This window comes from Mobula hypostoma, chromosome 4 (genome assembly GCF_963921235.1).
Source record: "Mobula hypostoma chromosome 4, sMobHyp1.1, whole genome shotgun sequence".
In the NCBI taxonomy this organism is placed as follows: domain Eukaryota; kingdom Metazoa; phylum Chordata; class Chondrichthyes; order Myliobatiformes; family Myliobatidae; genus Mobula; species Mobula hypostoma.
This window is the reverse complement of record NC_086100.1, coordinates 94,665,402-94,809,580: the sequence shown is the minus strand read 5'-3', so window position 1 is coordinate 94,809,580 and position 144,179 is coordinate 94,665,402. Positions and strand designations below refer to the sequence as shown.

General features: G+C 41.7%; 2 protein-coding genes and 1 pseudogene across 2 annotated transcripts in view; 2 read left to right on the top strand and 1 right to left on the bottom strand.

Annotated features, from left to right (window-relative positions):
- Positions 1–9,967, top strand: part of LOC134344872 (transmembrane 4 L6 family member 1-like) — a 24,562-nt gene extending 14,595 nt beyond the window's left edge. Inside the window, exons 2-4 of the mRNA XM_063044992.1 lie at positions 2,992–3,072; positions 8,114–8,283; positions 8,567–9,967. Coding sequence (XP_062901062.1) covers positions 2,992–3,072; positions 8,114–8,283; positions 8,567–8,741 — 426 coding nt within the window. The 3' untranslated portion in view covers positions 8,742–9,967. The remainder of the gene's footprint in view (positions 1–2,991; positions 3,073–8,113; positions 8,284–8,566) is intronic.
- Positions 9,968–20,873: 10,906 nt separating this feature from the next.
- LOC134345971 (sialidase-4-like) lies at positions 20,874–21,720 on the top strand (annotated as a pseudogene).
- Positions 21,721–28,906: 7,186 nt separating this feature from the next.
- stk25b (serine/threonine kinase 25b) lies at positions 28,907–122,754 on the bottom strand. Its single transcript, XM_063046173.1, has 11 exons — positions 122,527–122,754; positions 83,051–83,281; positions 68,504–68,560; positions 66,178–66,286; positions 58,050–58,207; positions 55,100–55,285; positions 42,199–42,344; positions 40,621–40,732; positions 39,145–39,216; positions 37,441–37,577; positions 28,907–31,742 (listed from the first exon to the last, which is right to left on the bottom strand). The coding sequence occupies exons 1-11, from the start codon at positions 122,560–122,562 to the stop codon at positions 31,703–31,705; spliced, it is 1,284 nt and encodes a 427-aa protein (XP_062902243.1). The 5' UTR covers positions 122,563–122,754; the 3' UTR covers positions 28,907–31,702.
- Between the last annotated feature and the right edge of the window lie 21,425 nt (positions 122,755–144,179).

Below are 144,179 nucleotides of genomic sequence, written 5' to 3'. Positions count from 1 at the left end.
GAGGGTAATATTTGAAAGGTTAAAACACAGCAGCTGAAACAATAGCATTCTGCACTGGTCTGATTGTTTAGCAAGATGAGCGGTCGCCATAAATGGTCTGGAGGAGACCATATCCGCACAGAAAGTCCCAAACGGAGTACGGGGACAGAACCCAGGCTTACTGGGACCCTGCTGAAGCAACAGCCGGAGAGGACTGGACACGCGTTCAATTCAGTTCTGGCTTCCATAATCAGAAGGTTTTGTTTAAAGTATTACATTACCATGGTATAAGGTTTTTAATTAATTTCTACATTTGAAATGTGCATGTAGTTAACACAAAGGGAGTTAAGTTCACTGTTCCAAAGGGGTTGAGGGGTAGAGGGATTTGGATAATGGAGCACAAATCATTCAGGGTAGCCCCAGAAAGTGGTTCATAACGAACGCATACACATTGTGGACTTTATCGATGACGCTACCGATGGGCCGAGTGGCCTAATTCTGCCCCTACGTCTTATGGTCTTAACTAAATCTTTATAAAACACTAGTTCAGCCTCATCTGTGTTGTGTTGAATTATAGTCACCACATTATTGAAGAGATGTGAAGACGCTCGAGAGGACCCATAAAGTTTACGAGAATTGGTTCTTGAGCCTAAGGGGCAGCGATAGATCAGTACCGAGTTTACCTGGGATCCAAGACGACCGAGCCCGTCGGATCACGTTGCACAGGGGCCTAGAAAACGAGGGCAAAAACATACTCAACTCTGCCCGTGACCTGATGACCAGCTTCGTGTCGGGCGGCGTGTGAACCAAGAGTAGCAGGGCAGCACGCGCCAGGGTCGTACCTATCCCTGGTGTTGTGGAAGGTGGGTCTGGCCCCTTTACTGCAAAACGTCCCAGTGCTACCTCCAGTCCTTTACTGAAGAATTCATCCAATCAAACACCTTTGGCCACAAGTCCATTAGCCAGTATGGAACACAACGGGACAGGGGCACTATGCGTATGGTGGAGTGGTTCCCGGAGCAGACTGTCCACACTGTATGGTTAGATGCCTCTTCGCCAGATCTCAATAATAAAAAGCACGAAGGTCTAGTTTGATTGATGGTGAGTGGGGCCCTCTTGTCAGAGCTTTCCTGTACATATCACTAAGGACGGCTGCGGTGGGTGGGGAGAGACTTCCACCCACCTCTTTGCAAACCGGATTTGAAAAGAGGGCGTGGAGGCGAATGCAAGGGTTTGTGTCCAGCACCGTGAGTTTCAAAACCCCACCCTCAAGCTCGGAGGCCCTCTACCAGGAGGAGGAATCAATGGAAGAGGAATGGCAAGTGGTGAAAATGAAGAAGCCGCCCTAGAGACAATGGCAGGAAAAAAGCAATTCTACAGTCAGGTGCCAGCAACTTCTCCTCGTCGATGATAAAGATGTAAAGCTGTGCGACGTCTTCAGCTGTAGTACACCCGCACCACATCAGCAGCTCCAGCCGGTCCCGCATAGACCTCGTCTTTGTGTGCAAGGTAGGCGTCCAGCACAACGAGGTGTCTGTTAGGGAATGCTGTAGACTGGTGCATTCCAGGCTTCAAGACAACGCTGAGGAAACACTGAAACTTGCTGTAGTCAGCGCAGGAGTGTTGTGGGGAAGGACTACAGTCCCCCCGCTACGGGAAATGGAGGAGGTGAGTCGGGCAAAGAAACCCATCGAACAGTGAAAGGGTGAGGGATTACATGGTGCTTAGCATACACTACTGTGTGGGATGCCCATGAATGTACAAGTTTTGCAGTTTGTAAATACAGTATATGGTTATTATGAATAAAGGATTTTTTCAATAAGAGCTAAGGATACATTAGATGGTGCGGAGAAAGCTGAGCGTGAATTGACGAAGGGCTATTAAAGGAGAAATCTGGTTGGAGTTGACAGCGGGAAGCTCTTCCAGTTGGTGGAGCTGAGATCACAGGTGTATCGATCGTTGATATGTTCAAAGTTATTTTCCTCATTTAAAGTATTCACATCACTTTTAGAAGACTTCAGGCATCAGAAGTATTTCAGAAGCACATAAAGAGCCCAATGCAGTCTCAAACAGAGGCCTTCACTATATCTTCACGTGACCGGCTGCGTTCCTGTAGATTGTAGCATCAGGATTTTCTTGCGCCTCCACGTGAAGACTGCCCCCACCCACCCACCGCCCCCGGCATTTGACGGGCCCGAGGCTCCCTTCGCTCGGACTGGTCCGGGGTCCAGCGAGCAGCCGGAACCTTGGTTTTTTTAAACTATAAAAGTTTATTTACACGAGGTACATTCTGTATTTACAAGACAGTGAGTCCACTCAATTAAAACATGGTTCCTACCGTCTATTAGACAATCAATACCCGGGGGGGGGGGTGGCACCGCTCCCGGAAGTCTCCCCATGTACTCATTGCAACCGCATGCTCCCTCTCCAAGGACAGCTAGGCATGAACATTTCCTTGGAGAAGGGCCAGGCAGCCGGCCTTCCACTTCCCGCCGCCTCGACCCGTCAATGGCCAGTCCCGTGGGCAGCAGCAACCCGTACAAGAAACGCTTCGGAACGGCACGGTGAGCATCCCGGCGAGGCGGCTCACATTATGTGGGACCCTCCCCCGTGGTCTGGGTCCGAAGAGCACATCCGGTGGTGGTGCAGCCGGGACCCCGCGCCCTCCCGACACAAACCCACCGTAATGGGACCGGGACCGGGACCAGTCCCCCCAGCAGCCACAGCACCGTCCAACAGCGCAAGAGCACGCTGCCCGGACGAGGCCAGGCCCTATGCCCTCCACAGTACCCGGCCCGGCAGTAGCGGGGTAGTTCCCTCAGAGCGGCACGCCTGCAGGCAGTGTCCCCGGCGGAGAAAGTCCGTCCGCAGCGCAAACTGTGCTCGCTGTACAGGTATCTCACCGTTCAGCGAGAGGGTGCGGCGGCTCCTGGGCATGGGGCAGGGGCGGGTCGTTTCAAAGACATCTGACTCAATACTAAACTTTGTGTTCACCGTCTCTGGCGTTCGCAGATCATTGTCGTTTCTTGGCAGATCAACGCTGCTGCTGTTGGCGATGGCTGTTGCTGTTTCTGCGCCGCCTCCAGGCTGAAGGTAAGTCCGCCTTGACAGCGTCTCCTTTGCAAATGAACCACTGACCCACCACAGGTCAGAGTTTTGTGGAAAGTTCCAAGCGCTTTCTTCCATGATCTATTCCACTGTACAGCCCACTTTGGTCGTATCATCTGCAAACATGTAGATACGATTAGAGCAGAATCTGTCCGCGTAGTCGTAAGTGTACAGGGTGTAGAGTAGGGGCTGAAGACCTACCAAAATGAACCACCTCACACTTATCTGGGTTGAATTCCATCTGCCACTTCTCAGCCCAGTTTTGCATCCTATCGATGTCCTGCTGTAACCTCTGACAGCCCTCCACACTATCCACAACACCCCCAACCTTTGTGTCGACAGCAAATTTACTAATCCATCCCTCCACTTCTTCATCCAGGTCATTTATAAAAATCACAGAGTAGGGGTCCCAGAACAGATCCCTGAGGCACACCACTGGTCACCGGCCTCCATGCAGAATATGACCCATCTACAACCACACTTTGCCTTCTGTGGGTAAGCCAGTTCTGGATCCACAAATCAATGTCCCCTTGGATCCCATGCCCCCCAACCTTCTCAATAAGCCTTGCATGGGGTACCTTGTCAAATGCCTTGCTGAAATCCATATACACTACATCTACGGCTCTACCTTCATCAATCTGTTTAGTCACATCCTCAAAAAGTTTAATCAGGCTCGTAAGGCACTGACAAAGCCATGCTGACTATTCCTAATCATATTTTGCCTCTCCAAATGTTCTCCATCAACTTACCAACCACTGAAGTAAGACTCACTGGTCTATAATTTTCTGGGCTATCTCTACTCCCTTTCTTGACTAAGGGAACAACATTTGCAACCCTCCAATCCTCCGGAACCTCACCCATCCCCATTGATGATGCAAAGATCATTGCCAGAGGCTCAGCAATCGCCTCCCTCACCTCCCACAATAGCCTGTGGTACATATCGTCCGGTCCCAGTCGCTTATCCAACTTGATGCTTTCCAAAAGCTCCAGCACATCCTCTTTCTTAATGTCTATATGCTCAAACTTTTCAGTCCGTTGTGAGTCATCCCTACAATTGCCAAGATGCTTTTCCATAGTGAATACTGAAGTATTCATTCAGTACCTCAGCTATCTCCTCCAGTTCCATACACACTTTTCCACTGTCACACTTGATTGGTCCTATTATCTCACGTCTTATCCTCTTGCTCTTCACTTACTTGTAGAATGCCTTGGGGTTTTCCTTAATCCTGTCTGACAAGGCTTTCTCATGGCCCCTTCTGGCTCTCCTAATTTCATTCTTAAGCTCCTTCCTGCTAGCCTTATAATCTTCTAGATCTCTATAATTACCTGTTTTTTTTAACCTTTCATAAGTTTTTCTTTTTTTCTTGACTAGGTTTACGACAGCCTTTGTACATCACGGTTCCTGTACCCTACCATCCTTTCCCTGTCTCATTGGAACATGCCTACGCAGAACTCCATGCAAATATCCCCTGAACATTTGCCACATTTCTTCCGTGCATTTCCCTGAAAACAACTGTTTCCAATTTATGCTTCCAAGTTCCTGCCTGATAGCCTCATATTTCCCCTTACTCCAATTAATAGCTTTCCTAACTTGTCTGTTCCTATCCCTCTCCAATGCTATGGTAAAGGAGATAGAATTGTGATTACTATCTCCAAAATGCTCTCCCACTGAGAGACCTGACACCTGACCAGGTTCATTTCCCAATACCAATTCAAGTACAGCCTCTCCTGAAAACCTTCCTGAACACACCTAACAAACTCCACCCCATCTAAACCCCTCGCTCTAGGGAGATGCCAGTCGATATTTGGGAAATTAAAATCTCCCACCTCGACAACCCTGTTATTATTACACCTTTCCAGAATCTGTCTCCCAATCTGCTCCTTGATGTCCCTGTTACCATTGGGTAGTCTATAAAAAAATAGACCAGTAGATTCACTTAAATATTTTTTTATTATCGTTATTATTTGTCATTTTGTAATTGCACAGCTGGTCTTTTTAGCACATTGGTGGCGTGTCTGCCTTTGTGAGTAGTTTTTCAACAATTCTATTGTCTCTCTTTGTAATTACTGTGAATGTCCGCAAAAATTAAATCTCAAGTGTAGTATGTAGTGACATTTGTACTTTGAACTCTTGCTTACACTTCTATCACAGTTGGAGGGTTTGTATCTTGGAACATTGTGCTGCTAGTCCTGCCCATCTCATGGCCATATTTCTGTTATGGCTATAATATCCTAGTGCCCTGGGTCAGTTCACACCCTGAGATCATATGCCTTACCTGTTAACTCTCTGGCATTGAAATAATTGCAGTTTATGCCTGCGGTCTTTCCTGTTTCTTTGCTACGATTTTGACAGTCCTGTCTACCAAACTTGCTGTCATTGTCTATGGTATTTTCTCCCAAATTTCTATACAGCCTCATTTCTGCTCAGGGACCTCCCCTGTCAATCTCTAGGTTAAACCTTTCTGAGTAACACTAGCAAATTTCTCACCTGGATGCAGGTCCCCCTCCAGTTCAAGTCCAATGATCTAAGAACCTGAATCCCTGCCCCTTGAACTAGCTCCTCAGCAACAAATTACTAAAGATGAGGCATTAGCAATCCTAAAGTACATTAAAGTGGATAAATCCCCATGGCCTGGCCAGGTGCATCCTTAGACCTTGTGAAAAGGTAGTGAAGAAATTATGGGGCCTTTGCGAAAATATTTGCATATTCGTTCACCACAAGTGATGTTCAAGAAAACTGGAGAGCAGCTAATATTGTGTCATTATTTAAAAAGGGCAGTAAAATAGAAGGAGAAGGTGAGCCAGACATCAGTGGTGAATACATTACTGGAAAGGGTTCTGAGGGACAGGATCTACCAGCATTTGGATAGATATGTTCTGATTAGGAAGAGTCAGCAGAGCTTCGAGTATGGGAAATCATGTCTTACAAATTTATAGGACTTTGTTGAAAAGGTAACTAAGAGGATTGATGAGGGAAGGACAGTGAATGTTGTCTGTGTGAACCTTAGGAAGGCCTTTAACAAGGTCCTGCATGGAAGGGTAGTGTGGAAGATGATACCACAATGGATGAAGGGAGAGTCTTGATGGTAGGAAGCAGAGGTTGATGGTGGAAGGTTGTTTTTTGCACTGGAGTCCTATGATTAGTGATGTGCCCCAGAGTTTGGTGCTGGGCCCATTTTTCTTCATTTATCTAAATGATTTGAATGAAAATGTACAAGGCATGGTTAACATTTGCAAATGACATCAAAATAACACTGTAGATAATGAAGAAAGTTATCAAATGTTGATCAGCTAGATAATTGGACTGAAGAACAGCAAGTGGAATTGAACCTAGTTAAGTGTAAGGTAACAACCAATCTGCTGGAGGGACAGCAGGCCGAGCAGCAAGTGAAAGAAGTTGTCAATGTCTTTCTCTCACAGTTGCTTCTCAGTCTGCTGAGTTCCTCCAGCAGATTGTTTGTTGCTCCATTTTCCAGCATCTGCAGTCCCTCATGTCGTGAAGTGTGAGGTGTAGCATTTTGGAAAGTCAAAATAGGGTAGGGCTTTCATAGTGTAAACAAGTTTCATGTCTCTCTCACGATTCTGATGAAGGGCCTTTGACCTCAAGTGTTCGCTCCATTTCTCTTCCCACAGATGCAGCCTGATCTGCTGAGTGTTTCCTGTTCTTGTTTCATTTCGGAAAGTCATGTCTCTCTGTATTCCTTATCACTGGGCTCCCCAGGCTTAAATCTTAAATCTTAAATTTATGTAACTTCAACATTACAAACATGACAACCATATGTTAATGTAATGTACTGTGCTGCTGCAAAAAGCTAATTTCATGGCATTTACACTGTGGATGTATGTTTATGACAACAATAACCTTAAAATTGAATTTCAAACCCCTTTCTCCACAAAATTCCAGTAATCTGCTATTTGACCATTTGGGAATTCTCATCGTTCAGTGTCCAGCTGACTGAGTGTTGGCCCTCGTACTCCCTTTAACAAACTCTCCACATTCCCTTTAAACTATCAGGTTCTTTGGAAATTGTATTTTCCTACTGTGTGACGTATGTTAAACACGATGAATTATATGGTTATTGGAGTATTAACATACAACAGTTAATAATGCAGAAAATCAGCTGATGTGACACCTCCAGTTCCCAACATGCTGGTTACTGGAGTTCTGTATCTACCCGTAGAATTTGCTTGAATATTTTGTAAACTTTAACCAAATTAAGGTGCTAAATTCTACAGAACACAACTTTAAAGTTTCTAATGAAAACGGAGACACTCAGCAGGTCACGAGAAGTCAGAAAACAAGTTGGTTGTAATCATTCTCACTTTTCTGATAAAGGGCCTTAGATTAAATGTTCATTTCGTTTCTGTTCCATTGATGGTGCTTGACCTGCTGGGTGTTTCTGATTTTTCTGTTTTTATTTCTGAATTGTTCTACCTCCATCTACCATCCACCTGCTCTTGCGTCCCATCTTCAGCCATTCCCCTCCCCTACTAGTTTATCATCCAACCACCAGCCCTCAGTCTATCAGTCACCCTGGCTCCTGTCTCAACTCCTCCCCCCAACTATTATACTGGCCAACTTTGCCCTTCATTGTCGGCCCAGAAGCAGGATTTCAACCTGAATCATTAACAATTCCTTATCTCTCCTAGATGTTATTTGACCCACTGAGCTCCCCCAGCAGATAGTTTGTGCTGCAGATTCCGGCATCTGAAGTCTCTTGTGCCTGCACAATTGACCCTCATCTGAAACTTTCACATACAAGACCAAGACATTGCAAAGCATGTAGAGATATCATATTTTGCTCTGTGTGACTTAAAGGTATTTTGGCTAACTTTAGCACTCCAAACATTGTCACAGCCTGGGTAGTATCTTCAATGCAGGTTTGGGAGTCCCAGTCCAGTTATGATAAGGCACCAGCACATTGGGAGAAAATGGAGCTCACTAAAATAGAATTCAGGAGCAATATTAAGGGAAGTGGAAGGCATATTATGGGTTGAGTAACTGTCTTCTATTCCTTGTCTACAGATGTTTGCCTCCATCTTTTACTCCTTATTAGCAATTGTTGGCTCAGCACTTTGTTTTGGTATATCTATCATTGGACTTGCAGAGGGACCTCTTTGCTTATTCAGTGTCACCTTACCCAACAAGAGCCATGTTCAGCTGTGGGATTACCCATTCCAGGAGAGGAATGTCAGGTAACACTTGGTACTTAATCTCTAAAAACCTTTGCCCGTAATTAGTGTGACTTTTTTGTAATTCATAATTCAAAGAAAACTTAATTTTCTTTTATTGTAAATTAATTCAAGAAGTGTTGTAACATCTCCTTTCTCTTTAACCCAGAGCATTGGTATTCGGGTTAGTGTACTCTCAGTGTGGTCAGAACAGACCATGTTCTCATCTCTCTTGATGAGTTTCTGTTTCTTCCATGTGTGATATGAGATCTGACTGTGTGGTGTGTTTTGTATCTTTTGCCTGCAGTGCTGTAAACTACCTACATGACTCTTCACGCTGGAGAACTTGTGAGGAACCCGAGAACATTGTGGTCTGGAATATAACACTCTTCTCCATACTCCTTGTAGTCAGTAGCCTGGAGGCTCTTATATGTAGCTTTCAGATCATAAATGGATTTTTTGGTTGTATTTTTGGTAGATAGCAGCTTGTTGGTGACATATTGACCTCCTGAACATCACAGGCTTGTTTCATTGGTTGGAACCCTCATATAATTGAAACTAATCAGCTTGCTTGTTACTTGTTACATACACCTGTTAGGGTGCATTCTCCAGATACGTTATAAGGTAACCGTAGCCTTCAGCCAGGAGCAGATGTCATCAGGTGTTTCCCAACTTTCACCGAGTGTTTCGACCCTTAACCACGACACTCTCCAGTTGGTGGGCTGGCAGTGGTGGCCAAATCACTGCCCATCTGCTCCTGGCTTCCAGCTCCCCTCCTCTCGCCTACTCCAAATCCAACAAGAGGCTCGTTCTGCCTCTTCCCCCATCCTAAGAGCTGCTTGTTTTTTGCTCCTTTTGTCCAGGCCCAGATCTGACAACAACCGCCATGCTGATTTGACTGGGAAACCTCTGCAGCCGATCTCCACAGGGAACAACCATGCCTGCCATCCCTTGTCTTTACACTCCTGCAGTAAGGGCTGGTACTTCAAGGCCTTTCTCTCGTGGGCCTTTTCCCATCCCTCCTCCCACGGCACAGTCAGCTCAACCAGAATTATTTTCCTGTCTTCGGTTGACCACAGTACAATGTCCGGGCGTAGGGTTGTGTGCACCACATCCGGGAACTGCAATCTCCTTCCCACATTGACCCTCATCTCCCAAAACCTGGCTGTTAGCAGCAGATTGGTCTTTGGTTGTTTGGTTACGAAAGGCCTGACTCCCTCTTTGATGAAGGTGATGGCCTTCCTCAAATCTGTGCCAGCTGTCCTCTTCTTGCATCTCTCTCGCTCTAGTGTGTCGGCAAGAGCCAGAAGCACCTTATCATGGCGCCACCTATACCGTCCTTGAGTTAGAGCTGTTTTACACCCAGACAGTATATGAGCCAGTGTCCCCTTTTGACCACAGAGCTTACAGTTCGGGTCCTCTCTCATCCCCCATGTGTATAGATGTAATGGGGAAGGATGAGAGTCATACACCGATCGCAAGAGGAAGGAAATACGGAAGGGCTCCAGTCTCCATAACTCTGCCCATGAGATCTTGCGCTTGGGCAGATCTCATTTTGTCCAATTTTTATCCCACCCAATAGATTCGTGTAGCTTCTTCAATCCTCCACTAGACCAATGTTATTAAATTAAACACAAATAAACTGTGATATTCCTCTAAATGTTAATGTTTGTCTATTACTTCAGTCTTGATCTGGCCACACAACTAACAATAAGTTTAACTGGAACTCAAAAGAATGAATGCCAATACGGGTCGACCTGTACCTGTGGTATTCTTGTACACTGAATACAAATGCTCCATCATTACACAGGGTATAATGAAACTCTGAAGCTGCATTACTATCGTCAGCACCACTGTTTACAGTGTTACACAGTGCTTCACCTCACCCATCACAACAATTCATGTTCATTCAGTTTGCTGGGGGAAACCCACTGATATTCTACAACATTTCTAGCTTTATGATGTAGGAAAGATGGTGTAATATTGGACTTTAAAATTTACCACAATGTTCTGCTGAGACCAGAAGACATAGGAGCAGAATTAGGCCATTCAGCCCATTAAGTCTGCTCCACCATTCCATCATGGCTGACCTATTTTCCCTCTCAACCCTATTCTCCTGTCTTCTCCCTGTAACATTTGACCCCCTTCCTGATCAAGAGCCTATCAGCCAATGACTTGGCCTCACAGTTGTCTGTGGCTGATGAGATGAAATGATCAGTATGGATGGCATGCAAAATAAATTTTTTCACTGCCCCTTAGTATATGTGACAATAATAAACTAATTAACAATTTTCCAACTTGGCCACAGCACAGTCAATTCAGATGATTTTGCACCTTAATTAAGTCCAAGGACATGGGTGATGATAGTAATAGATTATGATCCATTTGAAGTTCAGCTCTCTCTTTGTAAAGCTCCTGATTAGGGGCTATAGAATATTTCTTGTCAATTTCTTTAATCTTGTCAACCAGTTTAAGTATTTCATTACCAGTTCACATTTTTAATCCAGCAGTAGATGAAATAATTTGTCCACAAATATATGCTTTAAAAGTATCCCATAGTGTCCCACTGGAAATATCTTCTGTAGAATTCATTGTGAAAAAAAAATTAATCTGTTCCTCAATAAACTTGACAAAATCCGAATCTTGAAGCAAAGTGGTATTAAATTGCCATTGTCTAGAACTAGAAGATGTATCCTTTGATTTAATAGATAGTTTCAACGGCGCATGATCAGAAACAGCAATGGAATCATATTTGCAACCAATAACAAGTGGAATTAATCGAGAATTGATAAGAAAATAATCAATTATTGAATAGTGATGATACACGTGAAAAAAATGAGAACTCTTTCTCATTTGGATGCGAGAATCTCCAAATTTCTGAGATTCCAGAGTCAGTCATAAAAGAGTTAATAAGACTAGCCAACAACAGGAATTCTGCAGATGCTGAAATTTCAAGCAACACACATCAAAGTTGCTGCTGAACGCAGCAGGCCAGGCAGCATCTCTAGGAAGAGTACAGTCGACGTTTCGGGCAAAGACCCTTCGTCAGGACTAACTGAAAGAAGAGCTAGTAAGAGATTTGAAAGTGGGAGGGGGAGGGGGAGATCCAAAATGATAGGAGAAGACAGGAGGGGGAGGGATGGAGCCAAGAGCTGGACAGCTGATTGGCAAAGGGGATGTGAGAGGATCATGGGACAGGAGGTCCTGGGAGAAAGACAAGGCGGGCGGGGGGGGGGAACCCAGAGGATGGGCAAGGGGTATAGTGAGAGAGACAGAGGGAGAAAAAGGGGAGAGAGAAAAAGAATGTTTGTATATAAATAAATAAATAACGGATGGGGTTCCAAACCTATTCTGGTATCTGTCCCCCACTTTTCCTTCGCTACATCGATGACTGCATTGGCGCTGCTTCCTGCACGCATGCTGAGCTCGTTGACTTCATTAACTTTGCCTCCAACTTTCACCCTGCCCTCAAGTTTACCTGGTCCATTTCCGACACCTCCCTCCCCTTTCTAGATCTTTCTGTCTCTATCTCTGGAGACAGCTTATTTACTGATGTCTACTATAAGCCTATGGACACTCACAGCTATCTGGACTATTCCTCTTCTCACCCTGTCTCTTGCAAAAATGCCATCCCCTTCTCACAATTCCTCCGTCTCCGTCGCATCTGCTCTCAGGATGAGGCTTTTCATTCCAGGACGAGGGAGATGTCCTTTTTTAAAGCAAGGGGCTTCCCTTCCTCCACCATCAACTCTGCTCTCAAACGTATCTCCCCCATTTCACGCACATCTGCTCTCACTCCATCCTCCCGCCACCCCACTAGGAATAGGGTTCCCCTGGTCCTCACCTACCACCCCACCAGCCTCCGGGTCCAACATATAATTCTTCATAATTTCCGCCACCTCCAATGGGATCTCACCACTAAGCACATCTTTCCCTCCCCCCGTCTCTCTGCTTTCCGCAGGGATCGCCCCCTACGCAACTCCCTTGTCCATTCGTTCCCCCCATCCCTCCCCACTGATCTCCCTCCTGGCACTTATCCTCGTAAGCGGAACAAGTGCTACACATGCCCTTACACTTCCTCCCTTGCCACCATTCAGGGCCCCAAACAGTCCTTCCAGGTGAGGCGACACTTCACCTGTGAGTCGGCTGGGGTGATATACTGCGTCAGGTGCTCCTGATGCAGCCCTCTGTATATTGGCGAGAACCAATGCAGACTGGGAGATCATTTCACTGAACACCTACACTCTGTCGCCAGAGAAAGCAGGATCTCCCAGTGGCCACACATTTTAATTCCACATCCCATTCCCATTCTGACATGTCTATCCACGGCCTCCTCTACTGTAAAGACGAAACCACACTCAGTTTGGAGAAACAACACCTTATATTCCGTCTGGGTAGCCTCCAACCTGATGGCATGAATATTGACTTCTCAAACTTCCACTAATGCTCCACCTCCCCCTCATACCCCATCCATTATTTATTTATTTATATACACACATTCTTTCTCTCTCTCTCTCTCCTTTTTCTCCCTCTGTCCCTCTGACTATACCCCTTGCCCATCCTCTGGGCTTCCGCCCCCCCCCCTTTTCTTTCTCCCTAGGCCTCCTGTCCCCTGATCCTCTCATATCCCTTTTGCCAATCAACTGTCCAGCTCTTGGCTCCATCCCTCCCCCTCCTGTCTTCTCCTATCATTTTGGATCTCCCCCTCCCCCCCCTACTTTCAAATCTCTTACTAGCTTTTCTTTCAGTTGGTCCTGACGAAGGGTCTCAGCCCAAAACGTCGACTGTACCTCTTCCTAGAGATGCTGCCTGGCCTAATAAGAGTAGCTGATTTATTTGGAAGTACTTGATTGGACATAGATCTATCTATCCATCAAAGGATTTAAAGAACAGTTAAAATCTCCACCCATAATCAACATAATCTATTACTATCATCTTCGATTGAAAGTCAATTAACCAAAACTAAGAGTCAATTCTATATACATGGTGATAAAACTGGGAAACTATTGGCTAATCAATTGAAATCGGCCTTGGTTAAGCAACAGATTGTTAAGATTCGTAAACAAGATGGCACTCTGATGGTTGACCATGACGAGATAAATAAATCCTTTCAAGAATTTTATACCTCCCTATAACAATCAGAATTTCCTGATGACTACGCTATAATGTATGAATTCTTAGAGAAATTGAATATTCCAAAATTATCGTCTAATGAACGTTTAAAACTAGACGTACCTACTACGTCTAGTAGGTACTAGAGGAAATAAAAAAATGCTATTTTTTTGATGAACTCAGGTAAAGCACTTGGCCCAGACGGATATACAGTAGAATTTAAAAAATTTTTCTCTACTACACTAACTCCTTGGCTATATAGTCTTTTTAGGGATGCAGTATCTATAGGTAAATTACCACAATCTTTCTATCGAGCTTCTATTTCCCTAATTCTTAGAAAAGATAAGGATCCTACTGAATGTGCATCTTATAGGCCTATATCTTTGTTGAATGTGGATTCTAAGATTTTTTCTAAAATATTAGCAATGAGATTGGAGAATGTATTACCTCAAGTTATTTCTGCTGATCAGACTGGATTTATTAAAAACCGTTACTCTTTTTTTAATATTAGGAGATTAATGAATATTGTTTATACGCCCCAGAATTCCAGAATGTGTCATTTCATTGGACACTGAGAAAGCCTTTGACAGAGTCGAATGGACATATTTAATACCCTTGAGAAATTTAATTTTAGTCCCATATTTATATCTTGGATTAAATGGATATATCTTACTCCTTTGGCTTCGGTATTTACTAACAATCAAAGATCTTCCTTCTTTCATTTATTCCGTGGTACTAGGCAGGGTTGCCCTCTTAGTCCACTACTATTCGATATTGCCTTGGAACCGCTAGCTATTGCTATTCGTGACTCCCCTAATATATTTGGCATTACCTGTGGAAATGAGACACATAAATTATCACTGTATGCAGATGATCTACTATTATATATTTCTAACCCGGGGAAATCCATTCCAACAGTATTAATGGCTCAGTTCAGTAGTTTTTCTGATTATAAATTGAATCTAGGTAAGAGTGAACTTTTTCCATTAAATATGCAGGTTCCTATTTATAGATTTTCTCCATTCAGCGTGATTACTGATTATTTTACTTATTTGGGAGTTAAAATTACTAAGAGACATAAGGACCTATTCAAGATCAATCTTTTACTGTTAATTAGTCAGGTTAAACAACTGATTACTAAGTGGTCCCCATTGTCTCTATCACTGATTGGCTGAATTCATGCTATTAAAATGATTATTTTACCTAAATTCTTATATTTATTTCAAGCAATACCAATTTTTATTCCTAAATCCTTTTTTTGATACTATTGATTCTAAAATTTCCTCTTGTATATGGCAGAACAAAAATCCCAGATTAAGTAAAAAATATTTACAGAAGTCCAAGAAAGATGGTGGTTTAGCACTGCCTAATCTAAGATTCTATTATTGGGCAATTAATATTTGATATTTAATATTTTGGTTGCAAGATTGCAATATAATTCCAAGTCCACATTGAGTAAACCTTGAAGGTTACTCTGTACAAGGGTTCTCTTTGGCTTCCATTTTAGGAACTTCACTTCTGTTTGTATTATCTAAATTGAATAAATAAATGGTTAATCCAATAATTAAACATACATTACGAATATGGTTTCAATTTTGAAAATTTTTTGGTTTGAACAAATTTATATTATCAAGCCCTATTATATCTCATTTTTTTTCAACCCTCGGTTATGGACCAAGCCTTTTTGATATGGAAAACGAAAGGTATAACATGTTTTCGTGACTTATTTCTAGATAACTGTTTCATGTCTTTTGAACAGTTATCTAAGAAATCTGATTTGCCTCGTTCCCATTTTTTTTTAGATATTTACAAATAAAAAATTTTTAAAATACCATGCTGCCTACCTTCCTGACCTCAAACCCTACAGATATCATCGATGAAATTTTAGGTTTAAATCCTCTTCAGAAGGGATTAATAGCATCTATCTTTGATATAGTTATGAAATTACAGGCAGGTATATCTGATCAAATTTAAAATGAATGGGAAAGGGAACTTCAACTTTGCCTACCTATAGAGAAATGGGATAAAATTTTTCAATTAGTCAGTACTTCCTCTATATGTGCTAAATATACATTAATACAATTTAAAGTAGTAAGTAGGGCCCATATATCTAAAGATAAATTAGCCCATTTTTATTCCCATATAAACCCTATTTGTGACAGATGTCATTCTGAGGTGGCTTCTTTAACTCATATGTTTAGGTCCTGTCCTCTTTTGGAAAAATACTGGAAAGATATTTTTGATATTATCTCAACAGTTCTGTGTTTTGATTTACAACCCCATCCTATTACGGCAATTTTTGGTTTGCCAATGGTAGAACATAGATTTTTTATCCTCCTCAGCCTGTTGGATGATTGCATTTGTTACTTTAGTAGCCAGAAGATCCATTTTATTGAACTGGAAGGAGACCAATCATCCAACTACATTCCAATGGTTTTCCCAAACTATATTATGTTTAAATTTAGAAAAAATTAGAAGTGACATTTTTGATCCTTCGGTTAAATTTGAAGAGACTTGGAAACCATTTATTCAACATTTTCATATGATGTAATTTGACCTTTCCGAATCCTTCTTATTAACTTAAAAATATGAATAGAGGAGTGGAGTTGACGACATTGTTGAACGTGTTCTATTTAAGATAATGGTCTAGCCTTGTTTTGTTCCGTTTGCTTTTTTGGGTTTAGTATTTAGTTCTTTTCTTTGTTTCTTTTTGGGGGTTTTCTTTGTATTTTTTTTTCTTTTTATTTCTTTTTTCTCTATGATTAATTACATCATGAGTTTGGAAGTCTATTATACTTGTATTATTTGAAATCTTTTTTGTATATGCTTATTAACAATAAGATTATTCCAGTCTGTGTATCAACATTGTTATTTTGTTTATAACTTTGGAAAATTAATAAAAAGATTTAAAAAGAAAGAAAGACATGGGTGATGGTAATATGGCTGGTTTTCAGTGCCTTATCTGTTTCCGCCCTTGATGGTGAGATGCCTTTCCCAGTAGGAGTGGTGGGTGCACAGGTCTGGTTGGCACCACTGCCTCATGGTTTCAGAGACCCAAGTTCAATCTTGACCTCCAGCACTGCTTTCTCCCTGCGACCATGTGGGATTCTGCTGGAGGCTCTGGTTTTCTGCCACATCCCAAAGATGTGCAGGCTGGTTGGTTAATTGATCATTGCGAGTCACTCCTTAGTGTAGGAGAGTGGATGGAGAATGGGAGAGGGGTCACATGTGAGAGTACAGGTCAGAGGGATTTATTCGGGAAGTGGGGCTGATGGCATTGCTCTGAAAGCTGGCAAAACCTCAGGGGACTGAATGACCTATAATTGATAACACCATGTGAAAACTGATTGCAGTGAATGGTCTGCTGGACACTCCTGGGATAGAAAGGAGAATGGGGAAGGTATGATAAGTAACCCTCTCTCACTGCTCCCCCTCTGTGATCTCTGTCCTTCAACTCTTCGACCATGTACTCACCCACACTTTTCCCACCCACCTGGTTCCATCTATCCTCTTTCCCCTCCACCCATCTTTTTATTCTGGCATCTTCCCCCTTCTTTCTCAGACCTGAAGAAGGGCCTCGGCCCAAAACATCGACTATCTATTCATTTCCACAGATGCTGCCTGACCTGAGTCCCTCCAGCACTTTGTGTGTGTGTGTTGCTAGGTATAGTAAGTAGCTCAGTTTATTGTCAAGGCCTTCATGGGCAAATAATTATTTGTTAAGCAGTTTTTGTTAAGCATTGCCATTCCGCAGTACTTCTTCATCTCCCCCTTCCTTCCTATGGAAGATCCAGTGGGATTTCTCCCTTTTTTGGCCATTTGTTCATCCCTTCATCACTGGGCATTAGCTGTCCAGGCCCTGAATCCTAACTGCAACCGTTCCTGTCCTTTCAAACCTATCTGAGGATTTTGTTACCTGTCCCAATATTAGCTTGTCTTATTTTAAATATTAAAGTACAAACAGATTTTGATCTTTTGACCACTGCCAGTTGGACCATCGATCTAAGTGTTGGCAATAAAATAGTGTTACAAAGGCTGGTGCGTTTTCAGGGAGAATTCTCAACCAAATATTTAGCCCAGGAATTGATTTGCACCAGAATCCCAGTCCTGGTTCAGGATGGTCAGCTGATGACACCTGTCCAAATGCCCGATGACAGATAATTGGTGTGACTATTCAGGGTGTAGCTTATATGTGAACCCAACCGGTTTAGCAGTCACGTATATGATTTGGTCATTTTGACCCACGTGTGGTCACTCACAGATCTGTTTCACAATTATTCTCAATGAGCTACCACAAGTCTGACTTTTCGCATACAGGAGATTCAATTCCTGCATTTTCCTCCCCGTAGCATCCCCCACCCTCTTCCCGTTGTATCTCCCCCAACCTCTCCCTCTGTATCTCCCATTCTATCTCCCCTCCCAACCTCTCCCATTGCATCTCGCCCCCCACACTCTCCCGTTCTATCTCCCCTCCAACCTCTCCCGTTGTATCCTTCACCACACCTCACCCCTCCGTGATCGCGCTATATCTTACGCCGGAAGCCTGCGGTGAGGAGGGAGTTAACCCGGTGGTAGCGCGGGTTTGCACCGTCTTGTGACCGATCGTTGTCTGTCGCGCTGATATTATGGCGGTTCTCTCCAGTTCCTATGACTTCCCACAGCCTGAGAGACCCTTCCCGCTTCCCCCTGGGCTTGCTCAAGATGCTCTCCCGCTACCTCCTGACGAGGATTATTCTGTTAGAGCAGGGGACGGGTGAAGCCGGATACTGGATCCCGGCTCCACTCACCTGCCTGCCTCGGGGATCCTCCTCACGTTCGCCGAGAAAGGACGCAGGCTGTCTGATTTGGGCGCTGACGTGATGGGCGTGTGACCTGGGGAAGTGTCCTGCAACCGCGTGGAGGTGAATAGACACCGGGGTGATGGTCTGGGTGAGTGCAGGTAGCTCCCCTCCACTCCTTTTTGTTAAATCATGTTTCTCTGTTTCTCACCGCCACCGCCCCCCCCCCCCCCCCTTTCTCTCTCTACTTCCATCTCCCACCCTTATGGGTTAAAAGAGACCCGATTAAAATTCTGACCGTGGCACAGGACGTGAGTGGGGTCGGAGGCGCGCGGTGCCCAGGTTTGTGGAGTTAAAGGTTTATCAAAAACGATGAGAAATGTTTTTATGCACACTTAGTGAAAAGTTAACAGTTGAGCCCAGCAGTGGTTAAAAAAAGATACACGGTACGCCAGCGTACCACTATTTGCGAAGGGTTCCGAGCTTAGAAATGACGAGGCTTTGTTAAGGCTACATTAATACTTGTTGAAGCAAGGACAGTAAGATTCCACTAACCTACTGCCGGTCAAATGAAAATCTTAATGATAATGTGGAGTGGGGGCACAATAAACTGGCCTGACACCAGCTCTTGGAATCTTTCAACTGTACTTAGTGCGAAGCTCGTGACTGAAAATTCGTTGGGGCTTCATTAACATGCAGTGGTTAGAGAATTTGCTGATTATGCAGCACTGGAGATCCGTGTGTGCCAGTTTCTTGGGGCTTGAGGTTTGGACTTCAGCAGAATGAGTGGGTGACCTTGTGAGCCAGGACCACCAGACTCTAAAAGTTACTTTCCCCAAGAAGTAAGATTGAATAACACCTCCCCCACTTTATTATTTCCCTCAGCCACCTTATGTACAGCCTTGCATCACTTTAAGATCATACAATCAATCTATGTATGTACGTTTCAAGTTTCAGAGTACGTTTATTATCAAAGAATGTATCAAGTGTACAACCTTGAGATTTGTTTGCTTACAGGTAGCCACAAAGCAAAAAAACCTGAAAGAACCCATTTTAAGAAAAAGACCAACCCCCGATGTGCAAAGAAGGGAAAAAAACACAAATCATGCAAACTATAGAAGCGAGCAACAACATTCTGAACCAACCTGAGTTCTCAAATCCGAACCCTGGAGCAGCCCAGAGTAGGCCCAAAGCATCAGTGTCAGCCCATCATATTAGCCGGCGCAGAGCCCAGCAGCCCAGCAGTCTTCATAGCCTCAGCACCATGGACAGAGCAGGAGAGCGAGTGAAATTGGCTCTTGCCTCCCATCCTGATACTCTGTCTTTCCAGTCTATCTCATGTATTTATATTTATTGTGTGTTTTATTATTATTGTGATCTTTATCTTTAGTGTTTCTTTGTGTCGGATTGGATCTGGAGTACAAATTATTTCATTCTTCTTACACTGTGTACAGGAACTGACATTAAACGATCTTGAGATATGATGGGATAGGTGTTGAGATATTATCAATAGTGACACAATCTTGAACAAGATACTTCTCAGAATGGGGAGTGAATTTCTGAATTCTCTCTGTGGAGATTGGATCACTGGGAATATTTAAAGGGAAAGTAGATGCATTTTATTTGAAATACCAGATGAGATGAGATCTGAGGGGATAAGCAGCCATTTCTTTGATGTTCTAGTGTTCAGTTCACTGCCTCTTGCAAAATAAGTGTGAAGTGTTGCATTATGGAAAGTCAATTCCAGGTAGGACTTCCACAGTAACATGGTCGAGCCCTGGGAGTATTATGGACCAGAGGGTCCTGGGAGTTCAGGTACATGGTTTCTTGAAAGTGGCATTAAAGGTAGACAGGGTGATGACAGGGTCTTTTGACCACTATCCTTCATCAGTCAAGGCACTGAGTATAGAGGAGGTGATGTTACTGTTGTACAAGCTGCTTAGGGGCTTGTGCATGGGCTGTTAGACAGTTTTGTTTGCATTGCTGTAGGAAAAATCTTATTAGACTGGAAAGATTGCAGAAAATATTTTCAAGGATGTTACCAGGACTTGGTAGAGTTAGTTAAAGGGAGCAGCTATTTCATTGGTGCATCAGAGACTGAGATGTTAGAAGTTTTAAAAAAATCAAGGGGCATAAATATACTCTAATAGACTCTATTCTTGGTGCAACTATAACGAAACCGTTTCCCTTGGGATCAATAAAGTATGTCTATCTATCTATCTATGAATGCACTCAGTCTTTTCCCCAGTTCAGGGGAATAGAGATCTAGATTTTAACAGAACTTGAAGGTTTTTTTTTAAACATAGGATGGTATGTATATTGAATGAGCTACCAAAGGAAGTGGCAAGGCTGGTACAATTACATATAAAAGACAGTTGGATAGGTACATGGGCAGGAAAGGTTTAGAGGGATATGGGCCATATAGGTGCAAATGGGACTGGCTTAGATGGGCACCTGGGGCTGCCTGGACCAGTTGGGCCGATTGGCTTATTTCGGTTCTCTATCCAAGTTTCTCTGATATTCGGAGGTGATGTTTCTGGGAGGACAGATGCTTGTTCTATTGGTCTTTTTGGAGAACTGTCAAGGCATTTTGGTGACACATTTAGGGTCACTGTTAGTTTCATCTGTGATATACCATGCCTGACTTTATGTTCCAGTGGAGGGAATGTGGAGGTGCTGGCCTTGGCACAGCAGCAAGACCACAGGGCCGTGAACCTGTGACCCATGTACAACAGGGTCAGCCATGCTCTCTTCCTCTTCTTCAGCACGGTCCCAGGCGGGATCTCAGTGACGCACCAGCTGCACACCGAACTCAGCATGATCCATCTCTGCATGAGCAGCTCCAACCAGGCAGATTTCACGCTGGGCCACCTTTGGACTCTGTCCTGGCCACAGAATCCAACTGTAGTGCAGGCTGTTCCTTGTGCCAGTCTACACATACCGGAGTGCTTCAGAAGGAGGTGTAGGAGCAGCCCACACTCTTTTGCCTTTTACAGTGACAATCAGGACAAGCATTGGGGTTTTGCAGAGTTCATTAGCAACCTGGAGACAGTGGAGTGCCAACTGGTGGTGCTGGATGGAGGTCATGGACACGGTGCCTAAACTTCAATGCCAGGACAACAGGCAACTGCTGAACCCAGGCGCCAAGCATGGACCCAGGGTCTGTTTTCCGGGAGGGAACCCTCATCAGCAAGCTGGTGGAACCACGCAATGGTCACAATGGCAGAGTGGCTGGTTTCCCAGTTCCCATTCTGGGGTGGGCTGAAGAATCCTGGGCTAGTGATTGTTCCTCTTTCCCGGACCTCCCCTCCACACCTCAGCACCAGAGCTGGGGACTTGCTGCCGGCTGCCCATGCCTACCTGGGTGCTTTAATGCCACCTGCCAGCCCCACGTCCCGGCTGCACCTCCCCACAGGGACCAGGCAGCTTGTCAGAGCCCAGGGTGATTCACCCTGGTCCCAGTGCCTACTCAGACCTGGTCCACATCCAGCCACAACACACCAGGGGACTTGCTCCACAATGTCTGTCTGCCTCTATGAATCTGGGTCCAAGATACTGTATGAGACCATAGCCTTCTATAAGTCCACGATGCAGGAGAAGCAACATCCTGCACTCCCCTGGGGAGACCGAGGATGAGTCCGGCACTGCATCTGGAGGTGTCTGTTGTGGCACTACCTGAAATGTATGTGTGAGCATGGAGCAATGATGGTTGCAAGTTGGTGATATACAGTTGGCTAAATAGTTTGTATAACCTGCAAAATATCGCAAGTCTTATTATCTGGAGGTGTAGGCACGGAATCTGGGCACACAAGTGTGACACAAAATACAGCATCTGTGGAGAGAAACAGTTGACATTTGAGGTCAGTGTTCTTTTTGGAAATAGGAACAAACTCAGATGAGATGTCTTCAACCTGAACTCTTAATTGTTTCTCCATCCATTGACACTGTGTTTCCAACATTTTTATTTCAGATTTTCATAAGACCATAAGATATAGGAGCAGAATTAGGCCATTTTGTCTATCACATCTTCTCTGTCAATTTCATCTTGGCTGATCTAATTTTCCTCTCAGCCCTAATCTCCTGCCTTCTTCCCATATCCCTTCATGCCCTGACCAATCATGAATTTATCAATCTTTGCCTTAAATATACATAAAGACTTGGCCTCCACAGCTGCCTGTGGCAAAGAATTCCACAGATTCACCACCCTCTGGCTAAAGAAATTCCTCCTCATCTCCGTTCCGAAAGGACACCCCTCTGTTCTGAGGCTGTGTCCTCTAGTCTTAGACTCTCCCATCATAGAAAACATCCTCTCCACTTCCACCTTATTAAGGCCTTTCACCATTCAATAGGTTTCAATGAGATCACCCCACTCCTTCTGAATTCTACTGAATACAGGCCCAGAGCCATCAAATGCTCTTCATATGACAAGCCATTCAATCTTGTAATCATTTTCGTAAACATCCTTTGAACCCTTTCCAGTTTCAGCACATCCTTTCTAAGATAAGGGGCCCAAACCTGCTCACAATACTCTGTGAGGCCTCACCAGTGCTTTATAAAGTTTCAACATTACATGTTTTCTTTTATATTCTCGTACTCTTGAAATGAATGCTAACATTGCATTTGCCTTCCTCACCACAGACTCAACCTGCAAATTAACCTTTAGGGAATCCTGCAGAAGGACTCCCAAGTCCCTTTGCACCTCATTTTTTTTGTATTTTTTTCTCCATTTAGAAAACGGGCAAACCTTTCATTTTTTCTACCAAAGTGCATGACCATACACTTCCTGACACTGTATTCCATCTGCCATTTCTTTGCCCATTCTTCTAATTTGTCTAAGTCCTTCTGTAGCCTCTCTACTTCCTCAAAAATACCTGCTCCTAGACCTATCTTCATATTATCTGCAAACTTTGCAACAAAGCCATCAATTCCATCATCCAAATCATTGATATATAATGTAAAAAGAATCAGTCCCAACACAGAATCCTGCGGAACCCCACTAGTCACCGGCAGCCAGCCAGAAAAGGCTCCCTTCATTCCCACTCTGCCTCCTGCCAATCAGCCAGTGCTTTATCCATGATAGAATCTTTCCTGTAATACCATGGGCTCATAACTTAAGCAGCTTCATGTGTAGTTTCTTGTCAAAAGCCTTCTGAAAGTCCAAGTACACAACATTAACTGATTCTCCTTTGTCTATCTTGCTTGTTATTTCTTCAAATAATTCCAACAGATTTGTCAGGCAAGATTTTCCCTTGGGAAAACTATGCTGACTACAGCCTATTTTATCAATTGCCTCCAAGTACCCTGAGACCTCATCCTTAATAATCGATTCCAACATCTTCCCAACCACTGAGGTCCGTCAAACTGGCCTGTAGTGTCCTTTCTTCTGCCTCTCTCCCTTCTTGAATAGTGGAGTGATATGTGTAATTTTCCAGTCTTCCAGAACCATTTAGGGATCTGATGATTCTTGAAAGATCATTCAGCAAGATCTTCAGCCACCTCTTTCAGAACCCTGAGGTGTACACCATCTGGTCCAGGTGACTTACCTGCCTTCAGACCTTTCAGTTTCCCAATAACCTTCTATCTAGTTGTGATAACTTCTCACACTTCATGCCCCCGACACCCAGAACTACCACCATATGGCTAGTGTCTTCCACTGTGAAGACTGATGCTCACAACACATTGTGTGGTCTGATGAATGCCTTATAAAGCCTCAGCATTACATCCTTGTTCTCTTGGAATGCACAATGGCATTGCATTTGCCTTCCTTACATTGACTCAGCCACCAAGTTATCCTTTACAGAATCCTGCACAAGAACTCCCAAGTCCTTGGATTCTGAGTTTTCTACTCATTGATAAATGTCTACACCTTTATTCCGTCGACTGAAGTACATGACAATACACCTCCGTACACTGCATTCCACCTGCCATTTTTTGTCCATTCTCCTAATCTAAGTTCTTCTGCAGACACTGCTTCGTCAACATTACTTGCCCCTCCACCTATCCTTATATCGTCCACCATTTTGACCACAAAGCCATCAATTCCATCATCCAGATCATTGACATATGACATGAAAAGAAGCAATCCCAACACTGACTCCTGTGAAACACCATTAGTTACTGGCAGGCAACCAGAAAAAGCCTCCTATATTCCCATTCTTTGCCTCCTGCCAGTCAGCTAATCTTCTTGAGAGGAGGTTTGGGCCCCATACCTAAGAAAAGATGTGTTAGCACTGGAGAGTGTCCAGAGGAGGTTCTCAAGAATGAAAGGTTTAACACGAGGAGTATTTGATGGCTCCGGGCGTGTGCCTGCTAAAGTTTAGAAGAAAGGTTGGGGGGGGGGTGGGGGTGGGAAGAGATCTCATTGAAACCTATTGAATATTTAAAGGGCTGGTTAGAGAATAGATGTGGAGAGGATTGGTGGGGGTGGTCAGTTTCTGAGACCAGAGGGCACAGTCTCAGAATAGGATGCTCCTTCAGAACTGATGAGAGGAATCTGTGGAATTCATCATCACAGATGGCTATGGAGGTCAAGTCACTGGGTATATTTAAAGTAAAGGTTAATAGGTTCTTGATTAGTCCGGGCATCAAAGATCATGGGGTAAAAGCGGGAGAATGGGGTTGAGAGGGATAATAAATCGGTCATAATGGAATGGCAGACCATACTCGGTGGTGAGCCTGTTTCTGGGCTGTATGACTCCATTGCCTTACAGGCAGAGTCTGGGACTTACTGGGTAGTGATGATCACCAAAATTCTTAGTCATAGTCATACTTTATTGATCCCGGGGGGAAATTGGTTTTCGTTACAGTTGCACCATAAATAATAAATAGTAATAGAACCATAAATAGTTAAATAGTAATATATAAATTATGCCAGTAAATTATGAAATAAGTCCAGGACCAGCCTATTGGCTCAGGGTGTCTGACCCTCCAAGGGAGGAGTTGTAAAGTTTGATGGCCACAGGCAGGAATGACTTCCTATGATGCTCTGTGTTGCATCTCGGTGGAATGAGTCTCTGGCTGAATGTACTCCTGTGCCCACCCAGTACATTATGTAGTGGATGGGAGACATTGACCAAGATGGCATGCAACTTAGACAACATCCTCTTTTCAGACACCACCGTGAGAGAGTCCAGTTCCATCCCCACAACATCACTGGCCTTACGAATGAGTTTGTTGTTCTATTGGTGTCTGCTACCCTCAGCCTGCTGCCCCAGCACACAACAGCAAACATGATAGCACTGGCCACCACAGACTCGTAGAACATCCTCAGCATCGTCCGGCAGATGTTAAAGGACCTCAGTCTCCTCAGGAAATAGAGACGCCTCTGTTCCTTCTTGTAGACAGCCTCAGTGTTCTTAGACCAGTCCAGTTTATTGTCAATTGGTACCCCCAGGTATTTGTAATCCTCCACCATGTCCACACTGACCCCCTGGATGGAAACGGGCCACCGGTACCTTAGCTCTTTTCAGGTCTACCACCAGCTCCTTAGTCTTTTTCACATTAAGTTGCAGATAATTCTGCTCACACTACGTGACAAAGTTTCCTACCGTAGCCCTGTACTCAGCCTCATCTCCCTTGCTGATGCATCCAACTATGGCAGAGTCATCAGAAAACTTCCTGAAGATGACAAGACAAGACAGTCCCCTGTGGAGCCGCAGTGCTGCTGATCACTCTGTCGGACACAGTGTTGCAAGCACACGTACTGTGGTCTTCCAGTCAGGTAATCAAGAATGGTGGAACTTGGTCATACAACTGGAAAATAACCCTTTAAGACCTCGCATCCATCAAAATTAGCCAAGTCCTGAAACCTTGGAATGTTATAGTCCATGTTATTTTTCATGGTTTTAACCATTTTTAATTGCTTGCTTCAAATTAGTAATGTTTCTCTGTCTGCATTTTGCTGGCCATAGGAGAAGAGAGGAGCCAGTGTCCAAGCTCTAATCATTGTTCAAATCTTCCAGCTCAGATTGTAGTTAACACAGCTGGCAGCTAGTATGTTACTGGAAGTGATAAAACTGCATTGTCTGGTTTAAGTAACATTATCACCTAACGATGTGTACTTGCGTTTCCCACTGGGTGCTTGGGTTTTATATTTTTGTGTGCAGGCAGATAATTCACTTGTGAACTTGAATGTCAATTTTGGGCTCAGGAAGAGAAATAAAGGTTGAACAATTAGTTTAAGAAGAGCACCAGCAAGAACATGCTTTGCACACTTGCATTTTAAAATCACTAACAACGGTTGAATATCCACATTTGCAATAATTGTTCCTACACTGTGTGCACTGGAGGCGGACAGATAGCAAACTAATAGAAAGATGGTATAAATTCTAGAGGTAAACAGAGATAATTACCAAGGAAATGGTCAATGAGGGAGAATAATTCGATATTGACACTTGCAATAATTGTTTCAGTGAGTGATTAACCATGAGTAACTAACAATTATCAAGTCATGGGTAAGTTGTAATCACCAGGGACAAAAAAACCCACCAACAGCCACCTGCTGGAGACATTCAGTGGGTCAGCAGCAGCTGTGGAGGCAAAAGAATAGTTCTTGCTTCCCTCTGTCTTCACAGAGGCTGCCTGACTTTGAATTCCTTTGGTAGTTTGCAGATGTTGCAATCTGGAGCAAAAGTCTTATGTATTCAGTCTCTGACAAATTTGGTTGCAGTCTTTGGTTGGTCATGCACATTTCTTTGGGTCATCACCACTACCAGCGCAAGTTCTGTAATTATGTTTGCTTTTCTTGTGAATGCTGCTTATGAGCCTGTAATGCTGCTGCAATTTTGCATTGCACTGGTGCCTACTTGTACATCTGTCATTTTTTACTTGCGAATTTATTCCATCATAACCTCAGAACCACAACACAGCCTGTCTTATTTACCATCACCGAGGATAAACGCTGGTTTATTGCAGAAAGGTACACCAGGAGCAGGTATGGGTGTTGCTAGAAGGAAAGGTGGTCTTGGGTAGAGCTACATAGCAACAGCTCATAGATTAGGCTAGGTGCTCCCCCTAACAATGGATCAAATCCCTGCTCTGTTGTTTGATAAGTTGAACATCAGTAAAGTTCATAGGAATCACTCTAAAATGTTTGCTTCCTTGAATGTGGATCATGCTGGCTCCCAGGTACCAATCCTATTTGTCATATTCATTTTCTCCTTTGTTGTCTCCCTTATATGCATATATCAGTATTTTTACCACTATATGTACAAACGGTCAAGTTAAAGCAACCAAGTAACCCACCAGCACAAATTCAGGATGTAGGAGGAAACCAGACATCTAGCACATGCTGGCGTGGTGGAAGTGTTTTCAAACTGCACCAACAGACTTGGGCTCAGATTCAAAGCCAGTCAGCTCGAGCCATGAGACATTTGTACTACTGTGCCGAAGGTTACAATCCTAATATTCTACCTACTAACTGTGGTTCAAAAAGGTGATTCACTAACGGATGCAACTTGCTAGATTTAATGCATCAAAAAGTGCTAATACAGATTTCATCATGGCTTCTGTAACACGCCACCTACTAGCATTTGCCATTTTGAAATATCCAACTAGCTTTCGGTTTAAAAAGCACCCAGAATTGGGGAAAGTAGTTTGACTATTTCCTCTAGCATATCTTAAACGTCCACTTATAAGGGCAGTGTATTGATTGGGTGGACGATTTTAGTAAATAGACAAATGACAACTTATCAAATGAGGACTGCAATAGGCAGAATATCAACAACACGTGTTGGTGCGTCACAAAGAAAAAATCCCTGGTCTCATAGATTAGGAAGTACAATCAGGTGGAAACAAGCAGCAATGCAGCCCAGCTCAAATGGATTACATTGCTAAACCGTAGTCAAAGTGAAGCGATCGAGTCCATGCCACCAAACACCCATTTATTCTCCCTACATTCAATCAACTACCCCCCCCCCCCCAAGTCCACCACTCACTTACACACTTGGGACAATTTGTAGCAGCACAGCAGCCCAGCACAACACATGTATTTAGGATATGAAAGGCAACTGGATCACCCAGAGGAAACTCATGTGGTCAGAGGGAAAACATGGAAGTGATCCACAATCCCACTCATCCCCTTCTCTCACTTTGTCCAAGGATGAGTAATCCATCATCACTCAACTCTATAAAAGGCATAAAAATACCTTTCCACACCTCTAAGATTGAATACTACTTCTCAACAATTTCCTTATTTCCAACTGCTCTCCAGTGAAAAGCTCCCTAACACCTGGGATTTGAACGATTATACACCAGAACAGTTATGGTAGATGACAAACACAGGAGTTTACCACCAGACTGAGCTGGAAAACATCAAATCATGTCCTTCAAGCTGAAGGGAGAACTTTGCCAGTGATTCTGTTTTGTTCTGATGCCTTTGAATCTGCTTATGAACACCTGATTTATTTTTATTTATAGCTCATAGGAACTTGGCTTGTGACTGCACTTATGAGCTGTATACTGTTTGGATTGTGAACAATTCAGAGGAACCAAACCCTGCCATAACCGGGGGAAGGGTTCTGTAAAATATTAATTATGACCCTTGTTGCTGTCTCTCAGCTGACTGAGGATAGCTAGGTGTTGTTGAGAGTGTTATAGCAGTTTTCTGGGTACCTTAGGCAGAATTCCTCCTCACTGAAAACAAATTAGCTGACCAATCATGCGAGTATCAACATTTCTTCCTTAAATACGCATGGGTGGAAACCTACCCACCTTGAAGTAGTTGTTGCAAATAAAGTCAGAAACAGCAGGTGGCCCATTCTTGATTTTTATTCTTGTTCATTACACTGTATATAAAACACGACCCAGTGCTCCAAGAGCATGGATACGTTCCTTCACCATAAATAACTACAACCAAACCTAAACTGGATTTTAAGATGAGTAATAACTGGATTTGCAGACCTAGTGTGCAGACGTACACTGCTGATGCATGCAGTATACAAATATAAGACAGACAGGAATACAATCCCCAGTTTTGCTGACAAGGTTGTGGAGTTACTGCTCATCTCCTCAATGGGATGCAGGTATCTAGAACTTCGAACTGCATACGGCTGTGTGTCAGACCTGGAATCACCAAGAGAATAGGCCCTTGATGAAAAGCAGAATCAATAATTTGTAAAGAAAAGTCAGATTTTGTGCCAGCAAACCATGATCCTGAGTCACATTAGGGTGGGTTTCTCCAGATCTCCAGCCACAGCCCTGGGGTAAAACTCTGCAAAATGAATCAACTAGTTCTTCCTGGGAATCTTGCAAAACTTACAGCTGTAACTCATGGTCAACTGCTACTCTCACACACTGAGTTCTTGCCTGGATGTTACCAACTGTATTTAAAAAACTCTTTCGCACATCTCATTTTCCTTTACATTTTGCTACAGTTTTTGTTACTCCCCAGCTTTACTACCAAATGTCCACCCTCAAGTTTTACTACAGTCTTTTAGATCAAGAACATTTAAGTTCTAAACACAGTTCCTCCACTCTTAAAAAAAACTCATTTGTTTACTTAGCTCACCCCTAATTATATCATGGCGTTTTTACCAGATTTGGGGCAAATGTTTTTATTGTATAAGTAGGACAATGTGGCTGGGCATATTTTATAGTGGTATTGTCACTCATTTTGTTTACCTTCTTAATGCATAGCGTAAAAGCAAAATAATCCAATCAGCTTGGCATCCCTTTTAAGGCCATACAGAGGATCCATTCAAAATTATCACTTATTCCAACTTATATAATAGAACCTAGAAGGAATGTGATCGTACTCGCACAATGGAACATTTATGTACTCGCAGAGGAAAACACAAACGTAATTGGGACACAATATTATGATAACTTTTTTGTGCTACATCGAGTGAGATAAAGAAAACAGAGGAATTAAAAACTGCTTTGCAAAACTCATTTGTCATGAGTCCTGCTAACACCAGGATTTCCCCAGTTTGTTCAGTAGGAAAGTCCATGTCAATGCCATTAAAGACATTGGCCAGCAGCGTTTCAGTTCAAGGACTGAACACAGTTCCACAGATCTCCAATGACCTGGTGATCCTTTGGCAACAGCAACTCCATTGCTGTACAAATGGTAATAGTAATACTTCTTCAATATGCCTACAAATTCTTGTTCACTGGAGCACTAACAATGCAAAATCAGTGTTGGGGTGGGGGTGCAGATTATGGTTATAACATCTGAGAATCGGTCCTTAAAACAAGAGAGAATATTCTTTTCCAGCTCCCCAAAGATCACTCATTGCCAACAATTTAGTTACAAGTTTGGAGTGTTAATCTGAAGAGAAACTGTTCCAGATGTGACTAGCCTCTGATTTAAGCCATTTGGTCTTCAACTTGTCTACCATCCAATCCAAGTAACGATCTATTTTGTTTGTTTCCTGCTCTTGTGTCACAACCCAGACTGGAGTACTTACTGAGATCTGGCCTAGGAAGGCAAAATGTTCCTCTCTCCTCCATCAAAAAAGTCTGCAGGGGAACAAGGTGTGAGCCCCAACAGGTGAGACTTGCATCCTTTCAACCAACTCTACAATTCAGCACTGTGGAACTGTCCTATGAAGAGACAGAATCACTTTTGCAGGTCATAGCAAAAATTAGAATATGGGTGATGTCACTGTAATTTGGGGTATTGGAAAGGTGGCAGAAAAGGGAGCTTTGTGCTGTCTTAGATGAGGGATTATTATATACTCAAGAGTAACATTCATGTTTCTATAACTTCACATTTAAATGCATATTTTTTTAATAAAATTGTTTTCAATCCTCCTTTAACCTTATCCTTCACGAATTCTCCCTTCCAGTTGCTAAGCTGGTCTTTTCAATGGCCAACCTCGATCTCCTCCTGCAATATGCAGGGTCCATCTCGAAGGCTGTTACTTAAGTAGTCTCCCTTGATCAGGTCAGCAGATTGGATTGACTGAAAAAATGCAGCCTCGGCAGTCGAGAGGTATTTTGCCCATACCATCAGACTCCTCCAATGGTAGTCCTGGCTGATTTGACTGATCTAAGGTCTGGATAAGCACATCCAACTCCCACATCCAACTAAAATCTTAGAAAGCATCGTAGCCCCCTCTTAAACAGAGTAGTTCAGTGAAAGTTGTCTCAGAGTCTCTACCCTGAATGTATATAATCCATGCTTGCGCACCCTTATAAATGGCATTATTTAATTTTAAAACCATTTTTAAAAAATTGACCATTGAAATCAGAAACAGAACCTAGACAGGCAAGCAAGAGATGCTGTCTCTCACACAGTACATTTCTACTAATACAGTTTGATATACACCATCAATTAACCTTCTCTGCATATAAAGAAACTGTAAAAATATTATAACTTCTAATTAAAACAACAAAAAAATCAACCCCTCATATTTGGTGCCACCCCTCATGGCAGCAGTGTTAAAAGTAAAACATCTTCAGTTCTGATCCAACAGTGTGATCGAGTCTCAGTGCCTTGGCCATGAAGCAGTGGCATCAGCAGTCACGGACTTTCCTAACTGCAGCAGGAAGGGTGTTGTTGGGTGCTGGGTCACGGGGCACATAGGAAGCCCCTGAAGGTGCCGAGATCCTCACCGTGCCGAGTTCTTGCTAGAACCGCTTAATGAAAACCTGAGAAAAGACAGAAATGCTTAAACGAGCAGCTTAAACCCACTGGTTCTACTGCACCCACTCAATTTCAGTTCTGTCCTGTCACCCTCCCACACCCATAAACACATACACGCAGTTTTCGTGATAATCAACTGCTTCAAGAGCACTGCATTTGGGAATGGAATAGGCAATTGACTGCAGGAGAAGGGTCTCATTTGTTCTTTGAAAATATTAAGTGTACAAAGGAACAGATTAGTAGGCCTTTGAGGTGGACTTTTCTGTGCAACCAGTGCCAAGATAATGAATCTAATCTGTCTGCATATGGTCCATATCCCTCTATTCCCTGCCTGTGAATATAGCTGTATGAGTGCCTTTTAAACATTGCTAACAAACCTGTGTCTACCAGCTCAACTGGCAGCACTGCCCATTGTCTATATAAAATAAAACTTGCCTTGCACGCCTCCTTTACACTTTGCCCCTCTCATCTTAAACCTATGCCTTCTACGATCTGATCTTTACACTTGTGGGGGGGGGGGGGAATAAAAACCTATCTACTCTATTTATGCCTCTCTCAATGTTTGCCCATCAGTATGAGACCTGATGAGAAAACGCTGCCTTGTCAAATGAGATGTTAAATCAAGTCTCTGTTTACCAGTAAAGGAATTATAGCCATTCCATGGCCTGTATTACTACCTCAATCTATGCAACTTGGGCAGATCATTCGTGGGTACCTACCATATATAAATTGGTTGTTCTGATTCTTACATTACAATTAGGATTACAAAAGAACTAATTCAGCAATTTGGGACACCTGTGTTGTAAAAGTTTATATATTTCTTGTATTCTTGTACTCATTCTGCATTGGTTTAAACTTGAATTTCTGCCTTTCCCCTTATCCACTTGAAATTTGTACTTGTGTTGGAAGGAATGGGCTAAAACAATCCTTTCAAAACATACTCATTTTTTCACATTTTTGTATCTTTCACTGTAGATAAAGTGTGCAATACCATCAATAGCAGCCAACCATCAGTTTAAATTTTGGAAAAGAAACAAGATCCCATATGTGACTATCCAACATTTTAACATTGAGTAAATGGCTAACATTTACAGCGAGAGCTACTGCTACACAACCCCAGAGGCTAGGTTCAATGCTGACCTTCAGTGCTGCGTGTGAAGTCTGTGAGGATGTGGGCTTTCTCCAACTGCTGTAGTTTCCTCCCACATTCCAAACACTGACCACTAAATTACCCCAGTGTGAGCTGAGTGAGTGGTAGAATCTAGGCACAGAGGACCGTAGCATTGGAATAAGCCCTTCAACCCATCTAGACCATGCTGACTGTTATTCTGGCCAGTCCCATCAACCTGCACCTGGACCACAGCTCTCTATACTCCTTCCATCCATGTACTTATCCAAACTTCTCTTAAATGCTGCAATTGAACCTGCACCCACAACCTTCCCTGGCAGCTTGTTCCATGCTTGCATCAGAGTGAAGTAGATCCTCCTCCGGTTCCCCTAAAATACATTCACCCTTAACCTATGACCTCTAAATCTAATCCCACCCAACCTCAGTGGAAAAATCTTGCTTTCATTTATCCTCATTTATACCCCTCCTAATTTTGTATACTTTTATCAAATGTCTTCTTATTCTCCTATGCTCCAGGGAATAAAGAGCTAACCTATTCAACTTTTCTAACCCTAAAGTCCCAACAATATCCTTGTAAATTTTCTCTGTACTCTTTCAATCTTATTGGTATCTTTCCTGCAGGTAGATGACCAGAATTGCACACAATACTCCAAATTAGGCCTCACCAATCCCTTATGCAACTTCAACATAACACCCCAACTCCTCTACTCAATACTCTGAGCTGAAGGCCAATGTGCCAGAAGCTCTCTTTACGCCCCTATCTATCTGTAATACCATTTTCAAGGAATTATGGATCTGTATTTCCAGATCCCTCTTTTCTACCGCACTTCTCAGGACCCTCCCGTTCATTGAACAAGCTTTACCCTCGTCTGTCCTCCCAAAAAGTGCAACACTTCACACTTGTCTACAATAAATTCCATCTGACATTTTTCAGCTGGTCCAGATCCTGCTGCAAGCACTTGACAGCCTTCTTCACTGTCCACTACACCCCAATCTTGGTGTCATTTGCAAACTTGCTGATCCAGTTTACCACATTACAATATCACCCAAATCATTAATATAGATGAAAAACAACAACAGACCAGCATCAAACCTTGTGCACACCACTAGGCCCTCCTGCTAAGCTAATACTGATTGCAATTGTGTACTTCCTGAGTGGTAAGCCACTGACCTTCTGAACAGCCTTCCATGTGGAACTTTGCCAAAGCCCTTGCTAAAGTCTATGTAGACATCGTCCACTGAATTTTCTGCATCAACTTTCCTAATAATCTCTTTGAAAAACTCTATAAACATGAGCTACCATACACAAGGCCATGATGACTATCTCTAATCAAGTCCTGTCTATCCAAATACTTAACAAAACAACAGGAATTCTGCAGATGCTGGAAATTCAAGCAACACACATCAAAGTTGCTGGTGAACGCAGCAGGCCAGGCAGCATCTCTAGGAAGAGTTAACTCTTCCTTCAGTTAGTCCTGACAAAGGGTCTCGGCCTGAAATGTCGACTGTACCTCTTCCTAGAGATGCTGCCTGGCCTGCTGCATTCACCAGCAACTCTGATGTGTGTTGTTATCCAAATACTTATATATTTTGCCCGCCAGAATTTCTTCCAATAATTTACCCACTACTGAACCCAGGCTCACTGGTCTATAATTTCCCAGCTGATTCTGAGAGCCTTTCTTGAACAAAGGAACAACATTAGTTATTCTCCAATCCTCCAGTACCTTACCTGTGACTAAGGATGTTTTAAATACCTCTGCCAAGGCCTCTGTATTTTCTGCACTAGAATCCCACAAGGTCAGAGGAAACACAGCATCATACCCTGGAAACTTAGCCGTTGTGTATTTAATATACAAGTAATATTTTAAATATATTGTTTGATTAAGCATTTTTTATTATGCTTTCATTATGGTTATATGTACGAAGTAAGTGAATGGCATACATCATCTCGCCACTGCGTCATTAATATGTGCCTTGATTAAGCTAAAAATGAAACTAAGGCTCTCATTTTGGACACTGTTTTTCTTTGAATTAGTTTAATGTTTTGGAGCCACAAAAGTTTTAAGTTTTAAGTGTAAGTTTTAAAACTAGTCCGAGAGACTACCTACCTGCCAAAGCGCAGCGAGATGTTCGAGTTTTAAAAAAAACACACCACACGCTCGAGTTAAGGAATTTAAACTGCGCACAAAGGTTGTCACCCTCTACCTTGTTGGCATGTTGCTGTAAGTATACTTCACGATTGTACACAATGACATTTCCGTTTCTGATGCAAATGGTATTGACAATGTGGAGTTTGCAATGATTTGTCTGCAGATTTTAGAACTAACTTATTTATACTATTTTTATTGAAGAAATTATTGATTCACTATGTCAAATTCCAAAGAAACAAAAGGGCATGAAGCGCAAAAGAACTAAGTTCACTGAAAGCGAAGTGGCTTAATGAAACAGTAGAAACTGCAACACCAAAACCGAGGTTAGGGACGTGCAGTTACGAGAAATGTTTATGTACAATACAGAAACTGGTGTTACCTTTGTGTATTGTTGCGATGTAAAAGTTGCTGGAGAATTTGCGAGTGGGAAGAAGTGGACTGATATTTGGAAACTTGACATTTGAAAGCATCATTTAGCAAGCAAATCACATATGGGTGGTGTGCAAAAGCTCCATGAGAAAATCCTTCATTACCCACAACGCATATCTTGAGAGAGTGCAGATGAACGAGAGTGAAAATGATCAGACTCAGAGGAGATCAAAGTTCTTACCGATAGTGTTTAGCTAGCTTTTAAAATGAATACCTCTATATATTCAGTTCAACACATTAATAAACATATGGAAAAGTATGCTCAAATCCTGGGCAGCCGAAGAAGCAAAAACCATGCGTTTGAATTTATTGATGTTATCAACAGTATTGTTCATTTTTGAAGAAATAGCATCAGCAGATTTTCACACTTTAACAGTGGATGAATCCAGATATAGCCGTCAACAAATATCTCATTCAAGTTCAGACCTGTAGAAAAGTTGTACTGTGTATAAAACTTTTTTTGGTGGAATAGTTCAGCTGAAGGCATGTGATGCTTCCTCCATCATAAAACCTTCCCAAAGAGTTTTATGAAAAGAACAAACTTGACCTCCATAAATTGATCAACTTCACTTCTGATGGAGCATCAGTGATGTTGGGCAAAGTCAATGATGTCACAGCATGACTGAAACAGGATATCACACACTTAGTTCAATAACACTGTAGCACACCATGAAATCTAGGAATTTGCAATGCATGGAAGGAGGACGAGTAGCACACCCCCAACCTTTGTGTCATCAGCAAATTTACTAACCCATCCCTCCACTTCCTCATTCAGGTCATTTATAAAAATCATGAAGAGAAGGGGTCCCAGAACAGGTCCTTGAGGCACACCACTGGTCACTAACCTCCATGCAGAAAATGACCCATCTACAACCACTCTTTGGATTCACAAATCAAGGTCCCCTTGGATCTCAAGCCTCCTTAATTTCTCAATAAGCCTTGCATCAAATCTTGCTGAACTCTATATACACATCTGCTGCTCTTCCTTCATGTGTTTAGTCACATCCTCAGAAAATTCAGTCAGGCTCTTAAGGCACGACCTAATAGCCATGCTGACTATTCCTAATCATATTATGCCTCTCCAAATGTTCTCCATCAACTTACCAACCACTGATCTAAGACTCACTGGTCTATAATTTCCTGGGCTATCTCTACCCCCTTTCTTGAATAAGGGAACAACATCAGCAACCCTCCAATCCTCCGGAACCCTTCCGTTCCCATTGATGATGCAAAGATCATTGCCAGAGGCTCAGCAATCTCCTTCTTCACCTCCCACAGTAGCGACGGTTCCAGTGACTTATCCAACTTGATGCTTTCCAAAAGCTCTAGCACATCCTCTTTCTTTATGTCTATATGCTCAAGCTTTTCAGTCCACTATAAGTCGTCCCTACAATCACTAAGGCCCTTTACCGTAGTGAATACTGAAGCAAAGTACTCATTAAGTACCTCTGCTACCTCCTCCAGTTCTATACACACTTTTCCACTGTCACATTTGATTGGTCCTATTCTCTCACGTCTTTTCCTCTTGCTCTTCACATACTTGTAGGTACTAAATGTGCACATATGACTGCTCAGTTGAACACAAAATACATCAAAAGTTTGATTTAATTTCTACTGCAATGCAAATGCAAGCAGTCGTGTCACTTGTTTTAAAAGTAAATTTGTTTTTTAGAATCACAGCACCTCTGGCAATTCAGTTCCCTTTTGGTAAGGTGCTAGCTTTGTTAGTGTTCAGCTCTATGGCATTTCTTAATCAACAGCCAAGGAAATTATCATATGAATTAAAAGTAGGTTTTGGATTTATCAGGAGTTGGTTCCTACTTGAATGCATTTGAAAGTTTAATGAACAGATCAGTCCTCAGTTTAATGTGTGCTTAATACAAAAACACTAACATATTCCAAATCATAAAAGGAAATGAGGATTTACTATTTATACAAGGAAACTCACTTAATTCTGTGACCACATTGCTGCACAATGCACAGTGGTTAACTCACCTTTGTACCCGCTCCACCATGTGTGCTACCAGTTTATCCGAAATGCCTGGACACGATTCCTCTGCCAGATTAAAAGCATTCTCCAGCTCTTCAATGGCACCCAGATTCCCACCACTTACTTTGTGCTTTTCTTGTAGCTTCACCAAAATAAAAAAAAACTGTTGATCAACATGCCAACATCAAAGAAAAACAACCAACTTCAAATAGTAAGGGATGGGACTTGCACTAAGGATCAGAACTAAAAGAGGATGATCAAAGGGAGGGATAAACTTCTTGACATTTTTAGGGAGTGAGTTACCTTAATATAAAAATTCACTATACTAAAGAGCCGACTTGACAAATGCAGTTTAACAAATGTTTCATTGTAACAAGTCTTTAACTAACTGGCATCTTACAATGATAACAACATCTCCAGAATACAACTGCAGACAGCTGGAATAAAATTATTTCAGATAATGAAGGAAAATATGTCAGATCTATGACATCTTAAAAATAAAAGAGATTTGGAATGATATTCTGGGCGCTATTATCAATAAAATAGATTTGTTAAAATGCTGCCAGGACTCAAGAACCTGGGAGAGGTTGAGCAAGCAAGGACTTTGGAATGTGGGAGATTGAGGAGGTATATGAAATCATGAGGAGCATTGCTAGGGTGAATGCATACAATGTGTTTTCGCCTGTGAAAGGAAATTAAAAATCAAACTGCATAGGTTTAATGTGAAGATTCCGCATGACATCTAAAACTTTGACAAACTTCTATAGATGTGTAGTGGAAAGCGTATTGATGGGCTATATCACAGCCTGGTATGGAAACACCAACACCTTAAAATGGAAAATCCTACAAAAAAATAGTTAATATGGCCCAGTCCATCACAGGTAAAGTCTTCCCCACCACTGAGCACATCTACATGAAACGTTGTTGCAGGAAATCAGCATCCATCATCAGGGACCCTCACCACGTAGGACAAGCTCTCTTCTCACTTCTGCCATCAGGGAAGGTGGTAACAGGAGCCTCAAGACTCACACCACCAGGCTCAAAAACAGTTATTGCCCCTCAACCAGCAGGTTCCCCACCAAAACGGAAAACTTCACTCAACTTCATCAGTGAAATGTTCCTACAACCTACGGACTCAATTTCAAGGACTCTACATCTCATGTTCTTGATATTTATTGCTTATTTATTAGCATAATTTCTTTCTTTTTGTATTTGCAGTCTGTGTCTTTTGCACAATGGGTGAATGCTCAAGTTGATGCCGTCTTTCATTCATTCTATTATGTATTTATTGAGTACGCCCGCAAGAAAATTAATCTCAGGGTTGTATCTGGTTACATATATGTACTTTAATAATATATTTACTTTAAACTTTGAAAGGGAACACGAAGAGTAACCTCTTCAAATAGAGGGTAGTGTGCCTACAGAATGAACTACCGGAGAATGTGATTGAGACAAGTATGTGGACAGCAGGGGTCTAGAGGGCTAAGGTCTCAAGCAGGACACTGGGATTAGCTTGGTCGACATCATGTTAGTTGGGAAAATAGTCACACTTAATAAAGACAGGAAAATTGGGCATTTGGCCAACCCATTCTTGTACTTAATTTCTCTTGGTATTAATCAATGGGAAAATAATTCATTGTGGTCCAAAGCAACTGGTGTAAGCACAAGTATATTCATAATTAGTAAATGGTCACATAGTGCTATATTACCTCTCTGAACATGGGATTGACCAGGGTCGTCAAGCACTTCGACTTTGGCAGTCGCTTCATTGGTTCCGAGGGCTTATTTTAAAATAACACAAAAGAACAGTAAGCAAACCAATGGTTCCATGCAATTGATCTCAACCACAATTGCCTCTACTTCATACCATACTCAATGCTTCTGAATTTTCCACAGGGCTCTGAATTTCCTTGCCTTACCAATGGAAACCAATAAAATTTCAGACCTCTGTTTTAGTCCTTTGACAAAATAGATAGATTGTCAGTTTGATGTCACATATCACTGTCACTTCCAGTCCTTGTACACTTCACATCTGTAAATCCATTTGTTTCCAGCTTGGTAACATCACTATATTATGCCTTGCCTTATTGGTTGTTCCAATTTATTTCTCTCATTATATTGACTTTCCTCAGATACAGCTGGCTTACCTCCACCCTCTAAACTTACAATTTAAAGCAGGACTGCCTGACATTTTCAAATTCCTTTATGGCCTTTCCCTTCTGCTGAGCGTGTAACTGTCTAGAGCTCCATAGTGGTAACTTTTTTGATATCCGGCCTGATTTTAACTGATGTCTGTGTCTTGTGCTCCTGAAGTTTTAACCTATGGTACCCCTTTGCTAAACTTGTCTGATTTTCAACCTCAGGTGCTGCATGTGCCTCCAAAGTATGCTTAATGGAAAAGTCAATCCTGGTGCAGACAAAACAATGGAATTGGTTTTCTGATCTTTGTGCCTCAACATCTTCTATGTAGTGTTTTTATGCAGATCGAGCATTCTTTGAATGCAGTCAAGATTCAGTATACAAAACATTAAAATGCTGATGTTTCTCCTCAGACATACATAGCAAGTCATCAGCCAATACTTGAGTGAAGAGATACACTTGAGATTTCAGGTTCAGGACCCTTTGTCAGAACTTTGAATACGAATATGAAGAGTCCCATATCTGAAACAACTATTTCCTTTCCACATGTACTGCCTGAACTGAATACTTTGAGCAGCTTTTGTTTTTATTTCACAGTTCTAGCAAATGAGATTTTTGATTTTTCAGCAAAGAATACAAGTTAGTTTCCAAAAGCAAATAACCCAACTTCTGTGCTATTGAAAAGTTACTTTCTCTTTCCCATTTCCAGAAAAAGGTCTTGGACCAATAACATTAATTATCTTTCTTTTCCCAAATGTTGCCTGAATGTATTCTCTTCTTGTTTTTAGTTCAATTTCATTTTGGTGCAACTAAAGAGATAGATTTTTGATTATCCTTGGTCAAACTATGGCTTGGGATGGCATGAGAAGAGAAGCAGAGAAGAAAAGAAGCCCAAAGACTAGAAAAATAGAACTGCCTATCTTTACAGCCATAGGATTAAAGGAGTGCTGCAACCATGCAAGTTCTCAGAGTATTTTTATGGAAATTGCCAAACCCACTTATTGCTATAACATCAGTGAGAAGGTGCTAGATGTATACAGACTTACCTTCTGAGAACTCTGTACAGGCATTCCGTTTTGCAGCTTGCTTAAGGTGCTGGGGCGTACAGTGGGGAAAGTCCAAACTGGACACTGATCTCTTTCATCGGCATCAGCTTCACTGTTTACAGATAGCAAGCTCCCATGAGAATACTTAACATCAGAACCACACAGGGAACTTCAGTTAATCTTTATTAAATAGCTTCAGTATTTCTAGTCATTCTCAGAGGCAGTCATATTCATAACAGCACCAAAAGGGACTTGATGTATGGCATCACCTCACCAAATAAAAACAGCTAGTTCCCAGATTCAACCGCAGTTCCTCTTTTTTGTGTTCTCTTTCTCAAGTATTTTGCTTTCATTTTCGTTAACCTACATTGCTAATCAAAGTGATTACTGTATATGCTGTTTTCTGATCTGTTCCTTCTGTCAAAAGGTGCCATCTCACACCAATAATTAAACTTATTCCACATTTACAAGTCCATTCTATAACATTATTGTCCGCGCCTGCATTTAACAGGAATAGGCTTGAGACTGAGATACAAACTTGGAGAGGAGAATCTTAAAATGTCTCAACAAATACTAAAACATGCTAACACACACAAAATGCCTAGGGAACTCAGCAAGTCAGGCAGCATCTATGGAGGGGAATAAACAGTTGATGCTTTGGGTTAAGACCCTTCATCACAACTGGAAAGGAAGGGGGCAGAAGCCAGAATAAGGTGGTGGGGAAGGGGAACGGGTACAAGTTGGCAGGTGATGGGTGAAACCAGGTGAGGGGGAAGGTGGGTGGGTGAGGGAGAATGGATGAAGAAGCTGGGTGGTGATAGGTGGAAGAGGTAAAGGGCTGAAGAAGAAGGAATCTAAGAGGGAGGACAGTGAACCATGGAAGAAAGGAAAGGAGGTGGAGAACCAGAGAGAGGTGATTGGTAGGTGAGAAGAAGAAAAGGGGTAAAAGGGTAAATTAGAAAAGAGGGGGGGGAGTAATTACCAAAGAGTCAGGGAACAGCAGTGAGAGAGGGTCTCAATGAATTCCCATTGAAGAAAGGATTTATACTTCTTAAGAGTATGCACATCTTAAGAGACTTCACAGTGGAGCAGCAAATCAAACACAAGAGATTATGCAAATGCTGTAAAACTTGAGCTCTTCTATTAATATCTTCCTTCTTTTGCCTATCACCTCCCAGCTTCTTACTTCATCCCTCTCTGCCCATCACCTGCCACCTTGTACTCTTTCTCCCCACCCCCACCATCTTATTCTGGCTTCTGCCTCCTTCCTTTCTAGTCCTAATGAAGGGACTTGTTTGATTGTTTATTCCTCTCCATAGATGCTGACTGGCTTGCGGAGTTTCCTCCAGCATTTGTTTGTGTTACTTAAGATTTTAAGCATTTGCAGTATCTCGTGACTGAAACAGGATAAACCGATTATTTGATTGCACAGAATATTCCTGACAAACCAATGAATAATAAAGTGTATTAAATGAAAGGAAAATACATTTTGAATAAAAACGTGTTCCTCAGAGTAAACTGAATGCAGGAACACACATTCAGTTATTGTGTACCCCCTCCTATCACATAGATACTTACAGGTCAGAGTCTTCGGAACTGGACTCCTCACCGTGACCTTCTGATTTCCAACGTTTGTAGCGGTCAATCAGTTCTGTTAGGTAAGAAGTTTTCTTTGTGTAGCGCTGGATGTACTTGTGTTTCAGAAGTTCTTTTGCTGTTGGTCTCTAGGATTTGAAACCAGAGGTTTTAGAGTTCCATGGATCTTTTGATCTCCCTTGCATCACCTACAGTATTTCCTGTTTCTCATTTTCCAGTCATGTGGTTTTTAGCCACCCTTTCAGTTTAATATTCAGACCATTCTTTTGTCATTACTTTAATATTTCTAGTTAACTTTCATACACTGGCTCAGTGCTACTGGTGATCTATAACTCACTTGAAACCTTGAATTGCATTCTCGTACAGACCTATTGATAACATTTTCCATACATCCAACTGAAGTTAATAGGTACAAATAGGCAAACCACAAAAACACACATCCAGCTTTTTGCAAAATGATAGAAGCTAGCCTGAAGTTTCAGCAAATTAGGTGAAGACATTTTTAACGTGGCCTGCCACCTGATTAGATACAACTCTGCACAGCAAGGGTAACTTCCATTTATGTAGTACCTTCGATGCAACAAGATCATCTCACTGTTAATCAACACAGGTGCACCTCAAGGATGTGGGCATACTTAGCCCACTAATCAACTCTCTCTATGCTCATAACTGTGTGGCCAGGCACAGCTCAAACACCATCTCTAAATTTGCATCTACCATTAAAGACCATCACCATCTGGGACATGACTTCTCTCATTTCTACCATTGGGAAGGAGGTACAGGAGCTTGAAGCTCACACTCAACATTTTAAGAACAGCTTCTTCCCTTCCGCCATCAGATTTCTGACCAGTCCATGGATTATACTTTAATTTTCAACTTTTGAACTATTTATTTATTTTGTAACTTAAAGTAATTTTATTGTCTTGCACTGTACTACCGTCGCAAAACAATAAATTTCACAAGATATGTCCTTGATTGCGAAATCCCACAACACTTCCCAGGAGCATTAATAAAAATTAATCATGAAGGAAATAATCAGATGATTTAAAGTTTAATCAAAAATGTTTTAGAAAGCATCTTTAGAGGAAAGAGAAGTAGATGCCAATGGAGGCTTAGAGAGCTAACTCCAGCTTGCAAAACTTTTCTTTAAGTGCATTACTGACAACCAACATTTGGGAAGCTGTAATTGTCCTTGATAAGGTGTTCAGAATCATTTTCTTGTACTACAGTAATCTATGTGACATTTCACTCTGCTGTTAAGTAGTAATTTCAGAATGTTGCAACAGCAACAATGAAGGAACTATCGCATAAATCAAAATCAACACAAGTTTTAACTTAGAGGAAATGTGGAGGTGCTGGTGTACCTCTGGATGGAAGTCATAAGCTGTGAGAAACTTTCAAAGAAAGTTTGAAAACATGATTTAGTAAATCTCATAAGTATTATGCACTAGTCATTTTGTGCCTCAAGAAAGCCATTAAGATTTTGAGGGGCAGATGGTGTATTAGTCAAGCAGATTGCCTTGGGTTGATTGGTGTAAAGCTTTACTCACTGTAATTGGAATTACACAGCTAGAGTATAAAACAGCATACACCTGAGTTATGCTAGTAAAAGCTTTGAAGAAGCACAGCTTGACGTGTTTTTTTTTGTCCTTTTACCCCCATCCCCATGTACTGCATTTATCTGGCCAGTTTAATTAAGTCTCCAGTCACTGATGACTCCTAAGATATAGAGAAGGTTGTCGTGTTGCTTGGGTAAACCTTACCACTTCAACCCAAACCTGGAGATTGCCCAAGTCTTGCTGCATGTGCCTATGTGTATCTGAGAACTTTAAAATGAAACTGCATATTACTTATTCATTAGCTAATGTTTCCAATTCTTTGTGTTAAACTAGAGAGGATCACTGATGAAGCAGCCGAATTGGGTATGCCTCAAACACTCTCACAAGGGTCAGATGTAGCAATGTCTTTGGGCCAAACTGATTTTCCTCTTAGAACTGCACAGTAGCTTCCACTTGTGACAAGTGAACTTAGACAGTCAAACATTTTCCTATTGATTTCCATTTTACTTGGGTTTCTCATGGGTACACAATTATATTCTGCCTTGATATCACCACCAGTCTTTGCCCTTTTCTATGTACTTTGGACAAGGATGTGCTGAACTTAGTTATCTGATCCCTGCAGAACCTAGAATCAACAGATATGAAGTTAATGGTGAGTGAATGTATCAGACCTATTCCATCACTTTAATGTTAATTGAGAGCAGATAAATGGACTGGTTCAGTGACTAGGTAAAATTATCCTTCATGGCTTCCCCTGGACATAATCATACAACTTCCCTCCTCAATGGGTAGACACCATTGCAGGTGCAGAAAGAGCTTGACTAGAGCTGCATCTAAAGGACAATTTTTCAGCACTATCAGGATATTGTTGAAGTCCATAACCTTTGTGCTCAATGCTTGGTGTCACTGGCATTGAAGCAAATTGGTCAAAAATTGGTTTTGTGAAGAAAATAATAATAAGGATAACCTCTGTGGCACCCCTGGCTGAAAAGGGTAGCCAACATTTTAAACAGTCATTATTATTTTTGCAAACAACAGGAATTCTGCAGATGCTGGAAATTCAAGCAACACACATGAAAGTTGCTGGTGAACGCAGCAGGCCAGACTTGTCCATGGTTGTTGCTGGAGTCAACATCCTGGCCTGCTGCGTTCACCAGCAACTTTTATGTGTGTTGCTTGTTATTATTTTTGATTACTTTTGGCTAAGCATACAAGGCTTTCAAGATATTTGAGTGAACATCAAAAACATTTTCCCCTTCCAATTCTGAAAATATTCTGGTCTGACTCAGCCAGATTTGACATTTTCATAATCCACATGCTGAGCATTTCTTGTCCTTCCAGCTTTATAATTTTCTGCTTCATCACACACAACATACTGCACTTCGAACCTGGTGTCATCTGTAAATAGACACACAACTCTCCTTACCTAAGAAGCCGAAAAACACCCCAAGATCCCTCTATACAGCAATACTCCCATGGATTCAGACATTTAGTGGATACTTCCATCTTACACCTGAGATGGCACAGTACAATACCTTACATGTATCCAGATTAACCTCCAGCAGCTATTCCTCTGCCCAGATTTCCACCCGATCTATATGCTGCTACTTCCTCACTCTACACAACTCCACCAACTTTTGTGACTTCTGTGAACTTACCAATCAGTCCACCTATATCTTCACACAAATCATTAATGTATATCACAAACAACAGAAGCCATAGCACCGATTACAAACAACAGAAGCCATAGTACCGATTCCTCCAGTAGTCACAGACCTCCAGTCAGAATAACACTACTCCACCACTCTCCTCTGTTTTCGAAGGTCAAGCCAGCCTGAATCCGATTTACCAAGCTTCTGTGGATCTCAGCTACCTTAATCTCCTGGATCACCCAACACGAATTACCTTGTTGAATGCTTTACTTAAGATATTGGCCTCACCGATTACCCTTGTCATCTCCTCAAAAATTTGTAAAACCATGGAAAGACATACGAAATGCTGGAGGAACTCAGCAGGTCAGGCAGCATTTATAGAATTGAATAAACAGTTGACGTTTCAGACTGAGACCCTTCTTCAGGACTGGAAAGAAATGGGGAAGACAGAATAAAAAGGTAGGGGATTGGATAAGGAGGACTAGGTAGAAGCTGATAGGTGAAGCCAAGTGGATGGGAAAGGTAAAGGGCTAAAGAAGAATGAATCAGATAGGAGAAGATAGTGGACCACGGGAAAAAGGGAAGAAGGAGGGGCATTGGGGGAGGTGATAGGCAGGTGAGAAGTAGTAAGCAGCCAGAATGGGATAGAAGAAACATAGAAAACATAGAAACATAGAAAATAGGTGCAGGAGTAGGCCATTCGGCCCTTCGAGTCTGCACCGCCATTTATTATGATCATGGCTGATCATCCAACTCAGAACCCCGCCCCAGCCTTCCCTCTATACCCCCTGACCCCCGTAGCCACAAGGGCCATATCTAACTCCCTCTTAAATATAGCCAATGAACTGGCCTCAACAGTTTCCTGTGGCAGAGAATTCCACAGATTCACCACTCTCTGTGTGAAGAAGTTTTTCCTAATCTCGGTCCTAAAAGGCTTCCCCTCTATCCTCAAACTGTGGCCCCTCATTCTGGACTTCCCCAACATCGGGAACAATCTTCCTGCATCTAGCCTGTCCAATCCCTTTAGGATATTATACATTTCAATCAGATCCCCCCTCAATCTTCTAAATTCCAATGAGTACAAGCCCAGTTCATCCAGTCTTTCTTCATATGAAAGTCCTGCCATCCCAGAAATCAATCTGGTGAACCTTCTTTGTACTCCCTCTATGGCAAAGATGTCTTTCCTCAGATTAGGGGACCAAAACTGCACACAATACTCCAGGTGTGGTCTCACCAAGGCCTTGTACAACTGCAGTAGTACCTCCCTGCTCCTGTACTCGAATCCTCTCGCTATAAATGCCAGCATACCATTCGCCTTTTTCACCGCCTGCTGTACCTGCATGCCCACTTTCAATGACTGGTGTATAATGACACCCAGGTCTCGTTGCACCTCCCCTTTTCCTAATCGGCCACCATTCAGATAATAATCTGTTTTCCTATTTTTGCCACCAAAGTGGATAACTTCACATTTATCCACATTAAATTGCATCTGCCATGAATTTGCCCACTCACCCAACCTATCCAAGTCACCCTGCATCCTCTTAGCATCCTCCTCACTGCTAACACTGCCACCCAGCTTCGTGTCATCCGCAAACTTGGAGATGCTGCATTTAATTCCCTCATCCAAGTCATTAATATATATTGTAAACAACTGGGGTCCCAGCACTGAGCCTTGCGGTACCCCACTAGTCACTGCCTGCCATTCTGAAAAGGTCCCATTTATTCCCACTCTTTGCTTCCTGTCTGCTAACCAATTCTCCACCCACACCAAAACCTTACCCCCAATACCGTGTGCTTTAAGTTTGCACACTAATCTCCTGGGTGGGACCTTGTCAAAAGCCTTTTGAAAATCCAAATATACCACATCCACTGGTTCTCCCCTATCCACTCTACTAGTTACATCCTCAAAAAATTCTATGAGATTCGTCAGACATGATTTTCCTTTCACAAATCCATGCTGACTTTGTCCGATCATTTCACCGCTTTCCAAATGTGCTGTTATCACATCCTTGATAACTGACTCCAGCAGTTTCCCCACCACCGACATTAGGCTATAATTCCCCGGTTTCTCTCTCCCTCCTTTTTTAAAAAGTGGGGTTACATTAGCTACCCTCCAATCCTCAGGAACTAGTCCAGAATCTAACGAGTTTTGAAAAATTATCACTAATGCATCCACTATTTCTTGGGCTACTTCCTTAAGCACTCTAGGATGCAGACCATCTGGCCCTGGGGATTTATCTGAAGGAGGGAAGGAAAGAAAAACTGGAAGGACAAATTGATGTTCATGCCATCAGGTTGGAGGTTATCCAGACTGAATATGAGGTGTTGCTCCTCAACCCAGAGAGTGGCCTAATCATGGCAAAAAAGGAGGCCGAGGCCATGGCCTGACCTGTCAGAACAGGAATGGGGATAGGAATTAAAATGGTTAGCCACCATGACCTCCCTCATGCAAACCTTGTGAACATCCATAATGAAACCAGGCATTTATAGACGTGAGAAAATTTTATCCTTAAGGATCTTCTCTTAATAATTTCCCTCCAACTGACGCACGGTTCACTGCATTAGAATTTCCTGGTTTGTCCCAAATGCCTTTCTTATACAAGGGAACAACGCTGGTTATTCTCTAGTCCTCCCATAGTCTTGAAGGTGTACTTATCTAATTATTATTTTCAAATTCATGACTTTAAAATTTAAGGCCTCTAATTAGTTCCTCCACTTGATATTTTTAGATTCCATCTACTTGTGGTATATTCCTCTATTTAAAAATACATAAAATACTTAAGTCTTCTTCCATTTCCTTATTAACCATTACAATATTGCCCATATTTATATTTAATGTACTTTCATTCTTCCTTATCTCTCAATTCCTTTACACTCTGACAGCTTAAATGTTCTTGCGACATTTTCTTTGTACAGCTTGTACATTTTTCTGTTTCCTTTGATGCTTTTTATAGCCGTCCTTGAATCTACTTTTTCTTTTCCCGCTAAATATTTTCTCTCAACTGATTTGCTTCACTTTATGGATCACTATTGCTCAACTACACAAATACAGTACATCAGCTTATTGTCATTAGTTGAAGGAAGTTTTTCCACAATGAGAATATGAAAGATGAACCATTTAGTCCAAAGAGCCTAAATACATACATCAGTATTCTTTCCCTAAATCACACCCTACTTCCACAGCCTCCATAGCCCTTGAAAGTTCAGCATATTGTGACAACAGACCAAGTTATCAGAAGATTGATGCCGATAAGAGGGATAAGAGAGAGACAAATGGGGGAAACATTCAAAATGCTAATAAGAGAGAGACGAGAGAGATTAAGGAAAAGAGACACAGTTCCGAGTATTGTTTAGACCAGTTGCTTTGAACCTGAACTATTTGAAGTTTGATGGACAGGCGATACCCCAGCAGGGGGATAAAAGGAACAGGTTCGCTAAGGCAAGCGACACACCACGACACCACGAGATAACAAGACCCTGAAAGTGCGTTGTGCCCCCCCCCCCCACAAGTTGGTGGGAGTTTTTGGAGGTCTGGTCGCGGGACCAACCATAAACGCACAGGGTGAAAAGGTACGATCACGGGAACCTGGTGTGTGTGCCCGCCCTTGCCTGGGTGCCGGGTTCACCGCAGAAGAACGATCGTATCCGGAATGGAGGGGTCACAGTCGGTGACCTCAGAAGACATTACAAAGGGCTCGCCCGAAAGCTAACTGCGAGGAATATCAAAGGTCTGTTTGAATCCGATTTGAATATCATCATTCGCTCTCTCTCTCTCTCCCCCCAACGGCACAACAGCGATTACTGCGAACTGAACTACACTGAACTGAACTCTGTGTCACTTGAGACTGATCATTTTACCCCTAGACTGCGATAGAGCTTGATTATCCTAGTTCTGTGTACATGTGTGTTTTATCATTGCTGACCTGTTGCATTTATATCCTTATGTTTAGAGTACTGTGTTACTTATTTCTTTAATAAAACTTCCTTAGTTCCAGTAATCCAGACTCCAACTAAGTGGTCCATTTCTGCTGGTTTGGCAACCCAGTTACGGGGTACGTAACATAAGTGGGGTTCTCGTCCGCGATTTTGAACGCTAAATTTGGGACGGGGTAAATTGATTGGGTTAAAATTCCCGAAAGAAAGAAAAGGCAAACAGCAGAAATGGAGATTGTTTAAAGGCGCCGACCTTGGAGGCATTAGAGGATGCCAGGAAAGCAGAATTGGCAGCTGTGGCCAAACGGCTGAATCTTTTTAAGGGGAAGTCGACAATGAGGAGAGAGGAGATACACAGAGCTATCGTAGAGCACTACGTGTCTAAAGGTGTGTTTCCCCAAAGGGAGCTGGAGGTGATATCTATTGAAAAACCTGGTGGAGACGCAGTACAGGTGCAGATGGAAAAATTGAGACTCGAGCACGAGTTCCGGGTAAGGCAGCTAGAACACGAAGAGAAACAATTAGAACGGCAAGAGAGAGAGAAACAGTTAGAACGGTAAGAGAGAGAGAGGCAGTTGGAGCGAGAAGAGAGGCAGTTGGAGAAACAGAGGGAAAGGGAATTTGAGCTGGAGAGGTTAAAGATGATGGCAGCGCAGGGGCCCATGCCGAACCAAGGTGGAGGGTTCAGGGCGACCCAGGAGGTTAGGCTGGTTCCCCCATTTGACAAGACCGATGTTGATTGGTATTTTCTCCATTTTGAAAAAGTTGCTGCAAGTCAGGACTGGCCAGGGGACAAGTGGGCTGTTTTGCTTCAGAGTGTACTTAAAGGAAAAGCCCAAAAAGCTTACTCGGCTTTGTCCGCAGAAGATGCCCAGAGGTATGAGGTGGTGAAAGAGGCCATCCTCAGGATTTATGAGTTGGTCCCGGAGGCATACCGGTGAGGTTCCGGAATGCGAGGAAGCAGTATTTAGAGTTTGCCCGTGAGCTGCAGACATATTGTGAGCGTTGGTGTGCCTCGAAAGGGGTCAATGGGGATTATGACAGACGGCTACAGCTCATCCTAATTGAGCAGTTTAAAGGTTGTGTCCCTGAAGGTATGAGACCCTACCTAGATGAGAAAGAGGCAGACACTTTAGCCACAATTGCTAAGTTAGTGGATGAGTACGCGTTGACACATAAAACGAAGTTTGCCCCGAGTAAAGGCTACCAGAAGGGTAGTCAGGACGGCGGGGAGAGTCTGCCAGAAAAGTCAGAAAGTAAGCCAGGGACTAGTGAGAAGGATAAGGTAGACCGGGAGCAGTTTGGTAGGAAGTCTCCTGGGGTCGTATGCCATAATTGTGGGAAAGTCGGACACTTTGCGTCCAGTTGCTTTGCCCCAAAGAAGGAGATGGGGAAAGGAAAAACGGCGGTTCCGACTGGCTGTATTGAGCTGGTAAACAAACCGCCAGGAGAGAAGAGGTCTGATAAGGTTCAGGAAGGGCACGAGAGGTTTATCTCGGCTGGATTGGTGTTGGTGAAGGAGGGTTAAACTCAGTTCCAGTACAGAACTGGAGAGACACTGGAGCTTGTCAGTCACTGATATTAAAGAGTGTGTTAGACTTTAGTTCAGAGACCCAGACTGGGGAGGTCAGGGTTGTAAAAGGCATTGGAAAAGGGACTGAAGCAGTACCTTTGTACCAGATACACCTAAAAAGCCACTTGGTCTCTGGACCGGTCACGATAGGGGTGAGGCCCGAACTACCGATGAAAGACATGGAGGTCTTACTCGGTAATGACCTTGCCGGCGGAGAGGTGTACCCAGCAGTAAGATCGACAAGCCAGCCTGCCAGCATCGAGGTCCCGCCCATGGGCTCACAGGTTTATCCCGTTTGCGCAGTGACTCGGCGTGTGTCCAGAAAGGCTGCCGAAGAAAATATAGAATTGGCTGAGACGTTTTTACCAGCCTTGTATCAGAAGGGATTAGAAAGTGAGGAGCAGCGTAGTGAAACAGAAATTAAGGTAGATTTATCATTAGCAAGGAAGGAATTTGTACAGGCACAGGAGCGAGACGAGGAGCTGATGGTTTTGGCGGAGACAGCTCTCTCTGAAGCAGAATTAAAAAGGGAGCCAGTGGGCTATTGTGTGGAGGAGGGAGTGCAAAGGAAGAAATGGAGACCAAGTACCGTGCCCGCAGATGAGGAATGGGGGGTGGTGCCAAAAATTTATGGGGATGAGATTCTTAACCTGGCCCGCAAGATACCCCTCAGTGGACATTTTGGGGGGAGGAAAACAGTCGGTAGAATCATGAGAGTTTTCCTGGCCACACAGGAGGAAGGATGTTATTGACTATTGTAGACGTGAGTTAACACAGTTCGAGGCTTTTGATATGCTAACAGCTTGCCACGATAGGCGAACAATCCTAGTCGGTGTTATCGCGAAAATTAATGAGGCTAGGGTGCCACCTGATAAGGGGAGGACCCATTTTGAAAAGATAAGTGTGGTGCCGACCAGATGGGAGAACTGTGTTGACCAACTTTGCTGATGAGTTCTCTCACCTAACCCCCCAACAAAGCCAGCTGCCGCCAAAGCTAATTAAACAGCACACACACGTATGTCCCAATGTCCCGAGGCGATGCAAAGAGCTGGGACATGGGATTGTGTTCACATCAGGTCAGCATGGTGAGCAACACCCCTATAGGATGATTAATTCAGTGACAAATGGGCTAAAGAACGCAGAAGCGTATATTGACGATGCAGTGGTCTGGAGTGACACGTGGGAGGAGCACATTGTGGCACTGTTTAAGCGGCTATTTGAAGCCAGCCTGACAGTGAACTTCGCAAAAAGTGAATTCGGCCACAGAAAAATCACTTATCTGGGATTTGTGGTAAGACAGGGGCAGCTGGCTCCAATGCAAGCTAAGGTACGGGCTATCTCTGAAGTCCCCACCCCGACAGACAAGAGAGCCCTGAGAAGGTTCTTGGAGATGGTGGGGTACTATCGGAAGTTTGGCAAAAACTTTGTGGATATTACCCACCTTCTTACTAAGCCCTTGCCAAAGAATGCTAAGTTGGTGTGGGACAACCCTTGTTATCTGTGTCCGGGACAAAAACCAGAGAAGTTACACTGATCACAACTCATTAGTGTTTTTGGCCACTATGAAGTTTGCTAAGTTGGAGCCTGGTCTTAGAGGATTATTAAAATAATACATATAAAAGGAACGGAAAATGTGATTGCTGACTGTCTGTCAAGGTGTTGACAACTCAAAGTTCTCTGTATTAGCCAAATAGCTGATGAACATGTCTATTTGTGTGTATCTAATAATGTATTCATGCCTATAATTTTTACCCCGGTAAAAATCCTTTGAAGGGTAGGGGTGTGACAACAGACCAAGTTATCAGAAGATTGATGCTGATAAGAGAGATAAGAGAGAGACAAATGGGGGAAACATTCAAAATGCTAATAAGAGAGAGACGAGAGAGATTAAGGAAAAGATACACAGTTCCGAGTATTGTTTAGACCAGTTGCTTTGAACCTGAACTATTTGAAGTTTGATGGACAGGCGATACCCCAGCAGGGGGATAAAAGGAACAGGTTCCCTAAGGCAAGCGACACACCATGACACCATGAGATAACGAGACCCTGGAAGTGTGTTGTGCCCCCCCACAAGTTGGTGGGAGTTTTTGGAGGTCTGGTCGCGGGACCAACCATAAACGCACAGGGTGAAAAGGTACGATCGGCGGGAACCTGGTGTGTGTGTCCACCCTTGCCTGGGTGCCGGGTTCACCGCAGAGGAACGATCGTATCCGGAACGGAGGGGTCACAGTCGGTGACCTCAGAAGACATTACAAAGGGCTCGCCCGAAAGCTAACTGCGAGGAATATCAAAGGTCTGTTTGAATCCGATTTGAATATCATCATTCGCTCTCTCTCTCCCTAACGGCACAACAGCGATTACTGTGAACTGAACTACACTGAACTGAACTCTGTGTCACTTGAGACTGATCATTTTACCCCTAGACTGCGACAGAGCTTGATTGATCCTATTATCCTAGTTCTGTGTACACGTGTGTTTTATCATTGCTAACCTGTTGCATTTATATCCTTATGTTTAGAGTACTGTGTTACTTATTTCTTTAATAAAACTTTCTTAGTTCCAGTAATCCAGACTCCAGATTTCTGCTGGTTTGTCAACCCAGTTACGGGGTACGTAACAATATGAAGACAATACTTGCCACACTATAAGCAGAAATGGCTGTAACAACTGGTGTTATTACATTTCATGGGATAGGAGGGGGAGGGTGGGACACAAATGGATTTCTGCTCCCTGCAGACATCCAGTAACACCTTTTGGAAAGTACTATATATTGACAAATGAGGAACCAGAATTGTCATAAACAGAAGAGATTCAGTCAATGCTGGTAAACCAGAGTAACACACACAAAATGCTAAGTGGAACTCAGCAGGTCAGGTAGCATTTACAGAAATGGATAAAGAATTCATGTTTTGAGCTGAGACCCTTCATCATGACTGAAAGGAAAAGGGAAGAAGTCTAAATAAGAATGGGGGGAGGGGAAGTGTACAAGGTGATATGTAAGGAAGAAGGTAGGTAGGTAGTGGAGGGGGTGAATTGATAAGCTAGGAGGTGATAGGTGGAAAATGTATAAAAAGGCTGAAGGAGAAATCTGTCAGGACAGAAGAGTGGACCATGGGAGAAAGGGAAGGAGGAGGGACAGAGAGAGGTGATAGTCAAGTGAGAAAAGGAGAAGAAATGAGAGTGGACCCAGAATGGGAGATGGAAAAGGACAGAAGGGGACGGAGGAGAAATTACCAGAAGTTCAGGTTGGAGGCTACCCAGGCAGAATATGAGATGTTGTTTATCCAATCTGAGAAGCAGGACTGTCATACTTAAGCTGTGATAATTTCTTGGGAAGAAACTGAGAAGCTACCAGCAGACAGAACCACGCCAAAGCAGAGAAATTCTGAACACTACGCAAATGTATAACTACTTTTGAAATATCGCTCCACCCATTTTTCTCTAATATAATCTACATCAACTTTAAGATTATTTGTTTGTTTAACAAACTGGTTTATCTACATTCATGTGTAGCACTACACAACCTCACACTTATAATCTCTACACTACGGCAGATCTTACATATTTCTTTTAACATTCCCTCATCCTGATAACAGTAGAGCAGCCGCACAAATACTTCTCTATATAAAGCCTTTGTTTAACACATCCGGCCTTGACGGTAGATCTGATGCCTCAATGTAGAAAGATTGTAAACTAAAACTTCACTCACTACACTTGATCCAAGTCTGTATTTAATTTAGTTTTTTTGGGCTATACTTTTAGATGCACCATCCTCAGATAAGCAGTAAATGCAAGTATGCTCTCTTTCTGCCCTGGTGAATAAAGGATTTTACAGCACAATCTGAGTCTGATTTGTCCTCATTTCCTAGCCAACATTTATCCATCAATGAAGTTTGGAATAACACATCAACTGGTATTTACCACACTTCTCAGTGTTGAATGCACAAATTAGCTATTAAATTTCTTTACAATAATAAACATAACTCAAAGTAATTTGTGGGAATTAAGTGCTCAATATTCTTTGTAAACATTGTAGATGCTTTTTAATTCTTTCTTCCCTTTTAATTTTTCATAAGCACAGATACTGGAATACACACCTCTTCATTAGTTACACAAATTCTGGACCATCCATATTCCTTCCTTCAAAACAAATCAGACCTACTTACAAATTTGGGGTCTTTGTTGAGGCAAGCCTCTACAAATTCTTTGAAGGGTTTGCTGTAATTTCCTTCCAGAGTTGGGGGGTTGTTCTTCGGAATAAGGAATAGAACTCGCATAGGATGCAACTCCGAGTTAGGCGGCTCCCCCTTTGCTAATTCAATTGCAGTTATTCCAAGGGACCAGATGTCTGCCTGAAAATTAATGTCAGAGAACGAGAAACTATTTAAAAAAGACTAGGTTTCTACATCAGTCTACATTTGGCAACTTTTCTATTTATAAGTATGAATACAGAAGCAGCTGTGATATATCAGACTAAAAAATTGCCCATGAAAATATTGTTATTTAAAAAACTGGTAGTGTCTTGGTTTTTAAATGTGACAGAGCTGTTGAAGTCATTCAACAGAGCTTCCAAAAGCATGGATTCCAAAATTAACTAATCTTGCACACCACTCTGGGTTGCCACAGTGGCAACTACATTTCCAATTCGTCACCTGGCAAATCTAGACCTAATCTCCAAACCACACAACCATTCCTAGCTCACCACCTATTTCCAGTCTGTGCAGAGAAGTGACCAGATTTTGTTCATTGTTGAACCTGTCGCTTCTAAAGAACACGCTGGCTCTCTTTCATACATTGCAGTGTAGTGAACCCAAACTGTACAGGAGTAATAGGTTAACAGACTGGGAGTTCATTTTGCTTAAGTCTCGTTCTTTGGTTTAGTTCATTTAGAAGAATAATCAAGTTTAATCTGTTTACTCATGATGTGGAAAAGTTTGGTTCCCTCTCCCCACCCTCATCGGGCTTCTCTGCTCCAATGATCTTTGTGGCATGAAGCCATCTTCATACTTAACAATGATTAAAACTTACATTAATTGGACCTTCAACCAATTAGATAGAAAAGTAATTTCTGGAGTGATCCAGTTATCTAACAAACTATTGAGTAACACAGATACAATTAAAAATAAAGGGGGGAACAGAAACAAAAAGGCAAAAAATGGAAAACAGATGGCAAAATTGGTGTGGAAGATAAAAGGAACCACATGCACAAATGGGAGAAAAAGTACAGCGGGCAAAATGGAATTAGTAGCACATGCATTTTACCAATAATGGTACACAACATGTAAGTAAATGCAGATTACTGAATAACAAAATTAGCCAATTTTGTTTAAGACCAGAAGGATTTTATCTAGTTGACCTGATTTAGAATCCATGAGCTGTGGCTGAGACACCCGAGATCTACTAAGATTTTTCCCATTTTCACAAAGTCATAGTATTTTATTGCAGCTATAATATTTATCATTGCTTAAATAACCTCTGAATTTATTTTTCAAGGATTAATGCTGAATGAGCAAAGTCAAAAACACATAACTACAAATACCAGACACAGACAAGGAGAAATAAAGAGAAAATGCTGGAAATGGCAGAACAGACATTATCTCTGGAGGCAGCAGAGATTTCAGGTCAAGACCTTTCATCAGAGCAATTTGGTAATGTCAGGTCAGATCACGCGCTTTTTAGCTAGCAGTCTAACAATAACAACAAAAATTCAATGGAGCCTTTTCAGGAAAGATTTTTAGTTAATGTTTCTCAGATTGCGGTGTCAAGAAAGAAGTCAGTCTTAAAGCAAGGGGTGGAACAATCATGACAGAAATGAGAAGAAATTTCTGCACACAGATTGATAAATCCTTGCAACACACAGCACAAAAGGGCTGTGAGAGTTCAATGGTTGAGTTCAGTCAAGTGAGATGAATAGATTTGGTTAAATAACCACTTATGAATTGTTCAGCTTTCAAGGGAATCCTTATTTATCGAATTAGTGCAGGGAAGATCCGCCACGATCATACTGAATGGCAGAACAGACACAACGGGCCATATTTTCTATTTCTTATGAGGTTTGCTGGTAGCTGCACTTTCTGATGCCTTGCAGAAGCGGTGGCAGGAATAAGGTGGTTATCAGATACCTGATCTTCTGCTCTGCAGAAGGCCTGAGGCAAGAAGTTAATGCATTCCTGCATTTTGTTTTAAATAACTTCATGATGAATTAAAGCAGGGAAGGGGGGGAGGGAAAGGGGGGGTCCCGAGCTGGAAAGAGCTGGGGGGTGGGGGGGGGGGAGGGGAGGCCAAGCGGGCCGAACACCATACAGCTCTCATTGATGGGGAGGGGGGAATCACATGTTCATACAGCCTGTTGTTGCCAGTACAATCTTCAATGCGTGGTGTGTTGGGGCTATGGCATCAGCACAGGTGATGCCAACAGACTCAATAAAGCGATCAGAAAGGCTGGCTCTGTTATAGGAGTCATACTGGAAACTGTGGGAGAACTATCAAGGCAATTTATGTAAAGTCCTGGCAATTCTGGACAATGTTTCTCACCCTCTGCATGCCACCTTGCCTGAACAGAAGAGTCATTTTAGTAATAGATTAAGACTATTGTGCTGCTCCAAAGAGTGCGACATGAGGTCATTCTTACCCTCGGCCATTACATTCTATAATGAATCAACCTATATCTGGGGAAGTGATGACACCGTCCTGTTAAGATTGTTCAAGGTAACTTTTTGAAAAATTCTTTCTTACTTCTCTTCTAATACTGGATATCTGTGCACCTGTAACTCTACTGTGACATTGTAACTTCCTTTGGGATCAATAAAGTATCTATCTAATCAAGTAATATCTATTAAGTTAGTTGAAGTACTGTAATTGGTCACAGCTCAAAATTTGGAATAGTTGAGTTTAACAATCATCTTCCACTTCTTCCCATTACAATTTAGCTGGGGGAAGCCACTTGCCCAGGCAATTTGAGCAATATTCAAATGTTATTCCTGGAATAGTGCTTGTGTTGAATTGAATTTTCTCTGGTTTTGTGCACTAAAGGTGTTTGTTGATAGCAATAGGAACAATCCTGGAGGAGAGTAGAACACAAACCCACATACCAAATGACTGCATTTGTTCACTTACTTTGAAGTCATATGCAGACTGTTTGATGACTTCTGGTGCCATCCAGAAGGGCGTGCCCACAAAAGTGTTCCTCTTTATTTGTGTATCTGTTAGTTGGCCTGCAACTCCAAAGTCTGCGAGCTTGACGTCACCTTGTTCTGACAGTAAAACATTAGCAGCTGTGGAGAAGTGATAAAATAGAAAATTAAAACTAAACGTAAGTCAGCCTTGGTTTAAGTCCCCAGAATCAGAAGGCTGTGGGTTCAAATCTTAACTCCAGAGACTTTTGCACCTACATTTAAGCTGACACTCAAATGTAAAATTGGATTAGGAGCTGTGTGTGACAACTTGGAAATGGGTATGGGAAGGCAAAGTCACCTAATCTCAGCGACCAGCTCAAACACGAGGAATTCAGCAGATGCTGGAAATTCAAGCAACATACATCAAAGTTGCTGGTGAACGCAGCAGGCCAAGCAGCATCTCTAGGAAGAGGTACAGTCGACGTTTCGGGCCGAGACCCTTTGTCAGGACTAACTGAAGGAAGAGTGAGTAAGGGATTTGAAAGTGGGAGAGGGAGGGGGAGATCCAAAATGAAAGGAGAAGACAGCAGGGGGAGGGATGGAGCCAAGAGCTGGACAGGTGATTGGCAAAAGGGATGAGAGGATCATGGGACAGGAGGCCCAGGGAGAAGGAAAAGGGGCGGGGGGGGAACCCAGAGGATGGGCAAGGGGTATAGTCAGAGGGACAGAGGGAGAAAAAGGACAGAGAGAATATGTGCATATAAATAAATAATGGATGGGGTACGAGGGGGAGGTGGGGCATTAGCGGAAGTTAGAGAAGTCAATGTTCATGCCATCAGGTTGGAGGCTACCCAGACGGAATATAAGGTGTTGTTCCTCCAACCTGAGTGTGGCTTCATCTTTACAGTAGAGGAGGCCGTGGATAGACATGTCAGAATGGGAATGGGATGTGGAATTAAAATGTGTGGCCACTGGGAGATCCTAATTTCTCTGGCGCACAGAACACAGGTGATCAGCAAAACGATCTCCCAGTCTGCGTCGGGTCTCGCCAATATACAGAAGGCCACATTGGGAGCACCGGACGCAGTATATCACCCCAGCCGACTCACAGGTGAAGTGTCACCTCACCTGGAAGTACAGTCTGGGGCCCTGAATGGTGGTAAGGGAGGAAGTGTAAGGGCATGTGTAGCACTTGTTCCACTTACAAGGATAAGTGCCGAGAGGGAGATCGGTGGGGAGGGATGCGGGGGACGAATGGACAAGGGAGTCGCATAGGGAGCGATCCCTGCGGAAAGCAGAGACGGGGGGAGGGAAAGATGTGCTTAGTGGTGGGATCCCATTGGAGGTGGCGGAAGTTACAGAGAATAATATGTTGGACCCGGAGGCTGGTGGGGTGGTAGGTGAGGACCAGGGGAACCCTGTTCCTAGTGGGGTGGTGGGAGGATGGAGTGAGAGCAGATGTGCGTGAAATGGGGGAGATACGTTTGAGAGCAGAGTTGATGGTGGAGGAAGGGAAGCCCCTTTCTTTAAAAAAGGAGGACATCTCCCTCGTCCTGGAACGAAAAGCCTCATCCTGAGAGCAGATGTGGTGGAGACGGAGGAATTGCGAGAAGGGGATGGCATTTTTCCAAGAGATAGGGTGAGAAGAGGAATAGTCCAGATAGCTGTGAGAGTCAGTAGGGTTATAGCAGACATCAGTAGATAAACTGTCTCCAGAGACAGAGACAGAAAGATCTAGAAAGGGGAGGGCAGTGTCGGAAATGGACCAGGTAAACTTGAGGGCAGTGTGAAAGTTGGAGGCAAAGTTAATGAAGTCAACGAGCTCAGCATGTGTGCAGGAAGCAGCGCCAATGCAGTCGTCGATGTAGCGAAGGAAAAGTGGGGGACAGATACCAGAATAGGTTTGGAACATATATTGTTCCACAAAGCCACAAAAACGTACCACATCCGTTATTTATTTATATACACACATTCTTTCTCTCTCTCTCCTTTTTCTCCCTCTGTCCCTCTGACTATACCCCTTGCCCATCCTCTGGGTTTCCACCCCCCCCTTTTTCCTTCTACCTGGGCCTCCTGTCCCATGATCCTCTCATATCCCTTTTGCCAATCACCTGTCCAGCTCTTGGCTCCATCCCTCCCCCTCCCCCTCCCACTTTCAAATTTCTTACTAGCTCTTCCTTCAGTTAGTCCTGACGAAGGGTCTCGGCCCAAAACATCGACTGTACCTCTTCCTCAAGATGCTGTTTGGCCTGCTGTGTTCACCAGCAACTTTGATGTGTGTTGCTTCAGCAACCAGCTGTCTTTTTCCTTCTGTCATTCCCCAATGGCAAGTTTTCTCCTTTATTCCCAACTCAATTTCTGCAATTACATTATCGTTCACCTGGCTCGATTGCAGCTTTCTCACTGCAGTTCTGTGCTTTGAGTTTGCACCCAGTTTCAGAAATAGAACACGTCTGAGGTCAAGACTGATGTGGAGCACTTGCGTAGTACTCACTTGCAATGCAGTAAGATCCCATCACCAAAGGGCTTTCGGTATGTGTCACAGCAATAATTCAGTATGCATTACATGGTGTGCTTGATAGCAGAAATTTCTCGCTTTCAAAAAGATATTTTTCATCCTCCTTGCTTTTTTTTCTCCAATCACCAGCGTTTAAGTCAGAAGAAAATCAAATTATAGCAAATATAATTATGTGAAAGCAGTCACTGCCTTTACTACTACATAAATGTGAATGAAAGGTGGTGTAAGCTCACACATGTACTGTAAAGGAATGATTAGGTAGCCCGGACATCAAGCATGGGATATGACCATATTATTTGCCTCAGGAATTCTCAACCGATGTTTTAGCTGTTGTTTACATTCAGCCATTGGCTGATGCAAATGTGGTGGTGCGACACTATCCTTTCGACCGTCTCTAGAATACAAACTCAATATCCCAATGCTTTTGTGGCTGTTACTGGGGATTTTAATCATGGTTCTCTCAAGGTAACAATATCAACTTTTTATCAATATGTCAGTTGCCCTACATAGAACAAAAGAACACTGGACCTTCTGTATGCAAATGTAAAGGACGCATACAGTGCGGTTGCCCTTCCCCTACTCGGCAGATCTAATCACATCCTGGCCCTGCTAACACCCGGGTACGTGCCTCTTGTCCACCAGCAGCCTGAATCAACGTGGATTGTAAGGAGGTGCACTTAGGATATTAATGAGGCACTTCAGGAATGCAGTGAGAGGATGGACTGGGATGTGTTATGTCAGCCACACAGGGAGGACATTAACAAAATGACGATTGTATCACAGACTATATCAAATTCTGTGAGAACACCATCTTGCCAGCCAGGACTGTACACTGCTTCCCCAACAATAAGCCCTAGATCACCAGTGACCTGAAAGAACTTTTGAACAAGAAAAAGAAAGCCTTCAGGTCTGAAGATAGACAAGTACTGAGGCGAGTACAGAGTGGACTGAGGGTAAAGCTGAGGGAGCGCAAAGAATTTTACAAGAAGAAGCTGGAGTGCAAGCTTCAGCAGAATATCATAAGGGATGTATGGTTGGGCATGAAGCAGATCATTGGCTTCAAGCTGAAGGAAAGGAAGATCGAGATGGACTGGGCCAACAAATTAAACACGTTTTTCAACAGGTTCAGCATGGGGCCTCCTGCTGTCCCCTCCTCCACTTGCCCAAATCACACAGCTTCCCTACCCCCGAAGCCTTCTCCCTCCACCCCTTCCTCCCCTCTGGTGACTGCTTATGTTCCAAACCCTCAAGCTTTTAAGTATCCTGCCTCCTGGGGATGACCACCCTACCCAGCCTGACTGTGATTGCAGATCAGGTTAAGAGACAGCTGGAGAGGCTACACCAGGGCAGGGCTGCTGGACTGGAATGCAACAGCCCTAGGATCCTGAAGGCCTGTGTAAACCAGCTGTCTGGTATTTTGCAGCACCTTTACAATCAGGGCTGAATCAGGTTAAGATACCGGTGTTATGGAAGATTTCCTGCTTGCACCCAAGAAGGGAACTCCACCTGAACTTATTAACTACAGACCAATTGCCCTCACATCTCATGTGATGAAGGTGCTGAACAGGCTGGTCCGCAGGTGAGAACTTCAAAAGTATATTCCAGTCAATAGTAAGGACAGTCAGTGTGGGGAAAGCCGGCCTTGGATAACTAAGGAAATAAAAGGTAGTATCAAATTAAAAGCTCATGTGTACAAAGTTGCAAAGAGTAGTGGGAGACTGGAGGATTGGGAAAATTTTAAAAAGCAACAAAGAACAACTAAACAAAAGGAAAGGGAAGATAGAGTATGAAAGTAAATTAGCACAAAATATAAAAACAGATAGCAAAAGTTTTTATAAATATATAAAGCGGAAGAAGGTGGCTAAAGTCAACGTAGGTCCCTTGGAAGACGAGAAGGGGAAATTGATATTGGATGATAAAGGAAATGGCTGAGGCATTGAACAACTATTTTGTGTCGGTCTTCACGGTGGAGGATACGTCTAAAATGCTAAAGAATGATGTTATGGATGAAATGGGAGGGGAGGACCTCGATAAAATCACTGTCACTAAAGAGATAGTGATGAACAAACTAGAGGGCCTGAAGGTAGATAAGTACCCTGGTCCTGATGGGATGAAGCCCAGGGTGCTGAGGGAATTGGCGGAGGTTATAGTAGACGTGTTGGTAATCATTTACTAAAATTCTTAGACTCTGGGCAGGTCCTAGTAGATTGGAAGACAACAAATGTCACACCACTTTTTAAAAAAGGATGTAGGCAAAAGACGGGCAACTATAGGCCAGTTAGCTTAACATCTGTAGTCAAGAAAATGCTTGAAGCTGTCATTAAGGAAGAAATAGCGAAACATTTAGAAAGCAGTGATTCCATTAGACAGACGCAGCATGGATTCAGAAAGGGCAGGTCCTGTTTGACAATCTTACTGGACTTCTTTGAGAACATAATGAATGCAATGGATAGAGGGGAACAGGTGGATGTCGTATACTTGGATTTCCAGAAGGTGTTCGATAAGGTGCCAAACAAGAGACTTATAAATAAGATACGGATGCATGGAGTTGGAGGAAGTGTATTGGCATGGATAGTGGAATGGTTAACCAATAGAAGACGGAGAGTTGGTATAAATGGGTGTTTCTCCAGCTGGCAGTCAGTGGTGAGTGGGGTGTCGCAGGGGTCGGTGCTGGGCAGATGATTTGGAAGAGGGGACTGAGTGTAGCGTAACAAAATTTGCTGATGACACTAAACTGAGTGGAAAAGCAAATTGTACGGAGGATGTGGAGAGTCTGCAGAGGGATATACTGTAGATAGGTTAAGTGAGTGGGCCAAGGTCTGGCAGATGGAATACAACATTGGTAAATGTGAGATCATTCACTTTGGAAGGAATAATAGAAGAGCAGATTATTAGATTAGGTTAGATTAGACTATGAGGACACTCAGTCCTCGTTTATCGTAATTTAGAAATGCATGCATGCATTAAGAAATGATACAATGTTCCTCCAGAGTGATATCACAAAAAAAACATAATTATAACAAAGCAATACCATAATTTGATAAAGAGCAGACCATGGGAACGGTAAAAAAAAAGTCTCAAAGTTCCGATCGACTCTCGATTGTCCCCGATAGCAGGCAGCAGAAGGGAGAAACTCTCTCTGCCATAAACCTCCAGGCACCAACAACTGTCGATGCATTGAAAGCATCCGACCACAGCTAACTCTGATTCCATCTGAAAACTTCGAGCCTCCGACCAGCCCTTCGAAACCGAGCACCGAGCACCATCTCTGCTGAGCGCTTCGAACCCGTCCCGGCCGCCAAGCAACAAGCAAAGCCGAGGATTCGCAGCCTTCCCCTCCGGAGATTCTGGATCACACAGTAACAGTGGCAGCGAAAAAGGCATTTCAGAAGTTTCTCCAGATGTTCCTCCATTCTCTCATGTCTGTCTCCATCAAATCAGGATTGTGCACAGCACCCTACTTGACAGATTACAGATATCATTCACTGGAGTAGCTGCGCAAGATGCGTCGCGCCGCCATCTTCTCCTCCTCTATTTAATTATTATTTAAATGGTGAAAGATTGCAGCATGCTGTTGTGCAGAGGGACTTGGGAGAGCTTGTTCAAGAATCGCTAAAAAGTTGGCTTGTTGGTGCAACAGGTTATTAAGAAGGCAAACAGAATGTTCACCTTTATTGCTAGAGGGATTGAATTCAAGAGCAGGGAGGTCATGCTGCAATTATACAGGGTACTGGTGAGACCGCACCTGGAGTACTGTGTGCTGTTCAGGTCTCCATACTTGAGGAAGGATACACTGGCTTTGAAAGCAGTGCAGAGATGGTTCACCAGGTTGATTCCAGAGATGAAGGGGTTAACTTATGAGGAGAGATTGAGTCGCCTGGGACTATACTCTCTGGAATTCAGAAGAATGAGAGGGGATCTTATAGAAACAAAAAAATTTGAAAGGGATAGATAAGATTGAAGTAGGAAAGTTGTTTCCATTGGTAGGTGAGACTGGAACTAGGGGACATTGCCTCAAGATTCAGGGGAGAAGATCTAGGACAGAGATGAAGAGAAACTGTTTCTCCCAGAGTGGTGGATCTGTCGAATTTCTGCCCAGGGAAGCAGTTGAGGCTTCTTCACTAAATATATTTAAGATACAGTTAGATAGATTTTTACACAGTAAGGGAATTAAGGGTTATGGGAAAAAGGCAGGTAGATGGAACTAAGTTTATGGACAGATCAGCCATGATCTTATTGAATGGTGGGCCAGGCTCGATGGGCCAGATGGCCCACTCCTGCTCCTGCTCCTACTTCTATGTTCTTATGTTTATTGGACCCTCTGCAGTCTGCCTACCAACCTCACGTGGAAGCGGATGGTGCCAGCGGTAATTGCAGAGAGCTCATTCCCACCTGGATGATGCTGGTGGCATTGTGAGAATCACATTTTTTGATTTCTCTGGTGCCTTCAATACAATCCAGCCACTTCTTCTGAGCGAGAAGTTGCAAAGAATGGGCGTAGACAAATCCACCACCACCTGGATTACTGACAGTTTATACGGCTGGGTAGTTCTGTCTGAGATGGTGGTGAGTGGCACTGGATCACAAGGGACTGTCCTGTCTCCATTTCTGTTCACATTGCACACCTCAGACTTTTAGTACAAATCTGAGTCTTGTCACTTGCAATAGTTCTCTGATGACTCTGTGGTGGTTGGGTGTATCAGAGATGGGCAGGAGTTGGAGTACAGAGTACTGGTGGACAAGTTTGTGGAATGGTGCAGGAGAAATCATCTGCTCTAGAATGTGGCCAAAACCAGGAAGATAGTGATTGATTTTAGGAGGAAGAGGACTGTGACGAGTCCTATATATATTCTGGGAGAAGCAGATGCAGTGGTGGAGGAGTACAAATACTTGGGTGTTCACCTCGGCATCAGACTTGCCTGGAAAACCAACACCAAGGCTGTTTACAAGAAGGAGATGAGCAGACTCTAGTTTCTAATGAAGCTGAGATGTTGGAGCTCTTTTTCCAGTCTGTTGTAGCGAGTGCATTCTTCTTTGTGGCTTTATGTTGGGGGAGCAGCATCGGTGCTGGTGATGCAAGAGGATTAAATAAACACATCAAAAATGCTGCATCTGTCCTTAGCTACAACCTGGACTCTTGAGTCAGTGGCGGCGAGGAGGTCACGAAACAAACTGTTATCCATTATGGACAATCAGGCACATCTTCTTCATGACCTACTGAATAAACAGTGGAGTACCCTTTTCAACAGGCTCATTCAGCTCCGCTGTCACAAGGATCATTACGAAAATCTTTCATAATAAATGCAGTAAGCGCAGATAACAGTTCATTCTCTGTGTGACAGAACACACATCACAATACAATAGTCTGTTTTATTATTTCGTATTTTATTATTGCACAGTATTCCACATTATGGCACATTGGTAAATTGTTATTGTGTATATTATTCTGTACTTTATTACTAGCTAATATTATTATATTTAATATTGTTATTGCTAAGTGTACTTCTAAATGTTGTAGCTGTAATGAAATAATTTCCCACTCGGGGGCAAGGAAGTACTTATTATTATTATAACATCATTGTGCATAATTCCATCCATCAGATACTCTTACCTTTAATATCTCTATGAATTTTCCGTTCTGAGTGCAGATAGTCTAAACCTTTAAGGATTTCCCGAAGAATTGTGGCAATGTACGTCTCCTCCAGAGGGCCTGGTTTCAGCTGCAAAGATCACAGCAGTGAATTAACCATGCTGACGGTCGGGGAGCACGCTTGAATAACTGAGCTACACTGTAGAAAGATCATTGGTTCAATTCGAAACCTGCAATGTTTCAAACAAGCTCAGCTGGCTATTGGTTAAAGGGGTTAAGAATTAGCTTGGGCAAGCTGGCCATTTGAGATTCTAGACCATAAACCTTCCTATGAGAACATGTAGGTGGTATTGCCAGGGAAAGCATCCAGTGTTCAAATATCATAAATAAACAAGGCATTTCCAATCTTGTTCCTGGAGTTTATGCCAGGCCCTATATGGACAGTGTAAAAGTCCAAGGCAGAGGTCAGTTGGGAGTTAAAGTGATGAGCAAACTGAAGCCAGGTTTGCCTTTGCAAATTTAACAGTGACTTACAAAGCATCCGCTCAATCCACCTTTTGTTGTTCAGGAGACAAAACACTAAATTTACAGGTGAATCACTGTTTAGTGTTTGGGACGATAGACAGTGGGAAAGCAAAGAGGTTAGAGAGCAGTTCCATGAGAAAAGCACTGTGAGAATTGATATGGGTGTTCATAGAATAAATCAGAGAATCTCTGAGAGAAATGTTCTTTTAGAATGCTAAGAGGGGAGGGGAGGTAATGGAAACTTATGATATATTTAAAGTGCAGAATTATGGAAAATTATACATGAATGTGGAAGCTGATGGAAGATAAGGACAAGGACAAAGGAAGCCTATACTTATTCTAGGTGGGAGGATTGTGGATGAGTGTGGGAATTTTATACAGCTGTAGATCACAGCCCAGCTGGAAATACCAAGTAGGGCAGGCAGCATCTGTGGAGACAAAAGCAATGGTGATGGAGAACCACTGTTAAGAAGAATGGAAAATATTTCAGGAGCACTTGTGAGTGAAGAATCATTATTAGAACAGACTGAAGAGTCAGAAAAACTAGGAAAATGGAGAACATTCTCAGAGGAAAGAGGTGTAAGATACCTCTGGGAGTTTGCAAACTTGTAATAGATTAAAATAAAACAGAAAACACCAAATACTAAGCCAGTCAAGCAGCATCTATAGAATGAGAAAGAGAGTGAATGCTTCAAGTCGAAGCCCCTTCCTTGGAACCAAAGGGCTTGTATTGACATTAGTTGCTAACTTATATCCTGAGATAGTGATAGTGAAATTGAGAAAGGGAAGAGTCAGAAGTGGACCATGAATGAAGGGCAGAATTTGACAGCAAAAGGGTAATAAATTCGCTTTGGAGCAAGCTATGTTTTCCATATTTTTAAAAAAAAAATCACTACCACAATTTATTCTTTGGATGGCTATCACACCATACCTTTGCCTGTCCAGTCTCCTGCAAAGACAACACACTTATTTCTGTTTTACCGTTTCTGCCACATCTGCTCTTATTAGGCTTTCTGCTTTAGGACTTCTGAAAAAAACCAATTTGCCCCGGGATCAATAAAGTATGACTATGACTATGTCCTCCTTCCAGAAACATAGCTTCCTCTCTGCCATTTTCTACATGTCCACCCTCCCCTACATGGTTCCATCTGCTCATTACCCATGTACCCAAGTAAGTTTTCCCCTGGTTCACCTTTCCTATTCCTTCCTTCATCTGGCACCATCTACTTACCTGTTTCTATCTCACATACCGGGCTTTGTCTCACCCATCCCTCATTTCTACATGCTGACCATCTTCCCTCTATACTCAGTCATGATGTGGGTCTCGTCCTAAAATGTTGATTGTCCCCTCATCTCCACGGATGTGCCTGACCCACAGTTCTTCTGGAAATTTGCATTTTGTGTCTGAATGTAAAATGCCTTTTTCATTGAATCTGTTTTATTCTGTCCAGCAAATTCAACTTAATAGCTCAAATCCATTGCCTTAAAGCATAACTATTTCTTATCCAGGCCAAAAAATCTCTGAAATTAATAATCAGCATCAGGAACCTTGGGTTGCATACAAAATTGTCACCAAACCAGAAAATATTAAAACATCTATTGCTGAAATTAAAGGCAGGATAACCTAGTAAAGCAGTTAACATGCAGATTTACATTTGGAATTAAAACATACTTTTTCCAATGGATTTCCAGTATTATTTCAAAGTCACACTAAAAATGGGATTAAATCTCATTATCCTTCAGTAGTGAATCTTGTTAAACTGAAAATTAGTCCATACATAAGACAAAGTACAGTGGCTTCATATTTGAAAACTGTACTCACCAAGTCTAATGCAGAGCCTCCACCCAGATACTCCATAATTATCCATAATTTTGTGCCCTAGGGATCAAACAAACAACTTCTAACATCAGCAACAAGTCGTCCCGAAATATAACTCAAGAGTTTCACCAAAATGTAAAAGGCACAGATCCAGGAAACTGATAATCAATTTAAAGATAAACAACTTTATCCTTTGAAATGCACACAGCACAAATTGACAGAACCTTGCTCATGACTAATGATACTTTTTGGTAACCGACTCCTAAATGCCCCTTTTCTATTCAAATTCTCGTGCCATTTATTGGATTTTTAAAAAAAGAAATCATCATTCCCAGTTTTCCCTGGATGGCTTAAGGACATTCCTTCCTTATTACTCAGTATCCTCATTTCATCACTTCTTCCTTGTTCTCTTTACTCCCATTCCTTCCAATGTTTCTTTGTACCCATTTAGAAAGAGTGCACACAGTAAGGTTTTCAATAAAAAAATTGTTAACTTGTATATTCCTCTAATCCTTGCACCTTACACTGATCAGAACGCAATTCCTTTTCTGTCATTGTGACGAGTCCATTGATTTTGATCCTCGCTGCTAACTACACGGGCAAATTTATTACCTCCAAACTTTTTAAATTATGTGCCATACAGCTGTTTAAATTTTCGATATTTATAAGGGACCTGGCCAGTGCTGAGCTCTGCAGAACTACTGTAAATGGCATTCCAGTAACTAATACACCTGTCAACATTTTCTTTCATTTCTTGCTGATGTTGAATCCAACTTGCCACTGATCACTGGATCTTACGGACTTCTTTTTAAGCTCAGTTTTCCATGTAGAATTTTGTCAAAGGTCTTGCTAAAACACATTGTCTACATGTCTGGCAGGGTTTGCAAGATATTACTTCCTACAAAGCGAAACTCAATAGTATGGATGGCAGTGATGCTTCGCTACCAGATGAATTCAAGGCCTTCGACGCCCGCTTTGAAAGGGAGAATATAACTACAGCTGTGAAGATCCCTGCTGCACCTGATGACCCTGTGATCTCTGCCTCAGAGGCCGATGTTAGGCTGTCTTTAGGAAGAGTAAACCCTTGTGAGGCAGAAGGTCCAAATGGAGTACCTGGTAAGGCTCTGAAAACCTGCGCCAATCAACTGGCGGGAGTATTCAAGGACATTTTCAACCTTTCACTGCTACAGATGGAAGTTCCCACTTGCTTCAAACCAGTGGTTATACCAGTGCCTAAGAAGAATAATGTGAGCTGCCTTAGTAACTATTGCCCAGTAGCACTCACATCTATAGTGATGAAATGCTTTGAGAGGTTGGTGATGACTTGACTGAACTCCTGCCTCAGCAAGGACCTGGACCCATTGCAACTTGCCTTGCCACAATAGGTCAACGGCAGATGCAATTTCAATGGCTCTTCACACGGCTTTAGACCACCTGGACAAAACAAACACCTATGTCAGGATGCTGTTCGTGGCACATGCTGGTGATAATAAACCTGAAGTCACAGGAAGGGAGCAAACACACAATCGGGAGTATTCTCTGGACCCTCCAAAATAAGAGAGACACCAAGGACTGATAAGAAGGCAGAATTTTGGAAAGATGCAGAAATAACAGGGATGTTGTCACGGGGAACTTCAAGTTTCCTAATGTTGATTAGCCTTCTGAATGAGCCTACAATGGGCAGCCTTATCTAACACCATATACAACACCATATACTGCTCCACCTTCATCAATGTGCTTTGTCACATCCTCATGGAATTGAATCTGCTCCTCACAAAGCCATGCTAACTATCCCTAATTAGACTGTGCTTCTCTAAATATGCATTAACTAGACAACAGGGTGACCCATTGGGGCACCCTTTGAGAGAAGGGTAGTGCAGTCTGATGTGACCAGAATGAACATTAAATTTTCCTGAATGCTACTGGCATTGCTTTGCTTTGGAAACTGAAGTAGAAGACCTCAGTTTATTAAAGAACAATGTGTAGCAAAGTAAATACAGCTCCTCCTCGTTTAACCAAGGACACTTTTGATGGCATAATTTCTGGTTTATCTGCCACCCTCGTGCCTCTTGTTGTCATTTTGGAGACATGCAGTCCTTTCATCCCCCATCTCTTCGTCTCTCATGTTTGTTTGTCCTGACTCTTTGATCCTGGAGTCATGCGGCCCTGGCCTCATCAGATTCTTGTTCTCTCCCTCTCCTTGCCACTTCCCAACGACGTTTGGCGTCATCTCTTGACCACAATGTCCCCCTTTCCTTTCCACGTGGCACACCATTTTTTTTTTACCCTAATGCTGGATAGAAATACGAAGCACTAACACCAAAGAATGCTGATTATTCTTGATGATGTGCTTGGAGCTCTCCTAAATGGAGGTGATATAGTCACTGCTGTCCTTTGACTGCAGCAAAGGGATTTAAGGGTGTCTTGAAGTACGTCATTACAATAAGATTTAATTAGCTTTTATTGATGGGTGGCTGTTAGATCTGTCCCAATCCTGCACATGCTGATGGTGATTAGTAGAATGTGACCCCTCGAAATAGAGCTGCCCTGCCATTTTGCTCCGCTAGGTGTCGCTGCTGAGGCTGGCCGTGCGCATGCGATGGGCTATCGTGTCCCGATTTCCACGATGGCCGATCGGGTCTCGGGTGAAAGGGAGCCTGTTGACTTTTGGTGAATGACCAATTTTATACGAATATATAACCCTGAACTGTGCCTGCATTCTGTAAGTTAGCGCATCTTAATTCAATTTAGCCAAAAAAAAGTGCCACCATAATGCGCCGTTTGCGCTAATTGGAGGTCACAAACAGACAGAGCATGAGAGTTTTAGTAGTATATAGATCCCATCTCTAAACCCCTTAAATAATTTGCCCACCATTGGAATAAGACCTATTGGTCTATAATTCCCAGAATTTTACCTACTCCCTTTCTTGAACAAAGGAATAGCATCTGCCACCCTACAAATCATCTGGTACTTCTCCTGCAGCCAATGAGGAAGCAAAGATCAAAACAAAGGCATAACCATCTCTTTCTTCGCTTTCCACTGTAATCTGGGTACACTGCATTTAGCTCTGGTGATTCATCTATCCTAATGTTTTTCAAACATTCTAGCACAACCGCTTTCTTAACATTCATTAAGAATGTGATGACTGCAGACTGCCATACCCACTGGCCGGGAGATTGGGTACTGGTGAGCTCCTACCAATGAAAGAATTATATTAAGCCCTGTTGAGAAGGCCCATGTCAAGTACTGCTAACCACATATACTGTTCTGAAGGCCCAGGGGAAGACAACTTGGGTCCATGCATCACACATTCAGCCAGTGGTGCCACCAGATCAAGGAACCAGTAGCCAGGAGACCCATGGTGATGAGGAATGACTAACCAAACTACCTTAGAACATAGAAGAGTACAGCACAGGAACAGGAAATTCGGCCAACAATGCTGTGCCGACCAGCTAAAAAGTAAATCAAAAACACTTGAACACTAATCCCTACCTACACCATGTCCACATCCCTCTATTTTCCTTACATCCTTGTCTATCCAAATGTCTCTTAAAAGCTTCTAATGTATTTGCATCTACTACTATATCACAAGGTGTATTCCAGACATCCACAACTTTGAGCAAAAAAAACTTCAATGCATGCCCTCTGGTATTAGACATTTCAATCCTGGGAAACAGATACTCTGTCCATTCTAGTTATGCCTCTGCTAACCTTATAAACCTCAATCAAATCTGCCCTTCGCCTCTGGCACTCCAGAGAAAGCAATCTAAACCAGGTAGCATTCTGGTAAACCTCCAAAGCCAAAGACATTCTTCCTACTGTGGGGCAGCCACAGCTGTATACAATACTCCAGATCTGGCCTAACCACCATTTTACAAAGTTGCAACATAACCTCTTGCCTTTTGAACTCAACACCTCGACTAATAAAAGCAAGCATTTCATAAGTCAGCTTAACCACCTTAGCAACCTGTGTGGCCACTTTCAAACAGCTATGACTTGGATCCCAAGATCTCTCTCCTCAACAGTACTGTTAAGGATCTTGTCCTTAACAGTGTATTGTCTCCTTGTATTTGCCCTAGCAAACTTACTAAACCACCCATCTACGTTTTTATCCAGGTCATTTATATACATCACAAACAGCAGAGGTCCCAACACGGATCCCTGCGGAGCATCACTATTAAAGACCTCCAGCTAAAGTAAGTCCCTTCAACCATTACCCTCTGCCTTCTATGCATAAGCTAGTTCTGAATTCAAACAGCCAATTCATCATAGACCATGCATCTTAATTTTCTAGATCAGCCTCCTGTGAATGACTTTGTCAAACGCCTTACTAAAATCCATCTAAGTAGACAACATCCCCTTGACACCTTGTCAGAAAACTCAATCAAGTTGGTAAGGCTCGACCTGTCATGCACAAGCTATGCTGACTTTCCCTAATTACGCCATGGGGTTCCAAATGCTCATACATCCTATCCCTAAGAATATTCCTCAGAATTTCCCTACTACTGATGTGAGACTCACAAGTCTATAGTTCCCAGGATTTTCCTTGTTCCCTTCTTAAATAGAGGTAAAACATCAGACATGCACCAGGTCTCCGGAACCCTGCCTATGTCAAGAAAGGAACTGAAGAGGGCCCAGCAATCTCGTCTCTCGCCTCCTTCAGTAATCCTCGGGTAAATCTTATCCAGCCGTGAAAACTTATTCACCTTAAAACTCATTGGGAGGCCCAAAACTTCTTCCTCTTACCCTCTAAACACCCTAACATATTTATACACTCAGCATTGATCTCCTGGTCCTGCATATCTTTTTCCTTGGTAAATACTGAAGCAAAGTACTCATTAACTACCTCACTCACATTCTCCACATTCAAGCAAATGTTCCCCTTTTATCCTTGAGTGGTTCTACTCTCTCCCGAGTAATTATCTTGCTCGATGTATGCATAGAATGTTTGGGATTCACCTTAATCCTACTTGCCAAGGACTTTTCATCACTCCTCCTGGTTTTCCTAATTCCTTTCTTTAGTTATTTTTTGGCTTCTTTATTCTCATGTGCTTCATTTGATCCTAACTTCCAAAGCTTTACATACTTTTCCTTCCTGACTAAATTCATCACCTCTCTGGACATTCAAGGTTCTCTTATCTTTTCATCTCAGTCCTTCCTTCTAAACAGGAACATAACAGTGCCTATAAAAAGTATTCATCCCTCTTGGAAGTTTTCCTGTTTTATTGTTTTACAACATTGAATCACATGGATTTAGTTTGGCTTTTTTCACACTGATCAACAGAAACGACTCTTGTGTTAAGTTTCACCAAACTGGTCTAAATTTAATATAATAATCAAACACAAAATAATTGATTGCTTAATTACTCATTCCCTTCAAGTCAGTACTTAGTAAATGCACCTTTGGCAGCATTATAGCCTTGAGTCTGTGTGGCATTTGGACACTGCAATTTTCCCCCCATTCTTCTTTACAAAACTGCTCAAGCTCTGTCAGATTGCATGAAGATCATAAGTGAAAAGTCCTTTACAAGTCTAGCCATGAATTCTCAATTGGATTGAGATCTGGACTCTCACTTGGCCACTTCAGGATATCAACTTTGTTGTTTTTAAATAACTTCTGTGTAACTTTGGCTCTATGCTAGCGATCATTGTCTTGCTGATTGCTAAACAAATCTTGTCCCAAGTCGCAGTTCTCTTGCAGACTGCATCAGGTTTACCTCCAGGACTTCTCTGTATTGTGCTGCATTCATTTTACCCTCTACCTTCACAAGCCTTACAAGGCCTGCTGCAGTGAAGCATCCCCACAGCATGATGCAGCCACCACCATGCCTCATGGTAGGGATGGTGGGTTTTTGATGATATGTGGTGTCTGGCTCACACCAAACATTGTGTTTAGTCTGATGGCCATAAATCTCAATTTTGTTTTCATCAGACCATAGAACCTTCTTCCAGCTGACTTCAGAGTCTCTCACATGCCTTCTGCAAGCTCTATCTGAGATTTCATCCGAGTTTTTTTTCCAACAGTGGCTTTCTCTTTGCCACTCTCCCATAAAGCTGTGACTGGTAAAGCCCCCGGACAACAATTGTTATATGTGCAGTCTCTCCCATCTCAGCCTTTAAAGCTTTTAATTCCTTCAGAGTTGTCACAGGCCTCTTGGTGGGCTCCCTCACTAGCCCCTTCTTGGAAGTTCACTTAGTTTTTGAGGATGGCCTGCTCTAGGCAGATTTACAGCCATATTCTTTTCATTTCTTGATGTTTCTTGTATCCATCTCCTGACTTGTGCTTTTCAATAACCTTTTCACAGAGTTGCTTGCAGTTTTCATGGTGTAGCTATGGCCAGGAAACTGACTGATCAGCAGTTGGACCTTCCAGATATTGGTGCATTTTTGCTATAATCAGCTGAAACACACTGACTGCACACAGGCAATCTCCATTTAACTAATTAAGTAAAGTTAATTGGGAATACCTATTTTCTGGCAAGTCCACATCACGTATGTGGAGGGTGTTTAAAGATCAAACACCCTCTGAAACCAATTGGTTGCACCAGTGATGATCTGGTGTGTCATATTAAAGGGGGTGAATTCTTGTGCATTTAATTATTTTGTGCTTTAAATTTATAATTAATTTAGGAAACTTTGTAGGGAACTGTTTAAAAAAATCCAAATTAAATCCACTGTGATTCAATGTTGTAAAACAATAAAACATGAAATCTTCCAAGGGGGAGTGGAGGAGGGGGAAGGAATACTTTTTATAGGCACTGTACATTTCCTATACTCTGTGCACTTGATCTTTAAACACCCTCCACATACGTGATGTGGACTTGCCAGAAAATAGGTATTCCCAATTAACTTTACTTAGTTCCTGTCAAATGCCCTTATAATTTGCCCTAATCCCAATTTAAAACTCTTCCACAAGGACTATACCTATCCTTATCTAGAGCTATCCTGCAAAATAAGGAGTTGTGGTCATTGTTCCCTAATTGTTCACCCGCTGAAAGGTCAGTCTCCTGGCTAGGCTCATTCCCCAAAACCAGGTCAAGTCAACCCCCACCTCTCGTTGGATCATCCACATAGTGATTTAAGAAACCTTCCTAGATACACTTAACAAATTCTGCCCCATCTAAACCCCTTGCACTAAGAAGGTCTCAGTATACATTAGGGAATTTGACATCCTCCATGACAAAATTTCCTGGGGGCTATGGGGGGCTTAGTACAATACCATCAGCATGATTGCACCCTTCCTATTCCTGAGTTCCACCCAAATGGCCTCAGTGTCTGATTTCCCCATAATGTCTCCTGAGTGCAGCTGTGATATTATCTCTGATTAATCATGCAACTGACCCCCCCCCACCTCCTCCTTTCTCAACCAAGTTTCAGTAATGGCTACAACATCATAGTTCAACATACTGATCCATGTTCCAAGTATTAAAAAATACACACTTCAAACTATCTTACCCATCATACTTGTTATTCTGCCTTTCAATACTTTCCCTGACACCTACTTTCAGGCCTGAACCTTCCCTTACTGACCAAGGGCTACTGTTCCCAGCCCCCTGCAAAACTAGTTTAAACTCTCCTGAGTAGCATCAGCCACGATACTGGCTCCCCTCCAGTTTAGGTGCAATCCATAGTTTTTGTACAGGTCATCCCTTTCCCAGAAAATGTTCCAATGATCCAAGAACTTGAAACTCTGTCCCCTGAACTTCTTCTCAGCCACTCATTCACCAGTGTTAATACCCATTCCTACCCGCACCAGCCTGCGGTACAGAGAGCAATCTGGACATTACTACCTTGGAGGCCCTTCTCTTCAGCCTCTTTTCTAGCTCCATACTCACAGTGTAGGACCTCTTCCCCTTTTTCGCCTATGTCATTGCTGCCAAAATGCACCATGACCTCTGGCTGTTCCCCCTTAAGTTACTGTTATGTGTTACATATTTTGGATAGTCTGTGCATTTGTTTTTTGTCTAAGAACTTCCTCATGACACAAACATATGGGCGTTTAACTCTCAAAGATCATCTCTCTCCACTAGCTTGTTGACCAGCCTCCTGTTATGTGACCCCACTGAAAGCTGTCACTACTAAACTCCATTACAGCTTTTTCAAATACACTGGTTTTTCCTTATCGATTCTACAATCAGGTTCTTTTTGCCCTTGAGCTTATGCTTAATGCACTATTCTACTCTCTCTACACCCATGACTGTGTGGCTAGGCACAGCTCAAACAGCATCTATAATTTTGTTGATGATACTGTTGGCAAAACTTCAGATGGTGACAAAAGGGCATACAAAAGAGATACATCAGTTAGTTCAGTGGTATTGCAGCAACAACCCTGCACTAAACATCAGCAAGACCAAAGAGCTAACTGTGGACTTCAGTAAGGGTAAAATGGGGGAACACAAACTAATCCTCAGAGGGATCAGAAATGGAGAAAATAAGCAATTCCAAGTTCCTGCTTGTCAATATCTCTGAGGACCTAACCTGGACACAACATACTGATGCAACCATAAGGAAGGCAAGACAGCGGCTATATTTTATTTGGAGTTAGAGGAGATTTCGTTTGTCAATTAAAATACTTGAAAGCTTCTACAAATGTACCATGGACAGCATTGTGATTGGTTGCATCACTGTCTGGAATGGGGTGGTGGGGGGGAGCTACTGCACAAGATTGAAATAAGTTGCAGAAACTTGTAAAATTAGTCAATTTCATCAAGGGTACCAGCCTCCATAGTATCCAAGACATCTTCAAGGAGCGGTGCCTTAGGAAGCTGGCTTCCAATATTAAGTGTCCCCACCACCCAGAACACTTCACACTGTTACCGTCAGGAAGGAGTACAGAAGCCTGAAGGCACACACTCAACGATTCAGGAATAGCTTCTTTCCCTTTACCATCTGATTTCTAAATGGACACTGAACGCATGAACACTACCTCATCACGTTTTTACTTTTGTTATTTTGCACTATTTTAACTTAACTATTTAATATATACATTTCATGTAACTCAGTTTTTTCTCTATATTTATCATGTATTTCATTGCACTGCTGCTGTAAAGTTAACAAATTTCACAACATATAGAAACATAGAAAATAGGTGCAGGAGTAGGCCATTCGGCCCTTCGAGCCTGCACCGCCATTTATTATGATCATGGCTGATCATCCAACTCAGAACCCCGCCCCAGCCTTCCCTCCATACCCCCGACCCCCGTAGCCACAAGGGCCATATCTAACTCCCTCTTAAATATAGCCAATGAACTGGCCTCAACTGTTTCCTGTGGCAGAGAATTCCACAGATTCACCGCTCTCTGTGTGAAGAAGTTTTTCCTGATCTCGGTCCTAAAAGGCTTCCCCTTTATCCTCAAACTGTGACCCCTCGTTCTGGACTTCCCCAACATCGGGAACAATCTTCCTGCATCTAGCCTGTCCAATCCCTTTAGGATCTTATACGTTTCAATCAGATCCCCCCTCAATCTTCTAAATTCCAATGAGTACAAGCCCAGTTCATCCAGTCTTTCTTCATATGAAAGTCCTGCCATCCCAGGAATCAATCTGGTGAACCTTCTTTGTACTCCCTCTATGGCAAAGATGTCTTTCCTCAGATTAGGGGACCAAAACTGCACACAATACTCCAGGTATGGTCTCACCAAGGCCTTGTACAACTGCAGTAGTACCTCCCTGCTCCTGTACTCGAATCCTCTCGCTATAAATGCCAGCATACCATTCGCCTTTTTCACCGCCTGCTGTACCTGCATGCCCACTTTCAATGACTGGTGTATAATGACACCCAGGTCCCGTTGCACCTCCCCTTTTCCTAATCAGCCACCATTCAGATAATAATCTGTTTTCCTATGCTGGAGATATTAAATGTGATTCAGATTCTGATTTCATTTGCCATTTTTCTACACTCTTACTTCTGAAGTTCCTCCTGTAGTTCACCCAGCAAACTTTAGCATTTTAAAGACGTGCATAAGGAATTCTTAACTATGCAATACGACTAAATACGATTAATGTTATTCACCAATTTCTTTGAAAAGTGACAAGATGAAAAGGCTATTGCATTATTAGATGTCATATAGCCCATTCCATATGGAAAAAGAAAATTTCATTAGGTGCCACAAAAATGCCAAAAATAAATACATTAAATACAAACCACACCTAGTCCCACTCACCCATGACCCATCTTTGCTCATCTATATTGGCTTTTAATCCCACATCACAAATTTTAAAAGGTGCTTAAATTACCATGTTTTGTCCCTGTATCCATCTCCAGTTTTACTTATTCACTCCACTTTTTCTTATTCCCTTTGATTAAGATATATTTGTTTTCATTATCCCTTTCGCTGGTTAATCCCCATCAATCGCTACCAATTCAGGACTCCACATTTGGTCGATATATCACATTCAGGAAAAGCAGTTCAAAAATGAACATTCTACTGACAATTCTTTCAAAGTTTACTTATTAAACTGATATACTCAAAATACTTCATTTTATAAATTGTATTCAAAATTTTAAGTATTTTCCAGACAGTGACCAGAGTTCTGGATACAATAAAAATAGATTTAGCTCAGCATTTTCAAAAGCTTATAATTTACAGACTCAAGATTTAAATTTATTTATCATGTGTATACTGAAATGTGTCAATTGTGTTGACAACCAACACACCATAGAGTGTGCTGGGGGCAGCCCAAGTGTCATCACACATTCCAACACCAATGTGGCATGCCCACGATGCTCGGCAGAAAAATCACAGTATACAACAAGCAACAAGAACAGCAAAGCAAACTCCACTCCTGTCTCCCATCCATGCACATACACAGAGTCAGGGTTAGATTCATTGTCCATTCAGAAGCCTCCAACCTGATGGCATGAACATTGACTTCTCTAACTTCCGCTAGGCCCCACCTCCCCCTCGTACCCCATCTGTTACTCTTTTTTATGCACACATTCTTTCTCTCACTCTCCTTTTTCTCCCTCTGTCCCTCTGAATATACCTCTTGCCCATCCTCTGGGTCACCCCCCCCCTGTCTTTCTTCCCGGACCTCCTGTCCCATGATCCTCTCGTATCCCCTTTTGCCTATCACCTGTCCAGCTCTCGGCTCCATCCCTCCCCCTCCTGTCTTCTCCTATCATTTTGCATCTCCCCCTCCCCCTCCAGCTTTCAAATCCCTTACTCACTCTTCCTTCAGTTAGTCCTGACGAAGGGTCTCGGCCTGAAACGTCGACTGCGCCTCTTCCTATAGATGCTGCCTGGCCTGCTGCGTTCACCAGCAACTTTGATGTGTGTTGCTTGAATTTCCAGCATCTGCAGAATTCCTGTTGTTTGTCCTAAAATGTTGAGTTTTTTTTTCAGGCTCCTGTACCTCCTCTTTGATGGTAGCAATAAGAGGCATCACCTTTTGAAGATGACCTCAATACTTCGGGGGGGGGGGGGGAAGAGAACTTCTGCAGTTTTTTCCAATCTGTGCAGTGGCCCTTCCATACCAGACAGTGCTGCAAGCAGTTAGAATGCTCTCCACAATACATCTGCGGAAATTTGTAAAGAGTATTTTAAGTACCAAATCTCCTCAAACTCCAAATGAAATATAGCCACTGTCATGCCTTCTTTGTTGTTGTATCAATATGTTGGCCCTAGTATAGGTCTTCAGAGATGCTGACACCAGAAAGTTGAAGCTGCTCACCCTTTCAACTGCCGACCCCTTGATGAGGACTGGTATGTTCCCCAACTTTCCCTTCGAGCCAAGTCCACGGTTAATTCCTAGTTCTTCCTGATGCTGAATAGAAGGTTGTTGTTGTGACACCACTCAACCAGCTAATGTATCTCACTCCTGTACGTCTTTTTGTCACCATCTAAAATTCTGCCGACAACAGTTATGTCATTGGGAAAGTTATAGGTGTCGTCTGCACTGTGCCTAGATTACGTTTCTTCTTTAGCAATAATTCACATAACTAAAATTTGGTAAGCTAATCAAAAGTCACCGAATATTTTCTGCTAGATTTTTAAGGTGGTAATTAAAGTCAGTTCCTGCCTACAATTCCCCTTAATAAAAAGACAAATTTCTATGTTACTCTTATTTTAATTTAATCTACATTTCTTTGATTTAATTAGCTTGTGCTCAATTTATTAAATAAGTCATACACACTTTTCTTAGGAAAGACATGATAATGTTTCCGAGGACCATGCTGCAGCTCTGACATCATTTTGTGCATAAGTAAGGTAAATATGGGCTTATTCTGAGGATAATGAAAGTAGCAAAACTTAAAGATACTTCAGAATTTGTGCTTAAGGACTATAAACAACATTGATACTTCAAAACCCTTTTCTCTGAAACTTGAATTTAACCTTGAATCTCTACTGTAGGTACCTAAATTTTAAAATTAACTAGATATTTTACAAACATTAAATCTGGGAGAGGTTTAATAGATTAATGTAATCAGTAATACAGATTGAATATGAATCGTTGGGATCTTTAGAAATACATGTTAGAAATATTAGCTGGATAGTTGGCTAACATAAGAGTTCCTGTTTGCAAATCCCATCCTTCACAATCATCCAGAAAAATGGCGTGAGATACTTGAGGTTTAGACCATAGGACACAGGAGCAGACATTTGTTTTTGCTAATATTATGGTTTAAATGGGAAATCTTTTCCAATTATTGCATTGTCACAACTTACAAAAAAGCAACAGATCACAGCAACGAAGATCTCAGGTATTTGCCCCTACTTTTCTCCTGTCCAATGTTACACTTAACTACCAACTGTATGTCAGTTTTCTTACTCACTTGTGACTCTCTGAATACATTTAGAAAGAGCTTCTTGAAGAAAGGAAAATAATTGGGGGGGGGAAGGATTATATGGAGCAAACTGAACTAATATTCATCACAATCAAGAATTTAATGCTATTTTCCAGCCCTTTGAACAATTGATGATTTCTACATAGCTTCATGTACTATGATTTTCTTATACAGTACCAACAATACATGCTAAAGATGAGATTTTATGTTGTGATTCCTCTGATAAATAAATTCATATAATTGGTAATTGCTTACTTCAAAGTTATATTTCTCTTCATCGTCCTGACTTAACTGTTCTCTAATACTTGGAAGAATAGTCTTTTAAACAGCTACTTCTAAACTATTGTACATAGTTTCATCCCATAGTCCAGTCACTTGTTTGCTTCCTCATTTTTACTCATAACCCATTCTTAGATACTGAAGTCACACTTCTTATTGTGATTTCAAATCTGCTTGCTCAAAGAGTAGAAACCTTATTAAGAACCTTTATCACCCCAAGATGTCTTCCTACTATTCAGCAATTCAGGCTGAGAGAAGTTAGCATTTCAGGACAATAAGGAAATCATAACCTGAAACATTGATTATTTCTTCATTTGGTACTGCCCAGCTTATTAGTACGTCATGCATTATCTGTTTTATTTCTAAAAAGCATCCATATTATATTGCTTTAAAATGATTATTTTTGGTTCTCTTAACTTGTCCCCATGGCAACCTCCGCCTGCGCCTTCTTTGAATCTCAAACACCCCACATCTTCAAGTGAATTATTTTTGCTGAGGATCAAGTAATGTGCGGAGATTAATAGATGAGACAAGCACCAACTTTACATCGAATAGGGCATCAGGTGCACAGCAGCCAACCTTCAAAAGATTAAAATTATGGAAAATACTCTGGTGCAAATAAGTTGCCTGCTTATAACTTTTACAACTATGGTGTTACATGCAGTTATTTCCCGAAGGCCAGAATTAACAACAAGATTTTGAGATGTTAAGTTACTTTACCCATGAGGATTTTCTAATTGCTCCAAATTGTACAAGAAACATCTTTTAATTTACTAGAAGAGTTAACTTGCACTAATTGTGTGCCATCTTTGGTCTAGTGGCAGAATTCCTGCTCAAGTGAAAAACTAAAGACCTTCTCTGCAGAAATCTGAGCACAAAATGCACATGCTGTTTCGGTACTGAGATCAGACTGTACTGGTATACTCTGAGGAAGTCAAAATGAAGCCCCTTCTAACAGAGGAAGTAATAGATTCTATTTTGAAAAGATTCCCCCCCCCCCACTGTTCTTTCAGGATTATTCCTCAATAAACATCAATAAAATGGATTATTTTGCTGCTCCCCTCGTTGCTGTTCATAGGTTTTTGTGGAGCAGGATGAAATTGTCGTGTTCTACCGGAACTGAACAATGACTTTTTCCAAATGTACTTTTAGTGTTGTACAAGATTTTCATGTCTTAAATCTTGGGGAATTATTGGACATTTCCTATTTTTCATATTATTTTCTTATTTCATATTGGTTTGGTTTCGTCTAGCTTTCCACAGTTCAGCAAGTTCATGCCTTCATACCAGATTTGTCATTTGAACACACCTATGACTGCACGTATTGGAAGCAAATGGTTAAGCAGACAAAACTTCTTTCAAATCAAAAACAAAATTGTGGCAGTAAATAAATAACCTCTCTTTTGGAAATTATGAATACAGGTGTACGGATTTAAATAGCATGGTGCTGGTGTCTTGTCCAATACTTACTCCAAATCCCTTACCTTTAAGTAAGAGCCATAGTACTTGGTGACATATGGACTGTCACACTGGCTGAGCACTGTAATCTCCTGCTGTATGTCTTCTATCTCGTCTTCTGCCTCTTCCAAGTCAATGATTTTGATTGCCACAACTTCTTTACTGCGATTCTCTATACCTTTGTAAACTTCACCAAAAGAGCCTTTTCCAATCCGTTCCTGTTTCGTAAAGAGCTCCTCAGGGTCCATGCGTGTATTCTAAAGGAAAACCACAACATCACACATTTTTTGGTCTAAAGAGAATGCAAAGTATTGTTTAAGTATAACATAACTGGTGTTCGATTCCATAATTGCTTTTATTCAGAATTCTAAACAATTTAGAATGTTATACAGGATGCAAAGTGGAGTTTAAAAAGATATCTCAAGTGTTATTTCACAAAGAACTGAGGCAGGACAATGGACCAAATGCTCTCCTTCTAAGTGCAATATAATTTTCTAGTCTCTATGAAACAAAAACAGGAATTCAACCTCTTATGGCTGTTCCAACATTCAAGTTATTAAATTGTAACATAATCAACTTCTAGATTCCCTACTACACTTACTTTACAGAAAGCTGAAAATCTGATCTGGCATCAATCTTTTGAGGGAAAAAATTCCAGGCCTGTCCTATAGAAATGTGTTACAAACCAAAAGCACAGATCTCTACAAATGCCATTTTGTCATACCCCATAAGAAGACAATCTATTTATCCTTCATTGGTCTTACTTTCTGACCCAAGTCACAAATTTGTATCCAATTTCATGCATTTTTGATTTTCTCAACAATCTATTATGAGACACAAGATGAAAAAATATCATTGCAGGAGACTTGTAGAGTTTACTCTCCTGTGCCATATGAACCTGACTCTACATCAGCATCAACTCATTGCTGGATTCTGATGTTTTAATGCAAGGTTCTTTCAGAAGTCAGGAAAACAGCATAAAACTTGTTGCTTCATGATATTTTATCAAATGTTGATAGAACAAAGGAAAATTGAAAACGGAGGGTAATAGAGGCCCACTAAGTGAAGGGAGAGATAAAGACAAAATGCTGGTGGAACACAGCAGGCCAGACAGCATCCATAGGAAGAAGCACAGTAGACGTTTCGGGCTGAGACCCTTCGTCAGGACTAATTGAAAGAAGAGACAGTAAGAGATTTGAAGGTGGTAGCGGGAGGGGGAGATCCAAAATGATAGGAGAAGACGGTGGGGGGGGCAGGGGGAGGTCAAATTTCTAGCTCTTAGCTCTATCCCTCCCCCTCCTGTCTTCTCCTATCATTTCGGATCTCCCCCTCCCACCTTCAAACCTCTTAATATCTCTTCTTTCAGTTACTCCTGACGAAGGGTCTCGGCCCTAAACGTTGACTGTGCTTCTTCCTATAGATGCTGTCTGGCCTGCCGCGTTCTACCAGCATTTTGTGTGTTGCTTGAATTTCCAGCATCTGCAGCTTTCCTCGTGTTTGTGGAGAGATAAAGAGGCAAGATGGTGCCCAGCATGGGTCAGCTATTCTTATACCAATAGATAAGGAAATTCCATTTATAAATAAATGTTAACCAACGAGAAAGCACTTATTCAATACTGCAGTACCAGGATCAGCCTCCAGTGTTATACCAATATAAGCATTAGCTGTTGGATCTCCATTAAATTTCTAATCTGGAAGTCAAAAATAGGAAGCAGTCTAAATTCCAAGACCTCAGTTTATTTTAAGAGAACAAACAAACATACTAATACTAAGTGCACTAAATAAAGAGCTGTGAAATGATGCTAAGGGATGCAAGACAAAAGAATGAAGATGACACTTCTAAGAAATCTATCACTTTTATGGATACGTGAAAATCCTTAGATAGGATTAAACAAGTTAATCGGCTACATAATTAAAATAAGTACATCACATGGGTAATATGTTAATACTTAGCCAATGAAAAATGAGGAAGGTGATAAACTGTTTATTTAGCTGCTATACCATTTTCTGTCACTGAGTGAAAAATATGAGTTTCTTAAGAAGTACATATCTTATAAAAAGTATTATTTTAAAAAACAGAAACATAGAAACATAGAAAATAGGTGCAAAGTAGGCCATTCAGCCCTTCAAGCCTGCACTGCCATTTATTATGATCATGGCTGATCATCCAACTCAGAACCCTGCACCAGCCTTCCCTCCATAGCCCCTGACCCCCGTAGCCACAAGGGCCATATCTAACTCCCTCTTAAATATAGCCAATGAACCGGCCTCAACTGTTTCCTGTGGCAGAGAATTCCACAGATTCACCACTCTCTGTGTGAAGAAGTTTTTCCTAATCTCAGTCCTAAAAGGCTTCCCCTTTATCCTCAAACTGTGACCCCTCGTTCTGGACTTCCCCAACATCGGGAACAATCTTCCTGCATCTAGCCTGTCCAATCCCTTTAGGATTTTATACGTTTCAATCAGATCCCCCCTCAATCTTCTAAATTCCAACGAGTACAAGCCTAGTTCATCCAGTCTTTCTTCATATGAAAGTCCTGCCATCCTAGGAATCAATCTGGTGAATCTTCTTTGTACTCCCTCTATGGCAAGGATGTCTTTCCTCAGATTAGGGGACCAAAACTGCACACAATACTCCAGGTGTGGTCTCACCAAGGCCTTGTACAACTGCAGTAGTACCTCCCTGCTCCTGTACTCGAATCCTCTCGCTATAAATGCCAGCATACCATTCGCCTTTTTCACTGCCTGCTGTACCTGCATGCCCACTTTCAATGACTGGTGTATAATGACACCCAGGTCTCGTTGCACCTCCCCTTTTCCTAATCGGCCACCATTCAGATAATAATCTGTTTTCCTATTTTTGCCACCAAAGTGGATAACTTCACATTTATCCACATTAAATTGCATCTGCCATGAATTTGCCCACTCACCCAACCTATCCAAGTCACCCTGCATCCTCTTAGCATCCTCCTCACAGCTAACACTGCCGCCCAGCTTCGTGTCATCCGCAAACTTGGAGATGCTGCATTTAATTCCCTCATCCAAATCATTAATATATATTGTAAACAACTGGGGTCCCAGCACTGAGCCTTGCGGTACCCCACTAGTCACTGCCTGCCATTCTGAAAAGGTCCCGTTTATTTCCACTCTTTGCTTCCTGTCTGCTAACCAATTCTCTATCCACATCAATACCTTACCCCCAATACCGTGTGCTTTAAGTTTGCACACTAATCTCCTGTGTGGGACCTTGTCAAAAGCCTTTTGAAAATCCAAATATACCACATCCACTGGTTCTCCCCTATCCATTCTACTAGTTACATCCTCAAAAAATTCTATGAGATTTGTCAGACATGATTTTCCTTTCACAAATCCATGCTGACTTTGTCCGATGATTTCACCGCTTTCCAAATGTGCTGTTATCACATCTTTGATAACTGACTCCAGCAGTTTCCCCACCACCGACGTTAGGTTAACCGGTCTATAATTCCCTGGTTTCTCTCTCCCTCCTTTTTCAAAAAGTGGGGTTACATTAGCCACCCTCCAATCCTCAGGAACTAGTCCAGGATCTAACGAGTTTTGAAAAATTATCACTAATGCATCCACTATTTCTTGGGCTACTTCCTTAAGCACTCTGGGATGCAGACCATCTGGCCCTGGGGATTTATCTGCCTTTAATCCCTTCAATTTACCTAACACCACTTCCCTACTAACATGTATTTTGCTCAGTTCCTCCATCTCACTGGACCCTCTGTCTCCTACTATTTCTGGAAGATTATTTATGTCCTCCTTAGTGAAGACAGAACCAAAGAAATTATTCAATTGGTCTGCCGTGTCCTTGCTCCCCATAATCAATTCACCTGTTTCTGTCTGTAGGGGACCTACATTTGTCTTTACCAGTCTTTTCCTTTTTACATATCTATAAAAGCTTTTACAGTCAGTTTTTATGTTCCCTGCCAGTTTTCTCTCATAATCTTTTTTCCCCTTCCTAATTAAGCCCTTTGTCCTCCTCTGCTGAACTCTGAATTTCTCCCAGTCCTCAGGTGAGCCACTTTTTCTGGCTAATTTGTATGCTTCTTCTTTGGAATTGATACTATCCCTAATTTCTCTTGTCAGCCATGGGTGCACTACCTTCCTTGATTTATTCTTTTGCCAAACTGGGATGAACAATTGTTGTAGTTCATCCATGCAATCTTTAAATGCTTGCCATTGCATATCCACCGTCAATCCTTTAAGTGTCATTTGCCAGTCTATCTTAGCTAATTCACGCCTCATACCTTCAAAGTTACTCCTCTTTAAGTTCAGAACCTTTGTTTCTGAATTAACTATGTCACTCTCCATCTTAATGAAGAATTCCACCATATTATGGTCACTCTTACCCAAGGGGCCTCTCATGACAAGATTGCTAATTAACCCTTCCTCATTGCTCAAAACCCAGTCTAGAATAGCCTGCTCTCTAGTTGGTTCCTCAACATGTTAGTTCAAAAAACCATCCCGCATACATTCCAAGAAATCCTCTTCCTCAGCACCTTTATCAATTTGGTTCACCCAATCTACATGTATATTGAAGTCACCCATTATAACTGCTGTTCCTTTATTGCACACATTTCTAATTTCCTGTTTAATACCATCTCCGACCTCACTACTACTGTTAGGTGGCCTGTACACAACTCCCACCAGCGTTTTCTGCCCCTTAGTGTTATGCAGCTCTACCCATATCGATTCCACATCTTCCCGGCTTATGTCCTTCCTTTCTATTGCGTTAATCTCATCTTTAACCAGCAACGCCACCCCACCTCCTTTTCTTTCATGTCTATCCCTCCTGAATATTGAATATCCCTGAACCTTGAGCTCCCATCCTTGGTCACCCTGGAGCCATGTCTCTGTGATCCCAACTATATCATAATCATTAATAACAATCTGCACTTTCAATTCATCCACCTTGTTACGAATGCTCCTTGCATTGACACACAAAGCCTTCAGGTGCTCTTTTACAACTCTCTTAGCCCTTATACAATTATGTTGAAAAGTGGCCCTTTTTAATGCTTGCCCTGGATTTGTCGGCCTGCCACTTTTACTTTTCTCCTTACTACTTTTTGCTTCTACCCTCACTTTACACCCCTCTGTCTCTCTGCACTGGTTCCCATCCCCCTGTTGTGAACTAACCTCTTCTCGCCTAGCCTCTTTAATTTGATTCCCACCCCCCAACCATTCTAGTTTAAAGTCACCTCAGCAGCCCTCGCTAATCTCCCTGCCAGGATATCGGTCCCCCTAGGATTCAAGTGTAACCCGTCCTTTTTGTACAGGTCACGCCTGTGCCAAAAGAGGTCCCAATGATCCAAAAACTTGAATCCCTGCCTCCTGCTCCAATCCCTCAGCCACGCATTTATCCTCCACCTCATCGCATTCCTACTCTCACTGTCGCGTGGCACAGGCAGTAATCCCGAGATTACTACCTTTGCGGTCCTTTTTCTCAACTCCCTTCCTAGCTCCCTATATTCTCCTTTCAGGACCTCTTCCCTTTTCCTACCTATGTCATTGGTACCTATATGTACCACGACCTCTGGCTCCTCACCCTCCCACTTCAGGATATCTTGAACACGATCAGAAATATCCCGGACCCTGTCACCAGGGAGGCAAACTACCATCCGGGTCTCTGGACTGCGTCCACAGAATCTTCTATCTGACCCACTTACTATCGAGTCCCCTATCACAACTGCCCTCCTCTTCCTTTCCCTACCCTTCTGAGCTACAGGGCCGGACTCTGTGCCGGAGGCACGGCCACTGTCGCTTCCCCCGGGTAAGCTGTCCCCCCCAACAGTACTCAAACAGTATTATAAACAGACCTATTGTCAAGAGGCACAGCCATCGGGGTACTCTCTATTACCTGACTCTTCCCCTTCCCCCTCCTAACCGTGACCCACTTGTCTGCGTCCCGTGGCCCCGGTGTGACCACCTGCCTGTAACTCCTCTCTATCAACTCCTCACTCTCCCTGACCAGATGAAGGTCATTGAGCTGCAGCTCCAGTTCCGTAACGCGGTCCCTTAGGAGCTGCATCTCGATGCACTTGACGCAGATGTAGACGTCCGGGAGGCTTGGAGACTCCAGGGCCTCCCACATCCGACACTGAGAACAACAAACTGCCCTCACACTCATACTGCCCCTCTCCTCAAATTCAAATAACAACAGAAAATGAATACCAAACCTTCCTCGCCTCGCCCGTTTCCGCCTAAGCCCGTTGAGCCGAAGCCCTTAAGCCTTCACTCTGGTTCCGGCTCACTCCGCCGCCTGCAAACTACGCTGCCCGCTGTATGAGACTCTGTTCCTTTTAAATCTGCCGCGCTGCACTGCCTGACGTCACACGCCTGTGCAGTCCCGCCTCTCTGAACGCCGTTGGAGAGAAAAAAAATGAAAATTTCAAAAATGTCTTCCTCCGCACTCCCGCTCCAACTCTCAGACTTCCTTCTTCGAATCAAACCCGAAGCAGGATATCTGCCCTTTTAAATCTGCCGCGCTGCACTGCCCGACGTCACACAAATATACATAACCATTAAGAAGCACAACAAACAAACAACAGAACTACCTAAAATACAAGCTGATAATTGATTGTTAACTAAGAATTTAACAAAGAAAATATCAATTAAACAACAATCTCCCTTTTTATTCTAAATCACACATTATTACATCTGAAAATTCAGAGGTAGAAAAACTTGTGGTATCTACGTTAAGTATACAGTCGGCCCTCCGTATCTGTGGATTCAACCAACCGCGGATCGAAAATATTCAAAAAAAAAATTCCAGGAAGTTCCAAAAAGCAAAACTTGAATTTGCCATGCGCCGAGCACTACGCTTAATCCATGCGAATGAAGCGGTGTGTTGGCATACCCTGCTGTAGCCTCCCGCCATTTCACAGATCCTCCGTCTCTCTCTCTGGCACTCGCCAAGGAACACATAGAGCATAGAGAGCATAGAGAAACCCTTACCAATGAGAAACTCGAAGATCTGCTGAAATCCTCTACAGAAGATGGTGATGATGCAGAAGATTTAGAGGAGGCAGAGCCATCAATTTGGACACTTGAAAAATTTGCAGCAGTTTTTCAACAGGCGCAAACATTAAAGGATATGATCCTCAAGTACGATCCTTCGATGGATCGAAGCCTCCATGTCACCAGAGGGATAACAACATGCCAACAAGCACTGCAAGATTTGTTTGATGATGCAAAGAAAAAGAAGAAACAGCTTCCTATAACAATGTTTCTAACTAAAGCATCTGCAATTGTGAAGCCTCGACCTTCAACGCTCTAAGATCCTCAGCCCTCAACCTCCACAGATCTTGACATTAGTATTATTAAGCCTCCTCCAAAGCGTCATTATTCCCTAAACAATACAGTATAACAACTAATTACATTGCAACTAACATTGTATTAGGTATTATTAGTAATCTAGAGATGATTTAAAGTATATGGGAGGATGTGCACAGGTTATATGCAAATACTACGCCATTTTTTATAAGGGACCTGAGCATCCGCGGATTTTGGTATCCATGGGGGGTCCTGGAACCAATCCCCCGCGGATACCGAGGGACAACTGTAATCAAAAACTACCCAAGTCATGGAATATCAAAGGGTATATATTCTTCAAAGTATTCGCAGGATTATGTCATGGTTAGGCAGATTAGTACACGAGTTTGAACCATTATATTAATGATAGTCTTTAAGTAAAAAACAATGTAATTATGAGATGACTATTATGAGATTACTATGAATAACATGACTCATAATGTTGAGTAACTTTAGCTTCTGAAACTTAAATGAATCCAAAGAAATCCCCTTCATCAGTATTTTAACTGCTTCTTTACAGATATGATCAGCCAAATTAGTTACGTTTTCAGACTCTCAGATGTGTAAGTACAACACTCTTTGCCTACAACTGCACACGTTCTCTCCTTAACTGCTAGGTGAAGATCTAATGACATACGATTTTGAAGAACCATCTTATGCATGGTGACTATTTCTGTTGTTAATTTTTCCCCAGGCTTCAGCAGTGTTATTGTTTACTCTTTCTAAGGCTGCCGCAACATTTTTAGTCTCTCTTATACTCCTTGTAACATCATAAAATGGAAATAAAATTGATGCAAAATGATCTCCTTCTGAAATGTCTCGTTTACTTCCAGGCTCGGGAGGTAAAGGCAAGATGTGTGCATGTCTTATGACAGGGAAAAGCTACCCTAAATAACAAGACTCCAATGAATTTTGCGGACGAGAGGATTAGGCTCCATTTCTGCTCATAAAGTACAAACAATTCCATGAACTTAGACCATTTCTTATCACTTAAGATGAACGTTGTTGAAATGTACTATTTTTCTGATCATCAATGGAAATTCCAGAGTCCTCAACAGTTTTTGGTTCCTCAACTAAGAAAAGATGTGCTGGCATTGGAGAGGGTTCAGAGGAGGTTCACAAGGATGATTCTGGGAATGAAAGGGTTATCTTATGAGGAACGTTTGATGGCTCTGGGTCTGTATGCGTTGAAATTCAGAAGGCCCAGGAAGGATCTCACTGAAAACATTTGAATGTTGGGAGGCATTCAAAGTAGATGTGGAAAGGATGTTTCCCATGGTGGGGGAGTCTAAGACAACCAGGCACAGCCTCAAGATAGAGGGGCATCCATTTAAAACAGGAGAAACTTCTTTAGCCAGAGAGTGGGGGATTTGTGGAATTTATCAGCACAGGCAGCTGTGGAGGTCAGGCCATTGGGTATATTTAAGGCAGAACTTGATAGGTTCTTGATTGGACAAGGCATCAAAGGTTATGGGGAAAAAGGCCAGGGAGTGGGGCTGAGGAAGGGAAGGAAAGTTCATCTATGATTGAATGGCGGAGCAGACTTGATGGGCCAAATGGAGTAATTCTACTCCTCTATCTTATGGCTTTATTACCTATTTAGGTCAGTGTAAAGTGTAACTGCATGAACAAGGCCCAACTGGAATGGTACCATCTCTACTCAAAAGGTAGATTTTACAGTAAACATGAAATATTTAATAGCTTTGTCATATACATAAGATGAGGCTATATCTCAGGATAAGACATGAATAGGGTCAGATATAATATTCCCTAAATCATGCTGATTATATTTACATAAGTGATCCAGTTTAAAACAATAAGTGGAGGTATAATATTCACATATTTATGTCTCCCTTGAGAATAATGTATCATAGGCATAATGTCAACATCGCCATTGCTAGAATGTTTAATAAAGAGGCTGGATGTTTATTCTGGGCCTGCAGGAATGCCCAGTGTTGAAATGTGTGGTATATATTGACATACCCGATAGCACCAGCAAATTCATGTGATACCCACAAGTATACATTATGAGTTAACTCAACTGGCACATTATGACTCGGAAAAACTGACAAAAATATACCAGCTAATATTAGAATAAATTTCATAATGTCTAGTAATTTGCAACCTGCTTCAAGTCTTCTGCCTGTTTAGTGATTTACTAACTGTAGTCCATTACAGTACACATTGGGCCAAGACATTACTAGCACATTAATCACAGCACTTGCCTTAACTGGGTACCACTTTAGTTTGCCTTCAGTGGCTGGCATATTTACCTTTTTTTTATTTTCACCACTGAATTGGTAATTAACAACACTCAACAGCTGTCAAATTCCCAGTGGATTCTTACGCAGTTTATCAGGATGTGTCCTCTTTCTGTTGGATCACTCCATGCAGCAGAAACCTCTTGAGAAGCAGACTAGACAGCTTGGGTTAACTTTACACAATAGTTAACTAAACTACCTGCCATAATGCGTATATCAGCCACTCTGAGAATAAGGGTTCCCAGCAATGACATAGGACGTCCTGTTACCACTTTGAATGGACTAGTTGAGTTTTCTTGTTCGGGCGTGCTCTGATGATACACAAGACCACAGGAAGAGCCATAGGCCATGGTACACCATCATCAGGATACTTAGTTGTTGTTTGATAATTCCATTCTTTTGTTCAACTCTGGGTGATGTGGACCATGAAAAGACCATTCAATGTTCATTAGTCAACATAATTCCTGACAATTTCCATCTAGGAATGTATTCCTTAATCAGAATTTTTGCTGTGTTTGTGGCAGTGGTTTTCCTTGCTGGAATAGGTTCCTTGAAACCTTATCCATTATTACCAGTACATCTGAGTATCCTTGACACTTTGATAAAGAAATTTAGTATACTAATGAGTGTAAAAATGGACCAGGTGGGCAGGAGCACCTAATTATGGTAGTTTTTCCATTGCTCCAGGACTTGTTTTGTGGCATGTCATGCATACTTCAAATATTTGTCGAGCTTGTGCCCTGAACTTTAGATTTCACAACCATTGTGAAAATCTGTCAATCATCTTCTGCACTCCAATGTGTCCTAGGGAGTGTCTGTTGTGCCGGATGATTTTGTATGTTTGTGGTACAGAGTCAACTTTGTTTCCATAATTCCTGCTGTCAGGTTCATTGCACATGTTCTTGGTACATTTACTTCTTTTATTTCCTCCCATGTTGCCCTTCTTGTTATTTCATCTGTGGATGCATTTCATTGTAATTATTTTGGAGTGGCTTTTACATTTTCATGCAGCAACCTCCAATGACATTAACAAGTTCTTGTACTAGCTGGCTATTCTTGATTGGGGTTCCTACAGTCGTAAGGAATCCTCTGTCTCCGTAAGTTTCAAAAATTATGCACAACTCCAAAAGCATCTAAAGAATCAGTGTAGATAATATCCGATCTTTCTTCTGCCAACTTACAAGCTTCAAAAGTTTTAGTTCTCCCTGTTGCTCAGGGGTACCAGAAGCCATGCTTCCTGATGCCAGCATTTCAGTTCCAAAAACAACCATTCGAATTCCCCTCTCAATCACTGAGGAGGCAGCCTACAGAATCGCAGTAATAACCAACAGTGTGGGGGGGGAGGGGGAGCAGTGTGAGACTCTGATGACCCTCCCGGTGGTTTTCACTATCCTCTGTAGGGTCTTGCAGTCTGATGCCTTGCAACTTCTGTACCACAAAATAATGCAGCCAGACAGGACACTCTCGATAGTGCTCCTGAAAGGAGTTAGAATGGGGGTGAGGAGACTTGCACACCTCAAACTCATCAGAAACTGTAGACACTGCTGTGCTTTCTTGTCTAGTGAGGTGCTTAGGGACCAGGTTAGATCATCCATTACGTGCACATCAAGGAACTTTGCGCTCTTCACTCTACATGGCAGAACCATTGATGTTGTTCTTGCAGCATTTGACAAGCCTCTCTACTTCCCCTCTGTATGCAGACTCATCATTGTTGCTGATGAGGCCAACCACTGTAGTAACATCAGCGAACTTGATGATATTGTTTGAGCAGTGCAGTGCAATCATGAGTCAGCAACAGACTGAGCAAAAACCCTGAAGAGCACTAGCGCTCAGTGTGATGGAGCTTGAGATTTTACTGCCAACTCAGACTGACTGGGGTCTTTCCGCCAATAAGTCCAAGGGGATTGCCGAGTTCCAAAGAGGCCAGTTTACCCACCAGCCTCTAAGGGATGATTGTGTTCAAACAGAGATGAAGTCAATGAATAACATCCTGGCGTGCGAGGCATTGTTTACTAGGTGGGACAGGAGAAAGTTCAGGCCTGAAACTATAGCATCATCAGTGGATCAGTATGAGCGGTATGCAAACTGGAATTAGTCCAAAGCAGCCGGAAGTTGGAATGTTATACAATCAATTACCAGCCAGTCAAAGCACTTCATGATTATTGAAGTCAGTGCCACTGGGTGGTAATCATTTAGGCCGGTTACCGTTGCTCTCTCGGACGCCAGAATGACAATGGTTGTCTTGAAGCCTGCAGGGACAAAGGACAGCTACAGAGAGAGATTAAAGATGTCCACAAAGGCCTCTGTTAGCTGGGCCACAGTCTTTCACCACCTGACCAGGTACATTGTCAAGCCCAAACAACAGGAATTCTGCAGATGCTGGAAATTCAAGCAACATACATCAAAGTTGCTGGTGAACGCAGCAGGCCAAGCAGCATCTATAGGAAGAGGCGCAGTCGACGTTTCAGGCCGAGACCCTTCGTCCTGCTTGGCCTGCTGCGTTCACCAGCAACTTTGATGTATGTTACATTGTCAAACCCTGCAGTTTTGCTTGGATTTACCAGGCTAGGGTCCTCCTCATTTCAACAGTGGCCAAATAGTGTGCATGTTTCTTGGGAAGAAAGGGGACTTCTCTTGACGCCACATCATTCAATTGGTCAAATCGTGCACAGAAAACATTCAAGCCTATCAGGAAAGAAGGCAAATTTGTTATTGATGACCAGGGTGGACTTATAATCAGTTATGGTTTGTACACCTTGCCACATGCTCTGCGTGTCCCTGGTGTCACAAAGGTGCCTATAGATTTTCTATGCATACGCACACTTTGCCTTCCTGACGGCTTGGGACAGCGTGGCTTTGTTCACCTTAGAGTCATTCTGTCCCCTGATCTAAAGGCAGTATCCTGATCCTTAAGCAGTGCACAAAACCCTACAGTCAGGCATGGTTTCTGGTTTGCTCTTGCAGTGTAGTATCCTCAATGTACTTTCCAATGTAGCCAGTCATCAAACCAGCATAGTTATCAATGTTGACACGATGATCGTAGGTAGCTACGATTGATCAAATGTGCTAACTAGAACAGAATAAAGATAGCTTACCAAATACCAGCTCTATCCCGACTAACATTCAGATTCCAATATGAATCCTTGTTAATGCAATCGTCACTGTTGTGATAGTTTTCATCTTCACCTCATTCCTTTATGTGCCACTATCGTCATTCCATCCACATCAACTCACTGTTGCCATCAACATCTGATAGGTATTCCCAGTTTGTGTTAATTTTTTAAATTTTAATTTAGCCCCCTTAATGATACATAATTATGTTTGGCAAGGTGCAAAAATAACAGGGTCGTTACCATGGGTGACTTTAACTTCCCTAATATTGATTGGCACCTGATTAGTTCCAAGGGTTTAGATGGGGCAGAGTTTGTTAAGTGTGTCCAGGACGGATTCCTGTCACAGTATGTAGACAGGCCGACCAGGGGGAATGCCATACTAGATCTAGTACTAGGTAATGAACCGGGTCAGGTCACAGATCTCTCAGTGGGTGAGCATCTGGGGGACAGTGACCACTGCTCGCTGGCCTTTAGCATTATCATGGAAAAGGATAGAATCAAAGAGGACAGGAAAATTTTTAATTGGGGAAAGGCAAATTATGAGGCTATAAGGCTAGAACTTGCGGGTGTGAACTGGGATGATGTTTTTGCAGGGAAATGTACTATGGACATGTGGTCGATGTTTAGAGATCTCTTGCAGGATGTAAGGGATAAATTTGTCCTGGTGAGGAAGATAAAGAATGGTAGGGTGAAGGAACCATGGGTGACAAGTGAGGTGGAAAATCTAGTCAGGTGGAAGAAGGCAGCATACATGAGGTTTAGGAAGCAAGGATCAGATGGGTCTATTGAGGAATATAGGGAAGCAAGAAAGGAGCTTAAGAAGGGGCTGAGAAGAGCAAGAAGGGGGCATGAGAAGGCCTTGGCGAGTAGGGTAAAGGAAAACCCCAAGGCATTCTTCAATTATGTGAAGAAAAAAAGGATGACAGGAGTGAAGGTAGGACCGATTAGAGATAAAGGTGGGAAGATGTGTCTGGAGGCTGTGGAAGTGAGCGAGGTCCTCAATGAGGGAATTCACCAATGAGAGGGAACTTGATGATGGTGAGGACAATATGGGTGAGGTTGATGTTCTGGAGCATGTTGATATTAAGGGAGAGGAGATGTTGGAGTTGTTAAAATACATTAGGACAGATAAGTCCCCGGGGCCTGATGGAATATTCCCCAGGCTGCTCCATGAGGTGAGAGAAGAGATGGCTGAGCCTCTGGCTAGGATCTTTATGTCCTCGTTGTCCACGGGAATGGTACCGGAGGATTGGAGGGAGGCAAATGCTGTTCCCTTGTTCAAAAAAGGTAGTAGGGATAGTCCGGGTAATTTTAGACCAGTGAGCCTTACGTCTGTGGTGGGAAAGCTGTTGGAAAAGATTCTTAGAGATAGGATCTATAGGCATTTAGAGAATCATGGTCTGATCAGGGACAGTCAGCATAGCTTTGTGAAGGGCAGATCGTGTCTAACAAGCCTGATAGAGTTCTTTGAGGAGGTGACCAGGCATATAGATGAGGGTAGTGCAGTGGATGTGATCTATATGGATTTTAGTAAGGCATTTGACAAGGTTCCACACGGTAGGCTTATTCAGAAAGTTAGAAGGCATGGGATCCAGGGAAGTTTGGCCAGGTGGATTCAGAATTGGTTTGCCTGCAGAAGGCAGAGGGTGGTGGTGGAGGGAGTACATTCAGATTGGAGGATTGTGACTAGTGGTGTCCCACAAGGATCTGTTCTGGGACCTCTACTTTTCGTGATTTTTATTAACGACCAGGATATGGGGGTAGAAGGGTGGGCTGGCAAGTTTGCAGATGACACAAAGGTTGGTGGTGTAGTGTCAAAGATTGCACAGAGACATTGATAGGATGCAGAAGTGGGCTGAGAAGTGGCAGATGGAGTTCAACCCGGAGAAGTGTGAGGTGGTACACTTTGGAAGGACAAACTCCAAGGCAGAGTACAAAATAAATGGCAGGATACTTGGTAGTGTGGAGGAGCAGAGGGATCTCGGGGTACATGTCCACAGATCCCTGAAAGTTGCCTCACAGGTGGATAGGGTAATTAAGAAAGCTTATGGGGTGTTAGCTTTCATAAGTCGAGGGATAGAGTTTAAGAGTCACGATGTAATGATGCAGCTCTATAAAACTCTGGTTAGGCCACACTTGGAGTACTGTGTCCAGTTCTGGTCACCTCACTATAGGAAGGATGTGGAGGCATTGGAAAGGGTACAGAGGAGATTTACCAGAATGCTGCCTGGTTTAGAAAGTATGCATTATGATCAGAGATTAAGGGAGCTAGGGCTTTACTCTTTGGAGAGAAGGAGAATGAGAGGAGACATGATAGAGGTGTACAAGATAACAAGAGGAATAGATAGAGGGGATAGCCAGCGCCTCTTCCCCAGGGCACCACTGCTCAATACAAGAGGACATGGCTTTAAGGTAAGGGGTGGGAAGTTCAAGGGGGATATTAGAGGAAGGTTTTTTTACTCAGAGAGTGGTTGGTGCGTGGAATGCACTGCCTGAGTCAGTGGTGGAGGCAGATACACTAGTGAAGTTTAAGAGACTACTAGACGGGTACATGGAGGAATCTAAGGTGGGGGCTTATATGGGAGGCAGGGTTTGAGGGTCGGCACAACATTGTGGGCCGAAGGGCCTGTACTGTGCTGTACTATTCTATGTTCTATGTTCTATGATCTCTCGAGTCCGAAGGCAGTGAAGCCTTGAGTTCCAATCCTGCTAAGAAACTAAAACGACAGAAAGTGTGTCAATACAATGTTATATGCATAGAATATGGTTTATTCTTATCCCGTCAGATCAGCGACACCCCGTGTGTATTACTTGTTATACTGTACAGTCTAATGAAGTCAGGAATCCATCAAGAATGCAGGAACACATCCTTAAAAAACACAACGCCCTGAAAAGGCTACTTAGGGTATTACTCAGTTACGGAAGATGAAAGAAGCATTTGAAAAGTGTTGCACAATTGAGTCATTTGCCAAGAAAGCTAAAAATAACTGACAGTGGTTTTATAACATTTCCAAAATGACAGCAAAGTGTGGAAAATCTCATACAATTGGTAAAAGATTAATAATGCCTGCTGTATCAGAAGTGCTCACCCACTGTTCTCAAAATGCTTACCAGTATTTTTAAATCAATTCCTCCGAGTAATAACTTTGTATTGACAAAATGAATGAAGATATTGAGTATCAGCTATGCACAGAGCTACAAAAACCAGAATTTGGAATACAACTGGATCAGTCAACTGTGTGAGGCAACCAGGCATTGTTAATGCCACATGTACTGTTTATCAAAAATTGAAGTTTTTCTAAAAAGTTAAAAACAAATATCAACGGAGAATCAATCTACAATCAATCACAACTTGAACTAGATACTTCAACTCTTCCTAAGAACCACATTGATATCGAAGCTGCTATACAGCTCACAGGTACTGTGTAAGCTAGGATCAGAGGCAAGTAAAAATTTAAAACAGAGTAATTTTTCTCATGTTAGCAAAGGTGCTTGGGTGGGTGGGGGGGCAGTGGCCTAAAAGAGGTTAGGAAACTCTGATATAGATACATAGACCTTCTTCATGGGTTTTGCTGCAAATTGCAGCACTTCTGTCCACCCAAAAATTGATTAAGCCTTCTAGCTGGATGGCTGAGTTTAGAATAGTGTCCTGGAGCCATATTTCTTTCAGGATACGCGTACAACAGTCCCTCATCTTACTCTGGTTCAGATGCAGATGCAGGTAATCCAGTTTATTTTCCAGCAATTAGATGTTAGTGAGTGAAAATGATGGGATAACAGACCTGCAGGATCCACTTTCAGTCTAACTTTAATACTGGCGTTCAAGTGCACTGCTTCTAAGTAGCTGTAGAAGGCTGCAGCACTAAGCAAAGGCCTGTTCCCTACATTAGTCTGTAACCATACAGCACCTTTGTTATTCCACTCCCTTGCGAGGTAGTCTTGCAGATTTTAACGTCTTAATGTACAGCAATTTCACCATTGGTTGGAACTGGAATGGCTGCAGCATCCATGCATGGCACCTTCTAGTAGAACCTTCAATCACGTGTTTCTTGTTGACATACAGATGGTCCATCTGAATCAGGGATTCTTAATGCAGATGCAGTACGCAATGTCACCTTTACCATTTGAAACACTTTCAATTCTTCATTGAGAGTCATAGGGTCATCTGAGCACTTACTGATGTTTTATTCAGGTAAGAGCTCTTAGTAAGCAAGTTTCATGACTTTGGCAATAATTTTGATTTGATCTTAATTCATGCCTGCCTCCTATTACTTTGATTGTAATATATTGCAACCAATTGGGTCATCCTGCGACCAACAGATTGTTCCCACGACTGCTGGGTCGTCCCACAACCGAATTAATGGATTACATCACCGATATTTTTACTAGGTATTGATTGATTGCCCTGCAACCAAAATGGGTCGTTCCAGCAAGTGATATATTTTATAGCTGTTTTCTTTTTAAATAGTAATGCAGCAGTTCTCAATCCTAATTTCCATCAGATATCTGGAGCCAGAACCAGTTTTTCTGTCAGACAGAGGAACAGAGAAAGTACTTCCCCCTTCTGTCGTGCACTACAAATTCCACTGTCCGCGACTGTTCCGAGTCCTTAACTTCAAAATCTTTGCCGACTACGCCAACTTGTTGGAATCTGATATTTAATCCAAGGTTCTTTCAGAGGTCAGGAAAACAGAAAACTTGTTTCACAATTGTTTTAGTAAGTGTTGATGGAACAAAGGAAAATTGAAAATGGGCAGTGATAGAGATCTAAGTGAAGGGACAGACAAAAAGCTACATTGGCACTCAACATGGAGCAGCTATTTTTGTACCCAGAGATGAGGAAAATTTAATTCAAATTTATAGATAAGAGTTAGCCAATGAGAAAACACTTATTTAAATTCTACAGTACAAGAGAAGCTTCCAGAATTATACCAATACAGCTACTCATGGGCACATTAAACTGGCTCATACATACAATAAACTGTTATATGTATATAAACTGTAATATGCATATAAGAAAAACTTAAAATACAAGCAGATGATTGATATTTTCTTTTCAGTTTAACAATTAAACAGTCCAATCTAAGAATTAAATAGCAGGATCCAACATCACTTTCCTGTCCTAAACCTACATCCCTTGCCCCTGAAATAATTGCACACATGGAATGGCACCAATTGGTAATTAACTTGCACAGAGTCCAATTCCAAAACTCAACCAGATAAGCTGTAGGTTTCTTAAAATCTTTAAAGGGAAGAAAAGAAAAACGTCAATATCAGTGTAGTGATATGATGTAATTGGTTCCTATTTGTAAAGGAAATGTTAGGTTTAGATACGCAAGAACAAAAAGTTAATGAAAGCAGTTTGTTGAACACAAGGTAGACTTCTAGAAGGGATTTATAAGTCTTATTTCCACTTATTTCATAGCTTTTATTCTCTTTCATTGGTTGAATTAATCTACTTTGAGTTTAATGTATTTTCAGTAAACAATATCCTCTGCTAGGTATAAAATTACTTTAAAATTCACAGCTAAAGGTTTCATATCACTCCTGCTTCCTGAAATACAGTTCCTATAAAATGTATTCAACCCCCCCCCACCACCGCCCCCCCAGAAGTTTTCTTGTTTTATTGTTTTACAACATTGAATCACAGTGGATTTAATTTGGCCATTTTGACAGAAGAAGACTCCTTTGTATCAAAGTGAAAACAGAGTAATCTAAATTAATTACAAATACAGTCGGCCCTTGGTATCTGTGGATTCAACCAACCACGAATCAAAAATATTCAGAAAAAAATTCCAGGAAGTTCCAAAAAGCAAAACTTGAATTTACCGCGCGCCGAGCACTACGCTGAATCCACATGAATGAAGTGATGTATAGGCATATCCTGCTGTAGCCTCCCGCCATTTCACAGATCCTCCGTCTCTCTCCAGCACTCGTTGTTTGAGCATTGTTCGTTCGCTACTTCTGTTGTGAGCGAGAGAAAGGAGTTTAAGGCTAGTAAGGGATGGCTGGTTAGTTATGTAAAGTGCTACAGCCTCAAGAACTTAAAGATCACGGAGAATCTGCATCGGCTGATGCTGAGGCAACATCAGCGTTCCCAGAAGAGCTACGACGGTTGCGTCTGTACTGAACATGTATAGACTTTTTCTCTTGTCATTATTTCCTAAACAATACAGTATAACAACTATTTACATAGCATTTACATTGTATTAGGTATTATAAGCAATCTAGAGATGATTTAAAGTATAGGGGAGGATGTGCGTACGTTATATGCAAATACAACGCCATTTTATATAAGGGACTTGAGCATCCGCAGATTTTGGTATCTACGGGGGGGGGGAGGGAGGGTCCTGGAACCAATCCTCCGCGGGACGAGGGACGACTGTATGAAGCAAAATAATTGACTACATAAGTATTCACCACCTTCAAGTCAGTATTTAGTTGATGCACCACTGGCAGCAATTACAGCCTTGAGTCTGAGTGGAGAGGTCTCTAGTAGCTCTGTGCATCTGGACACTGCAATTTTTCCCCATTCTTTACAAAACTGCGCAAGCTCTGTTAGATTACATGGAGATCAAAAGTGAACAGCCCTTTTCAAGTCCAGCCATATATCCTCAACTGGATTGAGGTCTGGACTCTGACTTGGCCACTCCAGGACATTAACTCTGTTGATTTTAAGCCATTCCTGTATAGCTCTGGCTTTATGTTTGGGGTCATTACCTTGCTGGAAAACAAACCTACTCCAAAGTTGCAGTTCCCTTTCAGACTGCATCAGGTTTTCCTCCAAGATTTCCCTGTATTCTGCTGCATTCATTTTATCCCCACCTTCGCAAGTCTTCCAGGGCATGCTGCAGTGAAGCATCCTCACAACAAGATGCAGCTACCGCCATACCTCACGGTAGGTGAGCTTTTGATGATGTGCGGTTTTTGGCTTACGTCAAACATAATGTTTAGTCATGGCCAATTTTCTATTCGTCAGATCATAGAACCTTCTTCCAGCTGACTTCAGAGTCTCCCATATGCCTTCTGGCAAACTCTATCTGAGATTTCATGTGATTTTTTTTCAATAGTGGCTTTCACTTTGCCACTCTCCCATAAAGCTATGACCAATGAAGTACCCGGGCAACAATTGTTGTATGTGCAGTCTCTCCCCTCTACTACGATCAATTGAAACACATTGACTGTATATAAGTGATCTCCATTTAACTAATTATGTGACTTCTAAAACTAACCGGCTGCACCAGTGATTTGATGTGTCACATTAAAGGGATGAATACTTGAGCAATCAATTATTTTGCGTTTTATATTTGTAACTGATTTAGATCACTTTGTAGAGATCTGTTTTCACTTTGACAGGAGTCTTTTTCTGTTGATCTGTGTCAAAAAAGCTAAATTAAATCCACTGTGATTTAACGTTGTAAAACAAGAAAACATTAAAACTTCTAAGGGATTGAATACTTTTTATAGGCACTGTACTATATCCAAATATGGCATTACAATTCATAGGAAAACCGAGAAGCCTATAGAAGTGATTTGGAGTCACTCATCTAGGGCCAGATACCAGGGAAGTGGTTCACGTGTGCTAGACATGTAGCAAATGTCTGGTTGGCTTTCTTACCATGACTGGTCATGACAGTCAGGACAAACAGGAACATGCATGTGTACAGGCTGATTCAGTTTGCAGAAACAATCTCATTCAATAAAACACTAAATGCCAGCAAGTATTCTCTGAATTTGGCAATTATACAATAACTATACCACCAGATCTTTTAGAACCAGCAAATACTATTTATTTGGTGCTGAGATGATAAGTAGTGTCCACTGCACCATAAGACATTCAGGGAAGCATTATAATGCATCACTGGGTACTTACTGTTACAGTGATTGGTTATTTATACAACTCCAATTATAACGGATGATTAACAATATAATCAAATTTTGGTAGTATAATTCAGCACTGATGCAAAGTTGCACAAACACCACACATTTTGCATAGCACCAAAATTTTCTGACAAGTAACTTTGTACTGTTGTACAGTTAATCCAAGTACATAAAACACAAGACTCAACATTAATGGTGTACTGTGACACACCTCCCATCTCCTAAAAGGCTGTAAATATAAATTCCTCCACCAGTTCATAGACCATTCTGACCTGGGTTACTCATAATAAACACTGACTGTTACAGATTACACTACAGTGAAAGCAATGAACTCTGACCATTGGAGATCACAGTTCAGGGCTTCTACATAAACCAATACACTGAAAATATAGCTGAAGTGTGCAGGGCAAGACTGGATGAAATCAAAATTATAAATACAGGCAAGTTGTTTATATATCCAACAAAAAAATTCAAGAGAAATGTGTTTGCACTTGAAGAATACCTTCAATATACTCAGTTGCCACTTAATTAGATACGGAATGGAACCTGGTGTGGACTTCTGCTCTTGTAGCTCATCTACTTCAAGTTTAACTAGTGCATTCAGAGATGTTTTTCTGCACACCATTTTATAGGTAAAAACTGTGTTTTCATGATCTAAAGACAATGCTACTCCAAGAACTTTGAGTACTGCAGGGTTATTTCATCAGTGAGTTGCTTGTTGATCAGAGTAGCAGAACTGGTGTTGGGAGAGGAGCCCACCCACTGGAACACTGGGAGAGGAGCCGGTTTGGGTTCAGAGGAGCTGACCTGGCTGCAGGCCGTATTGCTGTCTGCTACTTGGAAGCATCAGATTTGGTGCAGCATAACTGAGGGAGATTGTCTTGGACATTTCACTCGCGATCGCAAGACTCTGTTGGACAGTGATAACGTAAGTTGCCGCAGACCTGTTACCCTTGTCTGGTGGAGGGACAAATAACATGGAAGCTGTGTAGTAGTGAGGACTAGCCCTCAAGCCTTGGGGTTGCCTGCTGCAGCCCAGGTGAGAAGAAGCGGAAGTGCTACAGTGCTGGGGCCTGGCCTCCCCTGTTGGTACTGTCCTCCCGTGTTCAAGCGGTGGAATGACAGGTTGGATTGTATGCATCTGTACAGTGCTGGGAGACTGTATCATCAATTGCTAGACATTGTTGCTCAGGGTCTTGGACCATACATTTTTTTTTATGAATGCACTTCTTTTTTCACTACTTTGAATTATGTTACCCACTATTTTGAATGTTTTGCACCTTTGGTCCCAAAGGGACACTGTCTTGTTCAGCTTTATCTATGTATGGTTTGAATGATAATTAAACTTGATTCGATCTTATAATGCATAGTACTTAAGTTACCTTTGCCTTCCTGTCAGCTTGAACCAGTCTAGCCATTCTCTCTGACTTTGGTCATTAACAAGGCGTTTCTGCCCACAGAAATGTCACTCACTACAATATTTTTTGCACCAATCTCTGTAAGTTTTAGAGGCTTTTGTGTGTAAAAGATCAAGATCAGTTACTCAAACCATCCTGTCTGGCACCAACAACCATTCCAATGTCAAAGTCACTTGGATCACATTTCTTCCCATTTTGATGTTTGGTTTGAGCAACAATTGAACCTCATGACCATGCCTGCATGCTCTTTTTTTTCCACACACACACCCCGAATTGCTGCGCATGATTGGTCAATTAGATATTTGCGTTAACAAGCAGATTTGTATGTGTACCTAATAAAGTGGCCATTGAGTGTATATTCAAGGAAAAACTATGTAAATGTGCATGGCAGAAACATGCAGGTTACACTGATATGATTAAATAGTGAAGGAACAAATTCTAGCCTGGGCTCTGTAGTGCCAAATGGTCCATTTCTGTGCTGCTAATTTAATGTAACGTGCAAATCAGAAGACTTGCAGCTATGCTGGTTCCCCTCCACTTTGTTCACAAGTACACATTCAGCTCTGTCATGGATGTCAAATGCTTCAGTGACCAAACCTCCAAGGCAGAACAATATGCCAAACACAACTCAGTGTTGACATCTGTTTGTAAAGTGCATTCTACCAACACAACTGACAACAGCATAGCAAAAAACTGTGATTAATTTTGCTAAATTCAAAATAATTCCAGAATTATTATTCATCCATCTGTATGCAGGGCATGTTCTCTTCTCATTACTATCATCAGGGAAAAGGTACAAGAGCATGAAGATCTACACTCAACATTTTAGTAACTTAACTTCTCTGCCATCAGATTTCTAAACGGTCCTTGAACCCATGAGCACTGCCTCATTATTCCTCTTTTGTGTTATTTATTTAGTTATTGTAAGTTACAGTAATTTTTCGGTTTGACACTGCATCCCTGCCACAAAACAAGTTTCATGATATACGTCAGTGATAATCAACCTCATTCTGATCCTTTATGCCTCAGTTGTACAGATTTTTAAAAGAATCAAATCTTCCACGGAATGCTTGGAAAATTTATTTAGAAGTATCGATTTCAATTTGAATTACTATCTAAAAGTTATTTGTTGATGAACTAGAAAGTATTTGGGGAAAGGTAGGGATTAGTCTTTAGTTCCAAGTGCTCCTGCCACGTTTGGTCACCCTGCAACCTTATCCTTCAATCTCTTTGAATTATGGAGGACAGCATGTATATAAATGTCTCTCTCCAGCAGACTTCATCATGATCATCATGACTCCAGTATTTCTATTATTTTTTTTAATGTTTCTTAATTGTACGTATAATTTTTTTATGTTCTGTTGCTGAGCAGCAGTGAACCATCTGATTGGCCTATCAGAGTTCTCTTTGGGAACTAGTTGACTTGATCAGCATTTCCATTCACGATTGCATTTAATTTAAAAAAAAGGTTGGGCAGGAGGTACAGAAGCCTGAAATTCTGTATCACCAGGTTCAAGAACACTTACTTCCTTCAACCATACAGTTTAACAACTCTATGACCACATCGCAATAACATGGAACTTTAGTTGTACTAATTGTGTTTTCTTGTAAACACTGTATATCATGTGCTTTTCTTATGAATGTGGTTTATCTGATGTTATGTCCCTTGATGCTGCTACAAGTTTTTCACTTTACATACACTTGTGCATGTGACAATAAACCACTTTGATTTTGATGTTCAGAATTGCCAAATACATATATTGCATTGAACTGTGCGAGCAAAATCAAATCAAGTCTGGTTTATGCTACAGGGGGCTGCAGTGCTTTCAGGTGTGAAAGAAATCAAAAACTATATGAATTGTTCATGACAACGAGACCAAAGGTCTGAAGACAAAGCTTGAGGTTGAAAGCCTAGTTGAAGAAATAAAAATCTTGGGAATTAGTATCTCCAAGGCAGTGATTGAGAGGGAACTCTCAAGTTTTATAGTTTATATTTTGTGGATGAGATTAGAAACACACGTCATTCTGAACAAATAAAGGAAAAGATATTAATAACCCAGTTGCATTTTTATGACAACCCAACAACTTTGTTGTCAATGCATACACTGGCAAGTTTTTAAAACTCCACTGAATAGTAACATTCAAGATGATTGGGGATACCTTTAAATTCTTCAGTTACTAAATTGTTGAATTAGTGAAATTATTTTGTTTTCACTTCTGGCCATTTCTGGCATCTCTAAGCCTGACTGCTTGAACAGCAGTGAGCAAAACAGTTCTGAATTGTCTTACAGCTCATTTCTTGCTAACTATCAGTGACAAAAATCAGTGCTTATTGAACACAAATACATGCAAATGACGCTATCTTAGAACTGTTTGCTCTAAGCATGGTGTAGTGTCTGATGGCCACACAGTGTACTTGACTGACACTAGGGGGAACAGTTCAGCAACAGTCGCCTGTCCTAATTAAGCAGCATAATGTCCCTAATAAACGAAGGGAATCCCGACTTTTTTTTTCCTTTAAGAGTTGCCCCAAATAAGCAGCTGTCACAATTAACCAGAATCTACTGTATATAAATGGGGTACAGGTGCAAAGTGATCAGAAAGCAATTTATTAAGAATAGTAAAGCACGTTAACAAACTCAGAAAATGCAAATAATCAGCTAGATAACACTTCATTTATGTAAAGCATTAAGAACAAATTAGTACAGTAAGTACATTTTATCAGTCAAAAGTATAAACAAATTGGCACCACCAGTAAAGAAATAATCACCAAAAGGCTTGATAATCAGGCTAAACCCTAATCCGGACCAACAGCTGGTGCAGACATTAAGGAATGTTCCGATTATTTAGGGCTGCGCTCTATTTACAAAATTGACGCCCAGTCATTTCACAGTAACTACATTTCTTTCCACTAATCTCTGATTGTTCTGACTGTATCACACATCTATAAGAAAACTTCCATCCTAATTTTTCTTACAAACACTTCATGTTCAGTTCCTAATATGACCAAAAATAATTGGCACGATCCCTACCAGAATTTAAATTTTGTGGAACCTGGGGATTGCACATTAAGACCCAACAATAATGATGTTGTTCTGTGACATTGGAGCCTAGTACGCATGTAGTTCCTCACACTATGTCACTCTCTCTGTCTCTTTCACATAATCTCTCCTGATGTGTGATCCAAATAGGGAAGAAACAGCAGAGGACGGTGTTGGCACGAGATTTACAACTCTGGCCCAATGAAGGGTACCTGCAGAGATTTCTGGGAGTTGGGGCCTACTCCTGGTGATGTCGGGATTTTACTCTCCCCAAACTGGGGGTGATAGAAAAATGAAGCAGCATTATTCACCTTTCCTCCAGTCTTAAGTGCTGGCTTATTTTAATCGTTGCTGTAAATATAGCTGACAGCAAGTGATTTTCAACAACAGATGCAAGTCAATATTAATAGCAGATATAAAAAGATTTTATTCCCAAAAAGTGTTTTTCCTCCCAACACATGTGCTCACCACTACCCTCCTAGCTTTTAAATGTCTGCTATTAATTACAAATACTACTTTCCTACAATCTCCTGCCCTGTTCACAATTTCACCTGCAATTTTTTTTTAAAGTTTGTTGAACAATTTATGTTCAGCCTTATTTTTTTTCCCTTTTGTACACTGTTACCACCAATGACAATAACATAGCTGCAGTAAAATTTTAAGGACCAACTGGCCAAACCTGTTCATAGATATCCACTTTACTATACTACTCCTCATGACACATGCAATACTGCCCTAAATCCAGCCAATTTTAAGCTGTTTTAATCTACATATCCAGCAGTAATCCCTCAAGATTAAGTGGATTGCTCTATTTGACACAAATGTTAGATTTTTGAATATTATTGCAAAGAGCAACATCTGAATCTAGAAGATGACCTAGCCTGCTTAACCATTCTGAACTGTATTTTCCATCAATGTTCAAATAATTAAAACTTTAATTAATTTTAGAAAATGCTCAATGCTGAATGAACACATTTCATTGATAGCTCAGAGAGAATATATAAAACTGAGTATTGAAATAAGCCATTTGTTCATTTGCTACGTGCCATGTCATACGACATAGGAGATCATGGTCTTTCCATAACCATGATTATTCTTGGCAAATTCTTCTACAGAAATGGTTTACCATTGCCGCTTTCTGGACAGCATCTTTACCAAACGGGTGATGCATCTTCAAACCTAGTGCTTTGACCAAGGTTTTGGTTATCTTACCCAATATTTCCTACATGGCTCAGTATCAAATTTTACCTGATAATGCTCACCTAAAGTTTCCTTAGGGCATTTTAATGCCTTAGTGCAAATCATCCATGCAAAATGGCCACGTGAGTCTCTATGAGATGGACACTGCCAGTGGAAATGCACCACAGCAAACAATCATTTTGTCGGTAACAGAATATGGGCAGCTCGTAATTTTCCAATGGGTACTGGACTAATGACAAAATGAAACCCAATTCTCAGATGATTAACAATCCAGAAAAAACCCTCCAAATCCTGCTACAGTAGAATGATCTAGAACAGCTGAAAAATACCATGCCAATTCATTGATTTTCAAGTTAATGAATGGAAATCAAAGCTTTTCATGCCAGCTTACAGCTGTATTCCTTGATAAAAATCAATGCTAAATTCCTCTTGATCCATTGTAGTTTACAGAAATTATTTGTTACCGATAAGTCAATTACCAGTGGAGCTGATTACAGACCAAAAATATTATCTTTATCAAGGTAGAGGGCATAGATATGGTAATAATTATTATTTTACATCTAACTTCAACAGGGAAGACAATGCTGTCAATCCAGTTGAAAGGAGGAGGTAGGTACAATCATAGAGAATTACAATTTAAGAGAATTACAATTTAGGAGAATATACATACGCATGCAAAGTAGAAACAGCATACAGTCCAGATGAAGCAAGGACAAAAATTGTGGATATCCAAGTCACAATATTCCAAATTTCTTCTGAATTTGTAGATAATACAAAAGAACTGGGTTGAGTGCAAATCTACTTGCTAAACTCAAATAAAAAAACACGAGTAGAGAATTAAGCCTAACAATTAAAGAATGTCTAAATTAGTGGTGGAAAAACCATTAGAAAAAATAAATTTTTGGTCAGGTCTAACTAACATTTGGAAAAGAATGGTAGGTTAAATGAAAGTTAAAGACAAATAGTGCTTGATTAACTTGATCAAGTCCTTTGAAGGCACTGTAAAATAGTGATGAAGGTGTTACATAAAACTTTATTGAAAAAGGATGATTGTGTGAATAAAAAATGACAAAAGGAAAAAAATTGGCTGAGAACTCCGTACAAAAGGCTTACATTTCTAATAGTGCATATTATGTCTTCAGATCATTCTGAAGCATTTTATAAACAATGAGGTACTCTATAATTTTTTTCAATTTATGGAAAGTGAGCTTTACTAGCAAGGCAGCTTGTAGTGGTCATCCTTTGTTGTCCTGAACTACCGTCATCCTTCTGATGAAGATATGCCAGCGTTGTTAGGATTTAAGCACAGGGGATAAAGAAATGGCAATACATTTTCATGGTCAGATGGTATATGGGAATGGAACATGGCTTCCTTAAACCTGCTGCCCCTATTCAGGATACTTGATAACACTGTCCATAACACCTATAATCATTTTGCAGAGGACAGGAATATGATAAGATATGTAGCATAGTAGTAGGCCCTTCTCTTCACTGAATCCATATCAACTACTACCCATTTAGATTAATCCTATTTTTAAAAAAATCTGACATTGTTATTAGCACCCCAGATTCCACCACCCACCTACAGATTAGGTAAATTAAGTGACCAATGAACCCACAATCTGCAGGTCTTTGGCATGTGGAAGGAAACTGGAGTACCCAGACATGAGATAAACCTGGGTCTCTGGCAGCAATTCTACAAATTATTTAGTCCAAGTGTAGCAAGTAGGTTTACTGGATATGTCCTGTTTTATGAGGGATAATTTTGAAATTACTATTTGGATGCTTGGATACTAATAATTCTGTAACAGCTAATTAGTATGTATTGTTTGAGCGTATCTTCAACATTACAACAAAGAGGTTGTCTTGCTTGAAGTGCATTTGATATTGTGATAGAAGAGGAAAGTGTTGTTCAAAAATCATTCATAATTTGGAGTAAATGTGAAAAAACTGGTTTTCAGAGTAAGTATTAACCGCAGCACAAGTTGAGGTGTTTACCAACAAAACCAGAGACAATTATTAGGAATTTGAATTAAACTTGAATTTGAAACATTTCTAAAAACAGGTCAGCTGTTGTGACTTGAAGCCAAAGGGGTAATGAAATAAACTGAATAGTTTGGAATTGGATAAACATTTCAAGGGGGAAAACAAATTAGAGGACTAAAAGGAAAAGTTTTAATGGTTTTAACTGCCTCAGCTAATTTGTCTTGCTGTAGTTTGACTTATAATATTTTATATTTTAAAAGTAATACACAAATAAAATTGTTATGATCAGTCACAGGATCCCACGGAAGCTTGAAGTCGATCATAATCAACTTCCACTAAAAAGTGACCATTCTTCTAAAATATTTAAATGGATCTAAAGTGATTTAGATAGAGGTTGAGAAATGTACTGTAGAAATGCAAATCTTGTGACTTGCATATGTTCTGAACTGAACTTGCACATACTTTATCTTTTGAGATCAAGGATGGAAAGCAGGTTAGAATACCCAGGGATTGTGGGAACAGTAATTATTTTGCATAAAGTGGGGATCATTGATTTCCTACAGGGAATAATATCAGGAACAAAATGATTGATGCACAATATTGCCCATACCTGGTAGGAAATAATGTATTTCATGGACAGAGACAATGCAAGCTGTAGCAAAATTATAAGAACCTGTTGAATATATGTGCAGTAAATTGCTGAATAACAACTTGTGATTACTTCCCTTCTGAACCCATTAATGTATTAAAGAAATCGAAATAACTCAGCTGATAGTTTCAATGCATCATAATACTAAGATTTCACAGCTTGCATGAAAATGAATAGGTTGCATGGTCAGCACAACATTGTGGGCCGAAGGGCCTGTAGCATGCTGTAGATGTTCTATGTTCTATGCTAATCAGAATCAGGTTTAATATCACTGGTATATACTACTGTGCAAAAGTCACATGCAAAAAAAATCTGTAAAGCAAAGCTGTTTAGAAAAATAATGAAATGAAATGTTTTTAAATATTAATAAAAATTCCAAAAAGAGCTGTAAACCATAAAAAAAAATCAAATCAGTATTTGGTGGACCACCCTTTGTCTTTAAAACTGCATCAGTTCTCTTGTGCAGTTTCATAAGAAGCAGGAAAAAAAAGTTGTTCCTAACATCTTGGGAGAACTTGGCACAGTTCTTCAGCAGCCTTTACCTATCCTGCTTGCTTCTGTCTCTCCTGGTAATCCCAGACAGTTTCAACGATGTTGAGACCAAGCTCTGCGGAGGTCATACCACCTGTTGCAGAACTCCTCGTTCTTCTTTTCGGTGAAGATAGTCCATAAAGACCCTGGCCATTGTTCTGCTGCAGAATGAAGGTGGGAACAATCAGACCAGATGGTATTACGTGATGGATGAGAATATGCATGTACTTCTTGGCATTGAGGACTCCATTAATTCTGACCAGATTACCTACTCCGAACCTGCAGGGGATATTCGCCATGCTTCACTTGGCTCCAGACACTCATCAATGTTGTGCTCTTCAGTTCTTCTACGGACTGACTCCTTTAAGCTAAAACTTAAACATTTTAGAGTTCAGAGCACTTGTTGCCATTGTTCACCACAATAGTTCCTGTGTTTTTGTGCATAGGTGAGCCTCTTGCCTTCTTTTCTACAATGGAGGAATGACTCTTTGGCAGAAACTCATCCATGAAGATCACTTCTGAAAAGACTTCTTCAAACTGTAAAGGGGTGTCCTTGGATTTCAGTGGTTTTTGTTGAGTTTAGAGCTATAGCAGTGCTGGACTTCTTCTGATTTAGAAGGGATGTCATGTTGATGTATCTCTCGTCTCCTGCACTGTTTCCATGGCCAGTTACTGCGTTTTTTGTCCTCAACCTTGCCAGTTTCTTCATGCTTCTTCAGAAGAGTTTGAACAGTACATCTTGCCTGCCACAAAATTTCTGCCACCCTGTAAGCACTCATCGCCACCCTCGACCATGCCTATTTGGTTCTCACCACTAATGCTGTAATCTTTAGTCTCTGTCTATACGCTGGACATAGAAGTACAGCCCAGTGATTGGACTTTCCAAGGTATGGGTGTGGGATGGCACATAAGCGTTCTTGATGGAGGTATAACCATGGTCGTGTGTTGGCTTCTCTGGTTCCACAGGTAATATGTTGGTGGTAGTTGCTCAGAGACTTCTTCAAGCTGGCCTGGTTCAATGATAGGGAAGGCATCAAGGTGCGATGTATCACGCCTGTTGAATATGGTGCTCAGCTCCTCCGATGCCTGTCTGATGTGGCCTCAGGTGGAATGAACACTGCTACCAGGATGATGACAGAAAACTCCCTTGGAAGATGAAAAGTTAAGACATTTGACTAAGATGTTCCAGGTCAGGTGAGGACTGTGCACCATAATGAGTTAATCATTAAACATACTCCACCTCCTCTATCTTTAAAAGACTCAACTGACTCAGACATCAGAGTGAATGGTGAAGCCATTGGGCTGCAGTGCTGTGTTGTAAATGTAAGCAATGTTTCTATGAAGCAAAGTACACAGCATTCCCTGATGTCCCTCTGGTATTGCAATTTTGCTCTGAGGTCTTCAATTTTATTTTCCTATAGACTTTATATTTGCCAGTAGTATAGAAAGGAATAAGGTTCTAAGGCCTTCGTGTTTCAATTGTACTTGAAGACTGGCATGCTGTCCCCACTTAAAGGGGAACTGCACTCGCAACCAGAGTCTGCCATCCAAGGTCCACACAGGAATTAACAAAAACCAATGTACTAAGAAACCACAGCAAATGTGACATCAAAACAACAAATAACTTTGTAATTTGAAGACCCTGGTTTGTATAGACTAGGAATCAATAACCTAAGCAAATGGATAGTGTAATGCATCCAAAATGTACTAAAAAACAGCAGAAATTGTATTGATACATGCACAGAATAATACGTATTTTATATCTACAAACGTTTGTACCATATGACTGAAATTGCTAATTTTACCTTGATGATTCCCTGCTAAACTTCAAATGCTTTGATTTTTTTTAAGTCAACCATGTTACCTACAATGGTAAATCTGTTCAGTTGGTTATCTTCAAAGTTATTAAATATTTTGGTGACTATGATAAAAACATAAATTGCTTTTATATTGGATTGGGAAGATGTTAGTAAAGCTGAAGGTTTCCTTGACATTGGGAGCTGGAAGTAATTTACTGCTTCTAAATCCAAATAGTTTTGTGAATAATTTCTTATTAACCTGCTAAATCACATTAAACTTCCTTAGAAGGACATAATCTACTTAGAAAACTAGTTAATTATAAAGCAGGTCAGGTCAGTAATTCTACCTCCACATACTTGCTCCCCTAGGTAAAATGGATCATAGCTGGGATTGAGCTTTTCATTTTAAAGCAGAACATTTTCAGGGACTGATTTTTTCATTCAGAATGATAAAAGGTGATTTTTCCATGCAAGACAAAAGGGAATTATTTTTGCTGATATATCTCCTTGACAATAAATGTCAACCATCTCTCCAACAAAACCAAGCCCCTGTCAGCTTCGTCTTAATATTCACTGCTGTTGCTCAATAAAAATGAAATTTCTCAATGAATAGAGGCAACTTCCAGTACACCTGGCTGAGCTGTTGCTGCTGAGGCCTCTGTTGGAAGGAGTTGACTATGGATACTGCATCTAGCTGTCTAGATACGCAAGCATGGACAGTATGATATGGAGAGCAAGTTGCTGCCCAAGTAGCAAGCTCCCTTTCTCCACACATCTAATGAACCCAAAGAAATGGCAGAGACCGATACAATTTGGTGTCAGCAGCATCACAGGAGTTGCCAGTCAACATTGAACTCAATGTAGGACTGCCTTAGGGATATTTGTTATAAATATCCAAATAATCTTTTCCTCTTCAGCAGGTGAAAATAATTTACTGTTTGTCAGATGAGCTCTGGGATTTAAACAAAAAGTGTAATTTAAACCAGTGGCAGATATATACACTGAACTAGAAAAAGCAAACATATGAAGTAAAAAGAACATATTGAGACATGGAAATTTGGTCAACACTGGAAAATAAATAAACCTGGTCTACAGTAAAGACTGAGAAAATGGTAGGAATGAAGGAATTTTGAAGATTGAGAATGAAGAAGTTTGAGTGTCAGGAAGGAGGTAAGTAGACAGTGGGAATTTAATGGATAGAAAACAAATATACGTAACATCATGCTTTTGGAATACACATATTAGGCCAAGTTATAGATGTAGTAAAGGCAGATTTGTTTTAGTGGGGGTTTTAAATTTCCTGAAACGTGGGGAATTTCTTGAATGCATGGTAAAAAGGGTTCTACAGCAACAGGCCCCACTACAAGTTGGAGGAAATGGAAGCCCATGACTGATTAAGATTCCAGACATGGTTAACATCCTAACAGTACATTAGTTTTTATCTAATAATGACTATAACATGATTAAATTCAATTTAGTGTTTAAAATCAAGGAAATCAATTATGAAAATAGATTTAGGTGAGGCCGACTTCAATGGAATGATAAAGACATTGTCAACAGTAAACAAGATAAAATGTGTAAATAGATAAAACAACAGAAGATCAAAGGAAGGTATTTGTTAAAGAAATTGATGTAATCACATTATTTTCCCCAAGGAAAACAAAACGCTAATAGGGATAACAGAACTAAAAGGAAAGCACACGAAACTGTGGAATTCCACACAGATTTTTGCTTCTGGGAGAGGTACAAATGAGCTACAAGAGTATGGAAAGAAATTTCCAAGTAATTTCAAAATCAATACAGCAGATGTAAAAATAGGCAAAAAGAAATACTAACAACAGGAATTCTGCAGATGCTGGAAATTCAAGCAACATACATCAAAGTTGCTGCAGGCCAAGCAGCATCTATAGGAAGAGGCGCAGTCGACGTTTCAGGCCGAGACCCTTCGTCAGGACTAACTGAAGGAAGAGTGAGTAAGGGATTTGAAAGCTGGAGGGGGAGGGGGAGATGCAAAATGATAGGAGAAGACAGGAGGGGGAGGGATGGAGCCGAGAGCTGGACAGGTGATAGGCAGAAGGGGATACGAGAGGATCATGGGACAGGAGGTCCGGGAAGAAAGACGGGGGGGGGGGGGGTGACCCAGAGGATGGGCAAGAGGTATATTCAGAGGGACAGAGGGAGAAAAAGGAGAGTGAGAGAAAGAATGTGTGCATAAAAATGAGTAACAGATGGGGTACGAGGGGGAGGTGGGGCCTTAGCGGAAGTTAGAGAAGTCAATGTTCATGCCATCAGGTTGGAGGCTACCCAGACGGAATATAAGGTGTTGTTCCTCCAACCTGAGTGTGGCTTCATCTTTACAGTAAAGGAGGCCGTGGATAGACATGTCAGAATGGGAATGGGATGTGGAATTAAAATGTGTGGCCACTGGGAGATCCTGCTTTCTCTGGCGGACAGAGCGTAGATGTTCAGCAAAGCGGTCTCCCAGTCTGCGTCGGGTCTCGCCAATATATAAAAGGCCACATCGGGAGCACCGGACACAGTATATCACCCCAGTCGACTCACAGGTGAAGTGATGCCTCACCTGGAAGGACTGTTTGGGAACAAGTGCTACACATGCCCTTACACTTCCTCCCTTACCACCATTCAGGGCCCCAAACAGTCCTTCCAGGTGAGGCATCACTTCACCTGTGAGTCGACTGGGGTGATATACTGCGTCCGGTGCTCCCGATGTGGCCTTTTATATATTGGTGAGACCCAACGCAGACTGGGAGACCGCTTTGCTGAACATCTACGCTCTGTCCGCCAGAGAAAGCAGGATCTCCCAGTGGCCACACATTTTAATTCCACATCCCATTCCCATTCTGACATGTCTATCCACGGCCTCCTCTACTGTAAAGATGAAGCCACACTCAGGTTGGAGGAACAACACCTTATATTCCGTCTGGGTAGCCTCCAACCTGATGGCATGAACATTGACTTCTCTAACTTCCGCTAAGGCCCCACCTCCCCCTCGTACCCCATCTGTTACTCATTTTTATGCACACATTCTTTCTCTCACTCTCCTTTTTCTCCCTCTGTATATACCTCTTGCCCATCCTCTGGGTCACCCCCCCCCCACTTGTCTTTCTTCCCGGACCTCCTGTCCCATGATCCTCTCGTATCCCCTTTTGCCTATCACCTTGTCCAGCTCTCGGCTCTATCCCTCCCCCTCCTGTCTTCTCCTATCATTTTGCATCTCCCCCTCCCCCTCCAGCTTTCAAATCCCTTACTCACTCTTCCTTCAGTTAGTCCTGACGAAGGGTCTCGGCCTGAAACGTTGACTGCGCCTCTTCCTATAGATGCTGCTTGGCCTGCTGCGTTCACCAGCAACTTTGATGTATGTTGCTTAAAAAGAAATACTCTGCAGGCTGAGCAGCATATGTATGAAGAAAAACAGAATATTTTATCAGAACTGCGAAGACATTGAAAAATGTCAAAGGAGAGGTAGAGAAAACAATAAAGGATAAAGGTGTGATAGAATGGAGCACAAGAGAAATATGAAAATTCTAACAAAAAAGTCCATTCAGTCATCATTGTTGTGCCAGCCTTAACAGAGATGACCAACCTATTCCCATTTGCTGCACAATCTTCAGTCACGCAGGTCATGATTTTTCAAATACCATTTTAATGCGCTGAAGATTTCTAAATGTTCTACAGACAGCATGTTCTCGACCATACCTCCTTTTGGGGTGATTATTTTCCTGCTTTGATTCTCTCCAAATGAAAATCTAGGCCCTCTGCTATTTAAACTGGAATCAGGCAGCTCCTACCAGCATTATCTGGGTTCTTCCTAATTTTATACATGCAAGTATCCTCTCAGGTTTCTTGTTTCAAAGGAAACAAATCCAGCCTAAGCAATCTGCAAACCTGTTTCACATCTTTTTTCAGCAACTACGTTTACTTCCCATAACTTGGTGATTCAAGTGATACTTGCATCAGATATAGCACTTCTAAAGTTTTACTAGTAGAGATTGAATAATTCAAGTGTGGAGATGCCAACTAAAGGTTCAGAAAGGCGGTGCTTGCCAGTGATGCAGTGGCGTCAGTACCATACTTTGAAGCGAATGGTCCCTGGCTGGCCCCTTGCACGCTTTCCGTCTGTGCTGGGTTGAGCATCAAATTAGCAACTTGGCCTCATTAAAAAAAAACAGCAGACAATGCTAAGGAAACAGCAAAAAAATGCCGCCAGATGCACAACAAGGCACAAAAAGGAACAACAGAGAGATGATGAGTGAAAACTAATACACCGGAAATAGAGAGGATAATCAAAATGTACAATAGAACAAACAAACAAGAGTGGAGTGCTGATCGCCTGAAATTGTCAATCCAATATCAAGTCCCGAAAACTGTATCATGTCAAATAAGAGGTGATGCTATTCCTTGGGATTGAACAGTATTGGAAGCAAAACAAAGTGACAGCTACCTGGAAGCTCATCCTTGCAGTCAGAAAAGAGTTGTTCAGTGAAGTAGTCAATCCATTTAATGTTTTTTTTAAAAATTCATTTGTGTGGCTAGGAGCAATGACTAATACTTATGATACTATAAGCAAAAACAGAGAAATGGCAGGCATGTTAAATAATTATTTTACATCAGTAGATTATAGGGAGGAACAGGATTAATGTGTCTGAAATCTCAAAATTAATATTTCCTAATTAGCAACAATGAAGGGTAAAGCGACACTGAAGTGTGCCAAATTCCAACACGCAAAGAGTTTCCATCTCAAAGGCTTTAAAGAAATGAAGTGAGAAAATTGGACAGCAATAGTTAAGTCACTTATAGTATGCTCTCAATTGAGGAAGCATTTCTTTTATATCAGGGGTTCCAACCTGGGGTCCATAGACTGCTTGGTTAATGGTAGGAGTCCATGGCATAAAAAAGGCTGGGAACTCCCGCTTTAGATTATAAAACTAACTGGGTTCCCATGTCACAATGGGACAACCACACCATACCATCCAAGTTCAACTTACACTTGCATTATTTCAAATTTACCATATGTGCATGTGCTTCCTTCTTCTAGTTCTGTTTGTCACTCAACTATTTAAGAACAGTGGGGAAGAAACCAGAACATTACAGATCAATTATCCCAACTTCAATTATAGTAAAATTATTAGAGTCTATAATTGAGGATAAAATGACTGAATGGCTTGAAATTTGTCTACTAGTCAAATAGAGAAAACACAGGTTTGCAGGAGATGTCATTCCTTTATAGTTCAGTGATCAACAAAGGCAAGAAAATTGTTTACTTGGATGTCTAAAAATGATTCTATTTTTTTAAATAAAGAAACCATTAGCTAAAGCTGAAGCTTAAGCAATTAAAGGCAAATTATTGATCTGATTAAGGAAAAGGCTGACTGGCAGGAGACAGTTGGGATAATGGTCAGAAGGCTGGATATGAACAGTGACATTTTTCAGAAATCTGTGTAAAGCTACACGTAATCACATGTATGAACAATATGATGTATAGCTTTCTAGTCCAGTTTATTTGTGTGAATGGCAGAAGGTTCAATGGAATTGTGATCATGTAAATCAAAGTATTCAATTTATAATGATATACAAAGCAAATTGGTCAAATTTTCAATATAAACAATGTGAGAAGTAAAACAGAGAGAATGGATAATGTTTTAAATGGCGAAAATATTAAAACACCAATAAGGAATAGGTGCAGATCGTTTAAACAATAATAATAATGATAATAAATCTAAAGAACTGCAAAAGTATAGGATTAAGAATGGTTTGATGCAAGCTACTCTGGATCTCAAATCTTTGGAAGAATACACTGTCTACAATTTAGGATAATTTCATTGAAGGTTTCAAGATATTAATAAGAATGTATGAAGGCAATAGGGAGGATTTATTTCTATTAGTTAAGGAGCTAGTACCAAAGGGCAGAAAAATTTGTTAGTTAAGAAATATTAGACTAAAAAGCATTATCCAAAGTAAAAATGGAGGGTCAGATCTTTAAAGTATGAAGTTATAAGTCACATTTGCATACAACGAGTGGTAAAAGTTTTGAACTGCAAATAATATTTGATGCTGAGTGCATGATTCATTTCACTCTCTTGAATATTGAAGGTAATCTCTGGACTAAAACCTACATTAAGCTTATGGTATCTGATAAATTCATACCAGAATTTCCAACTCTGATGAAACAAAAAACCTGAAGGATTTAAGAATATATACATTTACCTAAATTACATGCAATACATTTTTGTTTTGACTAAAATGAAACTGCATGGCTACACACATGGCCAATCAATAATTTTAACAGGACAATATTGTTCTAAAGAATACAACAATAGAAACTTTCTATTGATGGATCTTCCAAACTGAATATCTAACATACCTTGTAAAAAGAATTTATCAGAATAATCATATATAACTGTCAATGGCAATTTCTGTGCATCTGTCAAAAACAGGCACTGTTTGCTAACATAAAACAGAAAATTCTAGGAATACTGAGCATCTCTGGAGAGAGAAAAGTTAACAACCTGAAATGATAACCCTGGCTTGTTTCCCTCTCCATGGATGCTTTTACATCTATTGATTATTTCCAACAACTTATTTTTATTTCAGATTTCCAGCAACTGCAGTTTTGTTTGGACAGAGCTTGTTAACTAAGCTTCAGCTTTTCCTTCTCAATTCACCCACGAGAATAGCTGCCATGTTGTATTCAAACCAGATAAGAGTTAGCACAAAGGTTGCAGATGTATGTGGTAACTATTTCTGTCAGCTAATTATGATGTGGTAAGGTGGGAAGAATGAAGTGCGATCAGTGTAGAACGAGTGCAAATACTTTAGGGTTATTGTGGACTTGGTAGCCAAAGGTCCTGATTCATGCCAACCACAGAACACTACAGCACAGAAAACAGGCCATTCGGCCCTTCCAGTCTGTGCCGAAACATATTTCTGCTAGTCCCATTGGCCTGCATCCAGTCCATAACCTCCAGACCTCTCCTATCCATGTACCTATCCAATTTATTCTTAAAACTTAACAGTAGATCTAAATGTTCCAAAAATATATATTGCATGCATTATCATATTTGTTTCCACAAAACTCAGTTGTTCAACTCCAAGATTTTAGCTCCACCAATTACTACATCATTGATTGTTATGTCTTGACTGATTGCATCTCTTAACCTCACCATCAATAAGGACTAAATGATTCAGTAGCATTGGTTACAGGGGAGCCAACAATGAAGGGATCTGAGATGACATTCATGTCCACTCTCAGACTGATTTAGGAATTGAATTTGGTAATTTACTGAAACTCTGGTTGTCATTCAGCCCCATCAACTCTTCAAATCCATTCAGCAGATCACATGCAATGACAATTATTCCTTAAAGCAATTTTCTTCAAAGTGAATGCTGCAGAGTGCAAAGTGGCATCCTCGGTATATTTAATGTATTTGGAACTTGCTTTCAAATGCAGTAAAAACGACTTTGGACATACATCTTCAACCAATCTGATGTGTTCATCAGATTAACAGCTGATTTGTAGGATCAAACAGAAACAATGCTTTAAATTCACTGATCAATAAGGTTTCTTGTATAATGATTCCTTATCAAGAATGAAAAAATTTGAAGAGCACAGGTACAGAACTGATCCTATTCAATCTAACGTGGAAGAAGCTGCCATCGTATGATCCAGTACACAAGCGTGAGAACGATTGTTACCAGCTGCTGACATATATCCACAGTATAGTTGGTTGCACACCATTCAGTGAACTTCTCCACTGGAATGATTCACCTCAGTGGTCAGCTGAAATCGTGAGAACCCAAGCAAACATGAGTAGGCAGGCGCAGGTATGTTAAAGTTGATACAGTGACAATACCTGTAAAGTATCAATTGTAAAACACAAATATTTTCACCTATTTATCAAATTAGGGTGCTAATTTAGAAAAAAATCTCAGTTCTTGCTGTAAAGACACAATGGGGTGCTTCAATCAGTAAATAAAGTTCTCTGACACTGCTGGGGGCTTTTACCTCAAGGTGCGGTGGGGAGGGCATCTGGGCACTGCCAACTCAAACCAGCGTCCCCTCGGTGGGCGCCAATCGGGCCGGGAGCCCTTGACCGCACGTGGCAGCCAGCTGGAGATGGTAGACCCGTCGTCGGCTTGATTTGAGCTTAACCAAAATGGGAGTTCCGAGCTCTCAATCTGCCAGGCAGGAGAACAGGGAACAGGAGCGAAAAAATACCCAGAGGAGCCACAGCCAATAAAACGCCAGCAGCTGCCTCTGCTCCTACCTGTAAACTGAAGTCTCGAATGTGAGCCATTTCCATGAGGGCCGGTACTGGCAGTCTCCGAGGGCAAGGACTGCAGCACAATATCTACATATAGGCCCAAGAGGACATCGCCGCCTCCGAAGGCCGCCTCGAACCTCCGCAAAGCCCGTCAGCTCCTGACTATTTGGGTCTCCAGCCCTCCTGTGCCCGCCGACTGCGCAAGCGCGCGCTCACCATGGAGCTTGCCGGGAATCGGAGTTCTCCAGCCGGCTACGGACCCGCACTCGCCACTGACGACTGAACAAAGAACGACAACTCCCGGCATGCACCGCAGTGGCGCGGAGATTCCGGCCTGAGTAGGCCGCCTCGGCTGGCGTCACGACACACCCTCCTTCTCCGAATCCCTTTGGAGCAGCCTCTTGTCACTCCGGTAATGATGTAGCGGCATCTCCAAAGGGGGATTCGCAGCTGGGAACGACCTTTGACGTTGTTTAAACGTCGTGGATGGCGTCGCAAAGGAAATTTGACGCCTAAACCCCAACCTCAGCGACGGACCCAGTAAAATTATCCCAGCTCGACAGACAGGGATTTCAACACCATGATCAACCAAGAGGGATCCCAGAGAAGGAATAGCACAGGTTTTCCAAACCCTACAGAAAAAAAACACAGCAAAAAAAAAGTTTCAAGCCGAGATTGTTTTTGTGGGTGGGGTGGAAAGTGTATGATGTTTGGAGCCAATTACGAAATCCACTCTAGAAGCCCGGCTGGTATTAGAAGCAATGGGACAATGTTGGTATAACTACCTAGTAGGAGGTTGACAGTCATCAAAAATGCAAAGCCCATTCAACACAGGCTCCCTGTTGAGGATATAAAAACCCAGCGATTCAAATCCACAGGAGAAGCCTGTAAAAACCAATAGTAATACCAAGTTCACCAGGGTCCCAGTCCAGAAGAATGAAACAGATAGGTGCAGTGGGATCAGTAAACCTGCAACAATAAGTATTCCAGAAGAAAGGAACAGTGCGAGCTCAACAGAGGTGGGTAATCCGAAGCCCCAATAAGGGTGTAAAACCTAGAGAAAAATATAGAATAATATAGACCAGCAGGAATCTGAAACTCAAGAGGCATATGGAATCCAGCCAAATCAGTGTACCTGAATCCTTCAGGGATAATGAAGTCAGAAAATGAACCCAATAGCCTGTGAGAAGCAGGGACAAGGTCAGGAGGACTGATGGAATAGTTAGGCTCTTTCATAAGAAACCAGTGAACAACTGACTGAAAATCACAGCACTATACAAATCAACGACTAAATGTACTTGAAATTAGCAGAATATCTTCTTTTAAATTGTAGTCCAATTTGTGTATTAATACTTATGCAGATTATTCACACATGGGTGGTTATTATTACAATAGTAAATGGATGGTTCACTGTATCAATACACAGAGTGGGTATTTATTGGCTACTGCAATATTTATTAGTCAATGTAGTAATTACTTTATATCTGATTTTACAGATCAATTCTTTGGTATTGTACTTCACAAAAGTTTGCACTTATTTATATTCTCAGAGTGCTTGTATTTTGCAACTTCAGCTGCGTCTTCATATAAGACTACAGATTTTAGAATCTAGAGGAACTCAGCATGTCAGGCAGCATCCATGGAGGGAAATGAACAGTTGACCTTTCAGCTGTGTTGTGATGTGATGCTCCACCTTCATTATCTCCATCATAGCAGCCTAACTGCTAGTTCAGTTGCACTCACACAGCATATAGTAGGCTGTCAGAAATGTTTTTATAGGATGAAACTGAGCTTGAGGACCTGAAAGAAGATGATACTGTACTTGGAGTGTTGTTCCTCTGTGGAATGTAGAGAAATTAATGCCCTCAACCGGAGACATGAGTCTTTGATCTTAAGTCATCAAAAGTGAAATTTAATTGAAATATTGAACACGTGGTGAAAAGGTAGAGATGTTAGCTTACATGCCCTTTTTTGGAAGATTTTTGCAACACCCTGAGCATGTTGGATAGTAGGAGTTGTCTATTTAGCCTCCTAAATCTCTTCAGTCATCTAACTGTGCCTTCCATGTACAGCTGTTGCTTGAGACAGCACCACCTGTAGTTACTACCAATGGTGGAGAGGGTTGTGTCAGTGATGTACTCAGCTGAATCCACAAGTCTGTACCTTCTTACATTCCTGTCAATTCAAATTGCTATACCAGACAACAATGCAACCATTCGGGATACTTTCAAGAGAAGAAGTTCGTGAGAGATTGTGAAAAGCTGAATCACTTAATCTCCTAAAAAAAAGTAAGGACATCCTTGTGATTACATCTATATGCTGAGCCCAGGATTGACGATTCAATATAACATCCAGGAATTTAAAGCTGTTGTTATCTCCACTGCTGATTCCCCCAATGTAGACTGATGCATGTGCATCATCCTTCCCCAATCAGTTCTTTAGTTTTACTGACGTAGTGTGAGAGGTTGTTATTGGGCACCATTCAACCAGTTGTCCTATGTTGTTCTTGTATGCTGAGTCATCACCACCACTGGTCAATTTGTATATAGCAGTGAAGCTATGCTTTGCCTTCCAATCCTATGTAGAAACATAGAAACATAGAAAATAGATGCAGGAGTAGGCCATTCAGCCCTTTGAGCCTGCACCGCCATTCAGTATGATCATGGCTGATCATCCAACTCAGAACCCTGTACCAGCCTTCCCTCCATACCCCCTGATCCCTTTAGCCACAAGGGCCATATCTAACTCCCTCTTAAATATAGCCAATGAACTGGTCTCAACGGTTTCCTGTGGCAGAGAATTCCACAGATTCACCACCCTCTGTGTGAAGAAGTTTTTCCTAATCTCAGTCCTAAAAGGCTTCCCCTTTATCCTCAAACTGTGACCCCTCGTTCTGGACTTCCCCAACATCGGGAACAATCTTCCTGCATCTAGCCTGTCCAATCCCTTTAGGATTTTATACGTTTCAATCAGATCCCCCCTCAATCTTCTAAATTCCAACGAGTACAAGCCCAGTTCATCCAGTCTTTCTTCATATGAAAGTCCTGCCAACCCAGGAATCAATCTGGTGAACCTTCTTTGTACTCCCTCTATGGCAAGGATGTCTTTCCTCAGATTAGGGGACCAAAACTGCACACAATACTCCAGGTGTGGTTTCACCAAGGCCTTGTACAACTGCAGTAGTACCTCCCTGCTCCTGTACTCGAATCCTCTCGCTATAGATGCCAGCATACCGTTCGCCTTTTTCACCACCTGCTGTACCTGCATGCCCACTTTCAATGACTGGTGTATAATGACACCCAGGTCTCGTTGCACCTCCCCTTTTCCTAATCGGCCACCATTCAGATAATAATCTGTTTTCCTGTTTTTGCCACCAAAGTGGGTAACTTCACATTTATCCACATTAAATTGCATCTGCCATGAATTTGCCCACTCACCTAACCTATCCAAGTCACCCTGTATCCTCTTAGCATCCTCTTCACAGCTAACACTGCCACTCAGCTTCGTGTCATCCGCAAACTTGGAGATGCTGCATTTAATTCCCTCATCCAAGTCATTAATATATATTGTAAACAACTGGGGTCCCAGCACTGAGCCTTGCGGTACCCCACTAGTCACTGCCTGCCATTCTGAAAAGGTCCCATTTATTCCCACTCTTTGCTTCCTGTCTGCCAACCAATTCTCTATCCACATCAATACCTTACCCCCAATACCGTGTGCTTTAAGTTTGCACACTAAACTCCTGTGTGGGACCTTGTCAAAAGCCTTTTGAAAATCCAAATATACCACATCCACTGGTTCTCCCCTATCCACTCTACTAGTTACATCCTCAAAAAATTCTATGAGATTCGTCAGACATGATTTTCCTTTCACAAATCCATGCTGACTTTGTCCGATGATTTCACCGCTTTCCAAATGTGCTGTTATCACATCTTTGATAACTGACTCCAGCAGTTTCCCCACCACCGATGTTAGGCTAACCGGTCTATAATTCCCTGGTTTCTCTCTCCCTCCTTTTTTAAAAAGTGTGGTTACATTAGCCACCCTCCAATGCTCAGGAACTAGTCCAGAATCTAAAGAGTTTTGAAAAATTATCACTAATGCATCCACTATTTCTTGGGCTACTTCCTTAAGCACTCTGGGATGCAGACCATCTGGCCCTGGGGATTTATCTGCCTTTAATCCCTTCAATTTACCTAACACCACTTCCCTACTAACATGTATCTCCCTCAGTTCCTCCATCTCACTGGACCCTCTGTCCCCTATTATTTCCGGAAGATTATTTATGTCCTCCTTAGTGAAGACAGAACCAAAGTAGTTATTCAATTGTTCTGCCATGTCCTTGCTCCCCATAATCAATTCACCTGTTTCTGTCTGTAGGGGACCTACATTTGTCGTAACCAATCTTTTTCTTTTCACATATCTATAAAAGCTTTTACAGTCAGTTTTTATGTTCCCTGCCAGTTTTCTCTCATAATCTTTTTTCCCCTTTGGGAATACAGTAATGGGCTAAGCACACAGACTTGAGGTGCATCTGCTTTGACAGTCAGCAAGAAGATTAGCTTTATTTATTACATGTGCATCAAAACATTGAAACATACAGTGAAATGCATCTTTTTGCATCAATGACCACCATAGTCCAAGGATGTGCTGGGCAGCCTGCAAGTGCCTTCACGCTTCCGGTGGCAACATAGCATGCCCACAACTTACTAATCCTAACCCTAACCCATATGTCTTTGGAATGTTGGAGGAAACTGGAGCACCTGGAGGAAATCCACATGCTCAGGAGGAGAGTGTATAAACTCCTTACAGACAGCAATAGGAATTGAACCCTGATTGCTGCTGTTGTGAAGTGCTGTGCTAACCGTTATGCTACAGTGCCATTGTTGTTAGCAATCTTCACTGACCGAGGATTGATTCCAATGGCGCCCTATATAATTTCTTGTTATTCCTCTCCACACATTGTGGCGTATCGGGCAGCAATAGCCATTTCTTTAGCATTTGTTTTTTTACGAGACTCAGTTGCTAGCTCAACGCTCAACCCTACACAGATGGAAAACATGCAAGGAGCCAGCAAGATTTGAACCCAGGACTACTCGCCTCAAAGTCTGGTGCAGATGCCACTACAACACCAGCTGGCTTTTTATAATTTCTAAAGGTACCCAGATCCTCTCTAATAAAGTCACCGTGGCTTGTAATCCTTTGTTAGCTTTCAGTGATTTACATGCAAGACCACCAGGGTCTCCCTGAGACCTACACTCTTCCAATCTCTCATGATTTATTGTATATTCTTCCCTTATGTTTTTTTCTAAGTGATTCAAAATTTGTCTACATCACATTCTGTCATGATCTTGTCCCTTCACTCAGCCTGTATATATCACTCCGAAAGGTTCCGATAGACTGCAATCAGTAAGGATAGGTATCAACAACTCCTCTATAATTATTCTAAACACTGGAGCTCCATGTGGTTGTGCCCTCAGCCCTCTACCCTACTCCCTGTACACTTATGACTGCTTGGCTAGATTCTGCTCTAACTACATCGACTAGTTTGCAGATGATAACAGCAAAGTAGTTTGCGTTTCAAATAATGATCAATTAGAGTACAGGAAAGAACTAGAGAATTTACTAGTGTGGTGTTATGACAACAATATTTCACTCAATGTCAGCAAAACAAAAGAGCTGGTCATTAACTTCAGGAAGAGGGGCAGTGCACATGCACCTGTCTGCATCAAAGGTGAGAGCATTGAGAGCTTCAGGTTCCTAGGACTGAACATCACTGATAGATTGTTCTAGTACTAGCATATGGAGACAACTGAGAAAGCTCATCCTGCCTCTACTTCCTTAGGAGGCTAAAGAAATTTGGCATGTCACTGCCAACTTACCAATTTTTATCAATGGATCATAGAAAACATCCTATCTGGATGCATATTGGCTTTGTGTAAGACCATAAGACAAAGGAGCAGAAGTCGGCCATTTGGCCCACCGAGTCTGTGCTGCCATTTTATCATGAGCTGATCCGTTCTCCCATTTAGTCCCACTCCCCCGCCTTCTCACCATAACCTTTGATGCCCTGGCTACTCAGATACCTATCAATCTCTGCCTTAAATGCACACAATGACTTGGCCTCCACAGCCTTCTGGGGGAGAACATTCCATATATCCAACACTCTCTGGGTGAAAAAGTTTTTCCTCAACTCTGTTCTAAATGGCCTACCCCTTATTCTTAAACTGTGGCCTCTGGTTCTGGACTCACCCATCAGCAGGAACATGCTTCCTGCCTCTAGTGTGTCCAATCCCTTAATAATATTATATGTTTCAATAAGATTCCCCTCTCAGCCTTCTAAATTCCAGAGTATACAAACCCAGTCGCTCCAATCTTTCGACATATGACAGTCCCGCCGCTGCACTCCCTCAATAGCAAGAATGTCCTTCCTCAAATTTGGAGACCAAAACTGCACACAGTACTCCAGGTGTGGTCTCACCAGGGCCCTGTACAGCTGCAGAAGGACCTCTTTGCTCTTATACTCAATTCCCCTTGTTATGAAGGCCAGCATGCCATTAGCTTTTTTCACTGCCTGCTGTACTTGCATGCTTGCTTTCAGTGACTGATGTACAAGAACACCTAGATCTTGTTGTGCTTCCCCTTTTCCTAACTTGACTCCATTTAGATAATAATCTGCCTTCCTGTTCTTACCACCAAAGTGGATAACCTCACACTTATCCACATTAAACTGCATCTGCCCACTCACCCAGCCTGTCCAAGTCACCCTCATTCTCATAATATCTCCCTCACATTTCACACTGCCATCCAGCTTTGTGTCACCGGCAAATTTGCTAATGTTACTTTTAATTCCCTCATCTAAATTATTAATATATATTGTAAACAGCTGCGGTCCCAGCACTGAACCCTACGGTACCCCACCGGTCACCGCCTGCCATTCCGAAAGGGACCCGTTAATCGCTACTCTTTGTTTTCTGTCAGCCAGCCAATTTTCAATCCATATCAGTACTCTTCCCCCAATACCACGTGCCCTAATTTTGCCCCCTAATCTCCTATGTGGGACTTTATCAAAGGCTTTCTGAAGGTCCAGGTACACTACATCCACTGGCTTTCCCATGTCCATTTTCATAGTTACATCCTCAAAAAATTCCAGAAGATTAGTCAAGCACGATTTCTCCTTCGTAAATCCATGCTGACTCGGACCGATCCTGTTACTGCTATCCAGGTGTGTCGTAATTTCATCTTTTATAATTGACTCCAGCATCTTTCCCACCACCGACGTCAGGCTAACCGGTCTATAATTCCCTGTTTTCTCTCTTCCTCCTTTCTTGAAGAGAGGGACAACATTAGCCACCCTCCAATCCACAGGAATTGATCCTGAATCTATAGAACATTGGAAAATGATTACCAATGCATCTACGATTTCTAAAGCCACCTCCTTAAGTACCCTGGGATGCAGACCATCAGGTCCTGGGGACTTATCAGCCTTCAGACCCAACAGTCTATCCAACACCATTTCCTGCCTAATATAAATTTCCTTCAATTCATCCATTACCCTAGGTCCTTTGGCCACTATTATATCTGGGAGATTGTTTGTGTCTTCCTAGTGAAGACAAATCCAAAGTACCTGTTCAACTTGTCTGCCACTTCCTTGTTCCCCATAATAAATTCACCCGCTTCTGTCTTCAAGGGCCCAATTTTGGTCTTAACTATTTTTTTCCTTTTCACGTACCTAAACAAGCTTTTACTATCCTCCTTTATATTCTTGGCTAGTTTACCTTCGTACCTCATTTTTTCTCCGTGTATTGTCTTTTTAGTTACCTTCTGTTGCTCTTTGAAAGTCCCACTCATGCTGGTCATACTCTCTTTCCCACAAGACAGAAGATACAAAAGCCTGAAAGCTTGCACCACGAGGCTCAAGAACAGCTTTTACTGTTAAAAGACTCTTGAATGAGTCTGCAAACAGTGAGATAGAAGTGGCGAGTTTAAGATCAGAGGGCACAGCCTCAGAATATAAGAACATTTCTTTAGAACAGAGGTGAGGAGGAATTTCTTTAGCCAGATGTGGTGAATCTGTGGAATTCATTGCCACAGGTAGCTGTGGCGTTGGTGAATTTAAAGCAGAGGTTGATAGGTTCTTGATTAGTAAGGGTGTCAAAGGCTATGGGAAGAAGGCAGAAGAATGGGGTTGAGAGGGTTAATAAATCAGACATGCTGGAATGGCAGAGCAGACTCATTCAGCTGAATTCTGCTCCTGATTCTTTTGATCTGTATGAACAGTATGCGAGACAAGTTTTTCACTGTATCTTGTACGTGTGATAATGATAATCCAATTCTAATTCTCATATCTTATTCTGCCAGCCAGCTTTTGATTATTAAACATAGATATACTATCAGTAAATTTGGATATTACACACTAGGACTACAGACCTAGCTTCTTGTTACTTTGGAGCAGAACACTGGCATAGTTGGTGGAGCTGCTACCTCACAGCTCCAGTGAGCCAGGTACTATGCTGACTGCTGGAACTGTCTGTTCATTTTACACATTTTCTCTATGAATATATGGATTTCCTCATTTATCCCAAAGATTCCTGGTTCCTGTATATTGCCCCTGCAGTGTAGTCAGTGGTAGAGTCTGGTGAAAGTTGATAAGAAAGTGATGTAATGATAATTGGTAAGGGCTAAAAGACCTGGTTGCCTGGTGTATAACTCCACGTATCTATGTATAAAGTTCAGGCACCGTGCCACCCCACTGGTTTACACATCCTAACCCAAAAGTGTTTTTGCCCACCAATCAATACCCAGTATATAATTTACTATTCCATGTGTGCTAATATAAAAATAAAAAATGCTGACAAAGAGTCTTCAGCCTGAGGTGTTAATTTGTAAATTGTATATTTTTGATTTTTCAGCACTTGCGTGCAGTAGTTCTGTTTAATAATCTCTTGTGGGGCATCTTATCAAAGTCTAATTTCTTTCCATACTCATTGGCTTTCCTCTTAACTGCTCAGTTGGCTGCGTTAAAAAAGCTTGATTAACTTTGTCAGACACAATTTCTCATTCATTAATCCATGCCAACTCTACCCAATCCTACATTATTTTTATGTGTGCTTTTCACATCTGTGTAATAATACATCTTGTGTCTTCAGTGCTTTTTGTGTTGCTCCAGATTAAAGCATCTGCAGCCTCTGATGCGGCCTGACCTGCTGAGCTCCTCCAGTGCTTTTTGTGTTTTTGTGTTGTAATAATAGATCTATTACTTTCACTGCTACTCGTGTTAGGTTGGCATTGGAGAACGTCCAGAGGAGGTTCACGAGAATGACCCCATAATGAAAGGGTTAATGTATAAGGAGTCTTTGATGGCTCTGGCTCTGGTCTGTACTCACAGGAGTTTAGAAGAATTGGGGGGGGGGTTCTCATTAAAGCCTATCGAATACTGAAAGGCCTTAATAGCGTGGACATGGAGAGGATGTTTCTGATGGTGGGGAGTCTGGGACCAAAGGCCACAACTTCAGAATGCAAGCACATCCCTTTAGAATAGAGATGAGCAGGAATTTCTTGAACTAAAGGGCGATGAATTTGTAGAATTCACTGCCACATATGGCTGTGGAGACCAAGTTATTAGGTATTCCGGTTCCAGTAAGATGGTGGTGCATTTGATCGCAGCAGCTTTTACGGGGTCAACGAAAGGTGCTATTGTCCTTTTTAAATGTATTTTTTATGTTTGCAAGATCCTGCAAGACATTAAGAACAAAGTACTGCATATCTACCTCATCAGCACGTTGCCAGTTGGAGGAGGAAATGAAGGATCTGTGCATGGTGCTGCTGCTTGCATCGAAGGAGGCATACAGACTAATAGCGAGTACGTTCTCAGTTGCTTTTCTTGATATCACAAGTCCCTTTTGGGCAATGTTAATGATGAATGCCACAAGTTCGATTCACTGATATTATTGACGGTGAGCAGGTTCGGATGGCAGGGGTGTTGCATAGCCTCAGTCATAGCGAGGACTAGGCCTGAAGCTGGGGTGTTGACTGTTTACAACTGCCAGGAGGGAGGAGTCGGAGCTGGTGTGCCGCACCGGGAACGATGTGGTGTGGCATCCAGGCTGGAGTCTGTGCTGCCCCCCTGTGTTTGCTCGGCAGTAGACAAGCTGTATTATGGTCCACTGCAGATTTCTGTAGCATTCATGGCTCAGGTCTGTAAGATTTTTTTTACTTGGCTGTGTTTTACTGATATCTTTATGTGCTTGCTATCTTGTATGTGTTAACTGCTATTTGCGCTTTGTGACTGTCAGCACTGTGTTTTGCACCTTAGACCCAGAGTAATGGTGTCGCATTTGCATTCATGGGTATTTTTGTATGGTTGAATGACAATTAAACTTGAATAGAATATTCAAAGCAGTGGTTGATAGGTTCTTGATTAGTAAAGATGTCAAAGGTTATGGGAGAAATCAGGAGAACGGTGTTCAGAGGGATAATGTATCAGCCATAATGGAATGGCAAAGCAGACTCGATGGGCTCAATGGCCTAATTCTGCTTCAATGTCTTATGATTTTATGTTTTTAATTCATAGTTCCCTGTCTTCTCTCTCCTAAGTAATAACTTCCACCTTAAAGTTCCAACTCTATTTAGTTGTAAAGCCCTGAGACACTGGAACATAAATTACTTTTCTGTACTCTGGAATACAGGAGTTAAGTTAATCTCAGTACAAAAAGCACATCGTCTCAGTGTGTCCAGAATTACTTTCTACCACCTTCCTTCTCTTCTTCCTGCTGCAGTGTGGACACAGGCCATGTCTTCAAGATGTTCAGATTGTTGAGGATACAAAAATGGATGACAAAGCATGAGACCCTGAATGCAGGACAATGTGCAGATCCCTACCTTGAGAACCGAGGCGGCACTGAGCATGGGCTTGCAGATTTCTATCAAAACAAGGGGCCTGGTTGAGAGTAAGGAAAGCTGTGCTAATGGATAGTCTTTTATCTCCAGGTGAGCATCCAGTTTTATGGGTCAGTGACTGCAATGTAGCTGACGCAATAAGCTGCCTCATGGGTAACAGCATTTTGTGTGTATTGCTCAAGATTTCCAGCATCTGCGGAATCCCTTATGCTGATGGCTTCCATATTGCCTACAATTGGCACTGAACAATTCAATTTTACTGCCTGCCTTGTCCCAGTTGAGCTTCTATCTCTTCTTTCAATGCCTTAATTTACTTTGTATCCAAGGGTTAGCTGGGACTGTGTACTTTTTCTCCTTATCTAAGTAAGTTTATTCTGAGTTTACTTTAACTCAGTTCAATTTAAGTTTAAAAATTCTTCCTGTTATAGAAACATAGAAACATAGAAAATAGGTGCAGGAGTAGGCCATTCGGCCCTTCGAGCCTGCACTGCCATTTATTATGATCATGGCTGATCATCCCAACTCAGAACCCCGCCCCAGCCTTCCCTCCATACCCCCTGACCCCCGTAGCCACAAGGGCCATATCTAACTCCCTCTTAAACATAGCCAATGAACTGGCCTCAACAGTTTCCTGTGGCAGAGAATTCCACAGATTCACCACTCTCTGTGTGAAGAAGTTTTTCCTAATCTCGGTCCTAAAAGGCTTCCCCTCTATCCTCAAACTGTGACCCTATGAGGGCCCTATGATGATGAAGAATTCATCTCTAGCTTATTACCTATTTCCACAATTGTAAATATCTCAGTTAGATCAGGTGGCTTTTGAATTGTAAAGAAAAAGTTCCTGTTCATTTAGTATCTTACCATAATTTTATTCTTTAATTTAAAGGTTTTCCTAAATTGTTATACTCAGGTGTGATGTTCATAATTGTAGTACAGTTCCTCATTTCAATTCTCAAAATGTTATGTGATGAAGTCTAGTTTCTGTTTCCTTAACCTTATATTTCTGGAGTCTCCCCATTACATTTAAAGTACATGCATTGTTTTTATACCTTAAATCTGTGCCTTCCACTATTCAGTGCTTTCACTCAACCTGCACACAATTGAAATACACCTGCCAACTTTGGTGATTAACAAAACAGGCATACAGCACTAGGATTATATTCAAAAGTTTGAATTCTTAGTATATTGCTGTATGGGTGTACAATAAGTCCCCCTTTAAATTTAATTAGTTGGTTCATTGGGGTTCAGACTCAGTGTGTGGTCCAAGTGTAAATTTATGACTCACTCACCAAAAATATAGACTATCATGGTTATGCAATTCACTAAAGCCCACCTGGTTTCTTGCAGACCCAAGATGATGAGGCACAGCTTCTGCAGGTATTTAAGACTTAACTCTTCCATTGTGAATTATTCCTCTGAAGGCTGGGAAATGTTGTAAGGTAGTCCTCTTTTCTCCAGAACCTTTCCCTTTTTTATTAACTCAGGTCAGTTGATGTCTTGATAATGCCCTCTGACTATGCCTGCAGCCTTTGATATGATTTATTTCAGGAGTACAGAGTGGCACAGTGAGCACAGCACTTTACAGTGCTGAAGACCCAGGTTCAATTCCTGCCACTGTCTGTAAGGAGTTGGTGCTTTCTCCCCGTGACTGCATGGGTTTGCTCCTGGTGCTCTAGTTTCCTCTCACAGTCAATAGACGTACCAGTTGGTAGGTTAATTGGTCATTCTAAATTGTCCCATGATTAGGCTAGGGTTATCAAACATTGCTGGACTAATTGCCTCAATTAGTCAAAGTTATAAAGGTGTAAGAAAAGACAAACTACCATTTAACTGAGTAACAAATTACGTATTTAAATGAAATAAATAACAAATTAGAACATGACCAAAACTACTACAGTACTATAAAACTGTGTATTAGTTCCTAATGGTTATTGTCAGGGGAATTCATCGAGTGTATGGTGCTGTGTTCTTTTGATTGACCGTAAGTTAACAAGATCAGTGCAGACAGTAGACTGCCCTTAAATAATGCTTTTGACCATTGCATCCTGAAAATCAATGTTTTCATTGCAATATTCAAGAGGATTGTTGATACCTTCAAATTTTTCATAGTTTCTAACTTGTTGAAGTAGTGAAATCATTTCAGTTTCACTCCCAGTCATTTCTGATATCTCCAAGCCTGAATGCTTGAAATCGCAGTGAACAAAACAGTTCTAAATTTTCTTACTGCTTTTTGAATGCAAATACATGCAAGTGATGCTATTTAAAAACTGTTAGCTCTAAGCACGGCATAGAATCTCACAACCACACGACTTTCATGTGATGGACGCTAGTTAGAAACTGTTCAACAAGTCTCCTGTCTCAACTAATTGGCATAGTGTCCCAAGTAAACAAGGGGTATCCTAGCTAATTTTTAACTTAGTTTTTGTTCTTTAACAGTTGTCCAAAATAAGCAACTGCCCTGATTAACTGATGGCCCAATTAACAGCAGTAGTTTCTAAAAGATATTGGAACACAGACTTTATACAGCTGCTCGAAACTTCCACCTTTAACTTAATGGCATATTCTTGATAACTTACGGAAGGACAGGTTTTCTAACACAATCATCATCCCAGAAACAAATACTTCAGTGGATTGGCCAGGTGGATAGATTGAAAGAGCGCTGCATCCTCAAGTGTGCACTATATGGAGGTAGTTCGAGCCAAAATCCTGATAGCTCAAAGTGCAAAAATTGTTAGTAAAAGCCTTCAATTATGATAAGGGAAACTTTAGCTAATGATAGAAGCAAATGGCAATGTAAACTTTGGACCAGACAGTCAGCAGCTATGCGGTTAGTATCACTAGCATTGTAATCTAAACCAGAAAACCAGTGATCAGCCTGCATCATCATTGGAGTGCCCTTTCAGTTGTGGTAATTGTGGCAAACTCTCTTTCCAGAATTGGTTTACTTATTGATCGATAGAAATTATATCTCACCAAAGTTTGAAATTTGAATATCCATCTGTTCACATAGATGGAAGCCTATTATAGAGGTAAAGTCCTTTGTTTTTGGTGAGAAACACTTTGGACTCTTCTTCCATCTCCATCTGTAGGTAGGGCTCAGCTAGGTCCACTTTGCTGATGTGTTTTCCTCCAGAAAGGTTGACAAAGATATCCTCTATCCTGGGCAGACAGTATTGATCAACTTTCAATACTGGGTTGATGGTGACCTTAGAATCACCACAGATCCTGACAGACCCATTCTTCTTGGCTACTTGGACCATTGGTGTTGCCCATGAGCTCCATACAACCTTGCAAAGAATTCCTTCAGCCTCCATGCAACCTAGCTCACTGGTTATTTTGTCATGGGTGGTCTAAGGAACTATATGGGCTTTGAAAAACATGTGTGGCATTTTCATTTAACACTATTTTACCCTTGATATGTTTGAGTTTTCCAATGCCATCCCTGAACACTGCTGTGGCATTATCCAGTACCTTTCTTAATTTACTTTTGGTTATCTCTGTTGCAGGGGATGTGGCATGCAAATGGTGGATGGATCTCCAATCAAGTTGTAGTTGTCTCAGCCAATCATGGCCCCACTATGCAGGTCCTCCAGTTTTTTTTTAACCACATACAAATCCAATGTAGTTTGTTGGTTGTTGTATTTCACTGTTCTGAATGTCATTTCCACCAGAGTCATCCTTTATCCCATATAAATTCTTAGTTGATATCTGCAGACTTCCTTTCAGTATCTTTGAAATGCCATTAAAACTCATTTTGTGGAATGTCTGAAACAGCTGAGCCAGTGTCCAATTCTATTTTAATTAATTTGCCATTCACTTTTAGTGTCAGCCATGTTGCTTGTCTTGTGTTAGTTTTCACATTGTAAACCTCAAGACTACTCAGTCCTGTGTCACTCTCATCATTATATTTTTCATTAACAGCATGCAGATTGGTGCTCTTTTTGAAACTGCAATGACTTTTTATCTTTTCTGTGCAGTACATTTATTTTTGTCTGCCTGACATGCTCTTTGTCTGTGCCCTACTTTGTTGCATTTTCTGCAGGCTTCGCCTTTAACCCTGCATTGGTCTGGTGTATATGACCCCTGCCACAATGGTAACGGAATTTGACAGGCTAGGCAAGTTTCTGTTCATGTGTTGGAATTTTGTTCATGCGCACTTTCATTCCTGACAGCAACTCAGTTGGATCACTTCTGTTTCCATTGACACAGCTTTTTCAACTGGTCTTTTAAATGTAAGTTGTGGTTCAGTTAGGTACTGTTTTTGTATGCCTTCTTGTAAACTTCAACAAATTAAGTGATTTCTCAGTACATCAATGCTCAGACAAACTTTTCAATTCAGACAAGTGCACTGAAATTGATTCCCCTTCCTTTTAATTCTGCTTATGAAACCTGAAGCATTCTTTAGTCAACAATGGTTTCAGTTCTAAATGCTCTTGCATTACTTTCACGATATCAGCAAAGCTCATTTTGGCTGGTTTGGTTGGAGCAGTTAAATTAAGCAAACTGTGTGCTTTCCCACCTAATGCGCTCAGAAAAATGTCCATATCATTTGCTTCAAAATATGGCTCAATCCGCTCAGTATAAAATACCCAGTTATCTTTTTTGCAATTGAATGTATCTATCTTTCCAATGTAGCTAGCCATTTCTGCCCTCTTTTATTTATGAACTTGTGAATTTGTCTATTTTCTGCTTTTTTATTACTTGAACATCTCTTCCTTTCTGAAGAACACATACTGTGCTGGTTTTTACTTGATTGTTTCTCGCTGTGCTTCTTTTAACTCGGAACATCTCACTGCACTTCAACAGGTAGGGAGTCATCTTGGGTTCATTTAAAACTTCCTTGTTGCTACTGTTATGTTTGTAACTTCAAAACATAAAAACTAATTGAAAGGAAACATGGAGCTCGAATAACGTGTACATTCTTAGTTTTATTTTTAGTGAGATGCCTACATATGACATGGTGGTGTGATAATGTATGCCATTCACTTAGTTACATATAACCCATAATGAATTAATTAAGCAAACAAAAATGCTTATTTAAACAATATATTTACAACATTACTCAAATATTACTGCAATATTAAATACACAACATATAGTAACATACCTTTTCCATCATTTATGTTACCTTGGTTTTCAGAGTTTGAAAATTTTCAGTGTGTGCTTTGTAGGTAGCTGAGAAAAAGCTATGATGATGTCCAATGTCAAAGAATCTTTCCCACTTATTATATGAATATAGCCTGCTTTGTTTGTTTATTCGCTGCTTCGTTTGGATGTATTCTTGGATATACATGTATGGTTGAATGACAATTAAACTTGAACTTGAACCATGTGATGCCCTGGTTAAGATTTCTACTGCTATGCTGTAGGTATCTCATTTTAGCAGTTTTCTGTAAGAGCAGTTTGTCCTGCTCTTTTAGTTTTGGCTAAAAATAAGGAGCCATATTGTTCAAATTATGAATGTTGTGTCAGCCAATCAGGATGATGGAATCGGGAAAAGGTTCTAGAGAGAGCAGGGTGGAGAGAGATTTGTGACAGACAGTGGTCAGGTTTGTGGTTTTTTGGCAGGAGACGTGGAGAGGAGAGGATCCAATCTGAAGGGGAGACCCTATTGCAAGGAGTGCTTTGCGAGACGAAGGAATCCATGGAGGGAAGTTCTACCTGTAATTGGTGATGAGAATTTAGAGCCATGAGTAAAGCTATACACCCGACCAATACATGAGCTCCAACATTGTGTGTACACTAAGACTGTTTTAATTGTAATGGGCCCTTTTATTTCTTTTTTTCTTATTAACTGTTCGATAAAGCTGAAATTGGTAAATATACTTTCTTTATAATTTTATGCTGGTGTACAATCTGTTATTTCTTGGTGACTGATAATCGTGTATGGGCAGAATTTACACAGCATTCACTTTTAAATAAAGGTTCCTTTAATCAGAATTCCAATGTTCCCATTTGGTTGAAGCCCAGATCATACTGACCCTAGACATATGTTGCTTATGAAAGATGGCCTTCTCACTGCTGAGTCACGTGGCCATTAGCAGAGTGAGCTAATCAGCCGAGTTTGTATACGATCCCCAGTGAGATGGTTACAACTATATGCAACTGAATAGAAAAACCTTGAAGAAAAGTAGGAAATATCTTTTTATATTTTGTATAAATGAAGTTATCTGTTTCATACTAGCATCTTAAAGTATAACTCATGGTGACTCAATTTCACCATGATAATTCTTGATGTTATCTTTAATGCAGTCACATCTGAGTTTGTGGTACCAGTTAAATTCAGACCTGCATCACTAGTTAAGTTTGTTTGTAGAGCACAGATGAAATTTGTGAAGGTCTGTGGCTTCAAGGATATGCTATCAACATCCAGAGAGATAGCACTGTATGTGATCAGGAGAGCACCAAGACCAAATGAATCCTGTAGATTTCTGTAGAAGATTGTTACTGTGCAAAGAATGAAATGTGAACCAAAAAGTTTCCTTCTGTGTTGCTCAACACCACACCTGATGATATGTTAACTCTCTGTCTCTGTGAATGGGAGTACTCTGGAAACTAGCTTGGTTGGCATGGACAGGTTGTGCTGAAGGGCTTGTTTCCAAGCTGTATAGCTCTAGCACTCTAAATGGTGTCTAACCTGGTGAATCATATTCATAAGGAGATGTGTCACGGAAACTGGCCCTTTGGCCAATTGAGTGATTGATGACCATTAAACACTTATTTTCACTAACCTAAAATTATTATCATTTTTTTATTTTCCCCTGATGTTCATCAACTTTCCCAAGACTCTACCACTCAGCTTCACACTAAGGGTGACTTACAGTGGCCAGTTAACTTACCAAACCACATGTCTTTGTGATGTTGGAGGAAATGAACCCCCGGAAGAAATTCACATGGTCACAGAGTGAATAGGTAACCTGCACAGAGAAAACACTCGAGGCCAAGATTGAACTGGGTTTCTGGTGTTGTGATAGCCACCCCACTGTGCTGGAATTTATATAGTTCACGTATTTTCTGTTTACACTACCACACATTTTATCCAACGGCTGAAGTCCTTCTTTGAAACAGTGATCACCAAGCTAGTCGGCCTAACATCAACTGCCATGAAAATGATTCATTCTTTAGTAAGAAAGTCACAATAAAACACTTCAAGCATAGTTTGTAAAATCAGAATAATAGTACGAAAGAGAAATTGTACTTAGCAGGTTTATCAAAGTTCTCTGAGGATTTAACTAAGAGTATAGATAAACGCAAGCCGATATGGGTCAAAGATGGTAGATTTGGCAGGAAGACCGAAAAGCAGAGTATCCTTTGAGTGGTGTGCAATCATTAAATGTTGATGCTCAGAGAGAACTGAGTGACCTTTTACGTAGAACAGGGAGAATTGAACAGTACAGCACAATACAGGCAATCATTTCTGACCTTTTAACCTACTGTAATATCAATCTAACCCTTCCCTCCCCATAACTCTCCATTATTCTTTTATCCATATGCTAACCTAAGAGTCTCTAATGTGTCTGCCTCTACCACCACTCCTGACAGCACGATCCACTCACCTACCACTGCTCCAGCTTTAAATCCACAAATGTTCCTGACTCCTGATGTTCCAGTCACACACCCAGCCCCCAGTTCAGTTTCCAGCCCCAGCCTCATACTGGGACATACCTACCTGCATTCTGGATGTCCAGCTCACACTGCAGACCAATGATTGAGCTAGATGCCTGGATTTCCAGCTTTTCAGAGTTTAACCCTAACACTCTAAAACACTTCTAATTCAGTTTTGTTTTACATGTTACACAATAATGTAAAACATTTTTTCAGTGAAGCTAGTTTGTTTAAAGGGAGCACAAAAAACTGGGCCCTGGTGAGTTTAAATTATGCATGGAAATCAGAATCAGGTGTGTTTCAAAGGAGCTTGCCAAAGAAGGCCCCAGTGAGGCTAAAGGAAAATGGAAAACAGCCCTGGTGAATTTCAAAGTAATGATTGAAATGGATCCTGGTTAATTTCAAGTGTGTGAAGGAACATGAGCCCAGGTGTGCAGGAACCAGGGTCCTAGTGTGCTAAAGACAGTACAGTAATTAGGGCCCTGAAGAGTCGTATATTGAATCATCAAGATTTCCAAACAATACAGCAGATTGTTTTTAGAAATCTACCATTAAATCATTGCAATGGTGTAGCAATAGAGTTTGTTAGGAGGGTAAAATATATTGCTGGTTAATATTTATATTTTTAGAAACAATATAAATTTTATGGATGAAGGGTCTCGACCCAAAAACGCCGACTATTTACTCTTTTCCATACATGCTGCCTGACCTGCTGAGTTCCTCCAGCATTTTGTGTGTGGTGCTTTGGATTTCCAGCATCTGCAGATTTTCTCATGTTTATAACTTTCATAGTCTTCTGCATTTCTTTGAAGAAGCATTAGGATAGGGAAATTCATTTTAATTTCATCAACAGCAACTGCACAGACAAGATGGGCTGAAAACGCTTCCGTAAACAGATTCTGTGATCTGAGTATTTTTCTGAAGCAATCTTAATTCCTGGAACAGTCAAATGAAAGTATGAAATGTATAGAGAAAAAGAAGAGGCAGATGTATAGCAAATAATCAGTAGAAACAAAAGGATTATGACAGAGACATCCAATGATAGAAATTGCAGGAGGGGCCTACCAGGAAAGTAGCAACTCACAACCAACAAGAATTATGATTTTAACAGCCGTATTAGTAGGAATGGGAATTGTTTGAATTGGAAGTCCAATTTATTTGTGACCCATGTTTTCAATTGAAATGTGTATTTGATAATAGGGTAGATATAATTTTATATACCTCAATTCAATCTCCATCTTTCCATATTACTCCCTTATAAAATACCAGGCCCTCTGAGCCAATGCCAACTCATCATTCCCCATAATTCCACTTCCCACTTATGTCCTTGTTTAGAAGCTGTAAGTGTAAATAATTACCCTTACCTCTGATGAAAGAAGTTTACTCATGAAGCTGCTAAATATCTTTGGAGCTTTGACAAGCCTGAGGATTTCCCACTATATTGTACCGGGGCTGGGACGATTGACTGTTGACCACCACAGTTATCTTCCTATGCACAAGATGTGTATTTCTCCATTGCATATCTATACTGACCTCTGTTTTACCAGGGAAAGCATTCTCAATTTACCATTGGAAGTTTTTTGTACGTGTTTAGATTAAGGCTTTAACAAGGTGAGGTCCTGTGAAACCAAAAGTAACCAGTTGACTACATTACAAAACTTCTAATACTTTGCTGATGATTCAGTATGGACTGATTAGGCAGTAATTAGTTGGATTTTATTTATCCCACTGCTTGTATTGGTTATGGTATTGGCATTGGTTTATTATTGTTTCATGTACCAAGGTACAGTGAAAAGCTTGTCTTGCATACTATTTAACCATCACATTGCATTGAGCTACATACAGCAAAACAGTAACAATGCAGAATAAAGTGTAAAGCTACCAAAAATGTCCGTGTTCATTTTCAAGTTTAATTGTCATTCAACCATACATGAATACCAATGAATACAGCCAAACGAAACAGCGGTACTCTGGGGCCAAGTTGCAAAACACAGCACCAACAGCCATACACAGCACAAGGCACTTACAGCACATATAAGACAGCAGTAAAATATAGTCGCACATCAAAGTATAGTCCAAGTCCCTGAGTCCATGAATGCTGCAGCTGTCTACAGGTGAATACAGTACAGTTTGTCTCCTGTCGAGTGAACACTGGGGAGCAGCACCAACTCCAGCATGGACGCTGCAGCTGTCTACAGGTGAATACAGTACAGTTTGTCTCCTGTCGAGTGAACACTGGGGAGCAGCACCAACTCCAGCATGGACACTGCGCCACACTGCCTCCAGCACTCTGGTGGAGCACCCTACTTCGATGCCTTCCTCTGGGCGGCTGCAAGCAGGTGACACGGTGGCTTTGGCCTAGTCCTCACTAAGACCAAGACCATGCAGCTCTCCTGCTGTTCTCCAATAAACCAATGTATTGGACATAGACCGTGAGACATAGGAGGAGAATAAGGTCATTTGGCCCATCGAGTCTGCTCCACCATTCAATCATGACTGATCCCTTTTTTCCCTCCTCAGCCCCCCTCCCTAGCCTTCTCCCTGTAACCTTTGATGCCGTGAAGAAGCTATGAAGCTCTGCATTAAATACACACAATGACCTGGTCTCTACAGCTGCCTGTGGTAATAATTTCCACAAATTCACCGCCCTTTGGCTAAAGAAATTTCTTCACATCTCTGTTTTAAATGGATGCCCCTTTATCCTGAGGCTGAGTCCTCTTGTCTTTGAATGCCCCACCATGGGAAACATCCATTCCACATCTACCCTGTCTAGGCTTTTCAACATTTGAAAGGTTTCAATGAAATCCGTCTCATCCTTCTAAATTCCAGTGAGTACAGACCTAGGGCTATTAAGTGTTCCTTGTATGATAGCCCTTTCATTCCTAGAATCATCCTTCTGAACCTCCTCTGAAACCTCTCCAATGCAGAACATTGTTTAGATGAGGAGGCCAAAATTGTTCACAATACTCAAGGTGAGGCCTCACCAGTGCCTTATAAAGCCTCAGCATCACATCCCTGTTCTTGTATTCTAGACTTGTAGCATTCCACACCACCAGTGTCCAACAGGGTCTTGCGATCACAAGAAGAATGACTAAGACAATCACTCGCTGTTAGACTGCACACCTCCTTCACTCACCAATGCCTCTCTGACG

What these genes read in the sequence shown, in the direction of transcription:
- stk25b (XM_063046173.1), bottom strand. Translation starts at nt 122,562, where the DNA reads ATGGAAATGGCTCACATTCGAGACTTCAGTTTACAG. An exon ending in CTGTACAGAGTTCTCAGAAG is followed by an intron (nt 39,217 to 40,620) that starts GTAAGTCTGTAT and finishes TTTTAAAATAAG; the next exon opens with CCCTCGGAACCAATGAAGCG. An exon ending in ATGGTGGAGCGGGTACAAAG is followed by an intron (nt 31,743 to 37,440) that starts GTGAGTTAACCA and finishes GTCTTTTCTCAG; the next exon opens with GTTTTCATTAAGCGGTTCTA.